Source organism: Zootoca vivipara, chromosome 4 (assembly GCF_965207765.1).
Source record: "Zootoca vivipara chromosome 4, rZooViv2.hap1.1, whole genome shotgun sequence".
Taxonomy (NCBI): Eukaryota; Metazoa; Chordata; class Lepidosauria; order Squamata; family Lacertidae; genus Zootoca; species Zootoca vivipara.
This window is the reverse complement of record NC_142587.1, coordinates 38,793,120-38,937,298: the sequence shown is the minus strand read 5'-3', so window position 1 is coordinate 38,937,298 and position 144,179 is coordinate 38,793,120. Positions and strand designations below refer to the sequence as shown.

The window sequence follows — 144,179 nt, the reverse complement described above, 5'->3', positions numbered from 1 at the left end:
CACCCATATGAAACCTGACAAGTCCTGCAAATGACGTTTCCACCCTCTTTAAATTAACTGTATAGTCAAAGGATTATGCAGTAAAAATATATCCAGAAATACACAATATAAGGAAAAACTAAACATACTTGTCAGCATTTGATATTTTACTAGAGCATTGTATTTGCTTGTTTTTTAGTTGTTTAGTCGTGTCCGACTCTTCGTGACCCCATGTTTACCAAAATGCAAAAGTAACAGTGCAGTTTTATAACCATCTACTTATAAGTCAGTCCTCTGGAGTTCAATAGGACTTAGTCCCAGGTAAGTAGGTTTAGAATTGCAACTACTGTATTTAACTATTTCATATTTCCAGTGGGGCTTACTCCAAGGCAAGTGGCTATAGAAGTGCAGACTGAAGAACGATTTCAAATTTCCAGAGCACTTTCAAGGTATGCAAGGCTTTATAAATGGTACCTTCATAATAACCCTTTGAAAGTAGGACATTATTATTTCCATTTTGCAGGTGGGGAATTGAAGCTGAGAGACAGTTACTTCCGCAAGGCCACCCAAGTTCAGACTGAGCAGCAATTTGAAACAGAACCTCTCTCAAGGCCAAGGCCAACTCTCAAAGCTGCCATGGCTCTCAGATTATGATATGATGCATCCATTCTTTTCCAGTATCATTCTCAACAGACTGAAGGTAACATTCTAGAAAATGCATAAGTAAACTATATATTGAAAGAATGTTGTGTTCAAGGCAAATCTTCCCATCTTTTTATACATTGTGGTCCTCAGCAGAATCTTTACTTGCACAATAACTGCAGGATAATTCTCCCCCCACCCCAGGGGAGACTTTATTGGAAGTGTTGAGCCAGTGCTATTTCACAGGTGATCACTGGTTTACAATGTGTGCGCTCAGGAATGCACTTTCTCCCTGATTTCCTGTAATTTAGCATATGCTAGTACTTGCAGGTTTCCTGCTTTTTTGTCAATCTAGCTGTTCCTTTTATTTGCATTCCCATAACAATGAGAAAGGCAGGAAGTGGCGCCTGCAGCTTTCTCCATTGGCACACCAGGTATTATTGCATAACCCAAAATCAGGTAGCTCCAGGTTTTTCTTTCCCCCCTAAATAAACTCTCCTACAGCACATTGGTTGCAGTGCATTTTAAACAACGCATGCCTCCCGCCCCAGCCATAAACGCCATCAACATCAAAGCTTAAAATAGAACAACAATACATTTGTGACTGTGCACTTATACAACTGACTAATGGGGTCGCTAATTGACATCTACCTACCTACTTATCTATAGGAAGCATTGATGCTTGTGTTAGACCAGGGTTTGCAAGAGCATCACATAGAACGAAATGTGGATCATGCATGCCTTGTTTGATTTCTTGGGCAGTGGAAAGGCCTGCATGATGAGTTCATGTGTAACCCCAAAAATTTCAGGTGCCTGGTTTCACATTACTTCCTCCATGGAAGGGATATGTGCCCCCTCCAAACGAGGTTTGGAGGGTGGCAACATGAGAATGGGGCTCTTTAATGGTGGTTCCCCACTTGCAGAATGCTCTCCCCAGGGAAACTTGCCTTGCACCATCACTGCACATCTTTAGGTGCAACCGGTCTTTATTTTCCAGGCCTTTGGCTTTTGGCCTTTGGCTTTTGATTATCTGTGGCCTCTAAGTGGGTGCGATATTTTAATTCTGCCTTTTAAAAATACGGTGGTTGTTTAGATTTTTGCTTTGTTTTGTTTTCTGCTAGTTTTTCATGTAGGTGTTTGCTTATTTATTATTCTATGTCGCCTTTGGGTTGCTTTTGCAAGAAAATCAACTAGGGTTGCCAGACTCAATAGAGGACAGGACTTTTGTGCCTTTAATTGCCCTGCTCTCTTTTGAGTCTGGAAACCTTAAAGGGAAACCAGCAGACCCTTTGCTTGGAAATTAAACAAAGGGTCTGCTGGTTACCTCTTTAAGGTTTCCAGACTCAAAAGAGAGCAGGGCAATTAAAGGCACAGAAGTCCTGTCCTCTGTTGAGCCTGGCAACCCTAAAATCAACTAATATTTTCAAATAGATAAATCAATAGTATTGCTTGGAATCTGAATCCAGATATCAATTAGCTACAACCCCTATTGACTTGTATCATCATGACCAGCCAAACCAACTCATTCTTGGGGAAAGAGCCACTAACTATTCTCGTGTTCTTAAAATGCTGCACATAAAGACAATATGATAATGTGATTACCATTCCAAAGGCAAACATGCTTTATAGGGGCACAATTAGTCATTGGCTCATGACAGTGGATGAGCATGTACACTGGAATTACATAGAGATTTCTGTAAAGGAAAAATAAATAGATGTGGAGCAATTGAATGCTACTAGGCTTGTTACCTTTTCCCTGTGGCCATGTTTTACTCTGTTTTACCTAATGAGATCCTTTGCTTGTATTTCAGACCAAGCAAACCAACCCTATCCTGTTTACTGTTGAGGCAATATTCAATTCAACATAATGACTTGAGATCTTGCGCGCGGTAACTCTGTCTGCTGGCAAGAGAAGAGCCCTCTCATGTTATGTAATTATGGCTTAGGGCTGCAGTAATGAAGAAACCGTGCAGGCTGGAGCCTGTTTTCTGTTGTCTGGAGGCGTCGACAGCAAGCTTGTGGTTGTGGTCACATGGCGTTTGAAAGAGACTTGGCTCACCAGTCAAAACAGCAGGAAGGCTGAGAATACCATTCACTCCATTGCAAGTGGCTAGAACATCCTTGTTGGGCAACTACTCAGACAGGCAATATTAAGGAGGACTTAGGGATTTACAGTGTGACCAAAAAGGGTATTTCCTTCCTTTTTTCTCACCCAAGTGTGTTTTTATGTCTTGTACACAGTTGCCAAATATGTGTCAAGAGAGGCCTGTGCGTGGTTTCCTGTCTTCTTCTTATGTGGCCACCATATTGGGTTTCACGGAGCACCACAGCTCTTTGGAAAAAGGGGAATTCTTCATGCTTAAACAAACAGTTCCTGGTAGGTAGACATCCTTTACATTTTTTGTTGGTGTGGCTATGTGTCCTATTTAAAGGAGTTCTCTGAAAGCCTATCTGACCCAAATCTGGCTTAAAGTAAGGTTACCAGATCTTTTTCAATGAATCCAGGGACACTTCATTGAAATGAGTCGGAATGATAGGATTTTGTCAGGGGACTGATTTGCAAATCTTGGGACTGTCCCCGGGAAATGGGGACTTCTGGTAAACTTAGCTTAAAGATAAAGGATCCTAAGAAGGGAAAGCAAGAGGAGCCTTGAAGTTGCCCATCAACAGTTAGCAGCCAGAGCAGGCACACTGGTCACCTGGCCACAGTCTTCAGCCTGGTCCATACAGGAAGTTAATATTGGCTCTGTTGCTTCCTGGAGGGGAAAAACCAAGGTGGTGGTGCTGGGGCACTCCTGGCTTGGCCTCTAGGCTGTGGAGTCCCTCAGGGTTCTGTTCTGCCCCCATGCTAGTCGACATTTACCACTGAGAAAGGTTGTTTGGAGTTTTTTGTGGTTCAATACCATCAGTATGCTAATGCAGCCCAGCTCTCTCTCTTCTTAATCTCAGGGTCTTGAGTTTGTTCCACCAGGAGGTGAAGGCCATTTTATTTTGGCAGGCTTTTAGGAACTGACTGCTTTTAAGGAAAGGTCCCTTAATAGTGTGCTGTGCTGTACTGTTGTGTGTGTGTATGTGTTTTACCTTTCTAGCTGCACTTTAATAGATACAGTACTCTTTTGCATTGTTTTAATTCCATCATTAGCTTATACACTTTTTAGTCATACTTTTTTTTCTCTTTTTAGTTGTGTGTGTTTTATCTGTATTTGTGAGCCAGTTCTGGGGGGGAAAGATGAGAAATACAGTCATACCTCGGTTTAAGTACGCTTCAGTTTGAGTACTTTCAGTTTAAGTACTCCGCGGACCCATCTGGAACGGATTAATCCACTTTCCATTACTTTCAATGGGAAAGTTCGCTTCAGGTTAAGTACAGAGTTCTGGAACCAATTGTGTACTTAAACTAAGGTACCACTGTAATGAATTAATGGGCATTATATCAGGCTGCACAGCTGTACTAATTTTTCAGCCCGCAATGGGCTGAAGGACTTCTTTCTACAGACTGTCACCCAAATCAATCTGTCCATGCTTCCCTGGGCTCAGTGTAATGGATGCAGATAGAGATTGATGTATAACTAAATTATCTAATATGCCATTTGCACCTCCTAGTATCCAACCCAAACAGCACTTTTTTCTGGTTGGACTTTGTCTTTGAAGAAACCATGCTATGACCAGATTTTAGGCAAGACATGTTATCTGGTGCCTTGTGAGCTATGCTTCAGTGCTCATCTGTCTGCCTTGGCCATGGCAAAGTCAGGGGGGACTATTTATATACAAACAATAACCAAATTCAGTTTTGTTACATTCAAGTGATACTATCTATATAACTATGCTAAACATGATGAGCTATGTTTTAGGTTATGGCAATAAAGTAAAGTATGGTATTCTAAATATACTGCCTCATCTATGTTTAAATAGCTACGAGAGAGAATAATTTTCATTTCCCCTCTGTTTTCACACTAGGCCTGAGGATATCTATTTCTTTCAGCAAGCTATCATCTCTCCCCACCCCCTGAAGTTATTTCCCCCCTAAGCCTGATAAACTGCAATTCTTTCACCTGTAGGCTACTTATTCCAATTACAAGACTACTGAACAAGTCAGCACCAGCCATGTCCCATCCTGTTCTGTTAAGATGAACTCAAATATTGCCTACATTGCCTGCGTCTTAAATCCCAATTGTCTCACAATGACAGTTTCCCACCAAGACTTCCTTTTAAAATTTGAGATGCCCAAAATTGTATCCTGCTGTTTCCTTGGAAACCAGCTGCTGGAAGTCAGATAAGTGGAACGAGATGCTTCCAAAGGTTTGCAACGCTGAAAAGAGAGGGGCACAATAGAGAAATAAAATCGAGGTTCTGCAAAGGAAGCCAGGGCTGGCTTCTACATATGTTCGAGTCTACATTCAGTATTCACTGCAAATGGTGGCTCTTATAGAAATTTCTCAAATGTTTGAGTGTGCTTAAAAAAAATGATTTAGTCCATACCGGTACATACATACATGCATGAAATGGAATCTGATGGAACACTGAAGAACAATAAGGAAACATAGGAGAGAAGAGCTGCTTGAATAATTCACAACTCAAAGGAGCTCAGGATGGCAGTTTTTGCGCTACCCTACCCTGCCCTATTTTATTCTCATAAGGCTCAATGTGGATTTGAGTCTAGGTCCCCACACTCATAGGACAACCCTCTAATCCAGGCATCCCCAAACTGCGGCCCTCCAGATGTTTTGGCGTACAACTCCCATGATCCCTAGCTAACAGGACCAGTGGTTGGGGAAGTTGAGAATTGTAGTCCAAAACATCTGGAGGGCCGAAGTTTGGGGATGCCTGCTCTAATCATTAGATCACACTGGCTACAGGTGCATGCAATGAGAAATGCAATGGTGTTTTGTAAAGTAGCAACAAATCATAGAATCATAGAGTTGGAAGAGACCACAAGGGCCATCCAGTCCAACCCCCTGCCAAGCAGGAAACATCATCAAAGCATTCTTGACATATGCCTGTCAGGCCTCTGCTATAAGACCTCCAAAGAAGGAGACTCCACCACACTCCTTGGTAGCAAATTCCACTGCCGAACAGCTCTTACTGTCAGGAAGTTCTTCCTAATGTTTAGGTGGAATCTTCTTTCTTGTAGTTAGAATCCATTGCTCCATGTCCGCTTCTCTGGAGCAGCAGAAAACGACCTTTCTCTCTCCTCTATATGACATCCTTTTATATATTTGAACATGGCTATCATATCACTCCTTAACCTTCTCTTCTCCATGGCTACCCGCATATGCTTTTTCTCATCATGAATGTGAAGAGAGAGTATGCCTAGTGCAGGACTCTGTCCTACTGGCTTTGAGGTGCTTTGGAGAATCAGAGAGAGGAAAGGGGAATAAATGGAAGGGAGGGCATATGACTGGTGGGACATGGAGAGACCTTTTGCTACTGCTTATATTATATGGACTGCAATATTTCTTTCAGGTGCATTTCACTCTAATGCACACAACTTTCCACCTTCAAATAAATATAAACAGTAGCTGTTTATTAATACAGGATTAATGCTGTTCAGTATGTTTTCATTATTCGTGACTGACAAGATTGCAAAAAAAAATTCTACAGGTGATTTTTGAATGATTTCCAGAACAGCCGCTTATGCAGCACAGTTCAGGAATTGTTTAGAGATATTTTTTTAAAAAGAAAATTAATGGCATCGCACCAGTGTTTGTATTTCAAGCTGACACATGCAATATGCTCTCCTTCAGCACATGCAAGTTTAGTGCTAGCTAAAATTGTTTCCTTGTCGTAGCAAATTAAACATTTTAAGATCCCCTACACTGTTGCCACATTTTTTTTCCTGGAAATGATTTTAGGATGGAGGACTATTCCTTTGCAGAAATTGCCAGCTTTTAAACTGACCCAAACGAAGGCAAAAAAATGAAGTTGTAGATAGACTAACACTTCAGACTGCAGTTTGTAGATGGGGATTTAACATGGGGCAAAGCTCCCCACCACCAAAATGCACTTTAACCTGTCTAAATTTTATATGGCATATTTATAGCACAGTATAGTTATCAAAATTGAGATTTTCTATATGTATCACTAATAAGTATTTCAGTATGCAGATAAGTTGGGACCAGTTATTCATGATCAGTATATTTCTTTATAGAGATCCCTCATTCTCCCAAATGCCCGAGAGTTTCTAATTTCCTTTAAGTAATTTATATTTGTCAAAACATATAATATTTTAAATTAATATTCCGATTTTCATTTTGAGTGGTAAAAATACTAAAATACTAAAAGTTGCAAGAGCAATATGGAATACATTAAAGCTTTAAGTAAAAACAGGAGAGAACTTGACATTGTGCACTTAACAAGTCTGCCTGTAATTAAACATATTCAGTAGCTTGAATACTTTATGGTTAATATTTGCCTAGATTCATTGGTAGTAATAGTGAAATGTTATGGACTATGAGCCACTTAAAATTTTATGCCTTTCATGCTCATGAAAGCACTTCCCAGTAGGAATAAGCATGAAAACCATGCGTAGAAAGTCCTATGAATGTATACAGTACATATTATGCTACAAGTCTACGGACAGACACTTAAATGAATGTAGAGCTTAGTGAATATTACAGGACTCACTTTTTGAATAACTGTACCCCCTCAACACTTGTATGAATAATTGCAGTTAAATGGGAACAGATACAGCACACTGAGGACAGAAATCTTTGAAAAGGCCCTTTGAATTCTAAATTTTCAGTTTTGAAAATTGAAAATTGACTCTGAAACCAAAGAGAAGCCAATCCAATGGGTTTAGGTACAGTTTAGCCTTATCTCACCATAGCATAGTCTTCTGAAGCCTAATGGAAGAGACAAATTCTGAGAGGAATTAACAGCCTGCAAAACCATCTAGCAAAAGCTGCTTCACTATCAGGGATGCTTTACGATACACTTTAGATCAGCTTCTCAGCATTATACAGTTCTACTAGTATAAACCTAGAATAATTCCACAGATTTGCAGCCTGATCTTATGAGCTGCTACACCAGCCAATAATGCCCGATTAATACAACACCCTATTCCTGCAGAAGGTGGAACAGCAAACTTTCCCAACCTGATATGCAAACAGAGATGCAGGGCTGTCTTAAGCACATCCAGCGCCGTGGCGCAAAGGTACCTCCGGCGCTCCCCTCCCTTTCCCAAAATTTAGCCTGGGGCAGAGGGTGCCGTTGGGGCTGCCTGACTACAGCCTGCTGCCGGCGCTCTAGCTGCTGCCCAGCGGCCCTAGCTGCTGCCCCAGCGGGAGTGGGGAGGGCAGCAGGCACCGGTGACATGGAGGAGGCCCCTCGGGAGCCACTCCCACCACCGCTGCTCCCGCTGCTCCCTCAGGTGACAGCGGCTCGGCGGGCAAGGGATTCCCGCAGCCAAAGGAAGAGGAGGCAGCAGAGGAGGAAGAGCCATAGGGCTTAGTGGCTCGTTACGCCCCACCAATGCTGGGGCACCCCTGAGAGGCCGGCGCCCTGGCACAACGAGCCACTAGCCCCTATGGGAAGGCCGCCTCTGCAGAGATGGGTGGTTGACATGAATTCAAGTACAACATAAGAAATAAAAGAAGCATTAAAATTCAATTTTAAAAACCACAAAAGGAATCTTTAATGCCGACATGCTATGGACCACCTGATGAAGCTTGCAGAACCACAGTTTGGGAACGCCTGCCCTAAGCCATCTAGGATGGTGGCCATCACTATGCTCTTGTAGTAGAGAATCCCATCATTTAACTATGAACTGCATGAAGAAGTTCCCCCTTTTGTCAGCCCAGAATCTCCCTCTGTTCAGCTTCACTAGGTGACCCCAAGTTCTCACAGTATGAGAGAGGTTGAAAAACATCTCCTTATCCATTTCTGTGCAAACTATGGTAATCTGGTTACCGAAACACTTGATGTTTGTTTGTTTGTTGAAAAAGCCTATCTAGTAAGTGTGTAATAGGGCACAAATATAGCACTCAAATCCTGGAGATTATAAATAATAACATTAAAACAAACTGCACCGCCATTCCACAACCCATTCAAAAGCCACATGTGAAGCACACCAAAACTTAATTTATACAGCTTTGGTCACATGCAAGGTTTTTGGGGTGAGATGAAATCATCTGCTACATGGCTATTGCTACTGAAACCACTTATCTTTAATATCTTACATTGCATAATTAATACATTTTGAAGATGGCAAGGTTAACTCGCTTAACTCTCCGGAGAGAGGGCTATTATGGTGTAACAGCCTCTAATTTTTCTTTAACAAAGTGTTCAACCTTCTCTCATAGCACAGAAAATAAATTTCATAAAGGTGGGTGCCAATATATTAAGGAGCAATTAGGACCATTTATGAAAGCTGCCAAAGACTGCAGGACGAGTCAAAGAAAGGAGTCTTCGTGCTCTTTGTAAAAACAGCAAGATGGAAACAACAGGAGGGCAGGTATAAAAGTCAAAGGAAGTCCAGGTGCACCTGCGGATGTTTCCAGCCATAGATTAAACATTCCCTTGAACGAATAACAAAAACCCAACAACTGTATAGTGGTACAGTTCACACGTATTTTACAAACAGGAGGTAATAAGTCATGAAAATGGCGATGCAAGAAAATATATGCATGGATAAAGATACAGAAGAGAGGGTGTGTGAGAGAGAAAAGAGACAGTGAGAAAGAAAGAGCTCTTGGTTTCTGCTTCTTAAAATGGCTTAAGACAGGTTCGGAGTTCTGTGTGTGACCATTGACATGAGAGCTGTCAGAAGCAAGGCAAGTAGGGGAGGGGAAGGAAACAGATGGGTGACATAGTTGCTCAAACATGGACCAGACAACTGCAAAGAGAAAAAGTTGAACTCTTGACCTGAATCCCACAAACAGGACTTTTGGAACTAAAAACAACCCTGGCAGGACCCTTCACCAAATTAAGCCCTGGTAGGACTCCTCACCCCCTTCAAAAAGCAAAGAACCATGTCAGCATGGAAAAGAGAGTGATCAAGATGTAGCTAGAACTGGAGGGCAGAGGTCATCCGGCTTCAAAAACAGATTCCAGACACTCCAGAGAAGATTTGGAGATGCAAAAGGGAGAGTAGACTGAGAAGTCCCATCACATGTGCTTGCTGAGCATTATATATTATCACATTAGACTAATACTCTCAAAAGCCATGGAGGTTTCCATTCTAAATTTAAGGTTGCGCACAGTGTGTATATTCAAAAAATAAATATCCCTATCCTCAGGAACATTACCGTATATTACACGATGTACTTCAACAGCCAGGTATATAAAATGAACTATTAATGCTCATCATGATACGATTAATCTGCGAAACCCCCAGGAGGTTTCTATACAATCTGTCCAAGATCAGCATCTGGCAACCTACAAATAAATACCAAAAATTTAAATAAGCACTCCAATAGCTTGATAAATAGATTTAGCAATCTGATGCTTGCCTGATATAAACTGCTGTTGCTTTTCATACCCCAGTCAGATCTGGAGGACAAAATTTATATTCATTTAAGAGAGACTAGAAAATCTAGTTAAACTGATACAGGAGTAAAAGACATGAGACTCTATGCTCAGCACATATCTCAGAACATCAGAACTGCTCCCTCTTTCAGCAAAAGGCATCCATCTACTCTGAAGAATTGCTTTTAAAACTGCTTGCTTTCAGCAATGACTCCTCAATAAGCCCTGTGTGATGTGGAAGGTTCTGGGGAATATTTCTGGGTTATAAAATCACTTCAAATAGGAGGGGCTGGTTAGGCTACATTGCACCAAATGCTGTCATACTGCTATGCATTCCAGGGAAATACTTTGATGAACCCTAGATGGGTCGCCAAAGGAATCCCACATTTCTTCAGAACACAGTTTGGACACCACTTTTGTGCCATCGTGGCAGCACAGTCTACCAGAGTTTTTAAGTTCCTTCTCTACTTGGAAATGGAATATGGATAGATAGATCTCTGCTTTTCTACCAAGGCAGCTAATATAGGATACAAAACCAGTATTTATTCATTTTTGAAATCACAAAGCAAAACAAGCTAAAAATATCGCCATTGTTGCCCTGCTGAGGAAAGGAGAGGGGAATTAAGATATTTTTAAATTGTTGCTTTCATAAACAGGAATGGTAGGAGAGCTGCGGATCCTTTATCAACACAAAATTAGATTCATAGGACACTATCCAATCAAATGAAGCACTGAAGTACCACTGTTTTCAATGGAAGAGTTGAGCACACCCTTAACTCTCTTGCACTGAAATCAATTTGGTTTATACGCTTTTACTTTTAGCTAGATTGTGCCCACAGTCATACAATACAGTTTCATTATTTTGCACACAAACACGTCAGCTGTGGGACTTGCCACCGAGCCGCGTTCTCAAGAGAAACCTAAAAGACCGCTGCCACTTACATAGAAGGCCTCCTCTTTATAAGGTCAAACAAAATATGGGTTTGGGATTGCAGTACTTTTGGTTCCTTGCCAAAGTGAAATTTAAACTTAGATAGCAATAAAGGAGCTTTATTTTAAATCCAGCTAATCCTGAAATGGTGATTGGTACATGACACAGACGTAAGCTGCATAAGCTAAAGAGTTTGACCAGAAAGAATGTATAGCTATTGTTCATATTAGGAGTCATAAGAGAACTACTTTCTCATTGCCAGCCCTTGAAAGCTACTTTCTTTCAGAGTAATGGAAAGATATGAATAAATTCCAAGGCATAGTATATATTTTATGAAATGGCAGTATAAAAATATTTTTATAGATAAGTAAAAAGTACCCTATTTTGCCTCCCAGGTCAGAATTCTTTAGTACTTTTACTAACATGTGTAATTTGATTCTTTCTACTCTTGCTGCAACATGAACCTGTAGTCTTTTCAACACCTGGGAGAGGAGGGTGGATGCAACACAGCAGCAAGAACGGACAAAAAAAAATTGATTGCCCTTTCTTCTGCTCAACATGGAGCTCTTTGAGTAGCGTTTCTATATCTATATGTAATGTTTCTGGAGAATGAACATTAAGGTTGGTTCAGAATTGATGTTTTGGGTGTACTGGACCCCACAGTCTCTTTATGAGTTGGACTTGGCTAGTTGTGATGCAATGCTTGTGATGAACTGCTGACAGGGCCTCTTGGAGGCATATGATGGGCCTGTGTTCTGTAGTGTCTTCTTTTTAGTCAGAAAATGTTGTTCATGTTAAGTTTTGGAAAATCTTTCCAATGCTGACACACTTTTAAATTATATTCCTGCGATGCTATTCAATATGGACGACAAAAGTGGATCCTGCAAGTCCTTGTGGTTGCAGCGAGACTTAAGATCTTGATGCACTTTCTATATTTAAACATGCAATTTATCATTGTCAATCTCATTTGGCTTTCTATTTGGACGCAGGGACTGCTTGTGCTAATATTGTACATAGGTTTAAATTAGGACAGATGGGTTATTATTGTTTATGTGAGCTGACATTTGAGTGTATCTGAAGAAGTGTGCATGCACACGAAAGGTCATACCAAAATAAAAACTTAGTTGGTCTTTAAGGTGCTACTGAAGGAATTTTTTTATTTTGTTTTGACTCAGACCAACATGGCTACCTACCTGTAACTTTTTTCTTTCTGTTATAGTTGCAATAAGAACAATTTATATATATATAAAAAGAGTAGCATGAGATGATGAAGCCATCTGCTTGTTTTCGTTTCGATTCATGGCTCTGGTGTTTTGATTGTATTAAGCTGTGTGTGTTTTGGGTTCGTTTAACTTCTTTATAAGCTGCTCTGGAAGTTTTATTTATTTATTATTTAAATTCCCTGGAAGGGTGACTGGGAGATTGTAGGATGCTACGGAGCTCTTATTCTTTGTGGATAGAGAAAGAAGCCCAAAGTCTCCTGTTGCAGAAGTGGAAAGGTTTGCCATCATTCCTCCTCTGCCACTGTTGCCCTGTTGGTGGTAGGGGCTGGAAAGGGGAATGTCCGGGTCAGATCAGTCTTTAGCTGGCACAGTTACTAAAATCCCAACCCTTCCAGTCAATGGGAGGAAAATTAGGAAATAACTGTATTTGACAGGGAGAGGAGGAACAACCTGTTCCCTCCCAAAGTTGGCAGAAGGTAGAAGACCTTCCATCAAGAACATAACCACCCTGGTATCCATAGGATCTTGCCTGACCAAAACAAGAAGATGATGTAATTTACACAGAGATTCAAATACCCTACAAACATGAGGAGTTATGGTTCATAAGTGTAATAAAACAGTACCAGACTTAGGAAAAATTGTCCACAGATACATTCCTTTGGGTAAGCATAGTGCGATATCCCATCATTTACGATACGAAAGGTCTACCATGAATGGGCTTGAGAACTTCCATGCCTTTGGCACAAGTACATAGGTGACACAGGGTGTGTCCACACTAAGGCATTAATGCAAACACGGGCTAATTTTTCCATGTGCAGATTTGTGCACCTTTTCCCCACACATGAATGCTTTCAATTGTATGTCTCAAAATTCATCTCATTCCCCCCCCCATCCTCATTAGTAGGTGGGGGTTGACTGGATGAATTACTGCTGTGTATTGTCCCCTCCCCTAAATTGGAGGTTCCTTTTGGGCATGCAAGAAACTTTTGTTTACCCGACTGAACCTTTTAATTTTCGTTGAAGAAAAAAAATAAACACAAGTTTTCTGATATAGCAGATATCCACAAAAGAGCAGTCAACAAGCAATTCTTCAAAATGTTCATCTCTGCCAAGTGATGAAACTTGAGATCCCTTCTAGGAATGCATGCAAGTATTTGTTTACCTGTATATGCACTTCCTAATTTTTTGAAATACAAGTTTTCTGGTATACCAGATCTGCACATAAGTGCACTAAAAAAGAAGAAGGGTGAGTTACTCCAAATAGAGGACAGATTTGGAATCACTCTGGTGTTCCAATAAGGTTCAGACCTACACTACAAACCTAACCATTCTTGAAAGTAATATTCAGCATGACACACTCAATGTGGGCACATGTTAAAAAATGTAGCTTATGAAATAGTCCTTACTCCAAGACCACCCAGTGAGTGGAGGGTGGTGGGGTTTAAACCCCAGACTCCAAGTTCCAATACAATATTTTATCCACTGAACCTCATTGGGGGTTTTACTTGCAACTGAGGTGGTCAGTACCCAGGATGCATTTTTCCTTTCCACAAAACTGTGTGCGGATTATGGGTATCTTGGACTTCTTATCACCTAATGTCCTGATTTTACTGGGCTTGCACTTCTGAGAGTTACTATAAAACCTATTATTTATGTCAGACCCCAATGATCTCTAAATGTTTTTAAGGATAAGGTTTCCAACAAGTTCTCTCTTCATTGTGGTTTATAGCACAGCTGTTTTTAATTTAACTGGGGTTGGGGTGTGTGTGTGTGTGCGTGCGTGCACAATTCCATTTGGAATCAGCACTTTGCAATAAATAAGGAAGAGTTAGATCAAATGAATGGTATCCTCCTATATTTAATTCTAATTTTATTCTTTAGCAACAATAAAACCGTAGGAGAAAGGGGGTTCTATGTTTTGATGAAGCCAAAGGCAGCCAACACAGGCCTGGCTTGCAAAGGTGTATAATATGTCCCTTTCATGCATTTTCAGCCTCCCCAGCCCTTTTATTTAATATAAATGAGATAACCTAACTTTCTTACATATAAAAAAACAAAAGCAAACACTCTGAAAATTCATATGTCATTTAAAAAAATAAAAAGTAAGACTCTCCTGCTTTTGTTTATGGGAGATATAAGACAAGAAATGCTGAGTATTCCATCTAGTTGCATAGTAAAAAGGAAGCTCTGCCTACACTTTCCAGTGTTCCAGCCAGTAAGTGTAAAGGTTTTGGAATGAAGGACACAATACATTTCTGTTTTTCAGCTGTTTGATATAACCCCTGGAGACACACTCCATTGTCTCCTGAGGCAGATGGATGTCAACAAGAAATTACTTTACAGTCATACCTCGGTTTAAGTACACTTCGGTTTGAGTACTTTCAGTTTAAGTACTCCGTGGACCCGTCTGGAACAGATTAATCCACTTTCCATTACTTTCAGTGGGAAAGTTCGCTTCAGGTTAAGTACGCTTCAGGTTAAGTACAGACTTCCGGAACCAATTGTGTACTTAAACCGAGGTACCACTGTATTTTATTAGGGTACATTGTTTAGCAATGGGTGTTCAATAATTATTTTATTTCATCATTTTCAAGAGTTTGAAAACCTTTGGGAAAGTGGCAGAAGGGCTCTTGGAAACCCCCCCCCATTGGAGCATCGGGACTCCCTCCCTAAGCTGAACAGAAGCTTCCTGGGCTTTGGAAAGGAGGCGCCAGGTTTTAATACTCTAATTTACCGGAAACATTTAGGTGACTAGCCTAGCCTCCCTAGTCCACTGACCGCACGCCACTGCTTATTTTTGCTTATTGTTTTGCTGGTTGTTCAAAAGCGAGACAGAGGTTGTAGCTTTCTTTCCTTTGTGCAAAATGGAGGGATGTACAACATCAAGAAAACACTAACTTCCCATGGCCAAACTACAAATGGACTACTTTTTAGTGGGAATCCATCACACTTTTTGGGCCCTTTTGAAAAGCAGGCACCACCAGATTCGTTTGGAAAAGGGGTGGGTTCTTTTCGGCTGGCAGGCATATTTTCTATTTATTAGCTATACAGAAGCTTTTAGCGACAAGATGCATGACTGTTCTGCAAGAGCAAGCCACAAAGATACCATTTTGCTCATTAGAAAGGAAGTGTTTAGGTATAAGCTTCAGATGTGGGGGCAGTGGGGGATAAAGTCCCTCCTCTAGTGCTGTAAGGGTACTATTACCCCAAATGAAAACTAAGCAATTGTAAAAGGATTGGGAAGCAATTATGTACAGTGGATATTGCAATTTTCCCGTCTCAGAAAAGGCCCAGCTGGGAGGCAATAAATCTGGTTTCAAATGAAATGCACAAACCGCACATTCTGGAGAAATCATGGAGTAGTCCCAAGACTTCAAAGGGATTTTTCATGAGGCTACTTACAAGTAAGCGCTTCATAGATTACAGACGCTGTCTGGAATTGGATTTTAAACAAGAGCCAGTTCTCATGACCCTTCTTTGCATATTGAGATGTGGGTTGAATCCAGGCCAGCTGAAATTCACAAGATCAAACTGGAGTTGGCCGTGCTCATCGTAAAATGAGTAGGAGACTCTTCCAACAGAAGGGCAGCTTGCAACTTCATTCACATTTGCTAGGCTAGCATGACACACCCACCCACTATGGCCCAGTGCTTGCCAAGCTTTAGGGCTTACCGCACTTCCCGTTGTTTTGCTGCTTTTCCCAGGGGAAAACCACTCTTTAGCATTCAATCAGAGCAAACGGCAATTTGGGTTTTCTCCAGATCGATGTTTGCTCCGATTTAGCACTAAAGAGCAGGTTTTCCCTGGGAAGGAGTGGGGCACAAGGAAAACCACTTGGACCCATGCTTTCTAGGCACAGGGCAAGCAAAAGTGTGGATGGGCCCTTAGACTTATACATAAAATACCCAGTGTGCAACAAAAAATGAAAAACCTTCACCTATAAAGCAAACTTGAAGAATCTAGGTTCCATATCTGACACTTTCCTAACTCCAAACAGAAAGATTTAGAACTGGATGTATAGAAGGCTTAGCGATTTGACATGTTAGTTGAAAGCTACCAAGCATTACTTGGGCACCATAAAAGCAGTTAACCAAAACCCAACACTGATTAGGCATTGGGTTTTAATATACATACCCTTGCTACACTGAATTTGTGGTTATCGACTCCCCCTGCCCCTCTGCAGAAGCATTTGCTCTTATGTTGCTCACAATTAGTACTTTGCATGTATGAATAGAGAGTTCAATCATTAAGAATGCTCTAGTTATCACATTTTAGGTATTATGTTGCAATAAATATTTTCCGCTCTTAATCCTTAGTGCTTCTGAACATTTTGTAAAACCTGGACTGGAACAGCTTGAGACTCTGGTGAAGTGAAACACTTGAAACACTGTCTGGATTCCCTTGACATTGCAGCGATCAATGTCTGTTGGTTCTAAGGCTACTTGCTTCTGGGTCCCTTGGCATTTTGGCAAAAGAAAAGTAGCAATTACATGTATCATGAAAGGTTGCATCCAATGCTATATTCCTACTAGACCCATATTGTGCACTGAAACTGCTGAAGAAAGCATGTATGAATACAGTGATACCTCGGGTTAGAAACACTTTGGGTTACAGACTCCGCTGACCTGGAAGTAGTACCTCAGTTTAAGAACTTTACCTCAGGATGAGGACAGAAATTGTGCGGCCCCATTAGCTAAAGTGGTACCTCAAGTTAAGAACAGTTTCAAGTGAAGAACGGACCTCCAGAACAAATTAAGTTCGTAACCAGAGGTACCACTGTATCTATGAATAGTTTACAATAGTTTTCATTCATTCTGTTCCTTTAAATAAAGTTCATTTTTGGGTGAAGAAAAGTGGTTTCCTTTTTTAATAAATAAATAAATCTCACTATAGGTGCATATCATCTCATTAATTAGATATGAAATACTGTTTAATAATATAGCAGCAAAAATGATAGCCCATGTTAATAGCTAACCTATTCTTATGCATTTAGTTCTGTCATATTTTCGCACAGAGACACATTAGTCTCCACACTTTGCTTGTTCCGTGCCTAGAAAGGCTGGGTCCAAGTGATTTTCTGCTTTCTAGGCACAGCTCTGAGCAGTTTTTTTGTTTGCCCCACAGCTTTCCCCAGGAAAACAGGTTCTTTAGCTCTGAATTGGAGCTGAATTGGAACAAACAGAAACCCATGGAAAACCCAATTGCTGCTTCATACAATTCAGCACTAAGCTGCGGGTTTTCTTAGGAGAAAGCAGTAGGGCAAAGGGAAGTATGGAAGAAGCGTTGTCCAGGTGACAAATAGAACCCTTTAAAAGGGCTGTGCCACAAGCCCCACAGACCATAATACCTCACAGCATTTCTAGTCAAAGCGATTGTAAACAACGCAAGTCTCCCGAACCCCTGGCCTACCTGGCAGCAAGTCAGGATGTCAAGTCCAAAGTTCAATGTCCGAGGATCAATCCACACGAGCAAAGGTCAGGAAACACAGTCCAGGGTCAACCCAGGTAGTCAAGTTTGAAGTCCAGCAGTCAGGAGACAGTACAAAGTCAAACCCAAAGCAGGTCCAGGAAAATCCAAACGAAGGCCCACCAACATGAGCTGCTGAGCAGACACAGCACTTCAGCTCTGCTTCCCTTTTGTACTTTGCATGCTGATTGCAACACCTGGGCCTGATGAGGCACGTGATCCTCACCTGTTCCAAGGCTACTCCAGCTGAGGAATCACACATTCCTCCCAGAGCTGGTTGCTAGCAAGCCCCACCTGGCCAGCTAAGGAGCTGGGTTGTGAGTCCTTGCCTCCTAGAGCACCTCTCCTGCTGCACCCTATGCCAGTGTTTCTCAACCAGTGTGCCTCCAGATGTTTTGGGACTACAACTCCCATCATCCCTAGCTAGCAAGACCAGTGGTCAGGAATGATGGGAGTTGTAGTCCCAAACCATCTGGAGGCACACTGGTTGAGAAACACTGCCCTATGCCTCAGAGCCCGCCATGTTTGTGGAGACAGGTGCCCCTCTGGCACTGGCGATGCGTCCTGCTGCTCTGGTTCCTGTCCATTCATCCCCAGTGGCAGAGGGTGCGCAAACCCCGCCCAGGGCTCACGCGCAGGGTGGCCCCCAAGAGAAGCGGGGCACGAGGTGCAGAGGGACCCCACTGTGGCTGGGAGCAGAACTGCGGCCAGGCGCAAGGAAGTTGCACAGCTTCCTCGCACCCCACAGCACTGGAGAATTGCATTGCTGCCACGGCCAAGCACAAGGAAGCTACAGCTTCCTCGCACGCCGCAGCCTCTCTCCGAAGCTGCCATGGCAGGGCGCAAGCCAGGCTCTGATGACACAGCCTGTCAGTGGGGGCAGCTGGTCGTGCCCCCTCAAAAAATGCACCTGGGGCCACAGCTCCCCCAGCCCCACCACGCTACACCACTGTTCACCCCATCCTCTTGCCATCCTCTGACACTCTGAGTACTTTCTTCACCATCCCCTGATGGCCCAGTCCTGGCTACACTCCTTGCCGGGATTCTCTTCATCCTCTCCGTGGTCCTGCCAGTTCATGACAGTAAGAGCTAAACTTAAATTGCCTTCAAACCTCTAGTGAAACATTCTGTGAGAGATGCTTATGCTTAGCCTCGGAACTGACACCCATGTTTTGAAATCTGTAAAAACACTGTTGGCACTATACTGTATTGTCTTACGGATTCTAGATGTGGTGAATCACAAACTCTGGATCCCTTTCCTATTGATGCCTATGTGAGACCATGTGTCTTCTATTCCAGTGTATCATTTCAACACAATGTAAGACATGGCTGTGTCTCCTGAGATGGGACCTGTGACTTTCAAAGGTAACCTGAGGGGCAGCTTGCTGTTTTGAACAGCAACATTAAAAATAATAATACCCGTGAACAAAATGCATGCTTAATCGTATTTCTTTGGCTATACCGTATATATGAGGCATTTCACATTGCAGGAAGGAGACCTTTAATGCTGTTGTGGAAGGATGTTATGCAATGCTCTATTTATTACATAATATTGATAAGGTAACACACAATTTAAAGATTTGGGAGGAGCAGCTAAGGTCAAACAAAGTGATTATACAGTGTAGACAGGGATGTTTTTAGTGTATATCGCAAGATGCCTGCAGAACAAACTGGATTATCAAAAATGACTTGTTCATTTAAAAAAATACCTAATATTATAAACATTTATTCCACCTTATCCATTTCAAATGTATAATTATATCACACTGTCAGTTAATGGAAGACAGCCAGTGTCTGATGTTGCCATGAATTTAAATCCCATTTCAACTAGGAGAGCCACCTATTCTTGCAAATGGACCTGACCTGTTTTCACTTAAATCCCCTTGTGCCGGAAACTTGGTCCCTGAGCACATATAAAAGTGACCATTTTGCTCTCGCCATTTGCATTCCTATTCAAAGCTTCCTTCTGAAGCAAGACACTTTCAAAAATGCTATTTTCTTTTCGACCCTATTCATGAAATATGAACTCAAGAGATCACTAGGTACGGATTATAGCTTTTCAGGGGCTTAAAGATGGTAAAATATTTTCACTGTGGCCTATGGCAGTCTGTGTCCCCCTCCGCCCCTTTGGTCTTGTCAAACAGGTTTCTGCAGTGCTTCAGAAGTGGATCATAGAGTCATATCCCACAGAATCATATGTCTGAGGTAAATTCTTGTCCAACTTTCTTCTGCCAATCCACCCGCATCTTAAAAACTTCTAATGAAGGAAAGTTCACCATCTCCTGAGGTAGTCAGATACTATTCTGCTCTCAAAGAATCCTGTACCATGAGGAAGCTAAGGACCTACAAACATAGAACATAAGATGAGTCCTGGTGGTTCGGACCAAAGGCCTATCTAGTCCAGTTTCCTGTTCTCTTAGTGGCAAACCACCTTATGTCCCTGTCAGAGAAAAAGTGAGGTATAAAGAAAAGAAGAGGAGGAGGAGGAGGAGGAGGAGGAGGAGGAGGAGGAGGAGGAGGAAGAAGAAGAAGAAGAAGAAGAAGAAGAAGAAGAAGAAGAAGAAGAACCTGAACCTTCAATGTATTTCACCATTCACTTTCACCAACAGACAGGCTGTGTACATACTACCACTTATTCCATATCCAACACACTCCCACCACTGGCAACTGAAGCCCAAGAGCACATGATATTAGCCACAATCCATAGGTATTCTATAGCTTCTTGAGAAATACTCCTGCCTGATGTGTTTCCCCTCAAACCAGCTTCCATCCTATTTGAAAATGGAAGCCATGGTTAAGCTGAGGTGTGTACATTTCAGGCGGGTGTTGCACATGCACGGTTAGTAGCGCATGCACAGACGACAGCTTCAGTGAATTGTAGTTTGTCGCAGGGAAACAAATTGGGTAACGGGCATTGAGTGAGGACGCCCACCCACCCAATCTGTCCTTTACCTTTTTGCCTTTTTATGTCAAATGGTCCTGGCATCAAATCATAAAACATTTGAGCATTCAGAGTAAAGGCTTGCCATGAAGAAAAACAATAGCGAAAAGTCACTTTGTGATGACTTTACCTTAGCAAAGAGTAACGTGCGAATCAGACCATTGTCAAGAATGACTGTCTACTTGTATATACAGGAAAGAAAAAGCAAAGAGTTCACTTGCAATATCATTTTGATATTACAGTGATATTTGGACAGATCGTTCTTGGCTGAGCCGAACATCCTCTGCATAACCTTTGAAAACTTCATTTCATCTTTGCTCTTACGTCAACCCAGCTGGAGAACTGGGTAAGAAATAAATAAGGAGTAGAAACTGGATGCACACCAGATGTTTAATATGTGCTAATCCCTTCCAGGTAAATACTTATTTTATTTTATTTTTTAAAAAACAGTAATTCTAAAAAGGAGGTTAGACTTACTACATGCTATTTTTCACATTTACTGCTGAGCTAGAGCCCATTTACTCCGAGACGATGAATATATTGATGCCAGAAAATATGGTTTCAAGGGGAAGCACCACCAACCCTTGTAGGGAATATTATCTGCCTGCCAAAGACAACACACAGGATAGCTTCACAAACCTTCCCAGTCTCTGTGGGCTAGGATAGAGTATCTAGCCAAGAAGCATATGAGGATCCAGCCTACCTAGGAGTCTGGGCTTTGTGAGGGATGGTGGCGAAAGCAGGAAGTGAAGCCCTTGCCAACAGACACCACCCGCCTTAGTCACCATGACAAGCTGGCTCTTCGAACCCGTATCTGCAATTTCCCTTCCCCCTGGCAATATGACTTGTGTTGCGGTCACGTTGCCAAAAGGAAGGCAAGCTAAGCCATAGCCCAAACTAACTGCTCAGGCTTGATTACATTCCTGATGTACCACAAAACTCATTTACAAAATAGTATTTTCAAGGGAAAGTTGAAAGTACGTTCCCAGAGGTGGAAGAAATGAAATCTCGGGGTCTTTTTGTTCTGTTGATTTGCCCTCTAGCTAAACTATCTTACCATTTGTGTTCATTTAGAGCTGCTTGGCAGGCTGAGTGTATCTCTGTGTGTATATATGATTCATACGGAACTGTAAAGAAGAAATGTTGGCTAGTCAGTCTTATAAACCAAAGTTTGTTGTGGTTTATAAAAACTAAGCATCTTGTCAATTATCATTTGCAAAGAATGGCACGTGCCAACTTTTTTCCTGCACTAGGACTCATTAGCCTGTGTTATGACATGCCAGGCAGTGAAGTGCGCTAGATAAGAATTTTCTGTTCTGAGCAGTAGTTCTGTACTGGTTTATATATTCAGCACCTCTGTAAGAAAAGCATACTAGACTGGAATCCTGTACACAGACACTTAACCTGGGAGTAGGTCCTATTGAGTAGACAAGTATAGGATTGCATGGCACAAAAATGTACCATTTATCATTAAGGATGCCTCCATTTCACCTGTTCATTGACCAGTCAACCTGATTTGTTTGCATGGCGATTATATGCAACTCAGAACCTCAATACTTCAAAGAACTGTGTCTCCTCACATGAAATAACTTGGACCCTGAACTTGGCATCTGAGACCCTTCTCCATGTGTTCCACACTGAGGGAGGTTTGGAAGGTGGCACATGACAGGCCTTCTCAGTGGTTGTTGTTGTTGTTTAGTCATTTAGTCGTGTCTGACTCTTCGTGACCCCATGGACCATAGCACGCCAGGCACTCCTGTCTTGCACTGCCTCCCACAGTTTGGTCAAACTCATGTTCGTAGCTTCAAGAACACTGTCCAACCATCTCGTCCTCTGTCATCCCTTTCTCCTAGTGCCCTCCATCTTTCCCAACATCAGGGTCTTTTCCAAGGATTCTTCTCTTCTCATGAGGTGGCCAACGTATTGGAGCCTCAGCTTCAGGATCTGTCCTTCCAGTGAGCACTCAGGGTTTATTTCCTTCAGAATGGATAGGTTTGATCTTCTTGCAGTCCATGGGACTCTCAAGAGTCTCCTCCGGCACCATAATTCAAAAGCATCAATTCTTTGGTGATCAGCCTTCTTTATGGTCCAGCTCTCACTTCCATACATCACTACTGGGAAAACATAGCTTTAACTATACGGACCTTTGTAGGCAAGGTGATGTCTTTGCTTTTTAAGATGCTGTCTAGGTGGCTCCCCATTTATAAAATGCTCTCCCCATCAGTATCTGTTTTGGGCTCTGGGCAAAACCATTATTGTCCTCCCATGCTTTTCAATCTTAATTTCCTTATCTTTTAGCAGGGTGGCGTTGAGCTTGATCTGCTCTTTTATATTTATTACTGGTGTGTTTAAAGTTGTTTTTATGCTTGTTTTTAAGTGATTTTTTGTAAGTGGCTTTGATTAACTTTTCTGAAAAAAAGCAACTTAATAATAATGATAGCAGTGACTTCCCTTCAATTGATTATTATCCCACACTTTCTAGCGGGTTTTCCCACCACTCTCCTTACTGCAAAAAGTCCATTTTAAAAAAAACAAAAAGACTTGTTGTGGAAGAGTGCCGGAGCACTTTAATCCACTTCAGTCGTACAAACCTAAACTTTTAAGTATGCAATTGCATCCTTACTGCTAGATAGTGACAATTGGGAGGGAACTGGAGATGGCTGGAAAGAAGAAACATTTAAATGAGCCCAACAGTTTCTACAGGTTAATGGGAGAATCTATCTTCTCAAAGTTGTTTTGAGACCCCAAACATTCCCTGCCACACATCAATGCCTTTGCTGCATTCAACATTTACTTTCAATAACTAGTTAATATAAAACTCATCACTTCAGTTGCTGCCTGAGTAGTGCTTCTAACCTATCACGAATACAAGAGGCTATTTGCTTGAACGGGTTCAAATGTCCTGCTTTGAACCCTCCTTTCTAGCTATATTTATTCATGTTATGTCAGAAAATCAGATTAGATCGTATGCTCAGAACATACTAAAACTGTCTTTATTTTAGCTGTTTTCTCCTTAATGACACAGTTTTGGATGTAGTCCAAATACAGACAGAATCAACAACATTTGCTTCTAAAAGCCCTGTAAGATCTTTCCTTGTAGAGATTTGTGTCACAGGAATGACAATCCCTTAATGGTCATCTCCTTTTACCGCAATATTTAAGGATTTTTAACCGACCAAAAAAAAAATTCTGCTAAATCCAAAGTAACAGTCAGATGATATTATGCTGTTCATTTTCTAAAAGGGAAAACCTGTATTATACTGGGCATTGAAGATGCATGTTTAACGTTTTGCTAACAGAAGCATCACACAAAGCGCAAGATTTTGAGATACCTCAACTGGGGTTTTTAATTGGAGCTGGTAGCTCAGTTTTTTTGGACATATTGTTAGTTTTATTTCTCACAAGAAAGGCACAGTTGTTCCTTGGCATCCAGATAACTTTACTAAAGATGCCCAGATCATTCTGTGGCACTATCCTGCCCCTGATCTCAACGTTGTGTAGTGGTGAGGTGGAGTAATAATACCAAAACAAACGAAGGGGGGGGGGGGTGACGATGGCTGCAGGAGAGGAAGGTGAGGGAGATCTTCCTCTTATGAAAGAATCTGGAAAAGGAGTCAAAAGGCAGCCTGGAAAGAGAAGAGGAAGCAGTTCCAGAAGGCACTGCAGCTCATCTGCCTGGCATACAGAAGGTCCCAGGGGACAACTCCTGCTAGAAATCCTAGCAAAATTCTGCCAGTCATTGTAGACCAGGCATCCCCAAACTTTGGCCCTCCAGATGCTTTGGACTACAATTCCCACCATCCCTGACCACTGGTCCTGTTAGCTAGGGATCATGGGAGTTGTAGGCCAAAACATATGGAGGGCCGCAGTTTGGGGATGCCTGTTGTAAACAGTACTGGCCAAGGGGTTGACTTGGTATATGGCAGTTTCTCCTGTGTAGTAAATACCGGTAGATGCTGGTTGCATTAGTCATGCCATGAGCATGAGTTTGTGCGTACAGCACCTCTTTCCCCTTTGAAAGTCATAGAAACAGCAACTGGGAAAGTTGGGACTCTCATGCCATGCACTTTGAAGGGGGAAATTGACACACAAATGCCCTTCACAACTAATCGAGCATACACATATCTTTACAACATGGGAAAAAATATGAGGCACTCATATCCACATTTTGGGGAAAAATAACATTATATTTTGAAACAAATGCAGCAGCAAAATGGGTGTGCGCGCACACAAACAAATCAGCAACTACCGATTAAGGTGAAAAGAGGTAAGAAAACTCACAAATCAGGATTATCATCGGTAAATTGTGGGCAATAGAGTGAAGCAGAATTTAGCTATGCAAATACGCTAACATCATGCAACAGTGGCAAGCTTTTGCCAGAATATATGCAAAAGAGATTTTGAGGTGTGGAGACCTGCTGAGCACAACAAAAACTCTGCTAGTACTCAGCAAGTTCTGTCAGAAGTCAAACAATTCCTGCCTCCCTGCCCCATCTCAGTTCCGCTCTTTGTCACTGAAGCACTTCATGTAGGAACAAGCAATTACAGCTATCGGTGAAACAGTTGACTACCTCTCGGGGCTTCATAGCACATGATTTGATTTGTAATGGGCTAAACAGTATTATGTGCTCTTGATTATAAACTGGAATAATGTTGCCTTAATGTTCGCCTAAATCGAAAAAAGAGAAGTCGTGAGTGAAGACGATGTGCGGAATAATGGCGTATGCCTAATTACTCTTCTCAAGAGCAGGCTGTCTAGACAGCCAAGCAAGTTAGAACAAAGTAAGATGGAGGGTGAAAATTCAAAATATAACCATAGCAACAATAAAATAGTAAGAGAAGCAAGCAAATTATGTCTTATGCTAATTCTACAGAGAGCCTTAACAATGTGAAAGGAAAAGGAAACATAAAACAACCGACCAAATTCCCTCAAACACACACACACATTTCTAGATGACAGAAACGAACTTTTGTGGACAGTTACAGGTATGTCATGTGTACTATTTAATGCGTAAGGGCAGGCTTGAAAAAAACAAATTCTTTAGATGGTGAACATTTACTATGTTTCATTAATGTACAGTACCTCTCCGTGTTCCTGGCACAACAGGTTAGGGGGTGGGAGGGGAGGGGAGGGGGCGTTGCTTGTTTTTTCTTCAAATCTGTCTCTCAGATCTACATTGTGTGAAAACATCCAGGAGGGGAAGGGGGAAAGAAAGGCAACTGATTGGCGAGGTCTGCAAGCACAAAAATAATGAGAAGCAGATCCTACATAAAACAGTCAGAAATTATTAGTCCAGATTTAATACAATACTAGGGAGTAACAGTCCCCTAAATATTTTATTTCAAACCAAAGGTCTTCAAAAAACATAAACATTTGTAAGAACATGAGAAGTGCCTACTGGGTCGAGCCAAGGGCCCATCTAGTCCAGCATCCTGTTCTCATAGCGACCAACCAGATACTTGAGTGAAACCTGAAAGCAGGATTCGGACACAAGAGCACTAATCCCTTCCTGGGGTTTTCAGCAACTTTTATTCAGCAGTACTGCTGCCTCGAATAGCCCTCATGGCTAATAGCCATCACTAGTCTCTCACCAATTTGTCTACAGTGATTTTAAAAAAAAGTAAAGGAGATGCAGTGCTGAGGCGGGGTAGGGAGAGGGGGAAACTCACCTGATTTGCCTGGATCAGCTGAGAAGGGGGACTGTTTTGCCAGAATGTGTGTGAAGAGCATATGGAGTGGCCACACCTACTGTCAGCATGTGGACCTCAGAGGGTTGATCAAGGGTGAATGTGGCCCTCAGGCCAGAAAAAGGTTAACCACTCTTGCTTTAGGGTCAGTCATATAAATGATTAGCCCCATCCCGCAACATCACATATACCAGTATATCGTTCCAATTACTATAGCACATTATAGTCCAGCCTAACAGATATTTAAGTTACTTCTGCTTCTGATAAATACACGTACATCTAAAACGTGTGTTGTCCACCAATGAGTTATGTTGGAGTCTGGATTCCAAATGGCTGATGATATGTAAACATGCTTCTGTACCCATGAAGTTGGCTCTAGGATTTGACATGCCGTTCAGCAGTACTTCCTTGCACTAGCGGAATGCTATCACACAATCACTGCCATTTATTGATGGGATTTGTAATTTGCACTGGTGGAGAACATTGGGCCTTTCAGTACAAAAGTGCTTCCTGCAGGGCAGTATGAGAATGGTGGTAACTGCAATTTGATGTCACACATACATAATGTTGTTGTTGTTTAGTCGTTTAGTCATGTCCGACTCTTCATGACCCAATGGACCAAAGCACACCAGGCACTCCTGTCTTCCACTGCCTCCCGCAGTTTGGTCAGACTCACGTTGGTGGCTTCGAGAACACTGTCCAACCATCTCGTCCTCTGTTGTCCCCTTCTCCTTGTGCCTTCAATCCTTCCCAACATCAGGGTCTTTTCCAGGGAGTCTTCTCTTCTCATGAGGTGGCCAAAGTACTGGAGCCCCAGCTTCAGGATCTGTCCTTCCAGTGAGCACTCAGGGCTGATTTCCTTCAGAATGGATAGGTTTGATCTTCTTGTAGTCTGTGGGACTCTCAAGTGTCTCCTCCAGCACCATAATTCAAAAGCATCAATTCTTTGGCCTTCTTTATGGTCCAGCATACATATATAATGCAATGGCCAATTCTGGAAGACAGGAGTGCCTGGTGTGCTATGGTCCATGGGGTCATGAAGAGTCGGACACGACTGAACGGCAACAACATGAAAATATAGAAGAGGCTAGTTGCTCCATCCATTGCTGGCAACCATCTGGAAAATGCTATATATTGGACAGCAGAACTAGGTTGCCTATCATTCATTCTAGATTCCACTTCCCGCCCCTTAAATTTACAAACTGCCCCCCCCCCAATTTATTGCACTCCATCATTTATATTTGTCTGAGCAACCCATGCAGAATGCCAGGCTTTGTCACTGTTGATGTATCACTTTGTATCTTCTCCATTTTTTGAACATCCCTGCGTTAATGTTTAACATAATAAGTGATGATTAGTCCTCCCATGCTTTGACCAAAGCAAGAAGCTAGTATGGCAAGGAGTGTGGGAGTCAAGTAGCTTTTCTCAAGCAGTAGGATCCCATGCCTTGTGGGAAATGCTTTCGAAATCAAGAAGCATTTCAAAAAGCAGCGTCTGATAGGATATGGAGGGAGAAGCCAGCTGTTCAAAGAAAGAAGCCAAAACTGGGCTAGCACAAACCTAAATAGCTCTTTGGATCACAGCTTATGTCAGCAAAAACCATTTCTCTGAAATTCCTGGGAAACAGTACTATCTGGAATGGCTCTTGTTAGCAGAAATTGTAGAGATTTGGTTGCAGTGGAATGCTGGAGTGGAAGCAGAGGCGTTGCTGTGTTGGCTAAAGGATCTGTAATTAGGACCATGCATGTCCTTCAGAAACTGTGATGTCATGGAAATGATAGTCTCTGCCATGTGGTTCCTCAGCCACAGTTATGATAATTAAACCTGTTGACTCTGGGGCGTGGCTAAGTAAAGCTTGGATTCATGAGAGCAAGAACAGTTTTAGGATTTTTCATATTCACTCAGTTTCAGCTACCGATTGCTAGCCCAACTTCATTTTCTGCTGCTAATCTTCATTCTCCAATGTTTGAATCTAGAAAACTCAATGGTGTGTAACTAGGGCTCCATTATATACACACTTACCTGAGAGTAAGTTCAATTGAATTCGGTGGGACTTATTTCTGAGTAGACACATATCAGATTGCACAGAATAGCAGCGCGAACCAGCTTTATTTAGTCTTCACTGTGGCTCATCACTGTCAGTGGGAAACCACAAAAGGAGAGAGTGAACCTGATTTTAGAGAGATTCAGATGTTGCTTTGTTTATGTAACTCTTTCCAGAATGAAATTTTACAGCAAAAGCAAAATTGCTCCATTTCAGATAGCAGAAACCAAGTCTAGCTCATAAGTATTTGGCATCTAGATCAGGAAGAAACCAAGAAATCAGAGACACCCTGGAGGTGTGTGCTTTACAAAAAAAAATCAGCCACATTGAATTTATTTTCAAATCTGAGAAGAGCTCAGAAGTATCTGATCCAATTTTCTTTAAAAAAAACAAACAAACAAAACTCTCATATATAATATAAATCTAAAACACTATCTAATTCTCAAGCAGAAAAAAGCTTCCAGGAATAATTCTCCATTGCAGAATACAATTTTGTTTCTTAAGGAGTCCAGCTTTAAAGGTTCCAGAAGTGTTATTTGTTTGTGCAGTAAGTCTCCATTAAAAAATGCTAATAAAATAGAGACTGTTAAACTGTTCAGATGAAAGTCAGAAACTGGTGGCTTTTCTTATCATGGCTACATGGATGGTTGCTGCCCCATCTGTGAAGTCAATGGAGAATCTTAACTTGGAAAAGTTAACCAAACAACTCAGAGCTACAGGAGAAAATGCATACAAGGTAAAATTTCCATGAAATTTGGCTTGGGAACCCCCCCCCCCCAAATATATAAATATTATAGATAGTTGGCGATCCCTAGATTATCATGTGCTGCTTTGCAGAGATACTTTCAGTGTCATTAAAGCACTCAAATTAATCTGACATTTTTGTATGAAATGAGATCGAGGCAGTTCCTCAGACTGCTTATTGTTTATTGTTCATTTTTATGTTGTTTCAGTCGTTCATTGTTATAGGAAAAGCCATTTACATAAATGAAAGTCAGAAACCAATCCAATGTGAATTGCCCATTCTCCATTTCTGCCTGCTATGAAGCCATTCAAAAGTCAGATTACTGCCAGGAGATAGAGGCAGAGGGAGGGTGATGGGAACAGAACGCAGGAGCAGTGCCAGAGAAGCCACAGCTGAATGCTCCTTTGCAGCTGTGAAGTTGTTACAAGATAGGGTGGTTTTCAAGGTTGGGACCTAGAAACCTCAGTTCACTGCGGAAGGGTAACATAAGTGGCAATACACTGCTAATCTAACACATGGCAAAAGTCTAAATGGTGATTTAAGAAACAAACAAAACCCTAACACTGTCGCAATAACACTTGTATTGGCTTTTGACGTCTTGTAGGGTTGGTGTGTTTAATCAGTAACATCAAGACATCCGGGTCTGGTCACTTTTCAGGCGTGTGTTGCGATCATTGAGTGCAGTGCTTTGTGGGTTTTCTTAAAAAGAGACATAACATATAAGGGAGATAAACCTCTATTGTGATTTTCACAGCCTTTTCCGTTGTAGGAACTAAGGGCGTTGTTAGGGGGTAAGCTCTAGGTCTTTTTACCGGAGTCCCAGATCTCCTGCCTCTTTCCCTCACTCCCCTTTTAGACAACAACAACAATCCCTATCACTTACATGGTTGCGAGAAAACACAGCACAAAAGCTCAGTGTTGTGAGACCCTAGTCACCACCAGAGACCTAAAGTTTTAGCTATGCATATAAATTAGCATATGCAAATTTTACGCACATTTGTGCAACGGCCTGTGCCCTGACTCTTTCAATGTTTACAATGTTGTTGATGTGTGAGGGGAATAAATTTCTTGTTTTCTTTTTGTGTGTGCGAGGGAGTGGATTTCTGCTCATGCAATAGAACTTCCTTAGATAACTAAAACAGATTTGTTTGGGGAGAAGCGGGAGAAGAGGAAGGTGAAGTGCTGTTACACAAATGAACGTTCACTTATTGTTATTATTTATTACATAGGGTGGCTGGGGAAACCCAGCCAGTTGGGCGGGCTATACCGGTAAATAATAATTTGTTAGTCACTAAAAAAAGAAAAAAGAATTTCTTAAAGTGAATTAACAACAAAATAAAATACAATCAGATAAAACACTTGCTCATCACTGGATTCTAGCAGAGCTATATTTTCTAGAAAAAGAGCTGCCAGAACTCACCATGAACGCCCCCCTTGTTCTCTTATAATGGCAATGGCACCCGCCTGAGAGGTTAGAAAAAGCCATGTGGATTTTGTCCATGTTTGCACAGATGGGTGAAAGCCATCCCCATCTCTCCTCAGATTGACACATAAATGAACCAATGTCTTTCCCTCTCCCAAAATGGGAAACAATGCAGTTTGATTTCCCAAAACAGTCTGATATAACAATGAGGTACTTCTAACGGTGCAAGCCGCCATCTTAGATTATATCCTGTAAGTTCCTCAGCTGTGAATTTGCTATAGCAGCCAAGGCATTATGACCGAAATGTTCAAAAGCAACATATATTTGAACTAAGCAAAAATGACTGTTTCCTTAAGTGTTATAAACCTAAGGAAACGGTCATTTTTGCTCAGTTCAAATATGTGTTGCTTTTGAACATTTCGTGTTATAAACTTGAAGTCATTGACAGAAATATTTTAACATGATTTGGGGATGTGAAGCAAGGGAGGGTAAAGTTCCCATCAGAAAAGGACCCAGACCACAACAGTTGGAGCTGATCTGAGATTTTCTTAGCATCTGGATAGTATTCAATTCTGGGGTTTTGGTCTGGCTGTTCTTACGCATTGAGACTAGCTACAAAGTTTGGAATTTTGACTATAGCTCTCCCAGAGGAGCCACAGACTCGAGTCAAACGCCTTCCAATTCATATACCTCCAAATAACACAAGTTAAACTCTTTGAGCTATGTTTATTCTAAGCCTCATAAAGTGGGTGGTCTCGTTTTTTCTTCTTTACCCACATTTTAAATAAAATACATCTTTGATAGGTGTCTCAGATTAATCATCACCACCACCCTTCTCCTTCATTCTTTCCTGTGCTGAACAGCAATTAAGAACATCATAAGAGATCTGCTGAATCAAATCATTGATCAATATTCATTGACCACCCACCTATGCAATGTCCTTTAAAAGGATCTCAAAACATCCACAGCACGATGACACAAGATTTTCTTCACCATGTGAATATATGCATGCATTCTTCACTTGGCCAAAATATATCTGTTCCACTAGGGAAGGGAAGATAAAGATTAATTAGTTCCATAACACATGTAAGAAGGTTTGGACTAACTATTCATATTGGTTTAAATGGGACGCAGCTCAACAAACTTAGATCTAACACACTGTGTCCCAACTTGGCAGTTTCATTCTTGGTCATTCTTGACCTTGTATGTTCTTGGTCATACAATGACCTTGGTCATTCACAGACCTTGTATATGTTTTATTAAAAATCCAAAATGATTGTGATGATCACAATTTTCTGCAATTCCAAACCCTTGGGTTAATTGTAAGTGGCTTAAATAGAAACTCTGTGCAGCCTCAACTGTTGATTTTAATAAACTTTTGGACCTTTTGTGTTTTATATCAATAATTTTTAAAGTTTTATTTTATATTGTTGCAAACTGCTTAGACGTTTGGTGGTTTTTTGTTGTTGTTTTTTTTACAAATTTTATCTACATTTTATTAAATGTCTGGTTGTCTCTGTTTCCATAGATGGAGAATATTAGGAGTCCTGCCAGGTTTGGTTTTGGGTCAATGGCTCTAAAGGAACCCCCATCTCAGCTTGTCTGGTGGTCTCCTTGAGGATCAGGTAGTCATTTGCTTTAATAACTAGAACAACACTATGAACCCTACCTTCCACCCAGCCACCCCCCCCCCCAAATCCCTGCTAAGACTGCAGAATTAATTTACTCTGTTCCTTTCCCTCTTGCCTTGAATTGTCTTGAGGTGGAAAAGAGCAGCCCGTGCCCAGGCTTCATATCCCTAAAGCTATAGCACAATACAAAATTATAACTCTGCTTTGATCCTTTGTTTTGAAAAATTAAAGCATTGTGTGAGTCACAATGTTCATGTCTTTAGGTTCCTTTGTTTCAACATTTGTATCTATGGCATCTATGGTATCTATGGTGTTCTTTAATTATACATGAGTGACAAATGTCTGTTAGTTGCTGCTCTCTATTACTGGGATCTACTGGTAGTTCTCCTATGAACTCGGGAGTCCTAACTCAGTTGCTCACATTTTTGGGGGGTCGCAGCCTGTAAATCCTGTCAGCAGCACCAGCCCCCACTGTCCCTGGAATCTTAATGTACTTGAAGAGGTTTGTCTTCAACATCCTTCCTTCTAGCTCACATTTGGTGCCTGAGGCAGAACAGCAAATGGCACCCCTTCAAAAAATATACGCAAAGGTGTGTAGCGCCAAGGTCAACCAAGTTATTTTGGCACCTGAGGCAAGGAAATCCCACAATTACCTCTCACTCCCTCTGACAGTAATAACAAATAACAATTTGCTGTCCTTCAGTGACTCCCCAAATCTGCTGGCTGAGGCAGCTTCTCACTCTGCCTAATGGCAGGGCCATCCCTGGGCCCCTCTGCAATCGGGCCCCAGCCTTCACTTCCACGTGATTGTTTCTGCCTCTCAAAGTCCTAGAAGTTTCTACCCAAGCTGCCTGCCTGCCTGCCTGCCTGCCTGCCTCTCTCTCTCTCTCTCTCTCTCTCTCTCTCTCTCTCTCTCTCTCTTGCACACAATCTTCAGAAAAGTATACACACTTCCTCCCCAGAGGTTGATGACCAGGAAGTTCTGGGTATGGTGTTCCTTTCCTTGGTCAATTCCCAACTTAGCTGGATGTGGAGAGACCTTGGGAGCAATGGACTACTTCCCCACCAGCAGGGCTGAGGTTACAAAAGAGATTTCACACTATATAGAGCAGACTTTCTCTATGGGTCCCCAAATATTGTGGGACTATGACTTCCATCATGCCTAGCTAGCATGATCAGAGATCAGCAATGATGGGAGCTGTATTCCATAACATCTGGCGACCCAAGGTAGAGAAAGGCTGGTCCAGAGATAAATTATAACATTGGGGCTTCCTCCTGACCCAGCTTGTAAACCAGATGGTTGAGCTATTCATGCTTGTTTAAGAAAGAAGGAAACAGTATGCTGAAACTGGCCTTCTTCACCTTGCTATACCAGTGGAACAAGCTGGCTACTGTCCTGCCTTGGCTACTCAGAAATTGTGAGATAAAAGTTTGGGGGCTGTGCAGCCTTAGCAAGTCCACCTCAGGGCTGTGTTGGGGGGCATAGCATATACGTAGCACAGCATTTCATGTCCCTCTTGTTGTTGTTTAGTCGTTCAGTCGTGTCCGACTCTTTGTGACCCCATGGACCAGAGCACGCCAGGCACTTCTGTCTTCCACTGCCTCCCGCAGTTTGGTCAAACTCATGTTCATAGCTTCGAGAACACTCTCCAACCATCTCGTCCTCTGTCCTCCCCTTCTCCTAGTGCCCTCAATCTTTTCCAACATCAGGGTATTTTCCAGGGAGTCTTCTCTTCTCATGATGTGGCCAAATTATTGGAGCCTCAGCTTCAGGATCTGTCCTTCCAGTGAGCACTCAGGGCTGATTTCCTTCAGGATGGATAGGTTTGATCTTCTTGCAGTCCATGGGACTCTCAAGAGTCTCCTCCAGCACCATAATTCAATGGTTCACCATAATTCAATGGTTCCCTCTAGGATGAATCCATTATGGTTGCTTTCAGTCACCTGGGACCCTCTCAATCAGGCATGTCCAAAGTCTGCTTCAGGGGCCTAATCTGGCTGCCGGTTGGGGTAAAATGCTAAAAAAAAAGCTCAACAACTTTGGGGTAAAATCATAAAAAAACAACTTTGGTTGGCCCTTGGGTCGGCCCTTATGGCCCTTCATTTAATCAATTCTGCCCCTCTTTGGAAAAAGTTTGGACACCACTGCCTAGATGTTTTGGAATACAACTAGAGTGCAACTTCCTTTTTGCATTGCATTTGAATTCATGCTAAATTTTCTCCAGATGGATACAATCAAGCCTTCCTAATCTAGGCCCATGTACTAGTACAGGAAACTATATTTCCTTCATCTTCAAGTCTTCCCATATAGCCAATAATGGTTTGTTCAGGTGGACATTAACTTTTGAATTATTTCTATGTATCATTCTGTTGAAAGAATGGAACAATATGGGGAAGGGGAGGGGAGTCTTTGCAAACTGCTGGTTTCTGCCTCAAACTCCAACATTAACTGCATGGCTTTGCACTCTTAGGAAGGAGATTGGCCCCAAGAAACAACCGAGATGCTTATCTGATGTGGCACTGAAGACAGTTTTCTGATGCTTTGTAACTGCAGGTTTAATTTAAGGACAAAGTTTTGCTCACTGTGAAATCTTTTCCTGTTCACCTGCCGCTGTCATACTGAGCAATTAAAGCACAGTGCACTTCATTCCATGGGAAAAGCAAAGACAGAAGAGAATCATAGTTAAAGTATTTCTGATCTAGCTAGGTCTCAATTAAAAATGTAGATTTGTTTATCCCAAATATTTAAATTTACCTTAAATGGTTCCCATTTCCAATTAGCCAAATTAAACAGAGAGCAAAGAAAATTAGGATTAGGTAGATTCCATGTGGGGTAGGCTCACTAGTACATCTAGGGTTTTTTTGTGTGCAATCTGTTATAATTATGTATGTATTTATATGTCACCCATCTAACTGGGTTGTGTCAGCCAATCTAGGTGCCTCCCAACAAAAAATAGTAAAAACACAACACAACATCACACACTAAAAACTTCCTTGAGCAGGACTGCCTTCAGATGTCTTTTAAAAATCACATAGCCGTTTATCTTGAATATCATTCAATATAGACAACATTTCATGATCTGCCACTTTTCATGTTCTCTTTCTCCATCAATTTACTAGCCTTGTATGCACCAAAGCTTATTACTCAAAAGTTTGTGCCACATTCACTCATACAACTACGACCCAATCCCTCTCTGACATTGGTTTCTGGTGTTTCAGAAAAGCTGTGTAATCCAATTTAAATATATGTCAACTGGAGTTATAACCTGCAACCTTGTTCAATTCAAAGGCAACAACATGAATAGGTCTTACGGTACTTTCTTGGGTTATGTTACATCACACCTTAATTTCATGAAGTCCTCTGCAGAACTGGAAGTACGTACAATTAGGAACTTGCAGCCTCGGATGAACTGGTGGAGGTGGTGGCATGAAGCCTGAAGTTTGTGCCAAAGAGCAAATGTAAATCAAGCTTGGCATTGAGATGAACTTTCTGGGGAATCTGGCCAGATCGGGCAATAAATCCAAAAGGTAAAGCAAAGTCACTGTTGGGGAACAAACTACAAAGTAAATCTCAGGGAATGATCAAAGAAATATGGTGCAGCTATCTTGCTGAAACAAAGCAAGTCTGAGTCTGGCTTGTGCTTGGATAGGAGACCACATGTATCCCCCCTTGTAAAGTATATTGAACTCCTGAGGTGATACATAAAACAAATATGCTATTAAGGACCATCATGGCAACAAGCATGAACACAAAAGCTCATTTTTATTAAGTTGTTGTTGTTGGTCATGAGAGGCAAAGGAGCATTTTTGAAATTGCTTAAGTCTAATTAATGCATTAAGGGGTTAAGACCATAGAGTAAGCTGTCCTGCCAGGCTTAGCTCACCTTGGGAAGGATTGGGTAATCAAAACTTTGTTCCCCTTCCCATCTACTTGATGAACTCAGTGTGTGCAGAGTTGGTCCAGTTTAGCTGCATGGCTCTCACAAGTCATTTGTGTGTTCCTATACTAATAATTTAGGAACTTTTACCACTCTGGACCTAAGTTACATTTTATTGCCTGTGCAACTTTTTGGAAAAGCACATGAACCTGGCCTTTGAAGAGTTTGTAAGGAAGCCAATTTTTAATTTACCAAATGTGTGCTCTTTTCCTATGCTGGGGGAAGAGGGAAGTTTTGGAACACACAAGGGCATACAGTGGTACCTCTGTTTAAGAACTTACCAGTAATTCATTCCGGAGGTCCGTTCTTAACCCGAAACTGTTCTTAACCTGAGGCGCACTTTCGCTAATGGGGCCTCCCGCATGATTTCCGTTCTCATCCTGGGGCAAATTTCTCAACCCAAGGTACTACTTCTGGGTTAGTGGAGTTTATACAGTGGTACCTCGGGTTAAAAACGCTTCAGGTTACAGAATTGAGTTCTTAACCCAAGGTACCACTGTAATTTAAAGATCTAACAGCCTCTATTTCCTCGCTTGACTTTGCTGCATATTTTGTGATGCTAAATCTCTGCTTGGGTTCTCTCACCAAAGAGTGCTTGTGCCAAGCTTGGATCCTGACATATCAGGAATTCTCCTTTTTATACCTTTTTAAAATTATTTGCACCAACAGAAATGGTGTTGGCTTTTGGATGGAGCTGGAGGAAGGAGCAGTGACCTATTCCCCCCCCTCCTGCCACACTTGATCCCTTAATTTCATCTGGTGGGGTGAGGGAGGATTAGTTTAGCTGAGAACTCTCATTGTGGGAAAGGCAGGCTACCTGTGAACCAGTGCTTGGAGTGCTGCAGAATGCCCTTGGGCACAGATAAAGCCCACAGATTAGCTAAATGGCATTTCTTATTTACCATTTTGAGAGAGATCAACAACACTGCAAATCCCAAGAACACAGAAGTGATGAAATCAGGGAAGCAAAAGAGATATCCCCCACCAAAACAAAATCCCCAAACCCACTGAACAATTAAGTCAAGGAACACAAAAGTATTTTATTCAGATGCGCATGGAGGGGGGGGGTTCCACTATGTTTAATGCTTAAGAACCCTCGGTGTATTTGATGCATATGGGATAAAAGTAGTTGCCAACTTTTTTCTGGCAGGGTTTCTGAACTTTTAACAGCTGTGTGGCAAGCAGGTTGATCCTCCCCTCCCCACCCCACCCCACCTGCATTATCGGGTTCCTTATTTGGACAATGCAGTCAAGCCTCCATTCTCAAGGAGTTTACATAATGGGGAAGTAACAGGGGGATGAAAGGGAGAAAAGGATAGGTCTCCTTGCCTTCTGCCCTATCAGTCCCAATGTGCACCAGCCACCACTGGTTGCGAGGCTCCAGCTCCCTTCAGCCCCAGCCAACATCCCATCCTCCAACATTTAGAGCACCAAATGTTCCCACTCTGCCATACGGGAAACAGAAGTTTGGAGGAGAGCTGTGAAGGAAAGGAAAGAGGTGCCCCAGGGGTGGTCAGAGGTGCTGTGTGAGAGGTCAAAATTTGGCAACCCACCACCTCTCGCCTTCCGTTCTGCTCAATCCACTATGTCATAGTTGTGACGCCCTGCAGCACTCCCTAGGCTCAGCACCCAGTGCAGTGGGACCAGTCCTGCTGCCCTAAATCTACCTCTGGGTGATCCAGCATTCCAGGTAAGGCAGGGAGTCCCACCCGTGGGCTGGAGCAGGGAGGGCAACAAGAGAGAATGTGCAGAATCACTTAAAGGAAAAGGAAATCTTAATTGACTTGTGAGCAGTAGTCAAAGCAGGGAATGGCCAAGACACAGCCAGAGTTTCATCAGCTAAGGAGACAAAGATTGGATTTCTGCCAAGTTGTGCAGGAAGAGCACAACCTAGGCTGTGTACACATTCCCATTTACTCCGGCTCCAGTGATCTCCCAAGGCTGGTGTTTGAAGCCGAGTAAACATGGCAAGAGGCATAATCCATCTGGACCTTGTAGTTCCTTGAGAAATACTGCAGTTTGATGCATTTCCCCTCAAACCAGCTTGCATATGAATTGAAAATGCAAGCTGAAGTTTGTAGATCTGAGACAACTGCTGCACATGCCCAGATGACAGCTTCATTGAAAAGGGCTCAGGGAAGTTGTAGGACGGAGGACACCAATCAGGTACCGGTAATTCACATGAGGTGCTAACATCCTCACCCTCTCTCTGGTGTGTCCAGCTATGTAAGAAGACTTGAAACACAGCAGGAGGAAACGACCTTGCTGTGTTTTAAGCTGCTGATGTGTAAAACGCTCTAGTAGCTGATTGAATGTGGGGAGCAAAGAAGATAAAAGAATCAAAGATGAAGCTGTGTGCAGGATCACTGAGGGTGCATGCTGCTGCTGTTGTTAAGAGGTCAAGGAGAGGAAGCCTTGAGAGTAAATATAAGCAGTTCCATCTTGCCCATGTTGACTTTGAGTTGGTGATTAGACATCAGTCCGGTTGCAGGATTCACCTGCAAGCATTCTCAGAACGGGTGGAGGATGGGGAGAGGCAGCAGTGGATGTTGTGATGGAGTTACACCACCCACCTGCCCTCCATCCAGCTGAGTCACTGCAGCATATCAGAAGGGAGGAGACGTGGGTTGTGACAAGAGGCAAACATGTTGGCAGAGTCAATCAGGTGCTCCTGCTAGCATGTTTGCCACCACACTGACACCTTGCCACTGCACTTCTGCCTGTTGCCACAAACTCAACCAGATGGAGGCCAGGCACAACCCCATCATGCCACCCTCTGCTGAAGCTAGGCCATAGTCTGCCCCTACATCCCTGTATCTGCTGGTTCAACTACTCCACAATGAGCAGGAAGATCTGAAGGAGGGAACCTATGCTTGTTTGGCTGAATGCCCCTAGACTTTCTGTGTCATGAATTTTTTTTTTGGCATAACAGAATCAGCAGGGAGCCCACAGGAGTGGTCAGTAGTGTGGGTGGGTGCGCATGCGCGCGCACACACACACACACACTTACAGATTCTCTCTTTGTGTACAGCATTTGGCACCACAGTGATGGATCTATGGGCACAGTCAGTTAAAACAATTATTTTTTAAGCAGAGGGCACGGGTTACAGAAACCTCTCATCATAGTGGGAGACCCATATAGAAAATCGCTTTTTTAAAAAAAGATATCTATATATTTAAATGAGAAATGGGAGGTCTTGGGGCCAAATGCTATGGATTTACCACCCCTGAAACAGTGAGAGAACCAGCTAAGGCAGGGTTCACCAATCATTTTGGACCGGTGGGCACCTTTTGAAATTTGAGAGAGTGCTGTGGGTGCCATTCACAAAATGGCTGCAATGGGAGTGTGGCATAATGCAATATGGCTGCATAGGAGAGGGCATGGCATAGCACAAAATTAACAGCATACAAACATGGTGGTGCCCTGTTTTACCCCGTAGTGTAAATATCCCAATGTTTTTCTCTGGCCATTAATCCATAGGTAGGATGAGAACCGTTGTAATTCTGTGTTCCTGTTCCATGGAGCCTGTCCAGGAGGATACTGTGGCCAATGGTATGGACCACCACAGGGGGGGGACCAAGAATCAGGAGCAAGTTTGCAGTCCCCCCCCCCCGTCCTGCTCTCTGGGAAGGTCATCTGTCAGGATGACTGAGGCTGACTTAGTCCCATGGCCAGGCCTTAACCTCGATTGCAGCAGATCTAATCTGTGTCTTCCACAAAATGTGCAGCTGTCTCACCAGAACTCTCTCTCCCACATTCCCCGCAACTGAGTATTTGCAACTGGTCAATAGTTATTCCAATCCAAGGAGTCCCGGGACTTTTTCTTTCCTCCAAAGTCACTCTGTTGATCAAAAGAATGACCAGAGTTCATGAATGGGCATTATAGCTAGCCTGGAAAGTTGTGCAACAGAGAACTTTTCATGAAACAGTGTAAGAAATAAGCCAAGAGTTTAGGAGTGGGAGAAGCCGAAGGTGGAGACCACAGCGAGGAGGGAGTCAGCAGAAGTTGCAGAAGAGATAAGAGGGATAATGTTTCTGAGAAAGTTGGTGGACCGCAGGTCACAACAGGCGCAAGAAGCTGGAGTCACAAGGTAATGACCGGAGAGGGAAAATTCCATTAATAGATCTAACACAGGGCAAGAGAAAACAAGATCAAATGAGTGAGTGGAGGAGTCACGCCAAGGCTGTAGGCCAAAGAAAATCAAGGAGAGGAGAGAATCAGCAGTAACTATATTGGTGAGATTATCAGCATGAGCACTGAATTTATGCTTGTGTCTTTATTAAAGTTGCAGGAGTCTGCCAAAGAAAAAACCAAACCTAGCAACTTCAGGCTCAAGCTTTCATCTTTATGGAACAAAATGTAACGTGTTTCTTGCCTGGCCTTTTAAGTTAGCTATTCCCAAGTTAAAACTGTGTAAAGCTTTTGTGATTCATGAACATCCAGATTCCTCTGGGCTGTGGCCTTTCATATCGAGCTGATATTATGCACCAGCCATTGCTATCCATGTCAAAACCTAGACCAGCATTTGAAACAGCAGCTACTCTTCTCTTCTCGTTTGCATGTTTACTTTGTAGCCTGACTGACATTTTCAATCTCTGTATTCAGGCCCTGAGTGGAAAGGCCGGCTAGCAGAGCTTGATGAGATTTGTAGTCCAAAATATCTGGAGGGCACCAGGTTGGTGAAGGCTGAGCTGGGCAGAGCCACATTCTTCAGAAGGAGTGACAATGCACTTGCAAATGGCTTTGCCAAATCAGAAGCTAACATGCTGAAGATCAGTTTACAGGGGAGTGGTCATTTTTAACCCCAGTCGGAAAGCAAAGCATCGGAAAGCAAAGCTTTGTTGTTTGGGCAAAGTCAGAATGGCACCCGTGGAAAGGGTGTTGGATTTGGCACTGCACAATAAAGTTCAAGTGAAGCCCAGCCCTGAAACTCTCAGCTGTTGAACTGTGAGAGACAGACCAAGCCTTTCAAGAAAAGGATCCACAAACCATTTATTTGCTTAACCCTCCTTAATTGGCTGGCTGTGAGGATTAAATGGGATAAAGAATAGAGCTACCACTGTTTTTATGTATTCCAAAGAGCTTGTGCCTGCCACAGCTGCTTGACAGGCAGAAATTCAACTGGTGCTGTTTTCTCTCATTACAGTTCCTAGGATTGTCAGGCTGGGGTGTGTGTGTGTGTGCGCGCGCGCACATGCTTTAAACTATCAATCCAAAAGTCCCCAGTTTGAATCTCACCTCTGCAAAGAACTCATGAGGTGGTTTTAAGGCAAGCCACGCTTTCTGTCAATTTCAGTTTCCTAATTTGTAAAATAGGAATAATAAGATGACATCACTGTAGAAAATAATAATGGATCTGAAGGGCTTTGAATACTCTGATTGTATGTTACACCTAAAGTAAAGGTTAAAGGGACCCCTGACCATTAGGTCTAGTCGTGGACGACTCTGGGGTTGCGGCGCTCATCTTGCTTTATTGGCCGAGGGAGCCTGTGTACAGCTTCTGGGTCATGTGGCCAGCATGACTAAGCCGCTTCTGGCGCAACAGAACACCAAAACCAGAGCAGCGCACGGAAACGCCATTTACCTTCCCGTCGGAGTGGTACCTATTTATCTACTTGCACTTTGACATGTTTTAGAACTGCTAGGTTGGCAGAAGCAGGGACTGAGCAACTGGGACAGCGCCACCCTTGGTATCAATTATCATTATCACCATTAACTAGATGAAACTCTGTCAGATTAGCACTTTTGCTAATCTCCCTCCACTGCAGAGTGTGAAATAGCACCTTCCAATTCAGAAAGACTCCTGCAAACAACAGCAGCTGAGCTAGGAGGGCTTTCTGAGTCCCTTGCTTCTGTCTTTGAAGATAGTCAGGAGTTATATAGCCCTCTGGCTCCGCATAGGCATAGGAGAAGGCAGCGGTGATGCTATGAACAATGTTTTGAACTCCCTTTCATATAATACTTCCCCTCTTTGGCTGCTGTACAGGTTGTACCTCCTGGGTATATTCGCATGACTTGTTTTCCACAGTCAAGCATAGGAAAAAAGCTGCGTCTCGGCCAGCACGCTAGAAGTTTGTTTGATCTGTGCTGGGATGTAACTGTTTTTCTAACGGAGTCATGGCCTTGTCCAAGAAACAGGTGCAGATAGGAATTGCAGAATCTACTTACCAAAGTTATATAAAAGTTCGAAAACATGGGGGGAATGTGGGGAAACGTTTGTTAAACCTGAGACAAGAGAGGAAATATCAGATAGTGCAGCCTGCATGAGGAAAAACCTAGGGACTGGCCCGAGAACTGCCAAGGAAATTTATTTCGTTGTGCAATCAACCTGGACTTGATTATGAGCTAGTCTGAAAGCCATTCCCCAAGGCTGTATTTGTAGTTCTTTGCCTCCACTTCTAGCCACTAAGGAAACAGGCAGCACAGAACTAGCAAATGAAGTGGAAAGCCGCATTCACAAGCCATCAGCTGGCTGATATATCATAGGGCTCCTTTGCCCACTTGGGTTTTATTATGCTGCCACATGCCTCACAATTGCATCACAATTGCCACCGCAGTGCTGCGAGTTCATCGCAGTCAGGTTGTTGCTCTTGACTCAGTGCCTTTGGCTAAGCCACTCTATGAATCCTTTTGCCAAAATGGGCAGGACTATCTTTCCTGTTAGTCCATGAAGGTTGCGGCAAGGATCTTGCAGGACAGCTTGCAATTCGATGGGTAGAGCTTTTCTCAGCAGAGTAACACGGCAGTGGGAAAAGGTTCTCATTCTGAATTACGTTCGTTGCATAATGGCTAAAAACATGGGAGTTCTGGGTTAGGAGACTTCTAAAGGGGAGGAAATATGGGGTTGGCATGGAAGGCATAGTTCATAGGATGAGAGGAAGGTTGCTCTGGGCACTTATTGTTTCATTCGGATTATTATTTAGTAAGACAGTGGGTGGCATCTAACAGTTGCTATTTCAACAGATTCTCCCTTAAGCTCTTTGGGGGGGGGGGGGAAGGCTCCAGAGAGTCGAAGATTCTTCCTGAACAGTGTAGGTGTCTGCAAGGGAAAATCATCAGCCTTCCATGAGTGGAGGTGAATCAGGTGGATCAAAACACCTTCTGCGAGGGCACCAATTAGATCCCACTCATTTTTCACCTGTGCCATTTCAAACCTTTGCCTCTTCTTTTGCTTCCCCTTGTCCATAGAAATGAATGTAGCACCAACTCAAGCCTGGCCCAACATTTTGCTGCCCGAAGTGAAGGACAAGATCTCACTGCACCTCTGCCAACTGGTAATTGTATCTCACTTCAACACACGTGATGGAATAGTGCCCTCTACTGCACCTGAAACAGCAGACTAGTGGGGGTGGGGCTAAGACAGATTGCAAAGCATGGCTGGAGGAGGTCCTTAGGAAGGATAGCATGGGTGTGTGTGATTGTTGCTTCCACCCTACCTCCCAGCACGTGTCACCTGAGGTGGTTACTTCATCGGTAGGGGTGGCCCTGTATGAACGACATTACTCTGGATTAGCATGGGAAGGTAGTTTGCAGAGAAAAGCTCACACAAGCCTTGTCACCCAATAAAGTATTATCACTTACTAAGCACCTTCTTCGCTAGGTCCCATTCCACATGCAGCCCTTGCCCAAAATCCTGGTTCACCTCCACACTCCCCTTACACCATAGCTGCCAAGTTATACCTTTTTTACAGGGATTTTCCCTTATGCTGAATAGGCTTCCTTGCGAGAAAAGCGAAAACTTGGCAGCTATGAAGCCTTACACCCCGCAAGCCTTTTAGTCCTATGTGAAATACCGAGGGTGAGTAACTTCCACTCATTTCCGTGAAGCTAACTAATAAAAACCAGCTTGGTGAGAGGTGACAGAATGGGATCAGGAGACAAGTAATTAGTTTTACAAAATTTGCTTCCAGTGTCACTGTAGGAATGGCGCTCTTTAACAGTTGCTAAATCCCATAATCCCTGCTGAGGATTTGGCCTGCTGAGTTTTATACTGCACCTCGTGCTTTTCATCTTGATGATCCTGGGGAATAGAAGGGAAGGAAGGACCTGGAAGGGCATTTCTTCAGTGAAACCTTCCAACGTATCAGAGAAGCAAGTACCGTCCGGTATGAAACACAAACTGCAGACTAGTACAAAACTGAAATGGGGAGAGGAACGATTCATCCATTTTGCTGAAGCAAAGCAGGTCTGTGCCTGGTTAGGGACTGGACGAGAAATCACTTGGCAGCCCCGAAAGAAAGATGGAAATAAATCTACCAAATTATATTTGGCAATAAAAACTAATAAAGCACAGAAGGATAGGATCCAGGGAGAGAGCACTGGATCTTACCTGGCTAAAGCCCTCTAAACATGGCAGCTGTGTGTGAACATCTGTTGGAAAACAGATCAAACTGAACAGTTTAGTGCCAGGGATATTTTTTTAAAAATCACTGCATAGGTTTCTGTCCAGTGCAGGAAGGAGCTGTTCAAGACAATCATGAAATGGTTAATAATAGGGTTGTTCATACATTACATTCAACCAGTGTACAGTCCTTTGTACCTGCGTACGCAAATACTGTACATTCGGTACAGTTATGCACATGTAACATTCAATGAGTGTACAGTCTGTCAGGCCAGAGGCATTTCTGGGGAAATGAGGACAGCAGGCTGCAGCACTTTAGAGCAGCTTTTCTCAAATTTGGGTCCCCAGATGTTGTTGGACTACAACTCCCATCATCCCTGACCCCTGGTCCTGAGAGCTAGGGACGATGGGAGCTGTAGTCTGGGGACCCAATTTGATAAAGGCAGCTTTAGAATGTCTGCTGCTCCTGCTGGTTTTTTTCCTCTCTCCACCCCACTGCATTTACCTGCTGTTCACTCTCTGGCATCTTTTGGGCCCCCTTGGGCTCCGAAATCCACACCAGACATAGTGGGTTGGCAGGGAGCAGAACAGCCCTGCTAACCCCTCCCAACATTTTGCTTAGTGGGGAAAACATTTGGGCATGTGGGTAGACAGACACAGCCAAAAAGGGGGGGCAGTAGGCCCCACATGTGCAAGCATGCATGTACTTCAAATCACTAGCAGGGAGTTAACAACTCAGGCAGTGATCCTGCCTTTTCAAAGACCTAACAGGGAGTTGGGACTGCAATCCTATATGCAATCTGGGGGTAAGTCCCACTGAATTTAACAAGTCTTGAGGGATTGTGCTGCTGGTGTAGTTTGGTTCTGGTGTCTAAATCCAGTTTGGGGAAGTTGTGGAAAGTTCCCAAAAATGGACCATGCAGAATCGCTACTATAATGTAAAACAAGAATACCCTCACCAAAAAACAAAAACAACCCAAGATGCCCCATAGAGTGGATATAAATTATCAGGCAGCCGATGAAACTGGAAGCCACTGTTTTAATATTAGTGACTAGGCTCCTCCAAGGCAAATCCGAGATTATGGATATCAGACACAGCCAAGGTCCTGTGCGTGTTGTTATCATAAGAGTAACAAAAAAGGAGAAAGGAATTTACAGTAAACAATGAAAGCTCTGTACCAGGCAAGGCAGGTATTGCCAAGTAACCACACCTTAAACCTATGGCAAACAAAATGAAATGCCTGATTGTTTAAAACAAATCTGGTACGAAATAATTAGAATATTAAGTTGCTGGCCTCTTTCTACATCTCGGAGTTGGAGGTGCAATTTAAAAGGGGGGGATGCTAGTTTTGTGTGCAAGAAGTGGGAGAATCAAGAGAAGCATTGTTTGCCTGTCTACCTAGGAAACGTGAGCACTGTATCTTATCATTTTTGTGCTCTCCGATTTTCTCATAAGTGTAGATGACAGAGAAAAAGTTGCATTTTCACCTGTAAGCCCTCAACATATAGGGCGCATTTATATAGGCTACATTATACACTACACCCTGCCATTTTGTAAGTCTTTTCTGACCACTGTTCCTCCCCCCACCCTTTTCTTTGGATGAAGATGTAATTTAGTAGGCTTGACAATCTAAGAAAAGGCTGATTTTTGTCAACCTCTAAGCACATTTTAGAGGTTGACAACCTCTAAGCACATTTTAGAGGTTGTTTGTAGCTCAGAAACTCATTCACAACTCAAGTTAACCTTTCAGGATCTTTGGGAGACTTTCAGCTTTGAAACCTAAGGCAAAGGTCAGGAAAAAGCAACCTAGGAACTGACCCTCAATTTCCAGAGTTTAAATAAGTGAATCAGGAGCATGCAAGGCACTTAGGACATGGTGCATTTAGACAAACCTGGCAAGGTGTCTCACAGGATAATTTGCCATTGGCTGGTGTAGCCTAACCCTTCCCAGGAGACTGCCTCTTCACAGCTGAATGCTTTGCCCCTGAACATTATCCAAGTTATGCTTTATTAATCAGACAGTTTTATTTGAGATTATGTTAATTACTCAGCAGATTAGGTGCTTAGAGTCACACTATAATCATTTACCAGGGTCTGAGCCTTTAGTGTCTGAGCCTTTAGTGAGCCTTGCCAATAGAGGTTCAGTAGGAGTCGCTGGTGGCACTGTGGTCCAAACCACTGAGCCTTGGGCTTGCCGATCAAAAGGTTGGCGGTTCGAATCCCCACGACGGGGTGAGCTCCCATTGCTCGGTCCCAGCTCCTGCCAACCTAGCAATTCAAAAGCATGCCAAAAGTGCAAGTAGATTAATAGGTACCACTCCGGAGGGAAGGTAAATGGTGTTTCCGTGTGCTGCTCTGGTTTTGGTGTTCCGTTGCGCCAAAAGCGGCTTAGTCATGCTGGCCACATGACCTGGAAAAACTGTCTGCAAACAAATGCCAGCTCCCTCGGCCTGTAAAGCAAGATGAGCATCGCAACCCCAGAGTCGTCTGCAACTGGACTTAACTGTCAGGGGTTCTTTACCTTTAGAAGTCGTCCATATTCACTTGCAAACATCTTCTGTATTATTCAGATAGGCCTTTTGAATCTGAGATTCTTTGCCAACCAGCTTTTACTAATGTGTTTTGATGTCTTTATTGTAAGCCTGTACTTTTAGCATGTATATTGCATTGCAATGTTTTATATGAAAGTATGTTTTAAATGTTTAAATAAACAAACAGTACTATATGTTTCCTTGTGTGTGGTCTCAGTGCAGAAGGCACGAATGCAAATAATACTTTCCATAAGTTGATTGAATTCACTAGGTCAAGGAAATTGCATTTGCCCTGCCTATGTGCTATGGTACTTAATAATAAACATTTTAATTTTAAACGTTACACCAAGTTTGTATGTTCTGACCTCCAAAAGATTTCACATGCATAAACTACAGGTTACTGCCTTACACTTCTGCAGTTGTGAAGACCATATCTTAACATATAGCAACATGAGGAAAACATAATAATGTTCCCAATAATATTTTGAATGTCAAAAGGTCAGTAGAGGAGCAAAACATATCACATAATTTTATTAACACAGTATCAACAAAATAATAGAACAAGGAGAACTTCAAATATATAATTTCTTCCCATCTTAGTCACTTGGAGTAACAATGTTCTAACAAAATAAATTATCTCTTATTTCATAGAATACACAGGCTCATTATTAGTCTTTCCTAATCAGATGTTTATCACACAAAATATTTATTTCTGAATGTGTGCACTTATGTGCTAAAAACTATAAAGATTTGGCAGTATTACTCCCTTCCTGAGGCTATTCAAGAATGGAGTAGCAGGTTTTTTTTAACAAAACTTCTTGCATGGTCTACAAAATACTCACTTCTCAAGAACAAACTCAACAGCCAGAAAAAACATTTCATACTTGCTTCATGCTAATGTCAATCAACACTGATCCCAGAACAGTCCAATATAGAGATTAATTGCTGTATTGTGCATTTCCCATATTTAATTTGTTTACAATGGCAACAAAGCTATAAGAGCAAGGAGAGTTCACACTGAAATAATCTGCCGCAATTCTTCCTCAAACACTGTTTATACTTTTATAGAATAATCTTCCTAGTGAAGGTAAAGAGATTGATGAGAGTCCATTTTGGAGTAATGCGACTATTAAGGTTCTACCGTTAACATTTGAAGGATGTATATTCTGGATCTTATACAGGTAAGTTATGTAATAAGTACTGTTGCCTTCCAGTGTGGACAGGATAGTATCCAAAGCAATATCTGATCGTGCCATTCTAGTTATCTGAAACATTTGCAAATCCTGTAGTAGAAATAATCCACCAAGAAGTGTTTTAAAATGTAATTTTTAAAACTAAAAATTGAATGTTAAAATCAGGATTCCAAAACATGTAGGGGACAATCATAAAAGTAACACTGTAAAATACTTGCCATTAGAATCTAATTTAAGATTAAACCAAGGCAACAAGAAAATTTATAATATTTAAACAACGTCCATTTTTTTAATCCAGCTGTTCACTCTAGCAATTGAGTAGGATACCTGAAATAATCTCCCAATAAGAGTAACTAATAAGATGACAGTAGCTGATTACCACCAAAAATGGAAGGAGTGGCTTCCAACCTAATTTTTCCACCGGTTCTATCATTTTGCAGAGGATTACAATTTAGTTAAGAAACTAAAGGTTTGATTCTTTTATACATAAAGGCCCCTGTTTCAACCAATGTTTTATAAATACTAGCAAATATGTTTTATTTCTTGTTAACCTTAAGTATATTTGCATTGATGGCATTCATATTGTGCTGCTATTTTAATTTTTTAAGTAAACTGCAAGTAAATTATTTTCCTTTAATGTGTACACACTGTACTGCTGAGAAGCCACTATAACCCAGTCATTAAAGTTCTATTGTCATGCTGCATAGCATACTTCAATATCAAAATAGAAGGGTGGAGAAGCCAGCAAACCAGCCTGAAATCTGTCAGCATATGCTAAAACATTTACAGGCAGCTTCCTAATACTAAGTCAGACTATCAAGCTCAGTTCTCTCTAAACTGGCAGCAGATCTCCAAAGTTTTAGTTGCACACAGAGATGCCAGGAATTGAGCATGGGGCATTTTGCATAAATGCTGAGAATCTGTAGAAATGACTAAGATTTTTACTATTCATTGAAGTTATTTGTATACTGCTTAATCACCAAAGTTTCTAAGTGGTATGCATGAAGAATTTTGTTTTATGAAAACCAGAGCACGATGTATTGGAGCATATTTTTGTCTGTCTAGTTCTGGGATAGAGAATCTGCGCTGGCTGCCTTTACCCCTTTCAGCTAGCATGGCCAATGGTTTAGTGATGATGCAGTACAACATCATCTGAGACGGCCACCCTGGTCAGGGCGAAGTTGGCAGGGTTTTCTGTCGCCTGACATTATGCTTACTTTGCAAGGCTATGGAATATTTTCAGTGAAAGGTGTGGGTCATATAATGCGGGTTCTCCATCATGGAGAGCACGGTTTGCGGTGGGGGCTAGCAAACCACGCCTGTGACAAAGGTGGGGCATGAGTGGCCACCGTTGATTGGATATGGGCTGTTGTTGGGCATAATCACATGTATCAATTTAGTAAGTCTAGCCCCTGGGGTATAAATACTTCAATGCTTGGTTTTTTCCTTCTCTTTGGCTGCGTTTCTGATCCCCACCCCGCTGTTTTTTTATAGGCCTCTGTGTTGACATTGCTATGATTTTATTTTTTTTTGGTCGCCTGTATTCAGGGGCCGGTAGGAATTTTTTTCCACTTGGCTGATTGGCTGGTGCCATTTGGGTTTTCGCCTACTGCATAGCAAATAGTCACAACTTGTAAGGTTGGCGGTTAGGCATTGGTTATTGTGGTTGTATTAAAGGGTCTTATTGATTAAGTTGACCCCAAGTTTATGCCTGAGTGGTGGGGAAATCCTGGTCAGGAATACAGGGGCTCTATGCTGTGTCCGTAACCCCTAGGTAGGGGGCCAGGATGGCATATTGATGCCTCTGGGAGCCTGAAGGGAGAGGGGAGAGTTCTGTACACCCGGTCCCCGTCTCTCCCTGTTGGATTTCCCCGTGTTGACAAGGCAAGTTATTATTATTATCATTTCTGTCCTTAGGTGACAGTTGAGAGCCAATGCCTACGCAACCACTCACATTGTTTTGGATTTAATAAAGTTGTGGCCAAATTCATGCCAAAAACCATTAAACTTAAATCCTGTCTACGTTGTGATTTATTTAGGGGTGGTTTCGGGACCTCCACACGCAATGCAGGGAGAGCCCTACCAGATCACAGCAACAGGCCGTATAATTCCACATCCTGTTTTTAATAGTAGCCAGCTAGGTCTGTGTGAAGCCCACAAAAAGGCCTCAACGCAGTAGTCCTCTCCCTTTATTTTGCACCCAAATAACTGTTTGGGTGTGCGCTCTGCCACACTGTCAGCAGAGGCTCCACATTGGTGCAATGGCCTAATAGCTGTTGATAGTCCTCTCCTCCAGGAATTTATCAAATGCTCATTTAAAGAGATCCAAACTAGAGGACATCATCACATCTTGTAGATGATGCAGTGAGTGTGTTATGTTAAGGGATGACTTTCAGAAACATGAAACTTAAGGGAGGAAAATGAAGTTACATAGATTTACAGTGGTAAAACTATTTCCCTACCTGCAGCTTCCCCCAAAAGATCACTGTCCTTGTTGCCAGTGCGATTCTAGAATGCAATTCAAGGAATACTTTCTATTAGAAGTCAGTCTGGACAAGATTATATATGCTTATGAATGTCTACTGCCAAAGAGGTCTTACTAGGTTAACAGGACTTCCTTGGAGTGAAGTGTATTAACTGAGTAGGATAGACGACCAAAACAATAATTGCCATAAGGAAACAAGATCCATTAATCCAAAATGGAGGAGAAACGGATATGTGGCATTCACTGATAACACCAACTCACCAGAATACAAAACAAGTATAATTCTACAAAAAAAAGCAAGTAAGTGGAATTTTACCAAGACACATACAGTTAGCCAATGGATATTGCCCACTGCTAAGATATAATAAGCAGAACAAGTTAAGAAATAAGCAAAAACATCTAATTGCCAAAAGCAGCAAATCTCTAAATTTAGCATTTAATTTTTTCATCACTTGATAATAAGTTAAATACAAAAGGTGTAATATGAACAGACATGAGGCACAGTTCACAAATCCTATTGTGCTGACATACCATTGCTCCAGCATGTCTCGGCCTTGCATAGCATACAACTGTGAGCGAGTCTGCCCTGTATGAACTGTGGCACATTCCTTGTACTTAGCTGTTCCAAGACATGTGGGTTTCATGCTGCAGCAGTAAGAAAAACTCACATAAATACTAGTGCCAAGGCACCTACAAGTCAGTTCAGGCAGACCAAACCCCATGAACTAACACTACAGGGAGTTATATAACCTGAGGGCAATACAGTGCCCACCAATGCTGTCGAAAGTGACTGGAGTAGCTGCAAAGATTCCCAGTTGGGGAACATACCTCCATTCCTTCAACACCAGATTTGTACCAATGGCAACTACTGGGGTGTGCACTACTCTCTTGGGGGGGCAAATAAAAAGGCAAATTGGGGTGATATGGGGGACTCCCCTACTCCCTGAGTCAAAGCATGGTGTAATTCCCACCTCTTCAGTTTGATCAGGGCACCAACAAAGCTAGAGAGCCTCTTTGTTTCTTTGTTTCTGTGCCAGTACAACTCTATCTTTTCCTGTGTATCTCTATGCTTCTCTCGGTCCATGGGCTTTGCAAGAAGTGAAGGGGTCGAAAATGTTGTCTGCAAAGCACAGCATTGGGCATTTTTTTTACCAAAAAAATAAGTAAAACATTTCATCTTGGTTTTTTTTTAAGTGTACTTTGCTCTGCTTTAACAACAACAAAATCAACAACCCAGAGCTGTTTAGAATTCTGCAAGCAGCATTCTAGGCTTCCTCAACATTGTAAAGTATATTAGAGACCTGTGCAGGTCTACTGGGAGGCCTTTAAAGCCTATTGGAGGTCACAAACAATCGTCAGGAGAAAGGCTGGTATCAAGCTGCGAAGGTTTCTTTTAATGTACATGCTAGATTATGCACCATTTGGCAACCTCTTAATTATTTTAAGATAAGAAAAAAGACAAGATCCCCTGGGGTTATGGAGAAAAGTACATTCTTTTTACTTCCCCACAAAAAGCACCTGGAATTTGTCTGCAATTTGGCAGGCCTAATTCACTCCGGAGGCACTTCTGTGCCTATAAACTTAATCCACTCTGTCCAAAAGGGAAACATTTTAGCTGTTTTTAGATTCCCCATTATAGTGAATGGGGAACACAGACTTTCATCTTATACCGACTGGCTCAGGAGCCAAACTGCAGATTGTAGTGGAGAAGTACACAGCGTGATTCAGCCATGGTTCAGAATTTTGAAAACAGCAACACAGATAACAGATATCTTGGGACCTGTGCACAAACTCCATGCAACTACTGCAGAGTGGCTGAGATGTCAGGAAACAGCCAATGGTAGTTTGTGGAAGGAGATGTGTGTGGGTTGCAAAACCACAGTGGGTTGCACAAGCACACTAGTGTTGCATCCAGAAATGGTCAGTAATCACAAAGTTGATTTTTTTAAAAATAAAAATAGATAAGTGCATAAGGAATACAGAGCATTGTAGCGGCTGCTTTCATTTATTCTAAAACTAGAAAGACTTTAAAGATCACAGATATGTAAAAAGTGATAATGCAGGATGAAGGTAAATATAAGCAAATTTCCTAGACATATATACTATTTAAATATCCCACCCCAATGCATATAAATCAAGAATTCTTGGAATAAATAAGTGTTAACAGTAAGAGAGAGATGGAATTTGACTGAGGCATTCTTGAAGGGTCAGTGGCAAAACAAGTTCAATTTCATAGGCATAAGGTTTGACATTCAGATTGTGTACCTTCTTCATCTGCAAGGTAAACTGGTGCAAGAAATGCAAAAGAAATATGGCAGTCACTTTTTCCAAATGATGTTGCTTTAGTGAAAAAAGCTTCTGCCAATATATTGTGCGGTTAAAGGTACTTGAAGCAAAAATTCTGTTACAGAATTTCATAAGACAGTGACAGGTCGGAGCTGCTCCAACTGAGTTTCCAGTGCAGTTCGTTCTTTGTGAACTTCCTAGACCATGCAAACAAACAAACAACATTTAGAATATAGCCCTTAAAGGCATAAACGCATAAAAACAATATTGTCTTAAGATGCAGAATTATAAAATCCACTTTTACAATCACTCCATAATTAATATACAGTACTTATAGCACTCACGCCCAAGTAAACTGATGTTACAACACTACAGACTTTACACTCAATTAGTGGCTTGGGTTCTGCAGTATTGCCTAAATATCCCTGCAGAGCCTGGGATCCTCAGCCAGTTTAAATCTGGATGCTTAAGGAATTAAACACAACAGTGTATTAAAGTACACAAAGCTTCCAGAAGATGGCTTAATTGAGATGCCACAAACATTAGGCTAGCTCTCGTCAACTGATTTGCCCAACATTGTTCCAAACTCTGTTATGATACTAATGACTACAGCCAGCTGTAACGAGTTCGAGGGGCCACCTTTACACAAGCAATCTTGGAGCAATGGCTATGAGAGCCATCCAATTAGTCAATCACTTGCCTCATTTTACTAACCAACGTTTATTTGAATCTTTTTTTTCTTTCAACTCATACAAATATAAAATTCGCCGACTGGAATATATTACCCCAAGACCTAACTGAGAACATTTAGTCACCACTTGGCAGAAAAGCCAGAACTATCTTTTCTGTTCCAAGATTACAAAGAAGGTGGTATGGGTGGGGAGGAGAAAGCTGGCTCCAGAGTCCTACAGCAGATTTCTACTCACAAATGGGGCGGTCTGGGATACTGGCTTCCCTTTCCCTCTGCAGTCCCCTAAAAATCTGATCTAGATTGTTGAGGGGGGGACCCTGGAGCAGCATGGGGCTGCAGGGGAATGGTGCAGGGACTGGCTGAAATCTGTACTTCAGCTTCTGCTGGATCCAAGCTCCTTCCATTTGTGAAAGGGCACTTTTGGGTCACACCCGCAGCCCCCACAGCTTAGAGTGCAAGTGATCCTGCTGCTCTCATATTTCAAGATGGGAGAGAGGGTATCTGCCTCGGCAAGGTGCACACACTTTGGTTTGTTTCCCATATTTAACAGTGCAGGCAGAGGCATATGGCATAGGCTTCAGAGAGCTTCATGGCACGCCTAAGCAGAGATCCCTGCTTGAAGTGTGCTCCTTACCTTCAGCTGTTGCTGGAGTTCACTGTTCAACCGAGCTAGGACCACGTTCGCTTCTTTATTTTTACGGATAGCTGTCTGAATAGCTTTCTTCTGTTTTGAAGGCTGTCTGCCAGAGAGTAAAGACAAACCACTTTCAGAAAATGTATCGCAGCCCTTCCTGCTGTTTGGTAAAAAGGGATGCATTATTTTACTTACACTTGAGACTAATTAAAACCGAAAGGAAATGCATTTACAAAAGAGAGTTGCTATGCAGAAATAAACATTTATGAAATCAGGACATTCAATATGCTGTTATTCAATAAGAGATCCTGATCTTGTGGAAATCAGAAATGGAAGGAAGACATTGTAGAGAATTGTAGAATTGGAAGGGACCCTGAGGATCATCTAGTAAAACCCACTGCAATGCAAGGATATTCAGCGGTACCATACGGGGATCGAACCTGCAACCTTGGCATTATCAGCTCCATAATGTAACCAACTGGGTATCCAGGCATTTTAATAGCCATATCTGTAAGCCAGAATTCATTTACTATGTTAGGTAAAGGTAAAGGGACCCCTGACCATTAGGTCCAGTCGTGACCGACTCTGGGGTTGCGGCGCTCATCTCGCTTTACTGGCCGAGGGAGCCAGCATACAGCTTCCAGGTCATGTGGCCAGCATGACTAAGCCACTTCTGGCAAACCAGAGTATGACATGGAAACACTGTTTACCTTCCTGCCAGAGCAGTACCTATTTATCTACTTGCACTCTGACGTGCTTTCAAACTGCTAGGTTGGCAGGAGCTGGGACTGAGCAACGGGAGCTCACCCCATCGCAGGGATTCGAACCGCTGACCTTCTGATCAGCAAGCCCTAGGCTCAGTGGTTTAACCCACAGCGCCACCCACTATGTTACCCTGGCTCAATTTCCTCATTAAAATGGAGGGATCTCCAGCCTAACATTGCAAACTTCCTGGGCAGTTGCCTTCCTACTCACGACCTGACATGCACAATGGCATGTTTTTATGGATCAACACAGCTGCCCCCTATATATTAAGGGGAAAATTCACCTTAATAGGTTTAAAGACAGCAGCTGGGTTTACCTTTCAGTACAAACACATAAATACCCTTTTCTGTTTATTATAAAGAATGAGAAATATATTTTAAAATGTAAGAAGAGCCCCGTTGGGTCAGATCAAAGGTCCATTTGGTCCAGCTCTCTATCCCCACAGCTGCCAGTTAGATCATAGAATCTAGTCCAACCTCCTGTAATGCAGGAATCTCAACTAAAGCATCCATGACAGGTGGTCACCCAACCTCTGCTTAAAAACCTCCAAGGAAAGGGGGGTCCACAACCTCCCAAGGGAGTTTGTTCCACCGTTGAACAGCTCTTACTAGAAGCATCTTACTAGATGTTTGTGGGAAACCTAGAAGCAGAACCAGGGTGTCAGGGTGCCCTACTTTTCAAAGTACAATGATCTACATTGAAGTCCTCTGCTACTCATGTTCACCAGAAATAAATAGCCATCATGACTACTGATATTATCTTTGAATTTTTAAAAGCAAGTTTTTTGGGTTTTTTGTTTTACAGGTGAAACTTGGGAAATTAGAATATCGTCGAAAAGTGCTTTTATTTCAGTAATGCAACTTATTATTTTTTATTTTTCTTTTAATTTTTACAAATGCTTTCTTTTGGAAATTCCACAGTAATAAAACAAATAGTTGCAATAATTCAAAAATAAACAAAAATAAACATCGCTATTACATTTCATTAATTCCATTCCATTTATAATTGACCCGCCTAACAACAAATAATTACAGTTACAACAAATAAAGGCTTGACATATCTTGCTTTGCATGTCATGCATCTATCTCATATATTGGTTTCACCTTTTAAGTTGCGTTACTGAAATAAATGCACTTTTCGACAATATTCTAATTTTCCGAGTTTCACCTGTACTAGCATATCTGCACCTACTAGTATTTCCCCTATGGAAACCTTATTAAGAACATTTTCATATAGATATGTTTGCTGCCCCCCTTTATTAGTTAATATTTTCTTGGTTTTCCCCCCACCTGAGCGATAGAGGTACCGGTAGTTTGCATGTTACAAAACAGTAGTAAAAGCATAAATAAAACTCATTTGTACTCCCCTGCTTTTTTGTAGCATGCAAGAGACCAAAGTTATGATGTCACAAGGTAAAACAGAATTTCCAGTATGAGTCTTTAGATTTTGTAGATCCATCTGTTCTACTTTTTTTAAAAGTGAATAAGTTAGCAATTTTCATATTGAGAGAAAACCAAGAAACTGGAAAAATAGGGAAAATATAGGCTAGATAAGCATAATTGTTCCTGAGAGAAGCCTTTTATGATTTTCTGCAAGGTATTAGCAGCTCTTAAATGACAACGTGGTCAAAGACAGATACATTTGTTTTAAAAACAGCACAAAGTTCATGTGAAAAAAGTGGAGTTAGCTTTCCCACTCTCTAAAAAGAGAAGTGACAATGTGATCTTTGGAAGAGAATCCCAATGATTTTTCCTGAAAGTCTTCCCCCTGCTTCTTCATTGCCCTCCGCCACATCCTTCAACACTCTAGCTGAGGAAAACAAAAATATGCTTGACTGATAAGTAAACTTCAGTCATTTACAGTTCTCAAAATAGGACTAATTTGTTATGCCAGAAGCAAATGCTTCTGTTTTGAAACAGTCAATTAGGCTCTACAAACAACACTAATACTTTCAGGTCACTTAAAAACTCTTAGGAAGAATTCCAGCCTTCCACATTACTTGCCAGAAATGCATACTTCAGAAGGGTGTAACTTTATACCACCACTTTTCAGGTACTATATGGGATTAGAAAACTTCTTTGAAAAAAATGGCTGCATGGATTCAATGGCCAAGCAGTTATTCTTTCATTGTACTGGTTCCAAAACACATTCCAACAGCCCTCAAAATCATGGAGCCAGAACACTAGAACAGGTATCAAAGTTCACCTAGTCAGTCTCTTGCCATACACCAGGACTTTCCACCTACATCTCTCCATAGATTAACCGTCCTTTTCCAGATTCCCGCCCCTGCCCACCCCTAATCCACAGAAGAGTATTTCAGAAGGCTAGATGTCTTTTTCAGTGAGTCTGCATGCTCTAAAATACTAAGAAAAAAACAAGTGAGTTGCATAAGCTGTTTCAGCATCTGGTGGTTGTGAATTGCCCAAACAAAATTATTTTAAAACTTCACATCTGGAAGACAGTAGAAGGAAGTGCAGTTCACTTGCTCTTTCTTCCACATTACTTTTTTTTTTAGAATGCTTTATATCCCTCCATGTTGCCACAAAGCCCTCTTCCCAATTCCTCATAAAAGTCAGCCTTTTTTACTTTGGGATTGTATGGTGGGATTTGATGGCAGGCAAGGAAGGGGCTACACTTTTCGTGGGAGAAAGTTCCTGGTTCTCTAGCATCTGGCTTTCAGCCCGGAATTTCCTGCGAATCGGTTTTGATGGTGGCTGAGTAAGCAACACCTCCTGTGGGGGGACAAAAGAGAGCAAGCTTAAAATAAGTATTGATGATTCATTAGGAAAACAACAAAGCTATCAGAATCTCATTTATAATTTTTTTCTGGACCCAAAGGGTATTCTTTACTTTGGCTCTGTCTATCCTCATTCCCCTAGACCAATTTAATTTATCTCTGTTATGGCATCATCTCTTAGGAACTAGTATCTTCATATCTGGCATTCCTCAGGAATTCAAAGAAACCAAAAAAATCAGTGCAGCTTGAAAGGTTCCGTTCACGATGTTGATTCAAAACGGCATCCAAACTGTATCCAAACATAGATGAAAGTCTGCTCCTTGGTCTCTGGAACCCTCGCGCAAAATTAGTTGCAATTGGTGCAGTTCTGAAATTTTCAGTCTGCCATCTAGATTCAAAATGGCAGCTAATTGTAGCCATAATACACACCACCACCACCAACAACCTATCCTGCTTCTTGATTTCAGAAACAAGCATGTAAAATCTGGCTACAATATCTTAAGAGTTGTCCAAACTATACCAAACAGATAAACAACTTTCCATAATATATAAAAGTTTCCTGGGCAAATCCATTGCTAAGAATAAGAGTTGCCTAACATCATAATTATGCTCTTAATTTTTGTTTACGTCAATAGGACCACCACAATGAGGATTCTTCTTAATCAGTTTATTTTGGACTGAGACAATATTCCAAATGCAAACTGGAAAATTACATCAGAAGGAGTCACTAAGAGATTTAAAAAAGAGTGGTGGTAGAATGCATGGAAAAGAAAATTTGCATTATGAACCCATAAATGAACACATTCAATGGAAACATCATTGATGACATAAAAACCCTAACTTTGTAGGTTGAATTTTAACTACTGTTTGTTCAATATCAGTATAGATATAGTGTAAACCGGTACAGTATATATACATTTACAGTATATACAGTAGCCCATGCATTGACAACTAAAACAGACTTAGAGCTGGAAGAGAGAAAAAATACATCTTACAGTATAACATTGCGTATTTTCAGCTGATCAGGTTTTTATATGGTCAATCTGCACTGGTTGCCAATTTTCTGTATGTACTCCAGGTGGGAGTGGGGAAATAGAATGGGGAGTGGGGAAATAGAATGGGGAAAACCAGAGATCTGTTCAAGAAAATTGGAGATATGAAAGGAACATTTCGTACAAAGATTACCATAATAAAGGACAAAAGTGGTAAGGACCTAACAGAAGCAGAAGACATCAAGAAGAGGTGGCAAGAATACACAGAGGAATTATACCAGAAAGATATGGAGGTCTCGTACACCTCAGGTAGTGTGGTTGCTGACCTTGAGCCAGTCATCTTGGAGAGTGAAGTCAAATGGACCTTAGAAAGCATTGCTAATAACAAGGCCAGTGGAAGTGATGATATTCCAGCTGAACTATTTAAAATTTTAAAAGATGATGCTGTTAAGGTGCTACACCCAATATGCCAGCAAGTTTGGAAAACTCAGCAATGGCCAGAGGATTGGAGAAGATCAGTCTACATCCCAATTCCAAAGAAGGGCAGTGCCAAAGAATACTCCAACTACCACACAATTGCGCTCATTTCACACGCTAGCAAGGTTATGCTTAAAATTCTACAAGGCAGGCTTAGGCAGTATGTGGACCGAGAACTCCCAGAAGTGCAAGCTGGATTTCGAAGGGGCAGAGGAACCAGAGACCAAATAGCAAACATGCGCTGGATTATGGAGAAAGCTAGAGAGTTCCAGAAAAACGTCTACTTCTGCTTCATTGACTATGCAAAAGCCTTTGACTGTGTCGACCACAGCAAACTATGGCAAGTTCTTAAAGAAATGGGAGTGCCTGATCACCTCATCTGTCTCCTGAGAAATCTCTATGTGGGACAAGAAGCTACAGTTAGAACTGGATATGGAACAACTGATTGGTTCAAAATTGGGAAAGGAGTATGACAAGGTTGTATATTGTCTCCCTGCTTATTTAACTTATATGCAGAATTCATCATGCGAAAGGCTGGACTAGATGAATCCCAAGCAGGAATTAAGATTGCCGGAAGAAATATCAACAACCTCAGATATGCAGATGACACAACCTTGATGGCAGAAAGTGAGGAGGAATTAAAGAACCTTTTAATGAGGGTAAAGAGGAGAGCGCAAAATATGGTCTGAAGCTCAACATCAGAAAAACCAAGATCATGGCCACTGGTCCCATCACCTCCTGGCAAATAGAAGGGGAAGAAATGGAGGCAGTGAGAGATTTTACTTTCTTGGGCTCCTTGATCACTGCAGATGGTGACAGCAGTCACGAAATTAAAAGACGCCTGCTTCTTGGGAGAAAAGCAATGACAAACCTAGACAGCATCTTAAAAAGTAGAGACATCACCTTGCCTACAAAGGTCCGTATAGTTAAAGCTATGGTTTCCCCAGTAGTGATGTATGGAAGTGAGAGCTGGACCATAAAGAAGGCTGATCGCCAAAGAATTGATGCTTTTGAATTATGGTGCTGGAGGAGACTCTTGAGAGTCCCATGGACTGCAAGAAGATCAAACCTATCCATTCTTAAGGAAATCAGCCCTGAGTGCTCACTGGAAGGACAGATTGTGAAGCTGAGGCTCCAATACTTTGGCCACCTCATGAGAAGAGAAGAATCCTTGGAAAAGACCTTGATGTTGGGAAATATGGAGGGCACTAGGAGAAGGGGATGACAGAGGACGAGATGGTTGGACAGTGTTCTCGAAGCTACGAACATGAGTTTGACCAAACTGCGGGAGGCAGTGGAAGACAGGAGTGCCTGGCGTGCTATGGTCCATGGGGTCACGAAGAGTCGGACACGACTAAACGACTAAACAACAACTCCAGGTGCAATTCTCTGCCACTTTTTTGGCAAGGATACCTCATTTTTCAAGCACTGGATGCACTTATATACCTGAGAGAACATTATTATTTCTTCAGATAACTCTTACCTATTGCCATTGCTACAAGGAAGATGCCTTGATATTGTCATAGCACCTATAGGATACTACTTGAAATATGAATGGTCTCAGGCTACACATCACTTCCTTTTCCTCCCTGCACGTATTTATGTTGTTGTGTGAATTTATTGCTACCTTTCACCCACTTTTCTGAAGCAATCAATAAAGCAAGAACTATGATCCCAGCCTGAATCCTCCTTCCTTCCTTCTCCTCTTCCGGTCCATGCCTCCACCTTCACTCAGCACCAACAGTCAGGAAGCTAGTGTTTAGCCAGTTTCCAAAATATGTGGTGGGAAAGTCTGAATAACTTAATACTCCAGTTAACCCCCCTTTCCTTAGAGCCCCCTTCCCTTTGCTCTAATAAACCCCTCCCTTTAGGAAACAGAACCGTAGGAACCTCAGTGTTCAGCTCTCGCCAGTCCCTCCCTCAGCAGTACTGTTCCAACTTGCTTCAGTTTTCATGGGATTCTTCCTGGGATCAATTCCTCCAGCCTTACAGCCTCACTCCCCTATGTCCTTATCCTGACTACCTTTGTCACATTCCATTTCCCTTATCTGTGTTTCAGTTTTAGCTAGGAATGTAAAGGAACACACAGCTGCCTGGTCCCTCTTTTAAGTTGCTCATATTTTTCCATTACTTTGAGAAGAACCTAAGATGTCTCGCTTAAGAAATGCAGAGTGTGGGGCTCAAGGGAACCAAAAAAAGGCTTGTCTCCATTCAGCTTACATCTTTTGCCTCCTGGGAAATGAAAACAATCCATAGCTTGTTTTCATGGAGGCACTGCGGACCACCACAACCATGTTTTCTCCCAAAGAACCATGGTACCCAGTAACCTTCTATGTGCAAAGCATGAACTTTACATATAAAAAGGACTTTACCAGTTTGTCTGTGGTAGGAAAAATATACAAGTTGCATTCATGTGGTGCCACAATAGATTGCTCCTTGTAGAACAGTGCTGTTAGTGCTATTTCTTAGTGTCCTGATCTTCAGGAGAAGGCAGTATGTGGACTATTTATCAGCTTTATGGGTTTGAAATGAAAAGAGAAAACTATATGCCTTGACCTTACCTTTTTTGCTGGGCTGCCTTCTTCAACTTGTGATGAGGACCTGTTCATTGGCAAATGCATTTCAATCTGAGATTCTTGTTCCATCTGTAACAATAGAAAAGACACTGTAACACCAAAATTGCTAGCAGCCATCCATCCATCCATCCATCCATCCATCAATCAAAACTACCGGTAGTTTTCAACACTTGGTCACACTCCAGTGTGACCAACAAAAGAAATAGGAGCAGGCTTTGATTTTCAGAGGCTGGGAAGCTGGTTTAGCTGCTGCTGCAGTGATCTCTGTGAATGAACCCCATTCTCCTACAGAAGTTAATGGCTGCCATTCACTCTAATGAGAAAAACAAAAGTGTGCTACATTTGTGAGCATTATTACACTACAAGTGAAATAAAATCTGCTCCCTATCCCTGACACTAGGTGGCCTGCTTTCCACCAACAAGAGATTCAGAGGCACCTTGCCCGCAGCCAAGGATCCACAAAATATACAAATCCTACCCCCAACTGCAGTATACACAGTCCTTGTGCTAACATATAATGAAAACAGATGTGATTCACCTAACACTGCAGCTACACAACCTCCAGTCCTTTTAATGCCGCAGTTCTTACCTGGTAGCAACCTCCACTGAACATAATGAGAGTTACATCTGAGTAAACATGCACACCATAAAACAGTTTTCAGAGATCACAGAGTCTGAGGAGTGGCAGTGCTTGGTGAAAACAAACCCAGATTAGGAAATTAGTACAGCAATTTTAAATATGCGAGAGCATGGCAAAGGATCGCATATGTGGTTTCCTCCACTTAATACAATAAAAAAAATTCTTTACTACTAGCAAGTTTAATTTCTGACATGTGGTCTCCATTGGCTACATGGAAAGCAACGCTATGGAACTGTGCAATGGGACTTATTTCCAACTAATCCAAGAGTTTTGGGATTGCAACACTAACACACAACAACAATTATATAATCAAATTATGTAATGAGGAACATTCTAAGGGGAAAAACAATGGTGTCTTATTTATATTAAAATGAATAGCTAGTTTTTGGGATCCTGCCCCGACAAACATTCATCATGTAGCAAATGAAAACGAAGCTAAACTGAAACCAGGTAACCGATTTGATAGTCCTCTTTTTATGCAAAGACAGATTGTTTTAGTGAATCAATGAAGTGAGAGTTTATGAAGCCTGACAGCTTCCTGGAAAGGCTTATTGGTGTACATAAGTAATGTAATATCTGCCTGCACTTATTTTACACACACTAAAATTTGGCATTTCTAACTTCTGCAACAGTAAATGACCCAGCTGCATACAATGGAACTTTGGTTGTCGAATGTAATCCGTTCCAGAAGACCATTCGACTTCTAAAATGTTCAGCAATCGAGGCGAAATTGCAAGTCAGCAAACTCCTTTTTAAAAATGGAGAAACGCACCTTGGAAGCCATTTGACTTCTGAGGCATGTTCGAAAACGGAAGCATTCACTTCCAGGTTGTTGGCGTTTGGGTTCCGAATTGTTCAGCACAGTGTATATCTTGTTGGCATCTGTCTGTTTCAGGAGACAATGAAGGAGTGCACCTTTGGGGTTGGAGACTTACAGCACTTGCTCTGGCTGTAGAGACTGATACAGGAAAAACATGTTTTGTTGCAGCTGGGGCAGATGAAGGTGTCTGGATGTGCAGTTTTAGATGCACCATTGCTTTTTCTCTCTCTGCGCTCATCCCAGTGGTCATTCCTCCTCTGGTCACTGCTGTGGATACACAACCTGACTGCCTCCAGGTACTGCAGTCTTCTGCAAGGGATTCCCACATGGCAGGGTTGATATTACTAGCCTTCATGTCTCATTTGCAGGGCGTCAACTGTCTATTTATGAACATGATCAGTATATCCAAATCTCCAGAGGCATACCTAGGATCCCTTGTACCAGCAACACACTGCTGCTATTGCAGAAAGATCAAACACAGGAAAAGTGATGGGGGTGGCACCGATGCAACTCCTTGCGAAGGCCACCAGGGACCTGAGGTTAATCTAGATTCATTGGGCACCTTCTGTGCCAACTTTTAAATACCTGCTGAAAACTTCTCTATTCTGCCAAGAGACAATTAAGAGTATATTCCCGACAATGGTTTACTGATGTTTGTTTTTTAATTCATTTTTGCTTTTTACTTGGTTTTAACTTCTTGTGATTTCATTGTCTGGTTTTATGTTTTTAAATTGCTGTAAACTGCTGATATATTTTTTATGATATGGCAGTTTATAAATACTTTTATACATCATAAATAGATGAATGAAATCCACACAACCTGTCATTATATTCCTGGCTGCCCAAGTGCTGTATTCATTAGAACCATGATAAACTTCTTCCCTACATAAGAACCCTGCTGTATCGGACCAAAGGCCAATCAAGTCCTACCGCCCGTTCCCAAGTGGCCAACCAGGTGTTTCTGGAAAGTCCACAAGATAACATGAAAGCAATCTGCAATTCTCCTGAGGCTTTCTCCCCAGAATTGGCATTCAAAAGCATACTTCCTTAGTTACTGGAAGATGCATATATAACCTTCATGACTGGTAGACATCAATAGCCTCATCCTCTGCTGGTTTGTCTAATTTCCTTCCAAACATATATAAACTGGTGGCTGGTCACATCTTATTGGCAGCAAATCCCATACGGTATGGGACTGTGTGAATAAGTACCTCATAGATACTGTCTCCATATCAGAAAAAGTATTGTGTTACATGGTCCTAATTTTGTAATGTATTAGAAGTCAACAATGCAGATGCTAAATATATCTGTAGCTCCAGATCACAGAATTATATACAGTCATACCTCATGTTACGTCCGCTTCAGGATGTGTCTTTTCAGGTTACGGACGCGCCAAACGCGGAAGTCCCGGTTACTTCCGGGTTTGGCACATCCGTAACATGTGTGCATGTGCAGGTGCGCTAAATCACGCTTTGCGCATGCGCAGAAGCGCCGCATTGCGTCACGCGTGTGCGCAGATGCGACACTTCATGTTGCGGCCTTTTCATGTTGTGAACGGGCCGCCAGAATGGATCCCATCTGCAACATGAGGTACCACTGTAAAACCATTGTTTGTTCCACATTGAAGTTGGACAATAAGATGGTTCTGACAGAGATCATGATGATTTAGGAACAGGATTAAGTCCACCCATTTCACAATCTGTTAAAGGAGGAACACAATGCCTAAGTTTCCCTTCTACTTTTTCTTTTTGGCTGCTGCTACATATACAGATATGCTACTACAGTACTACTGTGAGCTTCCTGTACTCCCAACTGCATTATTTGCCAAACAAGTATAAAATATGTTTTCTCTGGGAAGCTTCAACAACAAGAGCAGGAAGCCAGCTATGCATTCTGCTGTGTGTGTTGTGTGTAAATTCCCAAACTGCAATGAGTGCTAAAGTCCTGTTGCATGTGGACTATCAAGATCAGATGCAGAGAATGAGTGCACCAGCTCCGCTAAAAAAAAGCATCATGTTGATATGCCCCGCATGCATCTGATTAGAGAGAAACAAAGCAGTATGTAACAGCTCTACACCAACATTGTACAGGCACCACAGCTGTATTCCTTCATGATGCAGAACATGTGAGTCAGCTGTGCATTCAGTGATGAATCTATTGTGCAGTGTAAACTGAATGTATAATCTGCACATTGTGGTTATGTAGTAGTGCAGATACAGCCTTAGGGCAGCTCAACACTGTACATTTAAAGCATGTTCAATGCACAGTTAAAGCACAAATAAATCTGGAAAGTGTAGTCTGTTAAGGGTGCTAGAAATGATATCTCTGTGAGGGGGAAACTACAGGCCCCAGGATTCTTCGGGGGAAGTTGTGTGCTTTAAATCCATTAACATACCTTAACATATCTAGTGTGAATCTGCCCAAAGATAAATCATGGTACATGTTAAATATGAAAGGATGGTATTCAATTACTACATCCTGTCAGCGTAAGGATTTCCACTTCTGCAATGGGACCCCTCCTCCCCCGTGTGTGCCCCGCACCCTCCCTAAATCTGCTCCAGAGGGTTGGGGAAAACCCTCAAACAGATTTAAGGAGTGCATGGGGAAAGAGGGAGAGAATGTTTCACTTTGCGAGAAATCTTTGTGCCACTGGAACTTTTATGTAGCACAGCCTTGAGTTTGGCTGATTAACCGAGAACCACCAATAATAGTGTTAGAGAATGCAATGGATGCAAGTTATCTCACTCAAAATAAGGGTTTAAAAAGAAGAAGAAAGGAAAATCGGATAAATGGTTCTAAAAAGTTATATTCCCCAGAGTTGCATTAGTTTCTGCCTCCAGATTCTGGCCAAGTTTAACAAGCTAACACTTTGCAGCTGTTCACCTAGCACTCCCCCCCCCCGCCCCATTTCTATCTGTCCATCTTGTTTGCTTTCAGCTAGTTGTTCACCTCAGTGGGACTTCTAAAAAGCACTCACAACTTACGTAACACTGTTTCCTGAAAAGAACACAGTGTGACATGCAATTTAAAGGGCATTTGAAAGTGTCACTGCGCTCGTTACATAAAACTGAATAAGCTGCTGAATGAAAAATTATAACCGCTCTCCTAATTAAAATACTATTTGAATAGTTGTAAAATATCAATTATTCCATAAATATATTCCACCTATAAGGCAGTTGTACTATCATCCAACTCATTTCCTGAGATTTCATAGTGAATTGTTCAATTTTTTTCTATCTCCATCAAATTCAAGTGTCTCTGTTTAAAGGTCCCCCTTCTCAATCTCATATTCTAAATGAGACTAGAGTTATGCTATGAGACTTGAGGATATGTCTCCCCCCCCCCAGTTACCTTAATCCTGGCTGACACTGAGGAAGCTGTACAAAAAGCAACATAAATATATCGCCAGGCAAGGGAGTGGAGTGCTTGCCAGTAGAAAAACAAGTGCCAACATTAAAGGATACCTTTTATGGGCTCCTTGCAGTTCTGACATCAAAATAATTGATGAGGCAGCATCTCTTACTGTTTTCTGGCTTTTTCTGTGCCATTGAGATAGGACAGGAACAACAATTAACCTTGGGTTTTTTTCCCTTCTGGGCTAGTACAATACTATGTGCTACCACAGAATCCAAGGACTGATAGGGACCAGCATCAATATTGAAGGTATAGTCTCCAGGCATTAAAATCATATCCACAGTGTGTGTTTTCATACCCCTACTGAACCTTTCACAGACTTACATTTCCTAATCTTGATTATAAAGGGGGTGGGGGTGGGGTTTTTCCCCAAAGATGCCCAATCAAGTTCATGGAATCCAAGTTCATGGATTGGGCAACCTATGAAAAACCAAGTGGCTGTTTAGGGGGTAACAAGGAGCACTAGGCTGTGAGGACCCTATTCCATTTTGGGGTGCTCAACTGAAAATATACACTACTGTACACTCAAGCTACATGGAGAGGTCTGGTGCAACATAAATATATAAATATTATTTCAAGCAAGAAAATAACCAGGTACGAACATGAGGTTGACAGTCTAACTGGTTGTCATATCCTTAAAGTGCCACCTAGTGGAAACTGTCACAATAGTTCAAATAAGAGTGAAACCCACACTCACAAGGTCGCTTGCTTGGCAAAAGCTGGCAGTTTCGAATGTCTACAGGTGAGACACGTGAATTTACTTAATTCTGGAGCCCATGTATGAGAGCATGAACTTACCTGAACTTTCTAGTTACTCTGACACCTTTCTTATGCACCACTATCTGGAGATGCACCTGTGTTGTGCTAGGTTTTAAAAAAAACAAAACACAGGCTCACAGCACAATAGATTTATGTTGACATGAAGATGAACGTCAGATTCAACTTCTAATGTGCTTTAATTATTCTGCTGCCACTGAGAGCTGCTTTATGAATGAACTAAATTCACCTATGTGGTCACCATGATTGCGCATGGCTTCCCAGTATGTATGCAGCATAAATCACTGTTTGCATGTGTAATGCAAATCTGTAAGAGAATCAAAATGATTTCTGCCCACAACTGAATTTAGTTGTGTATAACCCTAAAGAGTGGTTCATATGACCATCTCTTTATGTACACTTTCTTCCTGTGACTTTATTTTTCAGAATGGGTACACACATAGGGATGTTTTTCCTAAACAAACATAAAAAGGGGGGGGACCAATTCATGTATGCCATACCCACCATGCATGAAAACTGAGCAAGCATCTATTTTTCTGCATATACAGGCAACTCCCTATTTGCATGGGGTTGCAATCTGGGTCATTGCATGTATCAGCGGTCATGCGTAAGCCCATCCAAAGCAGAAAATGACACACATGTCAGCATTCACGTATCAATTGGACACACGCCAAACAGTCTCCACTTGTACATGATTTTTGAAGCAGAGCAAAAGATGCACAAATAAGAAATCAGCCAGGGAATGGTCAAGAAAATAGAACTATTAAAACTGTATAGCAGTATTATTAATCACCATTGCATTCAGAATGGTTTATTTTCCCTTTAAAGTGTTGCTAATTTTAGGTCCTTAAATCTGTTTTTACACCTCTTCCTCAAAAGCAGCTAGACTTTTTTGGTTCAGTTTGTGAACCTACTATCTAGTGCAGTGAAATATCAGATTCTTTTTTGCAGCTTGTTGTTGAAGCTGAAAGTGATACCACAGAAAGAAAACCTATAGGGATGCAAATGCAACAAGCTGCCAAAATCTTGCTGAGCCAACTGCTTTTGCAGCACTCTGCAATCCTCAAATTTTGATAAGCTGTTCTTTAAAAAAAATAAAAGAAGAAGAAGAAGCTGTCTGAGAGTCAGTGATAAGGTTTAGGGCAAAGGAAGTAACATATATAAATCACAAGAGTGCTCAGCGCTTTTAGAAATAATGAATAGGACCTTGATTGAAATATTACCAATCATTCATACACCAGCTTCACAAAACCAGATTAAAGTAAGATAGAAGGCAGTATGTGTACTCTTCTATGGTTGTATTAATAGGTTCCTTGGTGTCGTTTTTTGGTGGGTTGTTTTTTTTTAAAAAAATACATATAATATAGAACAAAAGTATTTTTTTCCCCCAGTAACAGAATTCCTTAGGAAATATTTCATGTATTCAACCAATGAGCTCTGTAGTACACAGAGCTTCCTTTGCCTTTAAACCTATTTTATCATGCCACTGAGTATTTATTTTATAGAATAAATAAAATAAAATGAAATGGTATCAAGACTTGCACTTTAAATCTGATTGAATTGTACTCAGGTGATGGAGGATAGCATAAGTAATGCTATATAGCAATTAATATCATTCCATTAAGGCAATGATTGCAATTAATGTCAAATGTGCTGTTGACTAGAGCAAGCCCACAAATGTTATGGAAGGTAAGCTTCTCTTACACTCTGTAAGGTGCCATGCATACTGACTGGGATATATACATAATAATACTATAATTTTTTTGTTACTGATTATATATTGATGGACACAGATGGGGGGCAATGGATTTGGCTGTCTGTTGAAGCATTTAAACAGTGCCTGCACCTATGCTCAAGCAGTTTATTTGTAAATAAACTTACATACTGCAAATACCAGAAGCTTCAAGTGAACCCCCTCCAAAGGTAGCTAAAATCAGGTAAGCACTGTGCCCCCCTCAAACTTTTCACCACTCTGGGAAGTTGGAGTGTGCATAACATTATTGTTTTTTCATATTATCTTGTGTTGTTCGCTGCTTTGGGCTGTTTAAGGAAAGATGGGACATGGACAACGACTGTTTTCCCTCTCGATAAACAATAAACCACCATTCCAGCTTGATACATAGACTATTTTCATTTTTTATTCCTTCCTTCTCTTTCTCTGTATCTATACATACATGCTTATATATATATATATATATATATATATATATATATCAGACATATATATATAGCATATATATATAGCAGACAAATACAGAATGCAGCTGCACTAGATAAGTGGTGCTTCACACACACACACCGATGTCCCCAGTCCAAGAGATGACACCTGACTCCTGCTAGCACAACAAATGCTTAAGACATGATTAACATTGCTGAGCAATACTCCTTGACACATTACGAATGCCATCTTTGACATCATTACTGACACCCAATACACAATTCATATTTGTGCAGATATAGTATTTTTTTCAAAAGGTCTTCTCATGTGTGCACATATATCCTCTGCAGCACAAAAGCCCTCATGTAGCCCTTTTGTAAGAAAAAATAAATGTGAGGCTACAATGTGACCTTTGCCGTAATGTCTTGCCAATATATGAACACTTTCCTTTTCCTTTGAAGGGCGTATAAACCCTTTTCATAGCACCAGAATCCATACCCCCTGTGGGTTTTAAAAGAAGAATGATTTCCTATTCTACATGACATAATGTCAGAACTGTTGTGGGCAGATGATGAATAAAGCAGAGCGTTGCGAGTACTTTGGGTAGCAAAAATAAACCACTTCCTTAATTGAATGGCAAATATTACAAGGCAAATATATGTGTATAGCTCCCCCTTTCTTTTCCAGGACTCTGAAGTTTCAAGATCTCTAGCATATGTTAGATCTATTCCACCTGAGTGTTCCAGAGATGCAACTGAACCTCATACTCCATCAACTCTGCTCAGATGCCACACTACTCACTGGGATACAAATTTGAACCCTGGGCATAATCAGCTCCAAGAAAACTATGTGCTGGACCCGTACACTTCAGGGAGAGGGAGAATTCAACTTTAGGGACATCTGAGTCTTTCCTTTCCACAAATAAATGGCTCATGTTGTGCAGACATGACACTTTCCTTGTCAGTTTACTCTTGCCTGTCTTCTTCTTTGTTACCTAGGATTGCCCAAGGTTGTTGTAACGGGGTTGTAATATTCCTTCTGTCTGGCCTCAGCCTCGACCTACGGTAATTGCCTTTTGTCTCAGGTGCCCCTTTGCCTCAGGCAGTCAAGTCTTTGGCTATGTTGCCCCAAGAAGCCACTGGGGTTTTGGGCTGCTCCATACTTTTGCTCAGGTTTGTTTGACTTTGTGGTGTCTTAACAGGAATGGATTGCCCCAGCTAGATCTCTTCCTTTGTCTCCTCTTCCCCATTCCCTTGCCTCTTTTCCATGTTTGTTGATTTCTTCACATTAGGAAGGAACCTCAAAGAGCGAAACTGGTGTAATGTTCTCCAAGTTTCTCTACAGAGCAGTGGTTCTCAACTTTTTTCTCTGGGCCACACTTTCAGAATAAAAATTTGCTCGTGCCAGACCAATCTTTTATTGATAAGAAATACAATGGAAAACAAAAAGAAACAACTCCTAAAAGTGCTTGTTATATAAGCTGTTGGTGCATGAAGGTGAATTTGGATAGCCTGTGCATAGTCTTGCAATAATGAACCATCGCGCCATTCTGTAACATTTATACTTAGCACTTCAAGCTACAAAACCATTTTACATATTGAGCACCATTATGTATGTTATGTCTATATACATAAACAAACCAACTTATCTGAACCTGAATTGGGACTCAGTGGTTCATGGTATTTCCCCACAAGTAATCAAACTGAAGAGAGGTACAGCACAATGGCCCCCATGCTGTGCAACAAGCATCAGATTAAACATCTCAAATGTCATGCCAATATGGTTGCATGAGTTAACGCATGAGTAAAATGCGAATAAGGACACTTGCAAAATTGTTAACAGCTGATTCGTCCATTACATATTGGCTCTGATATGTGCCAATAATTGCTCATTCAACTGTTCTATTTGTGTGAGCAATCGGCTGCCCATGAAGCAAGTGGGCATGGAGGATGCCAATAGCACCCTTGGATAGCAGGAAAGCTGCCACACAGGATGGTGTCCCAAATCTCTAGAATAACCCACATTTCTCTCAGCCACCTAATCTAAATTTGGAGTCTTTGAAAGAGAGTGCTGCTGCATTCATATAAAAAAGAGTGTGGTAATTCTTTGTAACCAAGTGATTGGAAGGAAAATATTTATTTATTTTGCACTGGTCTAGAAAACTAGTTACGCACCCCCCCCCACACACACACCCCAGCCACATAAAATTACATGATGCCAAGATTCTGCTTCTCTTTGAATCTTTTCCATCACCCCACTCCCCTGAAAACAAATCTCTTTCACTTCTAGTTATGTATGTTCTTTTCAGCCAAGGGCCCCATTAAGTAATATAACCCATATGCTTATAACAACTCCAGTTGCTCTACTTGAGCAACAGCAAAGTTGAATTACAATCTCCAACTAGTATGTATAACATTTTGACCACTTTAAGGCAGGTTTTTATTGCAAGACATATAAGGTGAGAGAAAGGAATGGTGCTTAGCCACAGCCAAAATACCAAGATTATGTATGTTGGGTTTTGTTTTGTTTTAAAAAAAGATTGAATTATTTGATACAGAATGTTAAATCTCCCCCAAGCCGCAAGTGTATAAGGAATAAGTGTTTAGCAGGCAATGGTGCTTATATATTTTTAAAAGGGGGGATCTTACTGTTGTTAGCCCAATCCGTACCCAAATCAATCCTACGCTTAGAATTTAAAGGTGTACCTGTTCTTGAAGCCTGAAGTCTATGTAGCCTGTTTTGAGTTGAGCATTTGTTTCAGCATTTGTGCCAGGATGAGAAACCTGCAGCACAGGTGCACAGGACAAACTGTTAGTTGTGATATATTAGTATTAATAATATTAATAATTAATTATTAATAATATTAATTAATTAATTAGATAAAATCTAGCCAGCCCTACATCATATGATCCCAGGGTGGTTTATGACACAATTAAAAAGTGAAACACTACCCTGTTTCTCATATTTTAAGACATACCCATAAAATAAGCCATAGCAGGATTTTTAAGCATTCAAGGAATATACCCCGAAAATAAGACATAGTGATAGGCGCAGCAGCAATGCCAGCCACGGCAGGAGGAGGAGGAGGAGGAAAAAAATAAGACATCCCTTGAAAATAAGCCATAGTGTGTTAAATAAATATAAGACGTGTCTTATAATATGAGAAACACGGTAGAATGAATCCAATTTGGCACAACCTATAAAAACAGGCAAAAATACAACATATCCTTAAGCATCATGGTCATCTCACTTGTGAGTGATGGAATTCCCAATGCAGTTTTAAGGCAGAAAATGGTGCTAAAATGGTAAAACAAGAGAACTAGAACTTGCAGATCAAAGATTTATTCCACAAAGTGAACAATTGGTACTACATTGTATCGCATTCAAAAGGACCTGCACAAGTTTACCACTGAGTCCCAAACTCCATCCACTACAAAACAAAATCCGGGTCAAGTAAGCCAAGAAGCTACTCTTAAGCCTGCTGTGGTGCCATGCCTGCTTTCTGCAGGGATCAGCTGAACTACTACTAGGTTGTGCAGGTGATCCAATATTACCATCTATCATTTGACAGGTGGTAACTCCAAGCTTGGAACACGGGTGGTGCTGTGATCTAAACCACTGAGTCTAGGGCTTGCCGATCAGCAGGTTGGTGGTTTGAATCCCCAAGATGGGGTGAGCTCCCGTTCCTCGGTCCTAGCTCCTGCCAACCTAGCAGTTTGAAAGCACGTCAAAGTACAAGTAGATAAATAGGCATAGCTGCCAAGTTTTCCCTTTTCTCACGAGGAAGCCTATTCAGCATAAGGGAATTTCCCTTTAAAAGGGGGATAACTTGGCAGCTATGTAAATAGGTACTGCTCCAGCGGGAAGGTAAACGGCGTTTCCGTGTACTGCTCTGGTTTGCCAGAAGCAGCTTAGTCATGCTGGCCACATGACCTGGAAGCTGTATGCCAGCTCCCTCGGCCAGTAAAGCGAGATGAGGGCCACAGCCCCAGAGTCGTTCGTGACTGGACCTAATGGTCAGGGGTCCCTTTACCTTTAACTCCAAGCTGAACTCCAAGCTGGAGGAATAGGCTGTATGACTGAATTCTTTGGCTGCACAGCTGATTCCTGAAGAAAGCAGGTTCAGAGTTGCGTCCTACTTGGGTGGTGACTCAAAGCCCACTGTAGTTTCCTATGCCCTGCTTCCCAACAAGCTAGCTCCAACACTGACTGTAAGCCTCCCTTGCCAGTGCATAATTGGGGATGTACTTTAAGGCTCCTGGTTATTCACTGGCAGCTGCGTCTCCACCTGCCTCACACCTGGCATCATGTATGATGTCAGTGTGCGGCAGGTGGGATGGTTTGGGGGAAATGCTCCCAAGGCCCAAAATGAGACCTGTGCCAGGAAACATTGCTCTTTGCCTTTCTGGAGACTCTGCCAATGGACATTGCTCCTTTGAAAGACAACACTAAGCCCAATATTCTCATGCTGAAGTTTTATACGTACCTGTGTTACAAAAGGCCGAGGGGGTAGAGCAGGTGGTGGCGGTGGCAGCCAACCCCCCCGAACTGCAGAAACAAGAACACAAAACAGAAGGAGATAAGCAACATGAATGAACGTAACCTAGAACGAAACGAATCTATTAACACCATTTGATTTTTAAAAAAAACTCAGATCAATTTAAGAAAACACATTTCAAGTGAACCTATCACCACTATCTTCTATGACCTCACAGAGACATATCTATTCAGAATGAACATGGCAAATACAGCCAATGCCGATGCAATTAACAAATTTCAGTGAAAGATACAGAGCTCGGTGCATGAGAGTCAAACTCCCCTTGAGTTTTCTGTTCTTTGTCACTAACACTCTTGCCTTTAAAAAGTGAAGCAATATTCTAACATGGGCATTAGAGAGCATTCAAAATAAAATGCGATGATGTGAAAAAGTGGAGTTGTACAGAAAACATCTGTGCGTGGAATTAGATGTTCTGGCACTTGGATGAGCTAGTTGTAGCTTTTAAATATTTTTGGCAGGAGCTGAAGAGGGAAGAGACCAAACAAGTCAGTTTAGGGCTTTATGGTAACATAATATAATTCAGTCTTCTATTCTGCGCCAGAAATCTGAGATGCTAACACCCATGATGGGACCATCTATTATACTTCCCAATCTGGCTTCAGTTAAATCCATAAACCTTTAGAGGCCAGAACTGCAGAGAAGACGAGGCTTTGTGAAACAATTATAATGACACATAGATTATACGTACACATGAAGCATGACTGAAGAATCTCTTGATAGTTAACCTTCTAGCAACCCCTTATAACTGCTGATCCTTTTTAGCAAACACAATTTGAAAAGATACTTAGCAACCTCTTTTGTGTTTGTTATTTGGACATTTAAAATTCTAGCACTAAAGTCACACCACGAGAATGCCATATAGATAAATGTATCCTAAACTATGTATCTTATTGCACATGCATTTTTTTTAAGTATATCCAATCTTAACCATGTTCTCATTTTTAAACTTATCTGGGCAGGGAATATTTATAAAGCATATGGGAATAATAGAGACTTATGCATTTTAAGATTTATAGGAAAATAGTGGATGCTGGCCAAGGGTATGTGTAAGAAACAAAGAAAAGGAATAAATGAGAATATTGAAGTCTGTTAATGTCTGGTGACATGGTGAAACCCCAACACCAAGGTGGTGAGCTATTAGAATTCAGGTAACGTTAACCACAAAACCCACAAACACGTCTGTAGAATGAAAAAAAGTTAAACTACAGTCATCAAATGTAAGAAAAAGCATGTATTATGTTGCTGGTATTTTCCCCTCCCCATTTAGCCAGTTCTTATTTTAATTTATTTAAAATATTTATATCTCACTTTTCCACATATGTGTTTAAGGCCGCTCATGTTTATAGAGTGAAAAATCATATGAATGTTCAAACCAAAGGTTATGGCGAGAAATGTGTTCTCTGCTTAAGGTTACAGAAAAGAACAGTCCAGCTGGATCAGGCCAAATGCCCATCTAATCCAGCATCCTTCTCTCACAGCTTGATACCTATGAAAAGCCTGCACACAGGGTTCAATTAATGTATATATAGGAATCGTCTTTCTTAACTTAATGCTAGAATTTTAAATGTTGAAACAACAAACACTAGAATTTAAATGTTGAAACAACAAATGCTAGAATTTTATATGTTGAAGCAACAAACACAAAAAGGTTACTCAATTCCGAAACAGACTTGAGAATGGCATCATTCATTCATTCATTCATTTCATATACCACCCTTTGTCTGTAGATCTCAAGGCGGTTCACAGCATAAAAATACAAGATAAAAACACAAAATGCATAATAAAAACAAAACAAGCCAATAACCCCCCTCCCCCCACAAACACAATTAAAAGTATGTAAGATGTTAGTCGACCAAAGGCCTGGTTGAAGAGGAAGATTTTCATGTGTCACCTAAAGGTGTATCATGAAGGTGCAGAAGAACTGCCAGGCAAACTCAATACTTGTTCAAGCTCAAGGGTATCACAACGGCCAGTTTTAAGTACAGTGGTACCTCGAGTTACGAATGCATCAGGTTACAAACTCCGCTAACCTGGAAGAGTTACCTTGAGTTGAGAACTTTGCCCCAGGATGAGAATGGAAATTGTGTGCTGGTGGCACAGCGGCAGTAAGAGGCCCCATGAGCGAAAGCACGCCTCTAGTTAAGAACAGTTTCAGGTGAAGAACGGACCTCCGGAATGAATTAAATTCGTAACTAGAGGTACCATTGTACATAAAACATTTAACTTATTTCTGCAGAACATCAACCTGGGTACAACTTAGGATTTTCCAAGTGCACTATGAGGGAACCCCAGACGTCTCCAGTTAAAATAATCTCAGTCGCTGATTCTTAGGCAATGGTCAGTGGGTTTAGATTTCAACATTTGGAAGGTGTGTGTGCTACAAAGTTTGGATTGCTTTTCATATGAAAAGAGGCATTTTTGTACCATTTCCAGCTTGAGAGCCCGACATAACCATGCAATTAGCAATTGGATGGATAGCTTCTTAAAAGTAAATAACTTGCTTACTTATCCCAATGCAAGTATCAAATGTGACTGCCCAGTCATATGTTACTGTTTCTTGTATAAGATTTTTAAATCAAATTGATGGCTATACAAGAAAGTAGATTTGCCCCTGAATTTCACTTGTGTTTCTTGTATCCCTTAAAGTGCATCTTTAGACCTCTACTAAATAACCCCCCCCCCCAGAGTTGCAAGGGTTGTACATATTTGGGAATGACTGTTTTACATTTTAATCTTTATAGCAAAGTCTTTCCGATAATTCTTCACACTATTATCCAATTACTCCTGATAACAATTCCCCACTGATAACACCTTTTTCTTACACATCACCACCCTTCTCTGCTGGAAAACCTTATTCCCACCCTCCTCTACATGCAGGTGGAACTGACAGCCACTAAGGAAAGCCTTTAAAATATCACTGCCAGCCTGGTGTTGATGGTGACGTTTATTTCTTTCAAAAGGTTCTGTGTGTGTTCCTTCTCATGCATGCTGAGGATTCCACAGATTAGTACTTTTATTAATACTTGTTTTATCTTTGGATGTTTGCCTTTTATTTTGTATTCTGTATATTTTACAATTGTCAGTTGCTTTGAGATATGTTCTGCAGAAAGTGGAGAATAAATGCAATAAATAATAATTCAGGGTACAGGACAGGGACTCCTCTCCAGAGGATATCTGCCAGGTGCAGGCTTAGCCCAGGTGCATGTTGCCAGGACAGAAGTGTGTGACCCTAATAATCATGTATGTAATGTATGAAAGGGTCTTATGTGCATCAGATATTCATTACCTGTCCGGTGAACAGACGCCATGGGAAAGCAGGCGTGATCAGCTTTCTCTTTGTAGCACCCTTGTATTTGTCAACTGGGAAAATTATTTGTTTATTAAATATGTATCCCACCCTTTCTCCCAAAGGAGCCCAGGTGGCAAACACAATAGTGATTGGGGGAAAAAACAATTTAAGGACATACACTTAAAAACCATTCAAAATGTGTGGCCACCAATCACATAACAATGCGCAATGATCAGAGCTGTGGAGAATGTCAAAAGAGATCAGTATGGGTAGTGGCATCACTACGCTCTACTCTTACTTTATCACAGAAACAAAATTGTATTGGGTGGACATACTCTATAGTTGTGGGTTATACCTGTATTTGTTTGATGATTGGGAAGAAATGGGTGGGCTAAATATAATAATAATCCAGCATATACTCTGCACATAGCTGGAGGTCAAAGGTAACTCTTTAAACAGCAAGATAGAAACCATGCCAATCTTGAATTAGCCAATCCTCAAGTTCTTCTAGGTTGCATAAAGAGGGGAGCAGCAGAATATTTGGTTAAAATAATAAAACTGGGTTCTAGCCCTGGAAAAGTTGGAGGCTACAGCATATGCAACCTGGGTATATATTGCAGCCATGTCGTGTTATCCTTACAGCTAGACAAAAAGTCCACGGATGTATCACACATCAGATATCTCTTACACAGAGTTTCCAGAGTAGACGTGAGTCCATGGAAATTTAAGTAATAATTATATGTGTTGGTCTTTAGGACACAATATTATTTGTTGCAAAATAGACATTCCTGTGCTGGAATTCACAAAACGCATGTGTAGGGGAACATTGGGTCCTCCAGATGTTGCTGAACTACAACTCCCATCATCCCTGGCCATTATCTCACAGTTGTTGGGACTGATGGGAGTAATCACGAGTGTGTGTTAAGTCTGTGTTCATAAAATGTATATAGGTATATAGGTCAGGAAGTTCCCCAGATCTTCCCAGTGTATATAGACTGAAAGTGAAGCAACATCACAAATGAATCCACCATGTTGCAATCTATATACGGGTTTCATAAGCAATCCTGCATTCTTTCAGTGAAGGTGCTCTGAAATGCATTTAGCAACACCTAAATGAGAAAGTACAGTTACTTTGAACTATGTTTTGCCAATAATCCATAGTTTTTCTTTATACTGTATCTTGAAATCAATTTCTACTGAAAACTCCATTTTTAACCACAACAGGGTTATAAAAAGTCTTCATTTGCTGTCCTTTTATTAAACTTGCTGTAAAGCCACTGCAAATATTTATTGTGTGTTCATGTCCTGACTCTTAACATTGCCATCTGTGGGGGTCAGGTAAATCCCCAAGGAGAAATAGCAAATTGTATTAAAAGGAAATAATAAACTGGGGCCTCTTCCAAGCACGGGTTTCATGTGCAGTATCTTTTCAGCACTACCAAAGGTACAAAATGCAGTTCATTTCAGAACATTAAGTTGTTTCTCTCACAACAGGCTACATATATATATATATATATATATATATATATATATATATATATATATACACACACACACACATACTGTGTGTGTGTGTGTGTGTGTGTGTGTGTGTGTGTGTGTGTGTGTGTGTATGCTACATCTTGTTCAGCTTAGGAAAATATGCTGCATCTGGGCATTCAGGATTCTAGGCAAGCAAAATGCTCAGACCAGGCATGTTTGACCCAGTTTCCTGCTTTTTTTTTTAATCCTAAAATTCTAACTTAAGCTATTCATGAAATATTCATAAAATCCTGCTGTTTCAGAATATCTCTGACCTGTTTGAAAGTAGTATGCTTATGTGAGCACAATTCCCAGGCACAATCTAGAGTTCTTAGAACAGAGCATCAGCAAAAATCTATTCCGAAGCAGGACAGTTCTGTGGTGTGTGTGTGTGTGTGTGTGTGTGTGTGTCAGTCAGAGAGAAAGAAAGAAAATATGCACATGCGTGTGAATGTATTTCTATATATTATAATATATATGCAGTAGACAGGCAAGTATAGTGGCATGCTAGATTTGTCACTGTTGGGTTCTGCTTGTTAGATACAGCAATGGCATGTGTGCATGCATTTAGAAACTGAACTCATTCTCAACTGAATAAAATCTGAAAGTCAAACTCTAAAAATATTCAGAACAGGGACTATGGCTTTCCATTTTTATGCAAATGAAAATACATCCAAAACAATGCAGATTGTACATTTTGTTATATGGAGAAACTACTGTATTAGAAATTTTGCTTATTTATGCTCACTTGGGGCCACTTCCATGTGGATATCAAAGACGGGTATGTAATCCAGCGGCTTAAGTTCTACAAAAAAGATGTCATAAGCGTAACAGAAACATTTCTGTTCCTATGAGAAGTGTCATGGAAGTAGGTGGACATCTTGAAGCATACTAAACTTCTGGAAATGCTTGCTACATTTTTATGTAACTTTAGGGCTCTGTAGTCTAAGTGTAGTTACCAATAAAAATTCCACAGTGCAGTATATAATCATCTTAAGTCCAAAGTGCTTTATATAAAGAACAGGAGGGGGAGAAACATTTAACCTACTGATGCCTCAGTTAATGTAATTAACTGTCCCTCCAATACTTGTTTAAATCAGGTCAATTTGAAAGGACATAGGAACAAATGTTTTGACTAAAGATTAATCTGAGACCCAAAGTACCTACCAGTTGCAGCTTATAACATTGACACGATCTTTGTTAAAATTCCAGTATGCCAAGATTATCATTGTGATACCCTTTCAATTTTGAATTACCCCTTCTGATTGGGAAAAAAAACTGGTAAGGCAAAATATTTTACTTCTCTTTCATCAATGCCACTCCATAAGTAAATTCCTGCATTCTACTGTTTAAAGTTCTGCTTTACTATTTTCTTCGAACATCCAGCTCCAAAAGCATAGCCTGTGACTGTGTTAAAAATTAATTACGTAGCTCTAGAGTCTGAAGCAGGAGTGTACAACCCTACTCATTTATTCAGGACTTGTACAAGTTTTTCAGGGGGGAAAGGTGCCCTTTCATCTACAGCCTGCTGTCATAAAGCAACTTGAATAGAATAGTGCATTTAACATGAATGGGAATTCATGATTTACAGGTGGAAGCTTTGTATGACTTTTCCCTGTAATTATAGAAGGCCAAGGAAAAACCCCAGATGCCTACTCAGTTCCTATTTCACATACATTTGTGGGCTTTCTGAATAATACAATCCTAAATGCAGACCCTGATGTTGGGAAAGATTGAGGGCACTAGGAGAAGGGGACGACAGAGGACAAGATGGTTGGACAGTGTTCTCGAAGCTACGAACATGAGTTTGACCAAACTGCGGGAGGCAGTGCAAGACAGGAGTGCCTGGCGTGCTATGGTCCATGGGGTCACGAAGAGTCGGACACGACTAAACGACTAAACAACAACAACAACAAATGCAGATCTATATGACAGAAGACTACATGGCAATGTGTATAGGATCTAAATGCTCTGATTCTGCTTATATTTTATATAACCCATTTAATTTATGTGGCTTCATCACAGTTTGATGAAGACTTAAATTATACTAAGCATGCATAGCCGACAGAAGATTGTACCAGTATCTTAAATTTAAGCAATACCTTAAGTGTTCTGTGGGTGGTCTTTTTTGGTTTTTATCCAACCATATAAAACTTGAAAGACTAGTCTGAGTTGCCACCTTTCTTAATTTAATGTACTGATCAGACTATTAAACACAGCATGATTAAAAGGAACACAGCATAGGAAATGCAGCATGAGGCAAATTGCTGGCACACACCAGCTCTTCTGTTAAGGAATTAAGCAGCCATTTGCACAGTCTGTAGCAGAAGAATCAGTGCAAAGCTGGCCAGGTGGAAGAAGTCCTGGAACCAGAAATGTTCAGTATGCAAAGCAGAGACACATAAGGCAGTATGATGAATTGTTGAGGGATGCTTTTTTGGGTCACTGCATCATAATGAAAACATATCACAGTGCTGTGGTCTCCTTTACCAAAGATAGTTGGATGTGCATGCACCTATAAAATTATATATGCAAATATATAAATACACACACCAAACCTTTTGTTTGCTATGTGTATTTAAAGAATCATGGAGCTGGAATGGACCACGAGCATCATCTAGTCCAGGCATCCCCAAACTGCGGCCCTCCAGATGTTTTGGCCTACAACTCCCATGATCCCTTGCTAACAGGACCAGTGGTCGGGGAAGATGGGAATTGTAGTCCAAAACATCTGGAGGGCTGAAGTTTGGGGGTGACTGATCTAGTCCAACCCCCTGCAATGCAGGAATTTTCACCCAACATGGGGCTCAAACCCACAAGCCCCCGAGATTAAGAGTCTCATGCTGTACGGGCTGAGCTATCCCTTAGGCAATATTTGTTCGTATGTATGTATGAGAAGAGACATACATTTAATAAATTAATAAATAAATCTCCATCAATGGATAGTAAGCAAACAATGAAAAAGAACCCCTCCGAAACAAAAAATTGTATCATTGGTTTCTCTGATGATTACAAATGGAGAAATGGACAAAATATGATGGAGGCACTGATTTTTCCCTAGCCAAAGTCACCAGCAACTTTGCAAAATGATGGCACTGCTCAGGTGAGAGCAAGACATAAATGATGACAGTTTTGCCAGGCATCTAAAGTGGCAACTTTGCCTTCGCCTGAAGTTTGACAGTCATTTGAAAAAATGTTTAATTTAAAAAACCCAAGCAGCTGCCATGTGCTGTTTTCCAAGAAGAATATGCAAATAGCAAAGTATATTAAACTTGGTCCATAAGCTATAGAATTTGCTTTATTTTTAACATAAAACTATCCTATTAGTTTTGAACCAAAGGAAGACTCCCTCTTACTCATGAGCTTTAAATTGTGCTAACATGCAGTTGCGTTTTCTTAAGCTATATCTGGCGTTGCACAACTGTCATATACAGTATTGCAGCCTATCGATCATCTGATAAATATATGCAAAAACCTGGGGTGTATCAAACACCAGTCAGGCCATAATATTTGGCTAGCATGCTGCATATAATCCAGGAGGGGGAAATTTGACAAACTTGTCTGTTTACTCTGGAAGCACTTGACATTTCAGAGCAAGGTTATATAAAGTAATGCACTGTTCAATCAGTATACATGAAGAGCTAAGGACTGGTTCACCAATGCAAGTACATGGCTTCATTTCCCTTTTTTTGTAAACTGCTTTGAGAGTTTTTACAATCAAGCAGTTTATAACTTTTATAAACTTTTATATATCTATCCCCGACAGATGACTCCTCTCCTGAGAAGAATCTGTCTTAGGGTGATTTAGAGCCCACAGAAGCTCAGAAATGGCTCACAACAACAGTCAAGGAAGAACCAGGAGGGCCTTTGGGTGAGACTGGCAGGCATACCACCACCCCAGAAAGGAAGCTCAGCTTCTGAAGCAGAGACAGAACCACCCCTGAAATCCTGGGAATGATGGCACCTCAAGAGGCAGACCAAGACCCGCACAGTCAAGTAGAATGCTTGAGTGCAGAAGAGGACTGTGACTTAGGACTCCTCCTTATGAGAAGGATTCTCTGTAGAAACTTCGAGGGGGCTGCAGATCTGTTGCTAGAACAACATCTTGCTACTAGTACTGGGTCTTGTATCTGATCCTTGGCCTTGGCTTACCTGCACCTTGGAATGCCCCTCGACTTGTCTCTTGCCTGAGCTCTTTCTGGAACCTCTGATTGCCTGGAATTGGACTTTGGGCTGTCTGTTGCTGCTGTCTATGCCCACAACAGCCTTGGTTGTTTGGTAGATCCCCTGGGACCCGGCTGGGCAGGACACATTTCCTCATGACTCCCGGAAGAAGAGCAAGTCCAGCACCTCAGTTCAGTGGCACTTTCAACTCGCACTGATAGTGAGTGAAAAGGAAGTTCTATCTGTGCCGACCCATTGAATATTCAAATTGTCATCTGATATTGCAACATCAAGAAATGAAGGTGCATATGTGAAGCATCTGTAAGTGCCTGTGCAAATAACTGGAAATGTGTTTGGCATGTAACTACTACAGTTGCCTTTAAAGCCTGTTATTAACAACCATTAACCAGCAGAGGCCATATAGAAAGGGTTGTGAAACTTTACCTTGTGTGTTTTGCTGGAACATCCTATTGAGATCTAAGGAGGATGCTCTGGAATGTGATTTCTGTGGCCTTGGCGGGGGAGTTGGTGGTTCTCCCCCCTTTTTCATCGCATCTTCTATAGATGTGCTTGAATAAGATCTTGGGTAAAAAAAGACAAGATTAAAAGGGTTAAGTTACTGGGGGTTTTATGCCTAACGCAAAGGTTGTAAAAAACAAACACTGAATGTATTCATTAAATATGACATACCCCCTGACTTTATGTTTAGAGACGGTGCTTTACAGTCACATGGTGGAGCCAGCGTCAGTCCACTCCACAATAATATTTAATGTGAACTGTGTGTGTCATACGGACAGAATTCTGATTCGTATTAAACATTATTGTGGTGTCAGTGGAAAGGATGCAATTACCTACCATGTGAAACTTCTCTACCATATGAAGATTGTAACACTTCCTTCAAACACACACAAGTCAGGCCATAGTACTGTGCCAGGGTGTTCTTTGGGTAGAACTAGGATAAGCAGCCTCATAGTTATCTGAAGACTTGGCTCCTGGCCTTTAGCTGTCATCTGCAGAAACCACACTTAAATGAACTTTTTTTAAGGATAATATATGGTAAACCTATATATGGATGGATATGTGTACATAAAACATCGGAAACAGATCATTCCAGGGATTACATACTGAAGGCTTTTGAATATGGTACAGGCAGGTGTACACAACACATATCTAGTGTGCAATTCTTCATAGTAGGGAGTCTTACGTATAACCGACATTCTAAAAATTGTGGCTTTCAGAGATGGGTAGTTTTTGAAAACTCCTTAGTTGCATATACAGTCATACCTCGGTTTAAGTACGCTTCGGTTTGAGTACTTTCAGTTTAAGTACTCCGTGGACCGTCTGGAACGGATTAATCCACTTTCCATTACTTTCAATCAGAAAGTTCGCTTCAGGTTAAGTACGCTTCAGGTTAAGTACAGACTTCCGGAACCAATTGTGTACTTAAACCGAGGTACCACTGTATTGCATTGCGAGACCATGGCATAGAATGCTGAAAAGCTAGACTTTTTTGTTTTTAACCCAAGGGCCACATTCCCTCATGAACAAACTTCTGGGGTCTTAATCCTAGGCTGGAAGTCTTGGGGATGTGCAGAACTCTACACATAGGTCTTTGGATCTAAGCCAATAACTGTTTTCAGTGCTGACTAGAATATAATTGATGTTTGTTACCATTTCATTAAAAATGGAAACAAAATACTAAGATCATTATGAATTTTCATGAGGGTTCTTAAACAGTGCAGAGTTACACATGCTTAAACTTTTATTTTAGGCATGCCTAAATCTAATTCAGATTTAGGCATCATTATGAGCCTTCACCCAACAAATTATATTTGCATCTGATTTGCTCAATTCAAAACATTTCACTTCATCTAGATAAATTCCCCTACCTGCAGCTGTATTTTTCACTGCCAAGGGATTCAGATGGATTTCCTGAATGTTTTCTAACAGGAATTTCTATTCTTTTGCTCTGCACAATTAAAAAACCAATCTCTTGAATTTTAGTTCACTCTCCCATCATATGCGAATAGTTTATATATATTATGTGATTAAGCATACAAATGCACTAACTATCACTTGTAGTTCTTACTTCTACCCTGCCCAGAATTGCCAACTGGTTAATGGTTCATAGCAAGCAAGCCTCCATTTTTTATATAATTATTTATTTATTTTTCCTTTCCAGGGGGGGGGGAGGGGAAATCATCAAGCTATTTTCGCACCTGGATGCATAGATTGCAAACATGTAGAACAGGGGTGGCCAACTCCCAAGAGACTGCAATCTACTCAGAGTTAAAAACTCGCAGTGATCTACCCCCTTTTGGGGGGTTCAGGTCAAGGTTGTTGAGCTTCTTTTAGGAAGGAAAGCGCTGTTTTTCTGCAGTTCAGGTCAAAGTTGTTGAGCTTTTTAGGGAGGAGGAAAGCCACATTTTGGGGGGGGGGTGCAGGGCAAAAATGTTGAGCTTTTTTAGGGGAGCTAAAGTTGTTGAGCTTCTTTGGGGGGAGCCAGTGATCTACCAGTGATCTACCACACACGTCCAGTGATCTACCGGTAGTTCACAATCTACTTGTTGGATGTGCCAACAAGAACAGGTACACACAGAAATAAATGAATTATTCTTTGTTCTTGCCTTTGCTTACCTTGATCTTGGTCTTGCTTTAAGTGTGTTAGATTCCTGAGCAACTGTAACAAAGGATCACTTGTTAGGAATATTTTCAGGAAGTCAGATCCCCTAATTTTCAGTGATGCTTCAAGATGAATCACTGTAAACATGTGCTGCCTATGAGCAGCACTACTGAGCACTTGAATATAAGGCATTTCACATTTTTTAAAAAATCCTTGACTGTATTCTGAGGTCTGAACAAACAGACTGCATTTGAACAATCATCTCTCAGTGAGATATGATGAGATGAGATATGAACAAGCTTTGTGCTCCCACATGTGAGCTAAGAAACAAGCAGGGAAGTTTTTGGTTAATCCAAACTGCAAACCTCTGGTTACTGATTTCCAAACAAGCCAAGTTACTAAGCCATGGTTAAAAGGTTGGCTTGCTAACCTGACTTGTTAGGAAGTCAGTAACCTTAGGTTCCCTAGTTCAGACATAATGAGAAACTATAAACTATTTATTTAGCAAAATGTATATACCACTTACTGGACAGAAAACATGTTTGTTTGCCACACATCTGACTGGGTTTTCCCAGCCACTCTAAATTGACAGCTTGTTCCTGGCCCAATAAAACCATCATTTATTGAACTAAGATTTTTATGTCTGCACTGGCCCATTAGCAGTATGACATGTGAACCTTTCATGCTACAGCAATAATATACAAATTGGCCCGTGCAGCTGCTGCACCTCTTTTCATTGTATAACCACATAAAATTGCAGCCATGAGAGGAAAACTCTAAGATGGTTCAATTGGCCATGACAAGCAATGATCTATTGATTGTTCAAAAAACAAGGAACATAGAAAACTTACAAAACAGGAAGATACCTAAGATATACTATTTCTTCCTGAGATACTAACTTTTTATATATAGAGTGGTTTTGTTTTAACATGCAGGACCTTTCAGACATATACCAGTACATCTGCTTTCAAGTGGTCCATTTTTCTGTATGTTTATATGAACTATAAGAAGGCAGTATTATACTAAACGAAAGTGAGAGTCAACAAAGTTCAGGAAGAAAAGTAGATTTTACTAAGTGGCTCATCACTTTAGATCATGTGTAAGTTCAGGACTTTTTGTATAAGGAAGATGGGAAAGTTATTAATTCATTAATGACAATCCTCTTATGTAGGAGACAGAACTTCAGCAGCAGGTGCTCAGCCACCCAATTTTGCTAGGTGTGTTTTTGGATTATTTCTTTTTTGAAACAGTTTAAAAAATGCAATAAGATAGATTTTATAGAGAGATCAAAATAAAGTACATCTTTTTCTAACAATGTGAGAAAAAGCAAATGCTATTAAATTCTAATGATTATGCATAAGATTGAAGTTTAAAAGTAACAAGGAATAAGCTTCTTTTCATTTTTTCTTCCTTCATTCACTAGACCAACAAATACAGTAGTCTTACAAAAGCTTCTCTAATACTTCACACAGTGAAGAGGAAAAATATTCCAAGGTAGAGCCAATTAGTTATAATAGGCAGACAGCTATGTATGCACAAGATTCTGGTCAATACTTTATATATACTGGAAGCCCTTGAAGCCATTTTCTCTATACTGCCGATAGCTAATAACCCAATAATAAATATATTTTATGCTGTGGCAAGCACCAATGTAAGTAAACTTAAGAGATTCCACATTAAAACAAACCTGGTTCTATGTTATATAGGAATCTTTCCATACCTGTTTTGACAGTCAAGTGCTGAGATGCTTTGACTTCCTTCTGTATTGTCTGGGAAGAAGCACTAACTTTCAGACCTTAGTAAAAGCAAAAACTAGAATGTTACTTGTTATTAATTATTCCATCGAGGAAAAAACGGTTATTCCAGTTACCGTTTCTAACTCTTATTTGTCCCTATAAATGTCCTTGTCACGTGCTAAGAAGAATTCAGCTCACACAGAGAGTTATCAGGGCTATCTAAGACCAACACTGAAGTTACATAATATAGATAAGCTTCAAGATACAGTACATTTAACTTCAATGATGTTTGTTGTTTTCTGCATAGACTTCCCAACAGTAAACTACCCTTATGAGCTTTTAGTTGAGATGTAAACCATGGGAAGCCCAGGATAAAGTATGCAGAAGTTTAGGAAAAACATTTAGTAGCTAAACGGATAAGAATAGTGCATATATCATGCATAACTTTACCAGAGCTTAGCCTTAGTTCTAATAATAATAATAATAATAATAATAATAATAATAATAATAATAATAGTTTATTATTTATACTCCGTCCATCTGGCCGGGTTCCCCCAGCCACTCTGGGCGGCTTCCAACAAAACATTAAAATACAGAAATCCATCAAACATTAAAAGCTTCCCTAAACAGGGCTGCCTTAAGATGCCTTCTAAAGGTCTGATAATTGTTATTCTCTTTGACCTCTGGTGGGAGGGCATTCCACAGGGTGGGTGCCACTACCGAGAAGGCCCTCTGCCTGGTTCCCTCTAACTTGGCTTCTCGTAGCGAGGGAACCGCCAGAAGGCCCTCGGCACTAGACCTCAGTGTCCGGGCAGAACGATGGGGGTGGAGACGCTCCTTCAGGTATACTGGACCGAGGCCGTTTAGGGCTTTAAAGGTCGGTACCAAATACTATAATGTTATTCCACAGATGGTTGTGTGAGAAATCAATACTGACTGAGGCAGTTATGCAGAAGCATCAATCTTGATTACGAAATACAAGCACTGAGCTATTTCAGTAGGTAAGAGGACGGGCGGGAGGAGGGGGGAGCCCTCATTGACAGGAGCCACATGCCTTGCCAGAGATGCCCAGTTTCATTTCATTTTCTTAACCAAGAGGAACTGTATAAATTATCCATTTCCAGCTGAAACCTAATTAATTAAAAGACAGCAGTTTGGTACTGTACCTTGTTTGTCATCATTAACTGTGTCCTGTGTCAGGGCAACTTTATCAGGCATCTCTTCGAGTGAAGTCTCCTTATAAAAGAGAGGAAAAGTAGCTTGTAATTTAAAAAAGAGCAGAAATAGAGAGAGGCAAGCTGCAAATCATTTTAGAGGTTACAGGCTGACGGAAACCTGTAGGTCTGGAGAGACCTCAGGCGAAGACCTTAGAAGAAGAGTACAATCAGGACAAATTTAATTTCCTATATTATATAATCTAGTTTTGAAGCTAAACTATGTGTCACAAAGCAAGCAGGTGGGCTGAATTTGAAAGGAAGTGAAACAGCAAAGGAATTGCTTCACAAATGTGATATACTGTACACTGCAATTCTACATACAGTTACTACAGTTACTACATTCAGTAGTAAGCTCCATTGTGTTCAGTGACTTATTTACAAGAATCTGTGTTCCATATTGCAGCCAAAGACTTGTTTTCTTCTTTTACTACATCTAACGCAGTACATTGCAGCAGGAGTTCTGTCCACAGTGAAAACCTGAAACTTATGCTTGTAACCCAACAATCCCATGATGACTGCCTTGCAATCACAATCAGCCTGTTGGTTCATCTCATATTTCAAGCAATTTTCAGGGTCATGGAAACAGGTCCTGTTGTATGAGAATTGTCCAGATAAGCTAAAACAGAGTCCATTATCAGCCAAACACCCAAACGCAATTTGTTAATAGGTTATAGTTCCAGCGTTGTATTTGCTAGGAAATTATCCAATGAAGTAAGCTCTCTTTCTCCTACTGTTCCACAGTTATCTTTTTTAAATGCACATGCGGTAATACTTTTTCAGCAAGGATACAAAAGGGTATATAAGTAAAATCAAAACTGAGGGAGGTTACTTTTTTCTGTTAGTTCGTTTGGTTTTGTTGTGTTATATCTTTTGTGTTTTCATTTTGTACTTTTATGCTGTAAATTACCCTGTGGATCTTTGGATGAAGGGCTGTTTATAAATTTAATTAATAAATAAATGCAATTCTACACAGCGACTAATGCAATAAATATAAAGAAATGGTCACCAACTGGGTCAATGGAAGTTGCCTCAAAGAGAATCAATGGCTCCGAGTTGCTTGGATCTTCACGAACAGTTTCAAGCTGGTTATTTTTAAAATTGAGGGATAAAATAAATGAGAGAGAGAGAGAGATGCATAGGTCATCCTCTGTAGTGTGAAAAAGCACATCAGTATAAATTCTAAGACTAGAAGCTTTCCCAAACAGTTATAAAACAGCGACAATTGAATCATTCTGGTTCAGTCTGAAAAGAAACTTTTAGCAACAAATCTATAGCAAGGCAACCAAAGTTTCACAGTCTCATATTTATTGTAGCTTATAGTGAGAAATTGTTTCCAGAGTAAGAACAAATTTACATATGGGCAGGCCATATAGAGGTGGTCTAAAGAACTGAAACATGGCCTCATACTAGAATTGAAGCTCCATCCTCATACTGAAGCTCAACCAGTTTGGTGGGCATTGCCTGTGCGAATATTGGGGGCTCACTGGCAGTTCCATACTACTAGCTGTCCAAAGTCTGGCACTGACCTTGGCTTGCTGGATTTCTCCTTGTTATCTGTACTACCACCCAACCCATTCTACAGTTGATCCCAGATGTGGGGAACCTTTGGCCCTCATCTCTGGTCATCAAATATGCTTGCTCTGGCTGATGGTAGTTGTAGTTCAGCAACATCCGGAGCACCAAAGGTTGCCCACACGGCATTTCTCTATAACTACTTATAGTCCATTATGCATGGAAGGTCAAGCCAGGAGCACAGAGAGTAACCTACTACTGTAAAGGTAAACTAAGCATGGAGTCTTGATTATCCGACTGTTAAATTATTCCCATACAGGATACAAAGTCTTTCTCTCTCAACAGTTTGTTTTAAAAAATAAAAATTAAATGTAAAGGAATTGAAGACATGGGCAAACAAGCAAAATAGAGATGCGTTTTTTTAAAAAAAAACACCAGCAGGTGAGTTTTTCTTACTTCAGTCCTACTGAAGTCCCTCGTTTGTTGACTTGCTGCCAATGATTCTGAATAAGAATTCAAGACACGATCACTTTTAGGCTGAAGAGGAGCTAAATGGGGGGGGGGGGATAGAAAAGCAAATAAGTCCTTGCATTAACTTTTATGTGAACTGTGAACATTTTCTGTGAACTGCATAACTGTATAACATTCTTCTTTAATATATTGTGTGCTATAATTTTACAAGTACTTTTTATTTTAAAATACTCTTTTATTCTATTCCAGGGCTATGGACATGCCATTGTTATGTTTTGGTCACCTTGAGGAAAAACTATTGATTTCTATTTGGGGGCACTGGGGGACCTGTGGCCCTTTAGATGTTTCTGAGCTGCAACTCCTAATACCCCGACCACTGGTCATGCTTGCTGGGCTTGATGGGAGTTGGAGTCCAATTTCTTCACCCCACTATGTGCTGCGGGGGGGGGGCGGCATCTCCACTAAAGTTAGTTTCATATTCTAGGGTTCCTGGTATGTTGTTATGTCCAAATAAAGGACTGTGTTTTTAGAACAAATGCTGGATGTTTAAACAAATGCCATTTCATAACTCACTGATTAGTTTTGAAACTGACTGGGAAATCTGGTTTGCATGTAATGCCAGAAATCTTGGAAACTGAAAATAACTTTCTTCTCTCTCCCCCCCCCCCCACGTGAAGGTGGTGGGTGGTTTGTGTTAAGGGGCTTGAGTGAGAGGCAGGGAAGGGAAGACATCCCCGGGTGAGAGGTGGGAGGGCCCAGCACTTTCTGTATGCGACAAGGGTTAAGAGCTACCTTCAAGAGAGGACTCTGCGTTTTCTCTTCTCTGTCTCTGGTTTTGTTTGTGTTTAGAATAGTTTCTCTTATCTTATTACATTATGAAAAAGTTTTAATAAAATCTTTTTTAAAAAAGAAAGAAAGAAAGAAATGAATGAATTCTGGTGAAAATATCCTCCTAGTAGTGTAGGAGGAAGAGTGAGATGAGTGCTATGTTCATACACGTAGCACTAAACCATGGTTTAATGCACAGCGGAGAACCTCTGGCCCACAAAGCTAATGGTGCCCTTCAGGGGAACACACATTTCTCCTAAAGCCCCACCCAGGGTAAGTTAACAGGTACGTCTGTGGTTGCAAAGGAAGAGTCAAGAACATTACACTGCACCCTTGAAACTTCCTCCAGAAGCAGGAGATACTTTAACCTTTTAAGCTTGGCCTCAAATACAAGCTCTGCTTGGATTGGTTCCACTTGAAAGTTTCTGAATGCAACTGGTCCCTGCCATGAATGGGGCTTGCACTTGGACTGAAATTTTAATTCAGCACCTAAAGGAAAGCCTTCTGGAATCAGCCATACTGAGAGTTCCCAAGAACAGCCAATCCCTGCTATAAACAGGGCACGCTTTCAGCACTCAATTCAATGCTGGATGCAAGCTTTATTTCCAGCACTTAATGCGGCTCAAGTCTATGTTTTGCCATTGCAGCTTGCAGCTGCAAATTACTGTTCCTTTGCAGTTCTTGCTTTAATTAGGGAAGTAGGAAAGGAAGAATCAGAAGTATACTCAAGGTGCACTCCTGTTTCTTTCTTTGAAGTGTGATCACATGACATCATATGATGTCCCACTTGTCAAAAGTGTCCTGTGGAGGGTAAGGCACTTTTGGAACTTGCCAGCTGCTCAAATCCAGCCCTCCCCCTTATTGTTTATTTTTATTTATTTATTTATTTATTTATTTATTTATTTTTGCAAATACAGCCAATGTCATCACAGTACAGAGTAGCTAGGAACAATACTGAAAGCATAACAGATATGGACTGCAAATAGGTTCAATGTTCTCCAACATCCAATTTGAACAAACAGAGAACAGGTCTAATGCTTTTTCAGGACATGCATATCATCAATGTATTAGTCAAGCCAAGCACATCTTTTATGCTGGTGTTAATTCTGCTAAGCTGGTTCCTTCAGCTCTGTCATTTAGATGCAATTTAAAGCTCATCTTTTCCCAGAACTGTATCTCAAAATAGACATTGATTAAAATGCCATTTTAATCAACAGTAGTTTTTTTTTATAAAACAAAACCAAACCCACAAACACTAAAGGTTCACCTGCTTGAAAACAGTCAGGCAGAAGAGTCTCTGGCAAGGTGTCCGGCAAAAGATAACCATTTTTCCGAGCAACAACGAGGTGAAAGGCGGCACAAAACTCAGGTAATGTCAGTGCTCCATCACAGTCTACATCACTTAGCTCCCTGTGAATAAGATAGCTGAGTGCATTATTGAAATAAAAATCTTTGTTTGCATGCACAATACTGTATATATAATTGGGAACACTGCTTATTGTTTTACTTTGACATTTAAGATGTTTTTCTTAAAATTTATTTCATTAAACTATTATAATTTTTCTTTAATACATTCCTTTTCTGAATATTTTAATGTCATTTTTGATTATCTACATATATATATATAACTGGCAATACTCTTCCTTACAAGTTTAGAAATTTAATAGGATTCATATAAAACTGAAGTTGCAATGGGCCATATGCAATGTCAGCTAGATAGATTTCTTTTTAAAAAACAGGGTAAGGCCTCATTAGTAAAGTGTTGATGAATTATGCAGCAGTACTTTTTAAATGTTAGGTATTAATTAGGTTTCAACTGATAAGCACAGCTAGAACTGAAGCTTATGATGTTATCTTAACTATTCTGGATGTATGTTTATCTGAATCCATTTCACAAAAATATCTGTTGAATTATTGTGCTAATTATGTTCTTTAAGATATTCTTCTAGTGTGCATTGCTGTTCAAATCTCTCTCGTCCTGCTGAGAAGGGACAGTATCTCTACAAAGATAACAAGCATAAAATAAAGATCAACATACACCCTGCTGTGCCTGGACCTCAAAGTGATTTTGATGGGAGCAATTACTGTGATTTCTTTAGAGATAAATTGTGAGAAGTATGAAGAACTTTCAGCCATAGTAGTTTCTCTCACACACAATAAAAATAATATGAATTACAAAACAGTACTTACCATATGTGTGAAAGCTCAGGGATCGGCAGCTTAGATTTTGTGAAGAAGTTCTTAGCCACAGAGCCTGTCAACAGAAATGGCTTGTCAAACTGTGAAATAATAAGCTACACATTTTCCAAAGCATTTCAATATAAAGAAATTACTCAAGAGTACTGTTTACTATGCAATGCTATTTAACATTAGACACGTTTGTTTGAAATATTTTGCTCCAATATCATTATTCTAATCAGAAGACATGAACATGTTGTTGGAGGAACTGGACATGGAGGAAGGGGTTAATTTCTTTTATAGGCACAGATCACTCCATGTATGAGATAAAGCCAACAGGAGAAATCTCATCTGCATGTGTGACTTGGGTTGCTTTTTTAGGTTTGTAAAATCCTGTTCAGTTTAAATTCTGGCAAAGGGTGAGAGGCATAATACACTTTCAAATCTTCTGGAATATTACAGAAATGCAACAACATGTCTAAAGAAAATCTCTTGGAATTCGACTAATCTTTAAAATTAATAGCACAGCACAAAAAGCTCAGCTTCTTATTCAGCTGATTTTTTTTGCTCTAAATTGAACTAAATTGCTCGGAATCGGGAGTGCTCAAACCACAGTTTCCTAGTTCCAGCATTACAACAAACTGCTTTTTTAAAAACAGGAAATAATCAATAAAATCAGGTGTGTGAAGTAGGGATGGAAAGGGAGACCCCTCAAGGGTGGTTTGTTGGAATGAAAATGCAATGTCTGAAACACATGCAAGGAGGGGAGAGGAGGATGAGACACACACACACACACACACACACAGAGAGAGAGAGAGAGAGAGAGAGAGAGAGAGAGAGAGAGAGAGAGAGAGAGACTGCTAAGACTACTTGCTCATCCCTCAAGTTGCAACTTGTTTTTCTTGCCAGAAAAAAAAGAAGACAAGACATAATTGTCTACTTCAGAGACAGCTTCAGAAATGGCCTAGAGATGCATGGTCACTATATTACTGCTTTCATGCAAGGAGATAAACTCCCTGAAGAAATTACAAGTTTAACGTGATGCATAAAGTCCCAACTGACTATTTTTTGAATCACAACCACATTTATAAGACATAATTAAAATGCAAGTTAATAGTGAATAATTTTAAACTCATATTAAATAAAAACATACTAGGAGTAAAAAAACCAAATGGCAATTGTACCATAACATATCTCATGTGCAAACATTCTTCACCAATGATTGAATCTCTTCTACTGAACGCAGTGGAATTTTAAAGCATTTAACTTTGTCTGGATCATGCACAATATATTGTTGAGATACGTTTTTTAAAAACAAAGAACACAGCAACTCACTTGTATGTCCATACATACAAAACACCTAAAACACATATAAAGAAATCCAAGAGGCTTGCACTTAGCCTGTGTCAGTTCCTTGTCCTTTTACTCTAGCCTTCCTTGCTGTGCATACAATGAACATTACCTGAAATGAAAGAGGTCAGGTCAGGTTGTAGGGACTTGAACTGATTGGTGTAATATTCTCGTTGCTCCTCAGTTATTCTCCAGGGGTCATCTGAGTAATTACTACTGCTGTCCTGTGGTTCTCTCTCTACTGAAAGAGACTTCGGGGGAAGAAGGGCAAAGTATCATTTTGAAAGGTAGGGAAAATGCTGAGATGTCTGAAGTTTCAAAGTTTCAAAGTTGCTTTGTTCTTACTGTGTAGCTCTTTTTAAAATAAATTGATGGGGAAGGCCTGATTTCAATAATAGTCCTGTTGGGTTTACAATAAATGCCTTTATTCATAGGACTATAGGAAATTTTTCATACATCAAACTAAATCTGTATGAATATAAACATTGGACTGACTCGAATGTAACACCAAACAATGGTTCAGAATTAGCCTAGTTGTGCCTTGGATTCATGTGGTTCTGCCCTCTTCATTCAGCACAACCATAAGGAGACTGGAAGCTTTTGCTTCCATGTTTGATTAGGAACAGTTTGCCCTAAACCCAAGAAACTGTGATTAATCGTAAGTATGGTTGTTGAAATCAGACTTCCTCAAACTCATTAAATGCTAGTCCCATCAATACAATGACATGAAACTCAATCCATATAACTGCTCATGCTGTATTTCATTAATAAGAAGCCCACACTTTACCTTTGATCCATTGAAATCACACATAAAAAACAGAATCTAGAGAGCCAAGCTCTTCCCATTAATGTAAGCAGCGCCGTCTTAAGCGCCCCTGTCGCCATGGTGCGCCGGATCTCTCCGGCGCCCTTCCGCCCCATTTCCCAGCGCGGTGGGCAGGTGGGCGCCGCGCGCAGCTGCGCAGCGGACCGGCGGACCGGCCGGCCAGCGGGCGCAGCTCACGGCGCCCTCCTGCAGGGCCAGCGCCATGGTGCCCTGCGCCACCGGGGGTCTACGTAGAGCCGGCCCTGAATGTAAGTTCACACATTTCATTGTGAGTTTGTTTCAACTGAGCCCTTCTCTACCTTAAATGCTTTCTAGGAGTCAAATTATTTTTTTCAAACAGGGAAAAAATGGTGCCTAGAAGCTTCCCATTATATTACAATATTGTGTATCCATTTGACTGATTTTATCACATGCTGCATGTGCCTTGAGAAAAGCAGCTAACAAGATTGTGAAACAAATTACTGAAAGTTTAGTTTTACATCCATATTAGCCTGTAGTAGTTTTCTAGTGAATACCACAGTTTGAGCTATAGGGTAGAAGATCTGTTTGTGGCTACATTCAAGATCATTTCAAACATTATTGATCATAAAATCATGTTGATTCTCATTAATTATTTCAGGACGTTTTCATTTTAAACATCTTGCATCCTAAGTACTGTAGTTCATTACCCGAATGAGAGATGAATGTGGTGGAACTGATTTGGACCCATAATTCCCTGCAGTTGGTCCATCTTGTTGGACAGCAGTATGTCTAACTTCATATGAACCTATGGAAGATTAAGGGGAAATTAAAAACTGAATACTTGCTAATGTTGTGCAAACTCAAAGATGACAAAACATATATCATCCTTCAGTCTCAAAAAAATAAAATAAAAACGCAATCACACCTCCTATGAAAGGTCACTTTATCACCCAAATCCTTCACGTACGTTAAAGCCTGATTCTCAAAATGCGACTGCTCATGCTGTTGACTATTGACCAAATACTCACTTAATGTGTTGAAAGGTGATTTTTTTAACCCACACTAAAAGCATAACATCTGACTTTTTGCCTAAGTATCCCATTGCAGAGAAGGAAGCAAGTGCTCTTTCATGAGACATGCTAACATCAAGAAAAACTTTAATGAACAAGGATTCATTGATGGCAGCATAAAAGTTTGATTCAAAACAACTAAATTCAGTGTTAGCCAAGAGTAAACACTGGTATTTGCCAACTAGGGAGAACTACACACCAATTTGGAGGCATCGTTCACTGAAACCACTAAAGCTTGCATCCAAATATTGATTCTGAACATTCAACATTCTGTTACGTCTTGTGCAAGTAAAGAATGAGACCTAGAATTTAAACAGAACTGTGGTTCATTAAATCACTTAAAACTGGAACCCTCTTGAATGGAATGGGCCCTTCAAGAGGAACTTATCTGGATCCAAGCTTGAATTCTACCAAGCTTTGTCAAGACACCAATAAAAATAAGCAGAACTGGTGTGCATGTATGCAGAATCCATGACAGAGCAAGTGTTACATCTAATGTTGTGCCAGTCGGCTGAGGCCAAGTTACGAGGTATGTGTGATGTGCCTCCCCACTTCTATTTTTTCTTCTTTTTATTAAAAAATCCTCATTCCGCTGATTCCAACTGGAATACTACACCAAGATTACACTCAGTGTTGAAGTTGTTCACAATTCTCCACCATAACTTTAAAATGGGTCGATTTACTAAAGTACAGTGGTGCCTCGACTTACGAAGGCGATCCATTCCGTAGCGCTCTTCGTAAGTCAAAGTCTTCGGTTGTCGAAGTGCCTGTTTTGCGCATGTGTGAAGCGCGATTTTGCGCTTCTGCGCATTCGCAGAACGCGCGTGCGGCGAAAAGACTTCCAGGTTTGCCAACTTCGTAAGTCGAAAACTTTGGAAGTCGAGTCATTCGGATGTCGAGGTACCACTGTATATGGTGTCCTTCCTAAAAGAGGGCATGTGTTGCGGTGAGAACTGGAGACTGACCTCCTGGTTGTGTTGTAGCTATTGATAGCTACAACGTCTGATTGGTAGGTCCCTCGTTGCTGGATTTAATCTGGCCAATGGGGTGCAGTCTAAATGGGACCTATATAAACCCTTGCACGTGTCCCAGAGCTTCCTCTTTCGGCTCATGCATCGGAATACCCGCCCACGTCTTCGGCTCATGCATCGGAATACCCGCCCATTTTTGCAACTGACCTTGCTATGCTGTTGTGTGTCGTCTGTCATTGGGACAGGGGCACAGCAGGAATTTTCCCCACTTGGCTGTTGCCATTTGGGTTTCGCCTGCCATGTAGCAATTCGTCACAACTTGTAAGGTTGGGGATAGGTTCATGTGATAGGGATGGGAGAACGGTCTCGCCATCCCTATGTGAAGGGTATTCCGTTAAAGGAATCCAGGGACTCAACTTGGTTTGGTTAACCCCCAAGAGGGGGTTGTGCCCGTGCCTGAGTCCAGAGGAAAATCTGGTGAGTGAACAGAGTCTGTTCCTAGGCTTTTCACCTGCCTCAGGTATTCACCTTGGCTGACCTATGATAGAGCTCTGGGTCAGCGCTATCTGCAAGGGTGTAAGGAGCTAGTTGAACCAGAGCCTATGCAGCCATTCACATTACTGTAATTAATAAAGTTGTGGCCTAAATTCTGCCAAAACCCAAAACTAAAATTTGAGTCAAATGTGTTTTTATTTAGGGGGGAGGTCTCTGGGTCTGAACACGCAAAGAAAGAAACTGGCACATCCTTCCTCCCAATCCCTTCCCCTCCCTGAGATTTCTCATTACCTGTATTTAAAGGTAAAGGTGAAGGGGCCCCTGACCATCAGGTCCAGTCGTGTCCGACTCTGGGGTTGTGGCGCTCATCTCGCTCTATAGGCCGAGGGAGCCGGCGTTTGTCCGCAGACAGCTTCCAGGTCATGTGGCCAGCATGAAAAGCTGCTTCTGGCGAACCAGAGCAGCACACGGAAATGCCGTTTACCTTCCTGCCGGAGCGGTCCCTATTTATCTACTTGCACTTTTATATGCTTTCGAACTGCTAGGTGGGCAGGAGCTGGGACCAAGCAACAGGAGCTCACCCCGTTGCAGGGATGCAAACCGCCAACCTTCTGATCAGCAAGCCCTAGACTCTGTGGTTTAACCCACAGTGCTACCTGGGTCCCTTAAAGGTAAAGGGGCCCCTGACCATCAGGTCCAGTCGTGTCCGACTCTGGTGTTATGGCGCTCATCTCGCTCTATAGGCCGAAGGAGCCAGCGTTTGTCCGCAGACAGCTTCCGGGTCATGTGGCCAGCATGACAAAGCTGCTTCTGGCGAACCAGAGCAGTGCACGGAAACACCGTTTGCCTTCCCGCCGGAGCGGTCCCTATTTATCTACTTGCACTCTGACGTGCTTTCGAACTGCTAGGTGGGCAGGAGCTGGGACCGAGCAACGGGCGCTCACTCCGTTGCAGGGATTCGAACCTCCGACCATCTGATCGGCAAGCCCTAGGCTCTGTGGTTTAACCCACAGCGCCACCTGGGTCCCGATATTTACATGTATTTAGGTGAGTATAAATCCCATATTCATTTGGATGTTCACATAGTATACCGTATCCTATATTTATCTTAACAGATTTACCTAAACTTGTCCATGTGTTGCCAGTAGGACATTCATTATTTAACTTTTGAATAAACTCAATAAAGTACTGCTGTTCAACAAAATCTATGGCTACAATAACCCTCACCACACCTTACATTAAAAAGGGTTGAGAATATACATCTGTAAGCAGATGCTTGTTCTAATTTAAACTGATTCTCAGGAAGTGGAAGAGGAAGACAAGACCGAATAATGAGAAAGCACACAAATCAAGTCAGTTTCTTTTAAAAGGGATGTAATCAATTGAGGAAATTGTTGGGCTGCTTCTGTGCTTTTGTGATTTAATTACTCCAAAGCAGACCTCATCTTACCTCCATGCTGCTGCTCAAGCCCACTTCTCAGGACACCATACCCATAACTCAAGGGAATCCTCTGGTAGGTTGATGGAGAAGCAGGAGGTGAATCAATGGGAGACATAGGGGGAGACTTTGCTTCTTGCTTCAAAATAATTTTTAAAAAAGTATAAGGACTTTGAATGCTGGCTGTTCCATAGTCAAAGTGATTTCATCTAACCACAGTAGAATATAAAATTGTAAAAACAAATAAATATGCCCACATAAATCCTCCTCTGCAATTTTTGATATTAAATACTGCTGAACGCTCAAAATTTCATGTCAATATCTGAGATTCATTCATACATTATTTCATGAACTGATATTTGACAGATGAATGACACTTGACATCGAACAGTATTTATTACCTGATACAATTTGATAGCCAATAGGGCCTATCTGTCAAGTGAAAAACTACTGGCTATCAAAGAATGTCAGTTTCAAGCAGAGATAAAACTTTGAAATCATTAGATTTTTTTAATTTGAAATTTGAGTGCATTGGACAGTTTCCTGTTTGGTTTTTGTTATAATATGAAATAAATTAACAAATACCACATAGGAGACTTTCTAAAGTACTTGTTTAAAATTCAAAGTCTAAATTTTGATGATTTCCAAGTCTTCTTTCTTGCCTGTCTGAAACTGGCACATCACATATTCACTCTTGCCCAATTCATAGTTCAAGAAAGCACAGGGATGGCCATTAGCCAAATTAATGTGTTGAAAGACCTTAGCATGGTAAGGTGTTGATACAGCTAGCCTACTTTTCTATTTGTTAAAAAAAAAAACCTGGTCTGCTTTTTACCCATTAAAGGAGCTGGCAAAAAAAGGGATCAAGTGCTCTGTTCTGACTACTCTCAGTCCTCTTATGAGTAAGATATAAAAGGGGGAGAAATGCAGGGCAAGTAGTAACTTTCGATGGCAAATTTGCTAGGTGGCTACTGCTTTTGTGTCACTGTATTCCACTGGCCTTATAAACAATTGGCAAAACATTGGACCTGGAAGAAAAGTCTGTAGCATTGATGTTCCATAAAATAAATTGTTTTCCATTCTAATGGCTGAGCAATTTCACTTTTTCGCCTCAATTAACACATCTGGACCATTAAAGACTATCTGCAGTACAAAGAGGCAGCAATCAATTGTAAAAGCCAAATAATCATCCTGATAAATAATAGTGTACTTTAATGAGTAATCTCAACAGTCAGTGTGCATAGAAAATAAAAATAATCTAGTGCCTTATAGTTAGTTGTGCACCTAAATTTCTACTTTGCAAAGGGCCTTTACCTGCTTTTCTCCTCCATCCAATCTTCTGAAGCAATTTTTTTCAAGTGTTGCATGTGGAATCTGAAATTTAGTTCCATGTACTTCTGCTGGATGACTGTACCTTACTTCACTATCAGTTTTCAGTGCCATAAATCGAGGCAAGGGCAATTCTTAAATAAATAACAGAAATAAAGACAAAATAAAATTTCATGGAACTATGCATATTGAAACAAAGCTCCCCGCCACAAACGTCAATTTAACACTTATCAGTATTAAAAGTAAATAGAATTCCTATCCAAAAGTATACTCATTCTTACACCCAACAAAACACAATCTCTATACAGTAGTCTCATTGTTTGATCAGGAAACGTATCTCACAATATAAGAATTTCTAATGGGGTACTTGTACATGATCTATAAAAATGAAATTTGGTATACATGGAGTTTCAATGAACAGAAAAGTGCAAAAGAGTGGACGTTTTTGCATTTAGTAGCTAAATGGAAGATATCACATTTACCTAGAGACTGGTTTGTGGAGTACTACAACCCTTGTTGCCATCAAAAACGATTCTCCCTAGTAAGTGTGAGTAAATATGCATAGTGCTGTACTGTTAATCATGAGGTTAATATATTTAGTGCAAGTATAACTCTCAGCAAGGTTAATGAAAACTATTGTTTGCAATCCTTTTCAAATCATGAATTTACAGCTGGGATAATAGTCCATATTTAAGCATAGTCTAGATATATGAGCATAACACTTAACAGTGGTTAAGTATAGGAGAATAGCTTTAAAATCATGTAGCATTTCCCCATTCATTATACAATACATCCTACACATTCACTGAATTTACACATTTATAGTTACCATCTCAAATGGGGTTTTGGAATAAACACCAAGGAAGACAACTAGGGTTTGGAAACAGTTACCATTCTGAATGTTTTCGATCCGTACTGGGAGGCCAGACTGTGCAGCAGCGATTAGCTTCAGAGCAGCATAAAACTGAGCACGCCCAAAATAACCAACACGTTTAGCACCACACAATTCTGTAATCTGAAAGGAGGGAAAGGGGCGAAGGGTGGTGAGAGACAGAGTTCAAATAATTAAAACACTTAATGCTTTCAATGTAAAAATTAGTTGCAGGTGAAACTGTAAAGATGCAAGCTACTGAAGGAAAGCTGGAATTGTGTTTGCAAGGAGATAAACTTCTGGTGCAGGCACCTGACCTACATTTGACACCCCAAAAGACTTAGACTGAGAACAGCTAACATTCCATTGCAGAGGCAGTTTCCCCATATCCTCCCATTCACCCATTACAAATATACCTTCCCCCACTAGAGATTGTGCTACACATAGTCTATCTTCACACAACTCAGCTCTTTTGTCCATCATTAGGGGGAACAGTAAGCCCCCGTGTGGAAAACCTGAATATTGTATATAACCAGTTGAAAGCATGTAGAAAAGTTTTTTTTTCTTTTTTAAGGAAGAAAAACAGATGTTGAGCTACAGAAATTTCCCTCTCACTCAATATAGTCAGGAAGAAAATGTTTCCTCAAGAGCAGGGGGGGGGAGTTTCATTAGATGATTTCAAAAAATTACTGTCCCCCAGTATTAGGAGTCCTTTGGCTGTCAAAACAGTGGGTCCAATGGTCAAGAAAGAGGTTTCTGCATGTGCTGTTGAGGGAAATGAGGGGTAGATAGGGCTCATCAACCTGGGAAGATAGCTCATCTAGGAAAAGTAAAACTGATGCCACTGCCTTTTGGCTACACTTATTATTGAGAAAAGCTTCAGGAATAAACCTTGAGGTACAACCCATACCTGTTGCCTTGTGAGACATTTTTGGGAAAAGAAAATGCTAAGGAGCAAGCCCTGCACCAATCCAGAGTGGAGTCCCTAAGACAGTTGGACGGTGCCTTGTACGCTTCCTTCTGGCAACTCCTGCGGCCAAGCTGGTGCCGAATGTATTTCTCTGATTCCCTTTGGATCGCATCAGTGAGGCTGAAAGGGGGGGTATTGTCATCTGTGCAACCCAGGACAAACCTCCATACACACTGTCCAGGCTTCCACCATGGAGAGATCACTTGGGGTGCTGTCAAAAGAACTCCTCTTGAAGGAAGGGAACCTTTGGAAACAACCCATTATCTTCTAAAGCAGAGATTGCCAACATGGTGCATGTGGGCGCAATGGTGATCTTCAGGTCTTTGATTGGCACCCACAAAGCCTCTATGCCCCTCGCCCCAGTCACTATTTCCTTGGTCATGAGGTGTTGTGGGGTGGTTACTTTTTTCTACTGTTAGAAGAGTTGCATGCAACTCCTACTTCCTTTTTCAGATCTATGCACTTTTCAAAGCTCAGATTAATTCTACTGGACATCACTTTTACCCTGATCCCTTGGAAAAGCAAAGTGTGTTTGTGCATGCACTTTATTTTTGTCTGTCTTAATGGGGGCAGGGCAACCACTGTTCTGTCAAGTGCGTAACTAGAAGCACCATAAAGGGGAACAGCTCCTCCTTAGATTCTTCAAGATTCCACCATTCAAAATTTCATCAGAGTGAAAGCTTCTACCAGGCAGCTCACTCCGGGCACATATTACTATGCCTCATGCTGTTTTCGGTAGTTGTGATTCCAGACTGCCGCCAGAATGCAGATATATCAACTAGGAAAAAGCAGGTAGATATTCTCATATACATCCTGCCAATCCTAGCCAGATCAGACTGGCTAATCACGTAGGTGAGAGGAGCAAACCTTTCCTGCCATTATCGTTCTCAGTGTCTTTTAATAATAGTAGTTTTTCATCAATTATACAAGACAACCTAAAAACTCGCTCTAATTTTTATTATACAGTTTCATGACATAAAGTTATCACCTCTAACATAATTTTTGCTATATCATCACTTTGCCATAAAAACGTCTAACCTTTTTGAGCGCAGTAGAGCAGCAGCAGCAGCTGTGGTTTAAAGATATAATCACAGAACAGGATAAATGATTGTATTTTTATAAAACAAAAAGGATGTATGATCTCTACTCTAAAAAGCCAACATCTGATAAATACTTTCAGAAATGCAGTAAAACTTTTCCTGTTTGAGCTGGCAATCAACATAAATACAAAGACACATAGCCAATTTTACTCTAATTGGGTATTGTGCTTTATTTTTAAATGTTACCCTTCCAGAGCACAGAAACTGAACTAAAACATTTTCAGGTGTGTCATAACTAGTTGCATCATGGAATTTGTGGACTGCTATGGAGAACAATCTTGTGCAAGCTTTGACTCCTATTGCTGTTGTCCTGTTTTTCACTTGCTAGGAAACAAAGAGTGAATTTGTTCACATCCAAAATGTTTTTGGCCACTGCAGTATTTTTTTTTAAGCATGTACTAATCCTGTCACAAGTACCAGAGTACTTCATTAACAAATGTGCTTGGGATTTGGTAAGCAAGTTAAAGCATTCTTAAAAACAACTACTTTGAAGAGAGAGAAAAAGCTAGAGGTCTTTTTCCTTTAAGTTTTACAACTGCCAGTGTAAACACTCCTGCGATAAATAGTCCAAAGTGCTTTGCCCCAAAACACAAGGTTCCAACTCTGATGCATCAATCAAATTATTAACTTGACAATTCCAAGTGGCTTGACTGCTTTAAGGTCCCGAACAGAAAACAGGATGTGTTGCTGGGCTCTTGTGAGTCATTCTTTTTCATCTCACTAACCCTGCTTGTCTAAAACAAACTTTGAAAATATTGTCACCTTTACATCTACAAAACTACTTGAGTGGCAGGTCAACAGAAACTGGTGGGCTATTATGGCCTATAAACACTAGCCTTGGAGGACTCCCTTTTCTGCTAGGCCACTCTGGTGAGTCCAATCCAGAACCCTTCCTTTTCCTTCTAGAGCAGGGGTAGTCAACCTTTTTATACCTACCGCCCTCTAATGTATCTTTCTTGATGGTAAAATTGCCTTACCGCCCACCAGTGCTCGATGGAAGGAGGATTCTGCTCGTGCCATAGAACCCCCTACCGCCCACCTAGAATCCTGATACGCCCACTAATGGGCAGTAGGGACCAGGTTGACAACCTCTGGTCTAGAGCTAGAGAAACTTGGGGTGGGGGGAACGGGGAGATTGTTCAGGAAAGTACAACATCAGAATTGAAGAGTTGGGCCGGCATGAGAAATAACTAGATCACAGATACGCTCTGAAAAAAATCTTTCTATCAACCCTCAGGACCTTCTAAAAACAATATAAGAGCATTAGTCGAATCCTCAGCTGAGAACAGCATACATTGCAGATTGCTGCTGGAGATTAACGTGGTGCAATAATACCATGCTACACATCACATGGTATTTTCTACTAGAAAATATTTCAGACACATCCTTCTCAAGCGGTAAAATATTTCCACTCTGACAGCACTTGAGCATTTTATTTTGACACCTAAGGGATTACTGTAGTCCTTTTTAATGTATTTATATTTTTGTGCCGATGTTATTCTTTCTGATGTGATATTGCATTTCATTGTTTGATTTGTGTTGTGCACCACCTAGAGGACTAGATAATTAATAAATGTAAACAAATAAAATATCACTGATAAGAGAAAAGTGAGAGCAGCTTTAAAAAAAGAAAGAAAAGCATTTGAAGCATCAGGTCACTAGGCAACTTTCACCACCACAGTCTGAAATTCCACTGTATCCACAACAAGAGTGGTGAGAATCCTGTAGCCTCTAGAGGTTGTTAAGACCCCAACTCCCATTATCCCTATCCACTGGCTGCTGGGAGTTGGGAGTCCAATAATTTCTAGAGGGCCACAGGCTATCTACCTCTATCCTATAGTCTCCTAACCCTCAAAAAATGTTCATACTGGTATCTGACTACACTGAACCATTTAACATCCTAGGAAAATGCACACTGTAAATGTCTAGAATTTAACATGATCTTAGAATGCAGGCTTGAGAATTTATCTTCCTGAGATAAACAAGAGGCTAACATGCAACCAGAAACTGTAATTAGGAGAGATTCGGCTGAGCTTGCTCTATTACCAGCCCAAGCCCAAGGGAGTGAAAGCAAGAGAAAGAAACTTTTGTTTTGGGAAAAACATTGTTAAGGCACCCTCCTCAATTTTCCTGTTTCATTTCTGTATTTGGCCAAGTAGCTCCTTCCTGTCTAACTTCTAAAGTGGATATGACATATCTGTTCTTCAGATACATTTTGGTGTAGGATGGGAGGAAATGGAAAGCAATGTACACACTAGAAGCAGCTTTTGGATAAGAAATGGCTTCGCTGTTGTTGTAGTAGTAGTTAGTTAGTTAGTTAGTTAGTTAGTTAGTTAGTTAGTTAGTTAGTTAGTTACCACTACTAGCTGGTGATTTGGCTGGGTTTGCTTTTAAAAAGAAAAAACACTCAGTCTTAACCTAAGGCTAATTACCTTTTTATAGACACAAACATTTAACTATATAACAGCACCATGTCAACTCACAATAACTTCTGTTGATTTCAGTGAGGCTTAGACTGTGTAAGCATTACTAGATTAAAACACAGCTAGGTTGTTCTTTTTTCAATTTGGATCAAAGCTGGTTTGGGAGAAAACACACCAAAGTAAAGCATTTCATTTTTTAAAAAAAGGAAACAGGATAGGTGCAGATTGTGGTTAACGTGTGTACACAACTTCCTGAACCTGTGATGGGAGTGCACTGGATGCAGAGTAAACAGGAGTGTGTACACAATATTAGCCATATAAATAGGTATAGGACTGCAGCCTAAGTGCTGACTGAACAGGACTGACTCAAGAGCCACAGAACATATTAGGTCAAATGTCATTCTCATCCCACTTCTCATCATGCCACAGTATCCAATCAAATCCCCCCCACTCCTGCTGACTGAGGTTTGTGTGGGAGGCAAAGACAACAATATTCTTACTCTTTTGTATTTTCAAGGCATCCACTCTAGGAAAGGGAAGCAGGTGGCACTGTGGGATAACCACAGAGCCTAGGGCTTGCCGATCAGAAGGTTGGCGGTTTGAATCCCTGTGACGGGGTGAGTTCCCGTTGCTTGGTTCCAGCTCCTGCCAACCTAGCAGTTCGAAAGCACGAAGTGCAAGTAGATAAATAGGCACTGCTCCGTCGGGAAGGTAAACGGCATTTCCGTGTGCTGCTCTGGTTCGCCAGAAGCGGCTTAGTCATGCTGGCCACATGACCAGCTGTATGCTGGCTCCCTCGGCCAGTAAAGTGAGATAAGCGCCGCAACCCCAGAGTCGTCCACAACTGGAACTAATGGTCAGGGGTCCCTTTACCACTCTAGGAAATACTCAAATACCTATCAAGTAAATGGAATGGGTGATCATATTTATGATCACAGGGGTCCAGTGCTTAGGTATTGCATGTGATAAATGTATACATTTCAATCTGCATTCAATGTTGTTTCTTTACTTTCCACCCCCACTAATTTCCCCTTGCTCCACAGGATCTTGATAGGCTGTCTGGGAGCTAAGTGTTCTTTAAAATGGAGGGTGGGAATCTAGAAATGCAGTAGAAATAAGATATAGGTTTTTCAGAGCAGATTTATAAGCCCTGTGGCTGAATAAGAGCATGTTTTAAGTTGAGGATGAAAAGTTATGTCATTGGCACACACTACAGTCGAACTGTCATGGGGGAGGAACGATTTCCCCCAGGCATAACGCAGGAACTCCCTGACTCCTTCATGACCGTGCCTTGCTTTTGACATCAGGCACATGTTCCATAAATCTTGCAGAGTAAAGCACAGACGGATTGAGGCAGAGGTGTGTGCACTAAGCTACTTTTATTGCTAAGTATTAAGCAGAACAAAAGAAAACATGTCTCCTCTCTCTATGAGAATAATCCGAAGAAGGGGAAAAAACAGAAACAGGATACAGTAACATATCCGTTCCCGTGATTCCCAACAATCCTTGCTGGAATGTTTAAACACAGTCTTGTGACTGAACAGATTGCACAGTGGCAGGAATAGAAACCTGACAAGTGGTACCTCAGCTTATGAACAACCTAGCCAACGGACTTTTGGATTACAAACACTTCAAAATCGGAAATGAGTGTTCTGGTTTGCGTATATACCTTTTGGATTGCGAACGTACTCTGTTCCGGGGTGTACTTCCATTTTGTCGGCACTGCCTTCCCTTGCTCAGTGCAGCAGCAACAACAGCAATGACGGCAGAGGGACCCAGTGCTCCCCCCCCCACAATGCACGCCGGGCCCGTGCTCACTTGCTCCGCTCCTTCAGTGCACCCCCCTCTCCCAGCCGCGAGAGGTGCACCTTCTCCTGCCTGGCGCAAAGCACCAGCTCGGGAGCGAGCGCGGAGCTCAGCCCAGCAGCAGTGGCAAATGAGGGAGCCGCCTCCAGTCCAGAGCAGCGCGCCACAAGCCCCACTTTTCACCTACTGCTTCCTCCAGATCGCCCCCAGGCTCCCCGCTCGCTCTTTCCGTCACAATCTTCCCACTGACAGAGTGATCCCCGACTCTCAGCAGAACAGAGCCGAGGTGAGGGGCGGTTGGTGCCAGCAAGGATGGCCCTCCAAGCGGCTGCTTCGCTCCCCGCTTCTGGGTCCCTCTGCCGTGGAAGCGCCAACTTCAGGCAAACAGAATGGCAGGCACGTGGCGCTTTGGGCTCCCTGGCTCCAGCTGCCCATATGCCGTACCTGCCCCGCTCTGGGAAAGAGGCAGGCAGGTGGGTGGGTGAAGCAGGGGTCTCTCCTGCCTCCATCGCAGCCCAACAGAGAGAGAGATCAGGAAGATGAAGCCTGATTGACCTTGGAGACTGGTGGAGAGGTGACCATGGGAGGCGCAGGACGGTGTGGGCAGGATGCTGGTGCCGCCACTGCAATAAGGGTTTTTATACTGGGTAGTAGATTGCAGCCTGGTCTATTGCTTTCGTTTTATGGATCAATGACCTCGTTAGATAGTAAAATTCATGTTAAATTGCTGTTTTAGGGGTTGTAACGGATTCATCTGTTTTTCATTACTTTCTATGGGAAAGCACGCCTTGGTTTAAGAACGCCTTGGTTTAAGAACGGACTTCCCGAATGGATTAAGTTTGTAAACCAAGGTAACACTGTACACTGCTTTTGTTAAAAATCCCTCTTTCACAGGAAGGAGCAAGTCCAAAGGCTCCATCTATGAGTAACATTAACAGAGAATAGCCTGACAAACAGGTCGGGACACGGTACATAGAAATATTTTAACTATGAGACTTGTTCCACCTGTTACTCCACATTTATGATCCTGTGAGACAAGAATACATTTTTTAAAGCTCTTCAACTTCCGCATGCATACACAAAACCAATTCTCAGAGGAGAAATTGTTTTTTAAATGTTTTTGCTTAATGAGTAACTTCGTCATTTATGAAGTACCCAGATCTCATATGCATTTTTTTAAAAAAGTCAGCAACACTACAAATTGAGTTGCAAGAATACTCCCTCACAAGCTATCTCTAATATCAACCTGCCCATGCTTTAAAATCAGCAGGTGAGGCCCTCCTGGTGGTCCCTATGTAGGATGAGGTACATGGTACATGTGCCAGGAATTTTATTTATTTTAATTTTTTTAGTGGGCATGGGATTTGGGCCGGACTATATATAAATTATTCTCAAAAATATGTGTTCTAACTAAATTTTGGAATTTTGGAATAGAATGGATAGAAAATGAATTATTTAAGTCCCAATCTCCTTCCAAAAGCAGAACTTGCAAAAGTAGAATGACAACATTTCTTATCTTCCTTGTCTTGAGTGCATATAATTAGTAAATGGAATAGACAAGTTGGCAGGAAAGCAGGGACAAGAGAGTCCGATCTTCCCTAGCAAAGATAAGAGTTCTTCACACATACAGTATGCCCCTCTAGATTTAATAGAACTTAACAGGACTGGATTTAATAGAACTTATTACAGGATGATTCCTAGGTCTCCTTAAAGATTAAACCATTTGCCAAGGAACCTTTGTCTGCAGCCTCATCAAATTGTGTCAAGAGGTAATGGCATCCCTAGTTTGCAGAGTTTTAAGATTTGTGAATCTCTGGTGATGCTGTGAGCTTTCCTGTTTTCCTTTTTATCTTCTGCTGCTGGCTTCATGCTGCAGCCATTTTTATATCTAATTGTTTTAACTTCTATTGTAAGCTGTACAGAGAACCTGTGTTAATGGGCAGCATATAAATGTACTGTACTTAAAAAAAAATATTATTCATTTGGGCCAAACCACATAACTTAAATGCAGCTCTTTAAGCCGAGTCAAGTTGCCTACTACTGGTTCTGCAGCACTGAAAAACAAAAAACCCTTATGTATAAAATCACATTATATGATGTTAAGATCAAAGCTAGCAGATGTTAGCCTTTTTCACATTGTTTATAATTTATTCAGTATCAAGGTGTGTTATGCTTCGGCGGCTCTTCATAATTTTAAAATCTTGTTGGGTCTACTTGTGAAATGCTGCATTTTATAGAGCTCAAAAACTTTGGCTCCAAAAGGATGCTACAATGCAGGGGGTGATGGAGAAGGAAAAAATCCTGTCCAACACAATGCATATCTCCCTCACACTTTCAGAGAAAACACACACACTCAAAGTGAAACCCAGTTGTCTTCATTTTGGTCAGAAATTCAAGAGCAAGAATGAATTTGCACCCCAGAAGACCTTATACCACCGCGAAAGTGCATTGGGAACATTTCCAAACCAAACTGACCTCAAAAACTTTGACACCATGCAGAGGAAATTGATTTTCTACAAAAGCTATGAAAAGGATTAGTCTCAGATTTAGGCCAGTAAGAGATTTATATTCCATTTGGGCCCAGATATATAACATGATGCAGAAATGAGGGCAGTATGGAGGAATATCTTCAATAGCTTTCAGCATATAAGAAATTAAACTCTTGAGAGCAGAGATTTATAAAATAAAATTGGTAATATAAAACACAACAATATTATTGGGGCTTTCCTTTACAGTTATTTCTTTAAACATAACATGGAAAATGTAATTTTTACAACCACGGTCCAATCTGCAGCTACAGAAAGCAAAATTTTCACACGCAAATTATATCATCCAATTAGTTTTTCAAAGTGACTAAGAAAAATCCACCCTTCAAAAATAAAGAAAATGGATTGGTACTCCATTCCATCATGGATGATTCCATTTCAGTGCAAAATATTTCCAACTTTTTCTTTTCTTTTTCTTTTTACTTGGCCTATGATAATAAAGTCAGGAGTATTGCTTCTGGATTGCAGCCAAGGTTGGCTTTAGGGGCAAGCAGCATGTGACTACAGGAGAGAACCGGCTGGAAACAGCCACAATCCTTTCCTCAATTGGGAAGAAAAACAAACCTGGAAACACTTGCCAGATGTTCCATTGTTTTGTTGGAAATATGTGACATATTACAAGTGAAAATGTGAATAGGTTGAAGCCAAAGGATAGCATTATTTATTTTAAAATGTGAGGAGCTATACCTGGATATTGAGCACATATTTCTAAAGTTATGCAGCAACATCTTTTATATACGTACTGTAACAGTGAAGAGAGACATAATATTTTAAGTCATGGCAGAGATTGCCCTGGAAACACATTCATTGTTTTATCTTGGAGTAAGCTCTGTAGATAAATGTTTCAGCACTTTTCCAAAGGGTTGTAGAAAAGTCAACTGCATATTGGCTAGTGTCTGCAACAATATCAGCATACTGCCCTACAATCCCTGACCAGCTTTATAACTGATTTTAAAAGTGTTTGTGATTTTAGTTTAGTAATATGAAGAATGAACTTACATGCTACTTTAACATGGTTTCTTAACAGGACCATCACCCACATGAAACGGAGATGCAAGACTAACAAGCTAATTCTATGCACTGATTTATTTTTTTTAATGTATGTAAGATTAGGCATTTGATTGGTCCCCCAAAAATATTTTGGTCAATCGACCAATAAAAAAAAATAGTCAAGTTATTTTCTAAACATTCATACTATAAAAACTAGTAAGATAATCAAACACAAGTTTCATACTTACGCCAACTACAAAACAAAACAAATTAACTGTTGTTATGAAACAATGGATTGGATCCAAAAATGACTTTCCAGTAGTGGAAAGGGATTTGATCCAGTGGAGACTCTGGCAAATGTTAGAAAGGAAGGGCAACATACTCCAAGAGCCTAGGACTGCAGATGCAGCCACGGGATTACTGTACTGTATCTCTTTATGGAAGGGTGGCCAGACAATCAGACAGAGACTTCATCTGTTGTGGGTTGTCACCAGGAAATGACACAAAACATTGCAGCAACTTGGAAGGATAAGTAGAACTAATGTCTTCACAGGCCAGAAAGAATCAGTAGATGGGGTAGAGTAACAACTACCTCTGAATAGCATGTAATTAATCACAAATGTCTAAACTGTGGCAGTTAAAGAAACTAAAGAATTTCCTCTCTTGTAATTTCTCCGCCCTGTCAGTAGGTCTTCTGTATTCACTCCAAACTTACAGATAGAGAACAGTAGCTCTCTATCAATGCCTTGTCGTGGCGAAGGGGCTTGAATAACTCGGAGAAGCTATGAGCTATGCCATGCAGGGCCACCCAAGATGGACAGGTCATAGTGGAGAGTTTTGACTAAACGTGATCCACCTGGAGAAGGAACTGGCAAGCCACTCCAGTATCCCTGCCAAGAAAACTCCATGGACAAAGACAACAGGCATATAAAAGTTATGACGCTGGAAGATGAGCCCCTCAGGTCGGAAGGCGTCCAACATGCTACTGAGGAAGAGCGGAGGACAAGTACAAGTAGATTCAGAGCTGATGAAGCGGCTGGGCCAAAGCCGAAAGGATGCTCAGTTGCGGATATGCCTGGAAGCGAAAGGAAAGTCCGATGCTGTAAAGAAAAATATTGCATAGGAACCTGGAATGTAAGAACCATGAGTGGAGGTAAGCTGGATGTGGTCAAAAATGAGATGACAAGAATAAATATCGACATCCTGGGCATCAGTGAACTAAAATGGAAGGGAATGGGCGAATTCAGTTCGGGTGACTATCATATCTACTACTGTGGGCAAGAATCCCGTAGCAGAAATGGAGTGGCCCTCATAGTCAACAAAAGAGTGGCAAAAGCTGTAATGGGATGCAATCTCAAAAATGACAGAATGATCTCGATACGAATCCAAGGCAGACCTTTTAACATCACAGTAATCCAAGTTTATGCACCAACTACCGGTGCTGAAGAAAGTGAAATTGACCAATTCTATGAAGACCTACAACACCTTCTGGAAATGACACCAAAGAAGGATGTTCTTCTCATTACAGGGGATTGGAATGCTAAAGTAGGGAATCAAGAGATAAAAGGAACAACTGGCAAGTTTGGCCTTGGAGTTCAAAATGAAGCAGGGCAAAGGCTAATAGAGTTCTGTCAAGAGAACAAGCTGGTCATCACAAACACTCTCTTCCAACAACACAAGAGACGACTCTACACATGGATATCACCAAATGGGCAGCATCGAAATCAGATTGATTATATTCTCTGCAGCCAAAGATGGAGAAGCTCTATACAGTCAGCAAAAACAAGACCTGGAGCTGACTGTAACTCAGATCATCAGCTTCTGATAGCAAAATTCCAGCTTAAACTGAAGAAAGTAGGAAAAAGCACTGGGCCAGTAAGATACAATCTGAATCAAATCCCTTATGAATACACAGTGGAAGTGAGGAACAGGTTTAAGGATTTAGATTTGGTGGACAGAGTGCCTGAAGAACTATGGATGGAGGCTCGTAACATTATACAGGAGGCAGCAACGAAAACCATCCCAAGGAAAAGGAAATGCAAGAAAGCAAAATGGCTATCCAACGAGGCCTTACAAATAGCAGAGGAGAGGAGGCAAGCAAAATGCAAGGGAGATAGGGAAAGATACAGGAAACTGAATGCAGATTTCCAAAAAACAGCAAGGAGAGATAAGAGGGTCTTCTTAAATGAGCAATGCAAAGAAATAGAGGAAAACAATAGAATGGGGAAAACCAGAGATCTGTTCAAGAAAATTGGAGATATGAAAGGAACATTTCGTACAAAGATTACCATAATCAAGGACAAAAGTGGTAAGGACCTAACAGAAGCAGAAGACATCAAGAAGAGGTGGCAGGAATACACAGAGGAATTATACCAGAAAGATATGGAGGTCTCGTACACCCCAGGTAGTGTGGTTGCTGACCTTGAGCCAGACATCTTGGAGAGTGAAGTCAAATGGGCCTTAGAAAGCACTGCTAATAACAAGGCCAGTGGAAGTGATGATATTCCAGCTGAACTATTTAAAATTTTAAAAGATGATGCTGTTAAGGTGCTACACCCAATATGCCAGCAAGTTTGGAAAACTCAGCAATGGCCAGAGGATTGGAGAAGATCAGTCTACATCCCAATTCCAAAGAAGGGCAGTGCCAAAGAATGCTCCAACTACCGCACAATTGCGCTCATTTCACACGCTAGCAAGGTTATGCTTAAAATTCTACAAGGCAGGCTTAGGCAGTATGTGGACCGAGAACTCCCAGAAGTGCAAGCTGGATTTCGAAAGGGCAGAGGAACCAGAGACCAAATAGCAAACATGCGCTGGATTATGGAGAAAGCTAGAGAGTTCCAGAAAAACGTCTACTTCTGCTTCATTGACTATGCAAAAGCCTTTGACTGTGTCGACCACAGCAAACTATGGCAAGTTCTTAAAGAAATGGGAGTGCCTGATCACCTCATCTGTCTCCTGAGAAATCTCTATGTGGGACAAGAAGCTACAGTTAGAACTGGATATGGAACAACTGATTGGTTCAAAATTGGGAAAGGAGTACGACAAGGTTGTATATTGTCTCCCTGCTTATTTAACTTATATGCAGAATTCATCATGCGAAAGGCTGGACTAGATGAATCCCAAGCCGGAATTAAGATTGCCGGAAGAAATATCAACAACCTCAGATATGCAGATGACACAACCTTGATGGCAGAAAGCGAGGAGGAATTAAAGAACCTTTTAATGAGGGTGAAAGAGGAGAGCGCAAAATATGGTCTGAAGCTCAACATCAAAAAAAACAAGATCATGGCCACTGGTCCCATCACCTCCTGGCAAATAGAAGGGGAATAAATGGAGGCAGTGAGAGATTTTACTTTCTTGGGCTCCTTGATCACTGCAGATGGTGACAGCAGTCACGAAATTAAAAGACGCCTGCTTCTTGGGAGAAAAGCAATGACAAACCTAGACAGCATCTTAAAAAGCAGAGACATCACTTTGCCGACAAAGGTCCATATAGTTAAAGCTATGGTTTTCCCAGTAGTGATGTATGGAAGTGAGAGCTGGACCATAAAGAAGGCTGATCGTCGAAGAATTGATGCTTTTGAATTATGGTGCTGGAGGAGACTCTTGAGAGTCCCATGGACTGCTAGAAGATCAAACCTATCCATTCTTAAGGAAATCAGCCCTGAGTGCTCCCTGGAAGGACAGATCATGAAGCTGAGGCTCCAATACTTTGGCCACCTCATGAGAAGAGAAGAATCCTTGGAAAAGACCCTGATGTTGGGAAAGATGGAGGGCACTAGGAGAAGGACAACAGAGGACGAGATGGTTGGACAGTGTTCTCGAAGCTACGAACATGAGTTTGACCAAGCTGCAGGAGGCAGTGCAAGACAGGAGTGCCTGGCGTGCTATGGTCCATGGGGTCACGAAGAGTCGGACACGACTAAACGACTAAACAACAACAAGCTCTAGAAGGTAAATGTAATGATGTTATTTTGGAAAGTTATCTGTCCTGTGATAATCCTACAAAATGCAACTTGTATAAGTATACAAGATACAGAGAAATAAGACTATAGTGGTGGTGGGGTTTTTTTAAATCCCAAGTAATACCTGTACTACTTCCAACAATTTTAATGCAACAGATTTGTCTACCTTTGATATACAATTTTGATCGCAAGAATAAAAATTTGTGCTCCTCAAACAGATAAAGAGGTGTGTGTGTGTGTGTGTGTGTGTGTGTGTGTGTGTGTGTGTACATACCCCTAACCATAGGGAAACATAATTAACATTTAGTGGTAAGCGACTCTAATATAACTTGAATATGTGTGTAAAGTCTTCTCAAGTATATACACGAATATACATATTCATTATTTAAATGGTCTTACATCCTCGGTTTACTAGGATACATGAGAAAATTGGATTGTACAAATTTCTAATTCCTTTTGTGGCAGTACATGAATCATAGTTACTCTTTAACCTTTTAGACATATAAACCCAATGAATAAAAAGTAAATAATACTTATGCCCTCTACATCTGTGTATGCAACAAACATTTGTAGAAACAAAAGTCACTTGCTAGGTTTAATGCTGGGTCACTTATCAGGCCCATAAAGGCTAAATGAGCTTGCCTTGCATTACATCAGATCAGTTAAGAGCGCTGTGATTCTGGCAGGACTCCAAGCAACCTTTCCTTGTTGTTTATTTAACCCAGTGAAGAGGAAAACATACTGGTTCCTTTCAGATGTCACACTAGCTAATAGGAATGTGCCGTGGGGCCACAGATTTCCTCCCTTCTCAACTCTGGTTCCCTTCTCTTTCCTGGCTTGCCTAACCATCGTTTGCTTACTTCAAACATAGCTGCAAACTATAGTTAAGACCGTCCAAATCATAGTTTTGATTTTAATTAAGATATGGTCAAAAGTTTGGCCACAGTTTCAGTTGTTGGGGGAGGGGGTGTTTTCACGCTGTGAGAAACAAGAGATTTTGTTTATTTTGATTTTTTTACTGCAAATTGTAAGACACTAGTTCTGAAAACATGTGCTCCGTAACTATAGAGTCCTTCAAGTGAGATGGCAACAACTTTACCAGGGAGTCAGCTTGTGTGGCCAAGCCCCCAGGCTGCTTTCTGAAGAATGAAAAGATCCTTTAGAATATAGAAGTCTGTTATACACACATAGTTCATCTAAAATGCTGTAATCTGTTTAACCTATATGTTTAGTCTATATATTATCGTAGTGCTCTAAAACTGTCATCATGAGCCAATAAAATGGTAGAAGACATCCATTCAGTTGCAAGCATTTTGCAGGCTACAGCCGCAGATAAAGAAGAACTTCCCTTACCAACTTGATGCACATTTTTAGTCAATTAGGATAGATGACTTTATGATAAAGGCTGCTAGCCAAAGAGCCAAATCAAAGGGAAATGGATCACTACAGCACAAAATAAGTCTAGAGGGGCTGAGCATAGCAAGGGTAAGGATAAGAAACAGCTGCACATCAGGCATGGTCAGTCCAAGACATTTTGGCACCTGGGATGAACCATGTATTCCTCCCCCCCTTGCTGCCAGGGGGAAAGAGCTGAGTGAAGCTCTACATCAGGAACAAGGGGGGAATAAAGATCTACATCAGGATCTGCTGCAGCTGTGGATCATGCTGCCTGAGGCAGTTGTCTCACCATGCCTAATGGGTGGGCTGGCTGTGCCATCCGGTCATGGGAGGCCATGTCTCCCAGAGAAAAGGGGGAAATGTAATGATTAGCTTAGCTGTGATGTTATCAGGTCATGGCTGTGAGAAAAAAGAGGAATATCCATTTGGTTTGGTGACTACAAAGCAAGGAGAGTTAAAGAAGAACTATCAAGTACTGTACAGGAATTTGAAAATCCAAAGGAAAAGAGTATATTTTAATGTTTCTCTGCAGGGGATGTGTGAACTGGCTATTAAAAAGTTCTGTCTGTGCTATATGACCTGTGATGCTGATTCAATCATATAAGTTACTGCTTGATGCTGTAGTCATCAAAGGAAATGCCAGTCTTGAAAAAAAAATACTGCTAGTCACTCTTTCAGAGATGGAAAATCCCACTAACAAAGTAAATAGTAACTTCTGTGTAACTGCAAAGGGATTGGACTATATTACTCATGCTGCCCATTCCAGCCTTAGGATAGCTTAGTTAGAGCATTCTTAATCTCAGGGTTGTGGGTTCAAGCCTCACCTTGGGTAAAAGATTCCTGTATTGCAGGGGGTTGGACTAGAAGACTCTCATGATCCCTTCCAACTCTACAATTCTAGAATTCTATTATTCTTCAAGTGTGCTGTAAATATGACATCTCTAGGTCTTAGTTTGTCAGAATTACCAGACTGCGTTTTGTGTCCAAGCTTGCCTACAGTTCATGTGAAAATGTACTTCTGCATATACAGTATGCAGAAAATCTCTTAGGGTCAAACCAGAGGGGTTTTTTTATTACATGAAAGCAACTACCATGCTTTTAACAAAGTAAACAGGAGCACCTGTGCAGAAGCAGGACTGTAGTGTGTGGGAAATGAGTTAATACTTCTTCCCACCATGGTTCCAACAAACTCCCCTTCCCAGCTACTATTGGCACTGTGATTTTATGAAAATGGGTTGCGGGGAGAATGATAATTTAATCTCTCTCCCAGCAGCTATTTGAGTTAAAAATAATAATGTTATTTCATTTTACACAACTAAAGCTTAAACAATCAAAATGCCTAAATGAACAGAACGTGAACAGGAGACACTGAGTTTGCATATTACTCAGTATACCCTATCAAAGTACTTCTCTTTTCTTAAGAACATGCAAGATGACTACTCTTCAAGAAATAAAGCTCTTTCCTCAATTCCCACCCCCAACTGAAAAAAGTTTCATACTTGTGCTTAATTAACTGACAGCACAACCCTATCCTCATCTCATGCCGGCTGGCCAAATCCCAGTGGAGCCCAAAGATATTCCAGCATCAGGGAGACGACATAGCACCACACTTATATACAAGTGCAGTGCTTACACAAACCCTAAAAGCAGGCAGCAACAGAGCCACAATGGAACAGGAATTGAATTTAGTCACAATCCTATGCTCACCTACAGATTGGTTTGACCACTGGTGACTATAACATAAAGGTAAAGGTAAAAGGACCCCTGACCATTAGGTCCAGTCATGACCGACTCTGGGGTTGAGGTGCTCATCTCGCGTTATTGGCCGTGGGAGTCGGCATACAGCTTCCAGGTCATGTGGCCAGCATGAAAAGCTGCTTCTGGCGAACCAGAGCAGCACATGGAAACACCGTTTACCTTCCCGCTGTAGCAGTACCTATTTATCTTGCATTTTTATGTGCTTTCGAACTGCTAGGTTGGCAGGAGCTGGGACCGAGCAACGGGAGCTCACCCCGTCGCAGGGATTCGAACTGCTGACCTTCTGATCAGCAAGCCCTAGGCTCTGTGGTTTAACCCACAGCACCACCTGGGTCCCTCGACTATAACATAGGGTTGCCGTATTTTTAAAAGCTTTTTTGGGCAAAGTTGTTGAGCTTTTTCTTAGGAAAATCAGCAAAATCAACACTGCCGACATTGGTTGCCATACAGGTTTTCCTTCACATTTAGCTTATTTCCACCCAGACACTCCTTTTGGATACAGTATTTCAGGTATGTACTAGAAATTCCAGACATAGGGCAATCCTTTATAAAATTATGTCATCAAAAGAGGTGGTAGAAGTTAAAAACAGTGCCATTATACTCAGTGCAGAGACAAGAGTCATGGTTCAGATAAGGGCCATGCCCAGGCAACTCTGCGGGTGCCAGGGATTGAATATGGAGCCTGCATGGAAAGGAGGTGCTCTTAAAGCTGTTTTTTTTAAAAATAAATAAAATCTTTCTAGTCTGCAATGTAGCAAATATAGACTTGGATATCACAAATATTTCAAATGCAGTTTTCAACACTTAAGCTGCTGACCACCTCTGTCATGACACACCTGCTTCCATCTGTTTGTGAACAACTAGATTGGAAATAATTAACTGGACAAGAAACTCGAGCTTTCAAAATGCTACAGCAGCTCACATTCAAGACTGACTTAAGAAAAGTGTGAGCAAAAGATCAAAAGATTGTGAGGGGAAAACTGAACATTTTAAGAGACTGGTTTAAAAATATTTTAAATGAGAGCCAGAATTGCAAAACTTCAAAGCATATTCTGCCCTTTAAGTTCTTATGTGGCTTATTTCTCAATATAAATTGAATCTTCAATGCTCTGTCATATGTGCACTTGAGCTGAAAAACTATGAATTGAAGGGTAAATCCAGCCACTTGCTTATTGCTGCTAAAAGATATTGCTCTAAATATGGAGTGGGCCAGCTCTAAATGAGGCACTGCATAGAACATCTGGAGCTAGTTAGGAAGAACAAGGGTTTTCGTGAACCCATCACCATTTTTTTCCCTTTTGAACAGCGGGTTACCATTCCAGGACATCCAGTTACCATTAAGTCCCTCTCCTACATTCCAAAAAAATACTTTGCCCTGATATTCATTTTGATCTTTGTGGAGTTTTGCCCCAGATTTTATGTTCTGCACTGGTACCATCCTTATCAACCCCCAGCTGTACACTGTTTGCCAGCGGTTCCATGGAATAGGGTAAATTCTTATTGGAGCATACCGACATTAAACAAAACCAAAACACACACAATCACAGGTGGGCAAGCAGAATTACATTCATAGTTTTTGGAACACAGCCTAGTTGCTGTTGCTATTCCCTCCACCTTTCTGCTATCATCTGTAAATATAAGCAGGTGCCATTTTCTGGGGGCCAAGTCAGCATTTTTAACAGATATGAACAAACATTGTGGCCCACTGCAGATGCTTTCAATGCTCGTGTGATTAATGGTTGTGATTGGACAAAGGCACAAGTTCTATGTTCCAGCACCACCACGTGGGACAAGGGAAAACATGCCCCTTGAATTTTGCACAATCACAGCAGCTCAAAAACAGGTCCTTACAACTGCAACACTGTGTGCCTATTGACATTGTGAAGACATTATATCATCCAGTTTAATTTATGACCTAGCATATAGGTCTGTGTTCATGGTAGTTCGTGATAAAAACAAGTGACATAATTGAACCCTGGGATATAAAAAATGAAAATTTAAAAAACATTGTCCTTAATAAAACATTATCCTAAGCATGAAGAAAAGCTCTTTACTCTAAACATGGGGGGACTTTATGTTTATAAAAACAACAAGTATTTTTAAAATAAATTTATATACCGCCCCTCATTCGAAGCTCTCAGTGTGGTTCACAAGACAAAAAATACTGGCTAAAAGCACAAGATATATAGCTAAAACTAAAACAAAACATAACAATAACCCGCTCTCCCATAAACACATTTAAAAGGCTGTAGAATATTCATCAGCCAAAGGCCTGGTGCACTACTTGAGGTTTAGCTTAGCATTATGTCTGAGCCTGGACTCATATCTTCCCCAAACCAAAAGCAAACTTTGATTATACCTTGCGGTTTGCCTTGACAAACAAGAAGTTCATGTTGAAATGCAATGCTATGCCAAACCATGGTTTAGCCCTTTGGTGGTACAGCGCAGAAGGACAAAGGAGAAGTGCTGGCTGTGATCTTCATGTGATTGCCCGTTTGGCTTAGTGTGACAGGTAATCTGGGTTATGGAGTAGGAATATAGAAAGCTACCTTACCCAGAATCAGCCTAGGCCATCTAGTACATAGTTTAATTCTGAAATAAAGTAAAAACTCCAAGGTCTTAGGCAATGATCTTTATCAGTCATGCTACTGGGAAACTGATAATTTGGGGCATCAAGGATTTGAGGTCTACTATTTGGTCCTTCCCTTTGTTCCGCAAGATCACAAAGCAAAATCAGCCCTTGCATCCATATCTCACAATATTATCAAGATGTTGGACTAGGTGTTGGACTATAAAGCAATATCAAATGTTGGAAAAGGCATCTCTATCCACTGTATTAAGTGAATAGTTATTCACTATACAACATGCTGTATCTCAAAGAAAATAATGGTATAGGAGCATTTTTCCATGACAACACAGTTTGGAATAAGGAAAATACCACCAAACATCCCATCACAGCAATAACTATTTTGGGAATCTAGCATCAATTAGCAACCCAGAATTTCAAACATAGGGTTACAGCCAATGTTAGTCCTACTCATAAGAAAGCCCTTGAAACTGAACATAGCAAATCCAATGGGTCTCCTCCAAAGAAAACCTGGCTGGATACGATCCATTATCTTTACTTCTTGTTCCCCATAATATGAAGATTTTAAAAATTATTAATGTCCTTGTTAGAATAGTTTCAGCAGATGTTTCATAACACTGCAAACACAAAATTTGGGTAAGGAATTATGCACATGTCCTTCCAGGGCTATATTCCTGGATTACAGTATGATGACGGCAGATAAACTACTTACTTACAGTCCCTTTAAAGTCAGGTCACACATGATTGGCCATAAAAGAAAGTGATGTTGCTACAACAACAGTAGCCACCTATTGAGCAGCAATTTCGTATCAGCATCTCATTAAGTTCCAACAAGCATAAACCTGATAGTATCAAGTTGAAGCAGGTGACAGACTTGTTCCACAGGTATACAGCTTTACAAAAAAATTCATAGTTCAGCTTTCCTGGAGAGGTTCCATCAGATCAAATTAGGTTAGCATTCCATCTAAAACACTACCTTCAGATGCTTCAGATGAAATTCTGAGACATGTACTGTGGGCGATAATAAAATAATGTATTTGCGATGTGCATTTTCTCCAGCATTCAAATCTGAATACTGTCCGGCTAAAAATGCACTGTAGTAATTATGCATTTCAAATTATAGTTACTAGCTATTAACTCATTGCTGCATGAGATTAATCATGTTCTAAATTTGCAAGTGTGGTGTAACCTCATGGTAGACATTTGGACTTTTAGTTCAATATTGCTTCTTTTATAGTGCTTTGAGAAAGCAACCCGATAAAATTAAAACCAATTTCATAGCGGTATTCAAAGCAATATAAAGCCTCTTTCCTGCGGGTGTTATGCCTAGGTGAAAAACAGGAATTCAGTTTTTAAATATGCTTGTATCAGATTTGTAAATAGTCATGCAGGAAGTAGATACATAATCTCATTTCACCTTTTCTGAACTGTACGTCACCCACAAACAGATGGATTCTATGTGAAGTACATTTCCTTCACCCATCATTTTTTCCATTTGGGAATGACCTTTTTTCACAGCTAACCTCACCTTCCTTTACCCCCAAAAAAGTATTTATTTATTTTGTATACCGTCCTATACCTGCAGGTCTCAGGGCAGTTCACAGGATAAAATCACAATATAAAAACACAGAATACATCAAAATAAAAACAAGAACAAGCCAATAATCACCCCCCCCAAAAAAAATTTAAGGGCACTGAATGTCAGGCATTGAACATCAGAAAAGTACCGTATGTCTTTGTACATTATTAGCAGATGTTTCCTTTCCTGGTTCATCTCTTTTTCTGTGGATGTGGATACAGGTATATCCAAAACTTCCATTTCCTTCCCCCATCTCCTTGCCCTTCTGTTTCCCAATGAAAATGGAAAGATCAAGAGAAAAACCTTGATTTTTATTTCTTATCACAGCAGCATTGCACTTTTTTAAAAGGAAAAAAAAAGAAAAGCTGACTAGGTTTTCATAAAATTGACAAAACCTTCCCCCTAAACTTCACTGAAGACTAGAGAGGCAATGGTGAAGGAAATGAAAAAAAAAATCTAATGCAGAAAGGTGCCCATTATCACACTTACAGCCAATGCTTTTTTTCAGGAATAGGTCACCGGAGCTCAGCTCCAGTACCTCTCAGGTGGACGCCATTGCCATTCTAAGAGAACAAGGGAAAAGTTCACGGTGAGCTCCAGCACCTCTTTTCCCAGAAAAATAGCACTGCACTGGTTACAGCCACATAATGACAGTAACCTTGCACTGTAAAGTTACCATAATCTTACAGTGTTCTGATGACAAAACATTGAAAGACCACCCGGCAAGTTAACAGTAGAGACTTCAAACTAGATAACGTATTACTATGGTCTCTCAAAGATCATCTGCACTCCAGAATTAAGCCAGGGCATCTAAACAAAGGGATCCTGCATGCAAATTTCAAACAACTCTAAGATTTCTTCAGGTGCTAGGTGCTAATGAGGAAACATTTTAACACTCAATAACTTCAACTGAAAGATTTATTTCAAAATACATAAGCTATCTTTTCCTGAAATGAGTGCTTCCTCCTGCCATCAGCAGCAAAGCTATCATCAGTCCTGTTTAGGGAAGCTTTTAATCTTTAAGAAATTAGTGTATTTTAATATTTCTGTTGGAAGCCACCCAGAGTGGCTGGGGAAACCAATACATTCGTAACTCTACTTACGAATGTTTCTACTTACAAATAGAGTTCTGTCCGCCATCTTGGATGCGGTTTAGATAGGATTTTTTCTACTTACGAATTTTTAGATAGGGTTGCTTCTACTTACGAATTTTTTCTCCCAATGCATTCCTATGGGATTCGACTTACACATTTTTTCGACTTACAAATGTGCATTCGGAACACATTAAATTCGTAAGTAGAGGTACCACTGTATTATTATTATTATTATTATTATTATTATTATTATTATTATTATTATTGTCACAGTGGCCGGAGTGGACTACTTCAGAGTAACGACGCTACGCAGCTCTGCATTTTATTCTTTTATTGGTGCTGCGTATTTACAGTGCTGAAGTCATTACTATTTACACGGAGTGATGTGATCAGTCGGTTTCAGAACCTCCTAATGGCTTTTGGCGCGTCTTTCTCCAACACAAAAGCTTTGGCAGACCCATCCTCTTTCCCCTCCTCTTCCTGCGTAGTTCTGGCGTTGGGGGGATGGGTCTCCCCCCCTTATTCGCCCCTTCCTGTCCCACCTGGGACCCTGGCTCCTCTACCTTGCCTGAGCCTCGGACACGACTTCCTGCTTCCCCACTGGAATCGGAACTCTCTCTGCTTTCCCCTGTGCTCGGTGATTGGCTTGAACTCAGGAGGGGAGGGACTTCGCGATATCCCCTGTCCCTCACATCCACCCCCCTCCCAAGCTCTCCTTCACCCCTCCCCAGGTCCCCCCCAGGTGTCGGTGACGACTGGAAGCCTAAGAACTCAGTGCTTTCCGAGCCCGTTGGTGTGAACACCTCCCCCCAGTCCTGCAAGCCCCCCCCTTCCGCCTGGGAGGATGGGAATCCCAAAAAGTCCGTGGCGTCAGAGCTGGTGGGGGTAAAAATGTTCTGCCAATCTGCTCCTTCCTCTGACTGGGTGGATCTCGGTGACACCCATACCTCATCCTCTGGTTCCTCAAACTCCGCTTCCCAGCGCCATGGTGAACTGCTCTCCCGTGCTTCCTCCCCCTCCCCCTCCCTTTCCATGTGCCAGGGCTTGGGTCTATGGGGAAAGAGGGCGTGAAATTCTTCTACCAGGAATTCCTCCTGTATCTGAGTGGCTGGGACCCATTCATTCTGGGACGGTGGAGCATCCTCCCATGCCATGAGGTACTCCAGTCCCCCCACCCCCCACCTTGAATCCAGGATGGCCGTGGCCTCATTGAGTTGCTCCCTGCCTTCCCTCTCCCCCCCTCCCTCAGGGGTTTGTTCGCTGTCTCGGAGCCTGCTGCTTTCCCTGTACGGCGACAGCAGCGATCTATGAAACACAGGGTGCACCCTCATGTCCTCTGGCAGTGCCAGCCTGTATGCCACCGGGTTGACCTGTTGCGTGACCGTGAAGGGGCCCAACCTTCTGGGCGCCAGCTTTTTGCATCGCCCTCTGATGGGAAGGCCCTCCGAGGACAACCAAACTTTGTCCCCCACCCTAATGACCTCCCCCGGTCGCCTGTGGCGATCTGCCCCCTTCTTGTACGCTTCCTTGGCTCTCTCCAAGTGTTCTCTGAGCTGCTGGTGCACCGTCTCCAGTTCCTCTGCCCAATCCTCAGCCTGTGGGCCCTCCTCCTCCTCCTCCCCCTCCCTCTCTGGGAAAGATCTGAGGTCACGCCCGTAATTGGCCTTAAAGGGCGACACCCCTGTGGAGACGTGCACCGCATTGTTGTAGGCAAATTCTGCCAGTGGCAGGCGATCCACCCAGTCCGTTTGCCGCTGGCTGACGTAGCATCTCAGGTACTGCTGCAGAATGTCGTTGACCCTCTCCGCCTGTCCATTGGTCTGCGGGTGTCTAGCCGTTGACAAGCTGACCTCCACCTGCAGGAGGTTCATGAGCCGCCGCCAGAACCTGGAAACAAATTGGCGGCCACGATCCGAAATAACCCTTAAAGGTAATCCATGCAGTCTGAATACGTGGTCAACAAACAGTTTGGCTGTCTCTTCTGCAGAGACCGCCCTGGCACACGGTATAAAGTGGCACATTTTGGACATGAGGTCCACCACCACCAACACTGCGGTCTTGCCCCTGGACGACGGCAGGTCTGTGATGAAGTCCATGGACACTACTTCCCACGGCCTGTGCGGTGTGGCTAAGGGCTCCAGCAAACCTGCTGGTGGCGCCCTGATCACCTTTGCCCGCTGGCAGGTGTCACAGCCCCTTACATAATCCCTCACATCCTCCCGCACCCCTGGCCACCAGAAGTGTCTCATGACTAGGTGAGCGGTTTTGTCCCTCCCAAAATGACCCGCCGTTGGGTTGTCGTGCATCTGCTTGAGGACCGTACGTCTAAGCTGGGTGGTGGGCAGGTACAGTGCACCCTTGTAGAAAAGCAGCCCCCTGCGTTCTGCAAAGTCTTTTGCCTGCTCCCCCCCCCCTTCTCAGTTCTCTGAAGATGCGGTTGGCAAATTCATCCGCTGCCGTCAGTGCTGTGAGTTCCGCCTCGCTCACCACTGCTGCTCCGCAGGACCATGCTGACGGGGGGAAAATGTGCCTGGGTGCCAGTGGCGCCTCCTCCTCCATGTACTCTGGCTTGCGGGAGAGGGCATCCGCCCTGACATTCTGCTCTCCCGGGATGTAGTGTATGGAGAAGTTGAAGTTCGAGAAGAACTCTGCCCACCGTATCTGCCGCTGGTTGAGCACCCTGGCAGTTCTCCAGAACTCCAGGTTCTTGTGGTCTGTGCACACCTGGATGGGGTGCTTGGCGCCCACCAGGAAGTGTCTCCAGTGCTGGAACGCAGCGTGGATCGCAAGAAGTTCCCGATCAAACACCGTGTAGTTTCGCTCTGGCTGGGTCAACTTCCTGGAGAAGGCGGCACAGGGTCTCCACTCTCTGTTGGCGTCCAGTTGCAACAAAATGGCGCCCACAGCTTTATCAGAAGCATCTGTCTCCACGCGTAGGGGCGCGTCCTGAACCACGTGGAACAGGTTCTGGTCTGAGGCGAACACCCTCTTGAGGCTTTCGAACGCTGCTTGCGCCTCTGGTGTCCACCTGAACTTCTGCTTGCCTCTCAGGCAGTCAGTGATGGGAGCCGTAACGCGAGAGAAGTTCTTGATGAACTTCCTGTAGAAGTTGGCGAAGCCTAGTAGGCGTTGGGCATCTTTGCGCGTCCTGGGGCTGTGCCAGTCCAGGATGGCCTGCACCTTGTCCTTGTCCATCGCCAGCCCCTTGTCTGACAGCTTGTAGCCCAGGAAGTCCACCTCCTTGGTGTGAAACTTGCACTTCTCCAGCTTCACATACAGGTGGTTCTCCTTCAGGCGCTGCAACACCTCCCTGACATCCTTCACATGCTGCACTGGGTCATCGGAGTAGATAAGGATGTCATCCAGGAAGACCAAGCATTTCCTGAAGAGGAGGGACCCCAGGACGTGGTGCATGAAGGCCTGGAAGCATGCTGAGCCCCCTTGCAACCCGAAGGGCATCACCAGATATTCAAAAGAGCCCAGAGGCGTGAACATCGTGGTTTTCCATTCATCGCCTTCCCGGATCCTGATCAAGTTGTACGCCCCCCTCAGGTCTAGCTTGGTGAAAATCTTGCCCCTGCGTGCCGCTGTCAGGAGATCATCCACTCTGGGCATGGGGAAAGCCACTGGCTCTGTCACTGAATTCAGTCGTCTAAAATCCACCACAAGACGGCGCTGTTGCGTGTCTTTCTTGTCCACCCAGAAGACTGGGCTGCCCCCTGCTGCCTTGCTTTCTCTGATGAACCCCCGCTTGAGGTTCTTGTCGATGAAAGCGCGCAGATCCTCCAGTTCCTGGTCTGACATGGCGTAAAGCTTGGCTGGGGGTATAGTTGCCCCTGGCACCAGGTTGATCTGGCAGTCAAAAGGCCTGTGTGGGGGTAGGTGGTCGGACTCCGCTTCGCTGAAGACCTCCTGCAGGTCCCAGTACGGCTTGGGTATCGCCTCACCCCCTTTGACGTGCATGGTGGCCACCGTGGCTATCGGAGGCCCCTCCCCTGGTTGGTGCTGCATGCAATGTTCCAGGCAAAAGTCCGATCCAAAAGTGATGCATCTCTGGTGCCAACTGATGGAGGGGTCGTGGCGCGCCAGCCAGCTCATGCCCAAGACGATGGGGGGGTCTGAGATGGTTGTGACGTTGAATGCCAGTGTCTCTGAGTGCCTTCCCACCGTCATTCTCATGGGGGGGGTTTGATGAGTGATGGCCCCTCCCAGCAGCTCTCTGCCGTCAATGGTTGCCACGTGCAGGGGAAAATCCAGCTGCAGAAGCTGGATCTGGTGCTCTTCTGCAAAGTTTCTCGAGAAGAAGTTGGCTGAGGCACCACTGTCAATTAGGGCGAGGACCGTCAGGGGATAGCCATTTGGGAGCGTGAGCGTCACTTCTAGAACCACTCCTGCTCTGGGAGGGGTGGGCTGGCTCTGCTCCTCTCTGTGCGGGTGGGTGGGCTGGGGCTGTTGTCTGCTGACTGTGCCTGGCTGCTGCCCCTTGTCTCCTGCAGCCAGGCTTTCCCGTTTCCCTGCTGTGGTGCTGCGTCAGTGGGGGAGGGCACAACCGTTCCCGCCTTTCCTTGCCACTCCCTGCGATGTGGGCAGTCTCTGACGAGATGCTGGGGGGAGTTGCAGAGAAAGCAATTCCCACCCCTTCCCTCCTTGCGTCTTGGCGCCGCTGGGGTTTGAAAAGCCCGCGCGCGCGCGCGCTATCAATCTGCATGGGTTCCTGGTCCTGACTGGCCCCAGGCGTGGCTTGAAAGGGTTGTTGGGGGAGTGGCTTCTCCTGCGACCGTGGGAACCAAGCCCGCTTTGCGCGCGTTGCTTGCTTGTCGCTCCACCGGGATTCCTGTCTCACCCCCACCGCCAGAGCCGCTTTGCTCAGCTGATCCATATTACTGGGCTTTGGACCTCTCGAGAGCTCATCCTTCACCTCCTCATGCAACCCCAAGTAGAACGCCGCTTGCATTGGGGGTGACTCTAGTTCCCACCCCAGTCTGTGCACCAGCATGGTGAATTTCGCCCAATACGCGCGAACTGTCATATTTCCTTGGCGTAAATTATGAAGTTCCTCCTTAGTCTGGTCCATATGACTATCGGACGAATACATCGTTTTCAAACCTTCTAGAAATAGTTTGACATTCTTCATGCAAGGATTCTTTGTTGCGATTAACGGTCTTAGCCACTCCCTGGCTGCCCCGGTAAGGTGCTCCACAATAAACGCTACCCTGTGCTCATCATCAGGGAACTCAGCGTGGTGCAGCTCAAGAGCATACACAATCTCAGTCTCAAAGCCCTGATATTCCCTCGGGTCTCCATTGAACTTGCTTACTAGCGTCCCGGCTCTCCTTCCTGGCAGCACTTGGACTTGGGGTGCCCCTCCCGCCTTGTTTTTCTCTGCATCCAGCTTGTTTTGGAGGTCTACCGCCACCGCCCTTAATTCCTGCTCTCTTTCCTGTAGCGCTCTCACCTGTTCCGCAAGTTGCAGCCGGTCGTCCTGGACCTTCTTAGTCTCTTCTTTAGCTGCCTTCAATTCCCCCTGTGCCTGCAGCGACAGCTGCTGCAGTTCTTGCTGGGCTTGCTCCGCGATCTGCCGCCATTTCTCCGCCTCTGACACGCTCATCCCGGCAACTCCAAAGTAGCCCAAAAAGGATTAGGAGGTTGCTGTCACAGTGGCCGGAGTGGACTACTTCAGAGTAACGACGCTACGCAGCTCTGCATTTTATTCTTTTATTGGTGCTGCGTATTTACAGTGCTGAAGTCATTACTATTTACACGGAGTGATGTGATCAGTCGGTTTCAGAACCTCCTAATGGCTTTTGGCGCGTCTTTCTCCAACACAAAAGCTTTGGCAGACCCATCCTCTTTCCCCTCCTCTTCCTGCGTAGTTCTGGCGTTGGGGGGATGGGTCTCCCCCCCTTATTCGCCCCTTCCTGTCCCACCTGGGACCCTGGCTCCTCTACCTTGCCTGAGCCTCGGCCCCGACTTCCTGCTTCCCCACTGGAATCGGAACTCTCTCTGCTTTCCCCTGTGCTCGGTGATTGGCTTGAACTCAGGAGGGGAGGGACTTCGCGATATCCCCTGTCCCTCACAATTATCATCATCATCATCATCATCATACAAAATTGTCACCACATATTACTAGCACATTTTTAAAGCACTTATTTCCTAATGGTTAAAAAAGAGAGTTTTATTTGTCTTAGAGCAAACCGATAAAAAGGAATGTCAAATGAAATCATATATAGCAGTTCATAAGATTACCACATAAATTAACAAACACACACCCGCATTCTGTGGTATCAATGAATTACTTATTGCTACAGCTGAGCATTTTAAGCATGACTTAGAAAAATAAGAACAAAAATTAGAAGACTGTAATGTTCTACACAGAAAAATAAAAACCTGAAAAGCTTTCTTATCACAAATACGTTTTTAAAAGATGCCTAAAAAGAACCTACCCTAATATGTTGCTGAGAAAGCCCAAGATGGCATTACACTAAGCACTGAACTCCTACTAATTCACAAAAAACCAAATACAATACAGTACTGTACAATACAATACAATACAATACAATACAATACAATACAATACAATACAATACGCTAATGCCTGTCTATAAGGGGGGGGGGAATCTAACATCAACTGTCAGGTAATCTATGCTATTAACAAAATAGTGGGCAAGTTTTCAAGTTTTTCAGAACTATTAATCAGGCTGGATGTTTGGATGTTAAGCAAAGTGGTATGGCTGTATGCGTGACAGGGAACAGAAACCAGTTTGAAGCTGAAGCTACAAAGTCTGCATTTTCAGTCAAAGTCATATGATGGAGTGTAAGAGGAGATAGCAGGCTTAAATGGATTAGTCTCTACCAGGTGCTATGCAGGCTTCAAATTACACCTATGAAACAGACGGTAGCTGATCCCCCATTTTTAATAATATAACATCCAGCAGCTCTGCCTCCAGCTTTAAGTGAAACACACAGGTCCCTGTTAGGTTGAGAATTCAAGCAAAACAAAGAACAAAAAATGGCAGTTTCTATATTAGCAAAGCTGGAGCTTAACTTTATGTTGAGTACTAAGTAATAGGAGTCATTATTACCCAAACTGGGTAACATACCTACTGATTGTAGAATGCTACCCTCAAATACTCTACAAAATCATCCAACCAACAGAGACCAGCCTTGCAATTCAGTTCCAAAAGCACTGCTTTGATCAGGGCTAGCACAAGGATTCAGGGGGCCATCTGCATGGTCCTGGTGATGCCTGCCATCCGCCCCCTCTATAGGTCTATAGATAGGGCTTTATAGATTATATGCTGCTAATCCAGGGCATTGCATTTGAGGTACATTAAGATGGTGGGCAGCCAACCACAGATGGAACCCAAGCTTTACTCTCATTCATAGCTCCTGGCCACTGAAACAGTTACGTAGGGGCCCAGTGGCGAAAGGAGTGATGACGTGGCTTGCACAGGCTGGAAAGGAAGCCTTCTCAGCCCCTAGAGCCCTTGGCCAGTACCTAACCTTGCTGACTACTGATGCCACGTCTAGCTTTGTGCTCTAGCTGCCTGAACTGCTACAACCTTCAGGACCCATCCAACCTGGTGAACATTTGAGCCTTGAATTACAATAGTATTCAGTGTTCATCCAACTTTTACAAGTCTGCGTACCTCAAATCTGACCAGCTTCTATCTGCACTACTAGAAGGATCATTACACTGTAAGGGTGGCAACTTTTTCCCATAATGACATTCCTTCTTATCTCTCATTTTTTTTAAAAAGGACTTAGGACAAGTACTGTGCATTTTTGTAAGTGTCAAAAACTAATGCAGATTTTATGTACGGCTAGTTCAAACCATATTCTTTACCTAGGTCTGAGAAAGATTTTTTAAAATCTACCACTTCTGTATAGATAACATCAAGAAACAATGCAAGCACCAAAACTGACATGTTCAGAGATAAGCTTTTCTTTTACATCATAAACCACAGGAAGAGGTTTGCAAATGAAAAATGTATTTCTATGCATTGGATCAGGGCTACTATTCACTCTCCTGAAAGGTGATTAGCACAATGCAGAGGAACAGTGTTTGGTGGAATAATTTATAGATAACATTTTATGCAAATGACATCTCAGAATGACATCTCAAAAACTTAACACAGAACCACTTGAAAGAGTAACAAGTGCCCATATTGGTACAGCAGCGAGCAATAAACAACAGACAGTTTCTAGGGAAACAGGAGACAATTATTAGTGCATTTAAGGCCTGGCTAGCTTTACCTGCATCTCAACTTAGATTTTAAAATAGTTCTTGCTATATGATTTGCAACAAGTGTTTTGAAGTTATATTCTTATATTCTTATACATGAACTACAGTCTATGTTTTCCTCTACCTTTTCACATATACGGTACTATTAGAAGCTGTGTGATAGTGAATCAATACTGCATGGTTCCACAGGCAAAAAAAAAATAAAACCCCAGGGAGGTTGGGGCCCAAATTGTTGCTGTCGCTGATATGCAATCAGTTTAAAATACAGTTGTGTCTACTGAAATGGGTAGAAATCTAGATCCAATTGAGAAATATCATTAATAAATCTGGGGATATAGCAGCCTTTCCATCCCCCACCCCTAACCCCAAGAACATTCTGTTCTAATCCACTAACAAAAATGAGAAGAGGGAACATATGACTATGTCTGGATCTGCACAGTATGGGCGCAGAAGACAGCCGCTGTGGGGTGGGGTGGAGAACTATAGAATCCATTAACTAGCTTTTGTGTGAACTTTACTCTTTGGCTACAATCCTGAACTTACTTGATCAGAAATAAAACCAACTTCAATCAATAGAAGCTGTCTGTGTATAACTGATGCCAGAAGAACATTGTTCCATCCATTTTTTTTAATGTCTTCTCATCCTCTTGGTTCAGTGGATTGGGAATGGGGGAATTAAATGCTTTTTGGGTACATTCCTTTTCTTCCTTTGACAGTTCTGATTATTTCCAAGTTAGGTTACATTGGGCTGGGAGGTCTCAAAATGTGGAAACAGCAGTGGGTGTACAGTTCTCTACTGTATCCGGTGTTCTTTGGATCAAGCAAACAACTTGATCTCAAAGCCAACTAAAACTCAACTTCTACTCTATCTTGTAACTGGAGTGGTATGCATGAGTAACATTTTATTTGTATCCCAAAGGATCTCAACCTTTAATTCATCCCAAAATAACACAATTTAATACCACAAGTGTCTATCTTCCACTACTAGCAAAAATATTAGCCCCTTGAAGGTGAAATAGCATCTATTGTTAGTGCCTATTTTTAAATTAACATTTAAAGTGACGATGTTAAACTCGTGAGCCAAAATTTGAGAGGCAAGTGCTTGCCAAAAAATATCTTTTTAAAAAAAAAACAGGAAATGTCTATTATATAAAGACAGCTGCAACATTTTGGCAAAAATGTTGCAGCTGGTAGAGGAGGAGGAGGTATATACAGTATCAAACAATAACAAACAGTGTGTTCCTTTACAGCTGCAAGAGTTACGGTACTGTAATGCAGTTTTCATTTGTTTTCACCTCCCTTTGTGGACTTCTGAGGAAATAAAGGAAGTGGGATGATGAGACAGCATAAAACTAAGGCTCCCTTCCATTGCAATCTACAATCTGACTCCCAATGTGAAAAATTAGCAGTTACAATACATCTGAACTACATGACCAAATGAACAGCCTTCAGGAATCAAACACCAAGTACTACCAATCAATAGTGAACAAAATTCAAAAATAATTTGGAAGTGAGATAGGAGCTGTAATGAGATCTACTCTTGTGTGGGTTTTGTTAGGATTACTTCTTGCAAAGATCAAACCAAGAATCTGTATAGGGGGCAATGGGAACTAAAGGGTGAATTTGTTTATTCTATCCTCAAGCTGTTCTTGAGTATAAAATAAACAGCAGATCACTTTTACAAGCTAACAGCACCCATATTTTCTACAACTCTGTACTGAAAAGGTATGTCTACCTATACTCTGCAATCTTACAGGAGCCACGGTTTAAACACCACTCTCTGTACTCAAAGGCATGTATAATCTACCTTACTAACGAGACAGAAGAAACAGAGTAAGAGCGTACAAAAAACAAACACCAAAACGGTGACACAGAGAAAGAGAACAGAAACAGATGCTTCTGTTCTTGCACCGAATATCAGCGTCTGCAAAGGGGGTGCAGGAAAGAAGATCGCCTTCTTTTCCAAAACCGCACAACTGGACTCGTAAGGCTGGGGGAGCATCAGGCAAGCGAATCACACAACCTCGTGAAAGAAAGTCATAGGCTAGCCTCTCTCTATTTTTAGAGAGTGCAACCAGAGTGCAACCCTCCGACCTGGGGGAAAACCTCACCCCTTAATAGTTAGGATGAAGGCACTCTGCACATGCCCAGAAGGCACTCTGCACGTGTGTGTGCGTTTGCGCGCCCCTCCTCCTTTACCTGATGAAGCGCCTCGGCGGGCAGCTGCGACGCCCGGAACAACTCCGCCACTTTGCTCCCCTCGGCGGCGGCGGCGGCGGAGGAGGAGGAGGAGGCGGCGGGGGTTGCTCCCGCCGGTCCCCCCGCCTCGGGCGCAGCTTGGCCGCCGCCGCAAAGCGAGAACAGCTCGGAGTAGCTCTGCTGCTCGCTCGCAGCCAGGAAGAGCGCCGCGGCTCCGGCGGAGGCTGCCGGCCCAGCGGCGGCGGCTGTTCCAGGCTCCATGGCAGCGGGGAATCAGGCCGGGGGCGGCGCGACTCCCGAGGCCGGGAGAGAAACTCCTCGGGGCGAGCGAGGAGCCTCTGCAGCAGCAGCAGCCCCGGCTGAGCCTCGTCCTCCGTCCGCCTCCTCCTCCTCCCCAGTGCGGAGCGGAGCTGCCTCTGCAGTGCTGCCCGAGGGGGGAGGCGGAGGAGGAGCCGGGAGACGGAGAGAAGCTTTCTTCTTCTTCGCGCCTTCTTCTGCTGCTTGCTTCCCTAGGAAAGCCGAGAGCGGGAAGCGGTGGTGGCGGCGGCGGCAGCGGCAGCAGCAGCTGCTCGGGAAAGGGGAGGGGAGGGAAGGGGAAGGGGAAAAAGCTTCCTCAGGGGCACGTGCCCAAAACGGCGTTCCCGCTCCGCAGCCTCCTCCACCTCCACACGCCGGGCTGGAGCAGGAGGGGTGTCCGTCTCCGTCGTGGGGTGAGAGCCATACTCCGAGGAGAAAGGCTGCTGGACGCCCACATGGCCATCTCAGACTCAGGGACGGGCTTGCTTGGCCCTGACGCCCTGCTCTTCGAAGAATGGCGCAGTAGGGCTGCGCATCTGAGCATGTGCAGAGAGCCCTCCAACCCCTCCTTCCATGGAAAAAGCAGCCCCACTGCGTTTAAAGTCCCTCTGGCACCTGGGCATCAAGGTGTGCCCAGCAGAGGCCACCTGGGGTTAGCTGTGGAATTTCCTCTCACCTGAAGACTTAACTCGAAGCCCAGTTCTGAGGGTGGGTGCAGGTGACCGTGGGGTAAAAGCCTCAGCAAAATAGATACGTCTTGGCCAGTGCTGTTTTTCTAGGGTTGGGGGAGGGGTGCCGGAACTCACCAGGGACGCCTCTCTCTTAGAATGGGAATGGCACCCACCTGAGAGGTTCTGGAACTGAGTTCCGGTGCATCCCCCAGGAGGGAAAAGCCCTGGTCTTGGCAAGGGTGCCCACTTGAATGAAACATTGGGGGGAGGGTCCAGGGAGACCCCCACGTCGCATAATCGATCACAAGATGCGGCGCACGCACACCATTTGAATGGCAATGGAGGCCAAAGGGATATCAGCCCCTAGGAGTTGCGTTTTAGAGAGCAACATTGTCTTCCAGAAGTAGTGCCGAAACCCTTGTGCTCAAGCTTTTATTTTGGTGGGCCAGGGAAAGGCGTCCAACAGGGCAAGAAGATTTTGCAGTTAACATAACTACCTCAGGTACTTGGAGTGGGCTATAAATAGACATGCAGTTTAAAACTGGTTTGATGACATTGGGTTGCTTTGAGTTTTTGGCTTGCTTTGAAAACCACTTTAGAGACTCCCTACCTTTAGAAAAGTGATTATTAAATAAATAACAGGGAAGAGAGAATGGCCTGCAGTGGACAAACACCTGCTGTCTTCCCCCTTAAAACCTATTATGCTCCTATTTGCCCTTTTAAAAAACCTGCTGGGTGTGCAGTGCTTTCCACTGCAAAGATGGCAGATTTGCAGGGGCAGACCATTTCCCCAGTATGTTGTGTCATTTTGCCTTAACTACATGTAGATCTCAAATAACCCACCCTACTGACATAAGAAACCATTCAAGTTTAACAGATAGAGGATTATATTTCAATAGGTTCAATATTTCTTGAACTACAGAAGAGTTATTAACAGACAGACATAAAATGAAACATATTTTAATACTTGTTTATGCTTCAATTCTCCACGTACCGGAGAATCAGAATGGAGATGAGAAGAAAAAAGAAGATGTAAGGAGAAATGGAGTTTGGGTTAGTTTCAATGGTATAGAAGAAAACAGTGAGGAAATGTTTAAGTTGATATTGCATCCTTTTATTAACCTTCAGTTGCAGGCATTTGTGCCTTAGGCCAAATGAAAACAGAGGCACAGCCAACTGCATATTTAAGTATGGCCACAGCTGTAGAAAGTTAAATATGTGCTTATAGCTCGAGCCTCAGCTAATAAATGTGCATAAAAACAAAATAATCAGTCTTATTTGGCAACGAATCACATTTGGGGGAATGACATACATAAACAGTTCTATCAGACCTTTCTTTAAAATCATAGTGGAGCAAATGTATGAACCACTATTGTCACCACACATGAATTTGAACAAGTTAATATTTACCTAGCCATTCATCACCAAAGTAGATCCCAAACAATCCAGAAACTATTCAGCCCAATTTCACAAAATATAAGATTGGTAAATATGTCAATAATGATTGACACAAAGTTGATAAACTCACCACTCATACTAGCAATTTTGTTCCTTGCTAAATTGTCAGCTAATGTAAAGTCAATTTTAAAAACATTTTCTACTGTACTTTTCAGTGTTTTACATTTATTCTAACTACAACCTTTCTCGAAGCCACCATATATGTTCTGTGAAGATACAAGCCTCGATTTAGTCAACAGGTTGTCATCCACTGCAGCATATTAGTCATCAGTTTTGAAATTGTCACACTTTGCCACCAGCAGTTAGTTGCCTTTCCAAATTACCCATTTCCAAATTATAACTATGACCATCTATTTCACATTTGTAATAAAAATGAGTTTATTTCAAGTTTGAGTTGACTTACACTAAATAATGAAATGGCAAGGTAATATGCTATGCCAAGAATATTCAATGGTTTTGTTATTTTCTGCAATAATTCCTGTGGTTTCACACAGTGGAAATGGCATGATCTCAATCCCATACATTCACATTGTCCAAACACATATTAGAAAAGGGGTACTACCCTAAGTTTCTTTTATAGGTCTATAAAAAGGTAAATGCTTAAGCAGGGGCAGGTACAGCAAAGACACCTGGTAATAATCCCAGGCACACCGAAATCTGGGTTTGCAGGTAAAGCTCAATACAAATACAAATAGAAAATATGCAAGCCGTTCCTATGCAAATATTCACCCAAGGAACATGTGAGTTTTATACAGGATTAGAGCCGTATTGGTCCTGCTGATGTTAACAGAATGTCTTTATGGCTGCTTTATACAATTACTAGGAGGATAGCACACCAGTATATGAATTCAATTTTTGTATCATTAAGAAAGAAATCAAACATACAACTGCTATTATGCTAATACAGAAAATCTAGAAAGAGACTACACTTAGAATATTTTGTTCAGTTCTGGTCTCCACATCTCAAGAAGGATATTGTAGAGCTGGAAACCATGCATTAAGGTCAACCAAAATGATCAAGGGGCTGCAGCAACTCCCTTACAAGGAATGGCTTTTGATCTTCTTGTAATCTTGAGTGTGCATGTCAAGATTATTTAGAGTGTTACTTAACACCTGTTTCCCCCCCTTTCATTGAAAAGGATACCGCCAGAAGGCCACCCAAGCTGTGTTTTATTTTAGTGGGTGTTCTGCAATTGCCTCTCCCAACTCTTACATTTCAAGATGAATAGTTGAATGTCTTCTAAAGCTAAACAAAAACAGCTAGAAGTAGATGCAAAACCCAGGATGTGAAAGAGGGAGCAAAGACTTTGATTTAAAAATGCATTACCTCCTGTAAGGATTTGTGAACACAAAAAGCAAACAAACAATTGAAGCTCTACCTAATGGAAGCAGTAAATATGCCGTGGTAGAAATAATTTCCAGGGAACCAGATCTTGCAGAATATTTGACTTTGGAACAGCACCAGCTGATAAAGCAGCCATACACAAATTCTTAAATTATTTACACAATTTGGCTTTATTTCCATATTACCCTCATCTCCACAGACCTAGCCAAGTATGAAAGGGAGGTTGGGAGCAGCAGTCCATATAACTTAAAAGTCTAAAGTTGGTTCTGCATTGACAACTTCCTGAGTGAAAGTGATTATAGCATGAACTGCCTTTGTTAATTCTTGGTGAATTTCCTGAAGTGTAAGTGAATAATGCAAAGAATGTTGCTGCATCTCTGGGAGGAGGCCTGACCCTTGCTTCCAAGGATGACCTATTATGACGATATGAAAGACAATAAAAGCAAGCTAAGGTGCATTATGCCTCATTATGGTTCAAAGTATGCTTGGAATTTATTATACTCTTATATATAAGAATTTAGTAAGTAAACAGTGCCTGAGAACAAGAGACATTCCTCCATATTTGTTCCATTTTTTAAAATCCCTTTCTGAATGGCCAGTGATATATATTTTGTAAGACATAAAGCAGTTCATGAGCCTTGTAGAGCTTGTTTCACAACTTTCATGCTCCGCTCTAACATGGAAAGAAAAGAGTGTGAATTTATTTTATCATGTGTGTAAATCAGAGGTGGGGAACCTATAGCCCATGGGCCGATGTTGGCCTACCAGTCGATCCAATGTAGCCAGTGAGGCCATTTCCCCCAAACCATGTCCATTGGCTGACATCACTGGGCAATTTGGGATGATGGGTGGAGTTCAATTCTGTGTTGGCTGCTCCTGCTGGTTCTGCAAAAGGAACTGGCATGTGCAGTCAAAGCAGCAGGGATTAACTCCTACTCACCAGCTGAAATATAACAACTGAATGCCCTCATATTTGTGCATACTATACCTAAATACTGATCAACATGCAGACAAAGCAGAAGGAAGAAACTGCATATTTAAAGTTCTTCAGGCAGTAATGCAAACCTGATAGCATTCTTCTCGCCTCAGACTTTAAAATTGAGGTTTTCTGCCCCTTGAGAACCACTGAATAGAAGTGCATAAAATGAGACTTTTCAAGTAGAGAATGCATTTTTTAAAAAATAAACAACCCAATTATTAAAAATGTCTCTGAAATATAGGTTGGTATTAGAGTTAACAAATGTAATATCCTTTGTAAAATGTGGCAATTTTTTTTGGTAGCACATTCAATTCTATTAGAATGGCATTTTGAGAGAAGAATGCATGAAACAAAAGATAATGAATTAATCCAGTACAAAAAGCAACTTGTTTTTGTGAAATAATTTGTTCATTTGAAAGAACTAGGGGAAACTGATGGATTAACAATAGCGATTAACAAGATTTATCATTATAATCCTGGTTCAAGGGTACTTGGACTGCCCAATTCATTTTCACTTAGCAAACACTTATAGCAGAGCTAGGGAAATAGCTGAAACGCCTTCGAGTAAGAATATTTCAGATTCCAAAGCACCAGCAAGCTACTGAGTTAACTGCTCTCCCAAGCTCAACTCCTGAGGGCTATTGATGGCTAACTAGCCATAATGGCTATGTTCTGCCTCCGCAGTTGGAGGCAGTAGTATCAGTTGCCACAACAGGAAGCTGGAGTGCTCGTGCTCAAATTCTGCTTGCAAACTTCCCACAGGCCTCTGGTCGGCCACTGTGAGAACAGGATGCTTGGTTAGATGGGTCACTGTCCTGATCTAGCAGGCTCTATGAGAACACAGTTGCGTAGATCCCACAAGCCCGGAGAGATTACCTCCACCTTTCATCATGAAAGGAAAACAGAAGACAACACACTTGACACTTTCTGGGTTTTCAATTGACTGAAGACACTATTTGCTAATGTTTCCATAGTCACCTTTGACTGGACTTAACTGTCCAGGGCTTGAACTAGAACAATGTGAAGCAAGGTCATGCTTCTTGTGGAACTGTCCCTAATTGTCAGACTTTGTAGCTCTTTCGTGACATAGAATCTTAAGAGTTTGAAGGGACCCAAGGGTCATCTAGTCCAACCCCCAGCACTGCAGGAATCTCAGCTAAAACATCCATGTCAGATCGCCATCCAACTTCTGCTTAAAAAGCTCAAAGGAAGGAGTCCACCACCTCTTGTGGGAGTGTTCCACTGCCGAATAGCTTACTGTAAGAAAGTTTTTTCAAATGTTTAGTTAGAAACTCCTTTATTGTAACTTGAAGCTATTGTTTAGAGTCCTACCCTCCAGAGCAGGAGAAAACAAGCATGTTCCCTCTTCCATGTGACAGCCCTTGAGATATTTGAAGATGGCTATCATATCTCCTCAGACATGCCTAACAGTAGCGTGATTGGGATGCTTTCTCATAAGGTCACTTAGCAAAACAGGTATTTCCAAACCACCAGCTGCACATTAATGCAGAGAAAAAAATAATTTTTCATAATCTTGAGTGAAAAAAGCACCTGGCACAACTTGGGGGCAGGGGTGCTGCTGCTGCTGCTGCGAAAATACACATTAGGCACCTTAATATGAAGCACTGTTTGGTTCATTAAATCAAATTGTTCCCTGTACAGGACAGAGGGGAAACTATTGGGCAAAATATTGCTTGTTCATACTGTAGCCAGTGACAGTGAGTGGTAAAACAAAAATGAATGCTAGAATGACATCTTGACACTTTCTATCCTTAACTTCTTCCTTTTCGATTTATAAAGAGAATTTTGCTCCAATTTATTAGTCGAGATGGAAAAAATAGTACAGACCACAAGTTTGATAGATAATTTAAAGGGATTGTTGTCCTCAGTTTTGTGTGACAAACTGTACCGTATATCCACAATAGAACCTCATTACGGTAAGTCTCTGTCTTTTGCCACTAGATGGTGCAGGTAAACTCTTTTGATGCACTACTGAGGGAAATTGAATGGAATTTTCCATCCCATTATTAAAGGAATGTTTAAGACAGCTGTGGTGTTTTCACATTTAGATACACTGATAGATGGGCTTTGGTTTCTATTCTGAATCCTTAGGATAGCTATGGAAGTGCAAAACTGCATGTTTACAGTTCACTTAATAATACGTAGAGTGAACATCACAGATCTATGGACAAGACCTACAGCCAGAAAAGCGAATTTTAGTTGAGAACTCTAAAAAAAAACAAGACACATAGCCTAGTATATTAAGCACACATATTTACTTAATTTATACAGAACTGAGTAGATAAAATTTCAGATTCACATTAGTGAAAAATCTCTACAAAATGTTCTTGAAAAGCAAAAACAAGACTGGCTATTTATTCAGCATTTCTATTTCATGAAAGCAGGTATGGGTTGTAAAAATAAAGCAGAGTGTTCAGCACAAACTAAATATCTGCATCACTTTTCACAGTTATTTCCATCTACAGTCTGAAGAGGTAGATTTTCAGCAACACCTGAGAACTGAACAGTAACATAACCAGGTGTAATAAAGAGAGGACAACGGATTGGAAAGATAACAGCCCCCAAGCATGTATGTAAACACACTCGAGAATTACAAATGAAAAAGAGTGTTGGCTTTGAGGGTCCTGTGTTGAGAATAGTTTAAGATTCTAGGGCTTAATCGGCAGATGGACTGTGCATTTGAACCACCGGTTACGCAATAGGAAAAACAGTGCACTCCCCCCCCTACACTGTACGCATCATTGCAAAAGGTATAAAGAGATGGACGGTACAAGCAACAGCCTTAAATTTAGCATGATTACTGGATGTCCGCATTTTAAAGCAGCTGTCTGTGGTAAGCATGGGTTGTACAGGTGAAGTACACTGGGGGAAAAAGAGCTGGAGAACAGCAGTGGAATTCCAGATCAGACAAGGACTGAGCTTATGGTCAATGTATGGAATGTCTTTAAGATTTCAGGAAACAAAACTTACGGCAGTTCTACACTTAGAAAAGACAGGAACCGGAAAGAATAGTCAATTCAATTCAATTACTTTTAAGCATTAGTGGCTGCAACACTTAGGGTGTTTTTAGCTATAACGTGGAAGCAATTTCTAATGCACCGGGACCCAAAGTCTACTCTTCTCTAAAGAGAGCAAATGTTACACCAATCCTGGCTACAGGCCAGGCGACCACATACAGTAGTACATTGGGTTGTGGGGTGGGGTGGTTCAGATACACTGCAGTTCTGTCCTTCAAAATTGCATTCAGTTTCAAATTACTTACTATGACATCTTTGCTTACACATATATGCTTTAAAGTATTTGGACAAGGTTTTCTGTTTTGTTTTAAAAGGAGACATCAGAAAATTTCTCTCCAGAGTCAATTACAATCAAATGGTTATGTCTGACAAGGCTCATTCTACTCTTCCTCGCTGTAAACCTCCCACCAGCTTTGCTTTCTTTTACTGTACTTGAAATGCATACCAAAAGAAAAGAGAAAAAAAACTGCAAATGCACCTTATAAGGAATATTAACTGGCCAGTTTCCAAATTAGGTCATTGCAGGTGCCAATTTGATTTTGCTCAATGGTATATTAGGTAACATTCAATAGGGGTGATCCAACCTTTATTTCCTTTCAAGACATCTATTTTGCATTCTGTACATTTCATCAGGAAAAGGGTAGCACATAGTAACATAGCCTGAACATTCAAGTAATTTGCAACTCAGAGAGAATGGGTAGGCAAGGAGAGCACCTACCAACAGTTATGTGCTTGAGTCAGGAATCCGTTAAAAATGAAAACCAAATTACAATACCAGAAATAGGAGTATTTGTATTTTTTCAAACCAATCAGCAACTAGAAAGCTACTGACTGCAAGGCAGAGTTAAACAGCAGCTTTTGACCTAGTAGCACTCTGCCTAGCATTAACAAAGAAAACACTATTGGTCCCTGTCTTTTAAATAAATGAAACACAAGTCCAAATTATGGGGGTATCTGGGCTTTTCCAGGTCAATCTACATTCACAATACTAACCACAAACGCAACAGAAATAAAGTGGAGCCTCGCTTGCTGTATATTATTTACCATAAACTGATGTGCCAAATCTACCAGGTAACCTATAGATACCAGAAGGCACTTTTGCTTACAGGTGTGTTTTATCTAGTCATACATTTTTATTTTACAAAAAGCAATAGTTGAGAAAATAGATCAGAGTATTTCCCCTCTATCACTATAGACGACAAACTGCAGTATCTATACTCTGACCTATCCTTGTTAAATAGGCAAGTAAGTTTTCATGGGAACATGTTTCCAGTCAAATATGTGCATTATGGTCTGCTGTACTGGCTATTAAAGGGACCAACAGATGGAGTGTTATTGATCATTATACCCATTTTCAGTGATGAACACCTTTGTAGCTGTTCATTATTTCACGCTAATCAGGCACCAAACCTAGTGAAGAAAAAATGGCAGAAAAAGGTACTTTTGCCTAGCACCCACAAACCAAAAACCCATTGCATTTTGTTTTTATCAGACAAGCCACAACTACACACATGCATTTGTAGGCAGAAGGTTTTAACTTTTAAGGTTTTATCTCTAGGATGGTGCAAAAGTGTGCTTGAAATGCATCTGAGTTTTGGTTAATTGGACAAACTTTTGAGCACTTCGTTTTCTTCCCTTGTTTCTTCACTTTAACAGGTCAGGCAGCAGTCACTCTATGAATTGA

The 144,179-nt window shown here is 41.7% G+C and overlaps 1 protein-coding gene across 1 annotated transcript; it reads right to left on the bottom strand.

The window, feature by feature from the left end:
* Positions 1 to 47,494: 47,494 nt before the first annotated feature.
* On the bottom strand, positions 47,495 to 135,281 carry REPS2 (RALBP1 associated Eps domain containing 2). The gene is made up of 20 exons (XM_035115083.3): positions 134,708 to 135,281; positions 102,065 to 102,188; positions 101,159 to 101,307; positions 99,857 to 99,983; positions 96,578 to 96,675; positions 95,196 to 95,334; positions 93,746 to 93,809; positions 92,823 to 92,965; positions 90,713 to 90,804; positions 89,755 to 89,826; positions 88,694 to 88,763; positions 87,512 to 87,586; positions 85,806 to 85,848; positions 83,613 to 83,749; positions 74,123 to 74,184; positions 72,342 to 72,419; positions 61,813 to 61,896; positions 57,632 to 57,777; positions 54,281 to 54,386; positions 47,495 to 53,152 (listed from the first exon to the last, which is right to left on the bottom strand). Exons 1-20 carry the CDS (start codon positions 134,966 to 134,968, stop codon positions 53,084 to 53,086), a joined length of 2,139 nt encoding a protein of 712 aa, XP_034970974.2. The 5' UTR covers positions 134,969 to 135,281; the 3' UTR covers positions 47,495 to 53,083.
* Between the last annotated feature and the right edge of the window lie 8,898 nt (positions 135,282 to 144,179).

What these genes read in the sequence shown, in the direction of transcription:
- REPS2 (XM_035115083.3), bottom strand. Translation starts at nt 134,968, where the DNA reads ATGGAGCCTGGAACAGCCGCCGCCGCTGGGCCGGCAGCCTCCGCCGGA. An exon ending in GCACTTGACTGTCAAAACAG is followed by an intron (nt 85,849 to 87,511) that starts GTATGGAAAGAT and finishes CCTTTGTTACAG; the next exon opens with TTGCTCAGGAATCTAACACA. An exon ending in AACTCCAGCAACAGCTGAAG is followed by an intron (nt 53,153 to 54,280) that starts GTAAGGAGCACA and finishes TGCATGGTCTAG; the next exon opens with GAAGTTCACAAAGAACGAAC.